Source organism: Strix aluco, chromosome 5 (assembly GCF_031877795.1).
Source record: "Strix aluco isolate bStrAlu1 chromosome 5, bStrAlu1.hap1, whole genome shotgun sequence".
NCBI lineage: Eukaryota > Metazoa > Chordata > Aves > Strigiformes > Strigidae > Strix > Strix aluco.
Genome location: NC_133935.1, coordinates 30,026,714 through 30,165,673, shown reverse-complemented (window position 1 = coordinate 30,165,673; position 138,960 = coordinate 30,026,714). Strand labels below are relative to the sequence as shown.

At 43.0% G+C, this 138,960-nt stretch overlaps 8 protein-coding genes across 17 annotated transcripts; 3 read left to right on the top strand and 5 right to left on the bottom strand.

Moving 5' to 3' along the window:
* Window positions 1-350: 350 nt before the first annotated feature.
* KCTD17 (potassium channel tetramerization domain containing 17) lies at window positions 351-7,993 on the bottom strand. Its single transcript, XM_074826571.1, has 7 exons — window positions 7,699-7,993; window positions 6,966-7,074; window positions 5,455-5,546; window positions 3,831-3,926; window positions 3,337-3,462; window positions 2,453-2,597; window positions 351-1,066 (listed from the first exon to the last, which is right to left on the bottom strand). The coding sequence occupies exons 1-6, from the start codon at window positions 7,903-7,905 to the stop codon at window positions 2,502-2,504; spliced, it is 726 nt and encodes a 241-aa protein (XP_074682672.1). The 5' UTR covers window positions 7,906-7,993; the 3' UTR covers window positions 351-1,066; window positions 2,453-2,501.
* Window positions 7,994-9,266: 1,273 nt separating this feature from the next.
* Window positions 9,267-17,696, bottom strand: LOC141924288 (3-mercaptopyruvate sulfurtransferase-like). Of its 3 annotated transcripts, XM_074826570.1 has the most exons (5): window positions 17,545-17,696; window positions 16,353-17,005; window positions 15,622-15,737; window positions 12,127-12,294; window positions 9,267-11,385 (listed from the first exon to the last, which is right to left on the bottom strand). In XM_074826570.1, exons 2-4 carry the CDS (start codon window positions 16,945-16,947, stop codon window positions 12,265-12,267), a joined length of 741 nt encoding a protein of 246 aa, XP_074682671.1. In that variant the 5' UTR covers window positions 16,948-17,005; window positions 17,545-17,696; the 3' UTR covers window positions 9,267-11,385; window positions 12,127-12,264. The 3 variants fall into 3 exon arrangements, with proteins under 3 accessions (XP_074682671.1, XP_074682668.1, XP_074682669.1); XM_074826567.1 differs by lacking the exons at window positions 9,267-11,385; window positions 12,127-12,294 and having other exon boundaries at window positions 14,738-15,737; window positions 17,545-17,694; XM_074826568.1 differs by lacking the exons at window positions 9,267-11,385; window positions 12,127-12,294; window positions 17,545-17,696 and adding an exon at window positions 17,398-17,439 and having other exon boundaries at window positions 14,738-15,737.
* Window positions 17,697-17,717: 21 nt separating this feature from the next.
* On the top strand, window positions 17,718-26,156 carry TST (thiosulfate sulfurtransferase). Its single transcript, XM_074826566.1, has 2 exons — window positions 17,718-18,364; window positions 25,670-26,156. Exons 1-2 carry the CDS (start codon window positions 17,779-17,781, stop codon window positions 25,966-25,968), a joined length of 885 nt encoding a protein of 294 aa, XP_074682667.1. The 5' UTR covers window positions 17,718-17,778; the 3' UTR covers window positions 25,969-26,156.
* Window positions 25,991-32,279, top strand: CIMIP4 (ciliary microtubule inner protein 4). Its single transcript, XM_074825870.1, is given in 7 exon segments — window positions 25,991-26,020; window positions 26,257-26,383; window positions 29,249-29,892; window positions 30,415-30,445; window positions 30,448-30,558; window positions 31,793-31,903; window positions 32,111-32,279. Coding segments are annotated over 7 exon segments (1,140 nt in total). The 3' UTR covers window positions 32,197-32,279.
* A 5,924-nt stretch (window positions 32,280-38,203) lies between these two features.
* On the bottom strand, window positions 38,204-59,579 carry LOC141924283 (cytokine receptor common subunit beta-like). Of its 2 annotated transcripts, XM_074826557.1 has the most exons (14): window positions 59,408-59,579; window positions 58,699-58,884; window positions 55,935-56,064; window positions 46,605-46,771; window positions 45,901-46,049; window positions 45,252-45,423; window positions 45,023-45,155; window positions 44,760-44,920; window positions 43,715-43,857; window positions 43,437-43,611; window positions 42,482-42,572; window positions 42,120-42,189; window positions 39,942-40,045; window positions 38,204-39,658 (listed from the first exon to the last, which is right to left on the bottom strand). In XM_074826557.1, the coding sequence occupies exons 2-14, from the start codon at window positions 58,784-58,786 to the stop codon at window positions 38,881-38,883; spliced, it is 2,361 nt and encodes a 786-aa protein (XP_074682658.1). In that variant the 5' UTR covers window positions 58,787-58,884; window positions 59,408-59,579; the 3' UTR covers window positions 38,204-38,880. The 2 variants fall into 2 exon arrangements, with proteins under 2 accessions (XP_074682658.1, XP_074682657.1); XM_074826556.1 differs by having other exon boundaries at window positions 44,760-45,155.
* A 3,534-nt stretch (window positions 59,580-63,113) lies between these two features.
* On the bottom strand, window positions 63,114-87,025 carry LOC141924282 (cytokine receptor common subunit beta-like). 6 transcript variants are annotated; one of them, XM_074826554.1, is made up of 14 exons: window positions 86,859-87,025; window positions 85,839-86,137; window positions 82,754-82,877; window positions 80,596-80,780; window positions 80,132-80,280; window positions 79,489-79,660; window positions 79,260-79,392; window positions 78,997-79,157; window positions 77,949-78,094; window positions 77,671-77,845; window positions 76,715-76,805; window positions 76,353-76,422; window positions 72,230-72,333; window positions 63,114-71,946 (listed from the first exon to the last, which is right to left on the bottom strand). In XM_074826554.1, exons 2-14 carry the CDS (start codon window positions 85,906-85,908, stop codon window positions 70,749-70,751), a joined length of 2,778 nt encoding a protein of 925 aa, XP_074682655.1. In that variant the 5' UTR covers window positions 85,909-86,137; window positions 86,859-87,025; the 3' UTR covers window positions 63,114-70,748. The 6 variants fall into 6 exon arrangements, with proteins under 6 accessions (XP_074682655.1, XP_074682656.1, XP_074682650.1 ...); XM_074826555.1 differs by having other exon boundaries at window positions 85,839-85,934; window positions 86,859-86,969; XM_074826549.1 differs by having other exon boundaries at window positions 78,997-79,392.
* Window positions 87,026-89,318: 2,293 nt separating this feature from the next.
* NCF4 (neutrophil cytosolic factor 4) lies at window positions 89,319-99,466 on the bottom strand. The gene is made up of 10 exons (XM_074826558.1): window positions 99,376-99,466; window positions 97,499-97,583; window positions 96,165-96,318; window positions 95,828-95,898; window positions 94,904-95,031; window positions 93,843-93,900; window positions 92,142-92,240; window positions 91,275-91,405; window positions 91,116-91,181; window positions 89,319-90,335 (listed from the first exon to the last, which is right to left on the bottom strand). The coding sequence occupies exons 1-10, from the start codon at window positions 99,405-99,407 to the stop codon at window positions 90,107-90,109; spliced, it is 1,053 nt and encodes a 350-aa protein (XP_074682659.1). The 5' UTR covers window positions 99,408-99,466; the 3' UTR covers window positions 89,319-90,106.
* Window positions 99,467-125,992: 26,526 nt separating this feature from the next.
* Window positions 125,993-134,696, top strand: PVALB (parvalbumin). Of its 2 annotated transcripts, XM_074826561.1 has the most exons (5): window positions 125,993-126,140; window positions 126,447-126,514; window positions 128,436-128,568; window positions 128,978-129,087; window positions 134,473-134,696. In XM_074826561.1, the coding sequence occupies exons 2-5, from the start codon at window positions 126,454-126,456 to the stop codon at window positions 134,499-134,501; spliced, it is 333 nt and encodes a 110-aa protein (XP_074682662.1). In that variant the 5' UTR covers window positions 125,993-126,140; window positions 126,447-126,453; the 3' UTR covers window positions 134,502-134,696. The 2 variants fall into 2 exon arrangements, with proteins under 2 accessions (XP_074682662.1, XP_074682661.1); XM_074826560.1 differs by lacking the exon at window positions 125,993-126,140 and having other exon boundaries at window positions 126,359-126,514.
* The last annotated feature ends 4,264 nt before the right edge of the window (window positions 134,697-138,960 follow it).

The window sequence follows — 138,960 nt, the reverse complement described above, 5'->3', positions numbered from 1 at the left end:
GGGTTTTATCTTTTTTCACTGGCAACTGGCAGAAATTTCCACCCCCCTGGCTTCCTTCTCAGCTGTCCCCCAGGTGCAGTGGGGTCAATACGCTAGCTAGATAGGTGGTCCTTACTCACTGTTATGATTTAGGGGTGCAGATACCAATAAGAAAACCTGCTCTGTAGCCCAGCTGCCTGCAGTGGGGATGCAGCACAGATGCAGTGGAAAGTACCACCAGCCCACAGAAGAGAAGCACAGCACAAGCAGCTTCCGGTGGCTCCAGGTGATGAATCTAAACTACACTTCTCCAGCTCCCACCCCTTTCTACCAGCACCAAATTTCTGCCACTTGAAATGAGAGGCGGCAAGGAGGAACAGACTGTGAATTTTATTCAGGAGTTACAACCTTGTATCTTCAGACACAGCAGTGAAGCAAACACCTCGCTCCCCAAGACAGGGATCTCCTGGTGTGTTCCTGGTACCCTAGCAGCATGCCTGTCTCCTCCTCACCCTGCCGACACAGGACTGCTTTGGGGGACAGGGAGGGAGGCACCAAGGAGAGTGATACCCAGCACAGGGACACCCCGCGAGCAGTGCAGGTGGCCCAGAAAAGTGTAGTGGCTCTGCATTTGCCCTCTGGCCACAAGCCCAGACCAGCTCCTCCAACAGCAAAAGGGCGAGCACTGGTCCTTCCACAGCTGCCACCACCTCGGGGCTCCGGTCGCATCCAGGGTGCTCAGGAAGGGACCGCAGGTTGCAGTTGCACGGATGTCCCCAGCAGGGGCCACTGTGGCATTAGGAAAGCCAGCCTGCTAGGCAGAGATGGGGGACGTGGGCTCCAGCCCCTGCAGCAGCCCAGGGACTCCAAGAAGCATATGCCCTCCTCCAGGGCTGGAGGCTCAGGCCTCAGAGGTGAGTTTGTAAAAAAGAATGGCTGATTGTCAAGAGTGAAGGGGGCTAGGGGGTGTCACTGTGGGGCAAGGGGCTGCTGTACACTGCAGTACAAAAATAAAGATATAAACAAGAAATTAAAAGGCTGGAGTGGAGTGTTGGGATCACATCCTCAGACCTCTGGCTTGTAACAGCTAGAGAAGAAGAGAAAGAGAGAAACAAAATCAACAGCAGGAAAAAAAGTGACTGAGCATGGAAAGGAGAGAAACAGGAAAAGGGAAATTACAGAGGAAATGAGAACAGAAGAAAAGGAAAAGAGATGAGGAGTGAGGGTGGGAGATCAGAGACAAAGGAAGGAAAAGTCCATGTGATTAACATACACTGACTTTTAAGAGAGTAACACTTAGGTCTCACAGCCATGGACAAGGAGGCTCTTGAAGAGGTGGAGAAAATGTCAGACAGCTAACAAGTGCCCTCCAACAGGACAGAGAGTGGCACTGAGCAGCTCTGGTTTAACAAGAGCCCCACAGTTTTCCAGTTTGAGAGAGGAATCCTCCTTCCAAAGCTTTCTGTACCCAGCCCCATGCACGCTGGCCAGACAGGCTCCCTGGGTGGGAGGCAGAGCACAGAGACTCATTCCGCACACAGCGGGAACATCTGGAGCAGGAACTGGCTGCTTCCACTCTGCCTTCACCACCCTCTCTCACTGCGCTCTCTCCCTGACAGAGGTGGTGGAGAAAAGCCCAGGGAACTGAGAGCGGGAGGGGAAAATAACAGGCTGCCTTCTGCAAACTGCTCTCAGGCTGGCCAGCAAAGGAGCTGCGGATGGCAGTCTGGAGAAGTGTTCCGGCATGTGTGTCAGGCAGACACGTGGCAGACTTTCCCCCTTTCCCCGTGCCGCCCCTGCCTGCTTTGCACTCATTTCCATTCCTCTTCATTTCTCCCAGCTGTGCCCTCCTTTCTGCTGCCAGAGCCTCTGGTCTGGAGCCACAGGGCCTGCTTGGCAGGTAAAGGCACACATAGGATGAGAGTCCAAAAAAACACCTTGGGGATGACTGAACCTCCCCTCCCTCCTTCCCCTCCCCAAGCTCTACAAACCAGGGCCATACCCACAAGAGGGAAGTGAGTCACTCATGCAGAGCTCAGGCTGGCAGGAGCTGAGAGTGCAGACAGGTAACGCACCTGCAGAGGAGGAAAAGTGAGGAGCAGAGACAGATAGGGCTCCGGGCAGGGATGACTCTGAGCTCTGGGGGGCAAAGACAGAAGAGGGAAGGATGCTGGAGGCTGGTGAGTGGGGCAGGGTGGGAGGTAGGTGGCAGTGCTGGGACGGACACGGAGGGGAGCAGGAGGGACGGTCCAGAGGAAGAAAGATTTTACTGCAATCCCAAATAGATGGACAGTCTGCAAATAAAAATATAACCCTAAATAAACCAAACAGTTTAAAATACAAAGCAGCAGCCACAGTAACAGCTCTCCCCTGTCAGCTTTAACTTCAGTGAGACTCCTGCTCCTGGGAGAGGACTGCCCCCACACCCCACACCTGCTCTAGTCCTTCCCTGCTGCTAGCTGTGAGCTCTCACCAGAAAGGTGGACGGGTCTATTCTTGAGGGGTTATTTTTATCATTTTCCTCAAGGATTTGCTGCATCTTTCTCCTGTGCTTCTGCTTCTGCCTCTGCCTTCTCCTCCACCTCCTGCTCTTCCTCCTCCAGGTCCTCCTCTGTGCTCTGTGGCCCAGCATGCAGGACAAAGGGAAGAAAGAGTGGAGATACTTGCAAGATGAGCCATGGCAACTCTTTCTGACACACAAGGGAATAAAGCAATGGTCACAACATTGGAATAAAAAGGGACCTTTCCCCATGGCCAAGACAGCTCTGGGTCAGGGAGCAAAGAGACTTGTCTTCCTCTGGAGCATCATGTCAGAGCTATCTAACCCACTTGCAGGTGCTATGATCCCACTGCCCAACAACTGCCACCAGTCTCCTTCCTGTATCCTAGTCACTAGTGCTCCTTCCTGTATCCTAGGACTACTGGATGTAGTGCCACACATTTCTGTCCTTCCCTCAGAAGGGGAGCAGGTGATCTCCTGCCCCTTAGGCTGGGACTCAGTAAAAGGAAAGAGAATGCTGCAAAACCTTCAGAGAAATCACACCCTAGAGGCAAAGTGACACACACAGCATGGTCATAAGGAGGCATGATGGGTATGTTAGAGTAGCATGAGAAGTGTCAGGGCCACTTGCTAAAGACATCTGCCACACGCAGCCGGGCACCACCACTCTCAACACATGCACTCCTCCTTTTGGGCAATGGGTGTAATTCCATGGTGCTGAACACCAGGACAAGCCCCTGTATTCCACCACTGAGGTGCCCCACAGTCCCAGTGAAGAGAGGAAAGAAAGAGGGAGCAAACAAGAGCAAAGGATCTCATAAGCAATGGGAGCAGGGCCATAGCAAAGTTGGTCTCACCTTGGCTTTGTGGGTGGGCTCAGAGCTCAGGCCGCTGTGGGAGTTGTACAGCTCTTTGGAGACCACACACAGGAACTCTGTCTGATCCTCATTTCCATAGTTATAGGATGAGCCAATGTTCACAAGCTAGAAAAGATGAGAGCAAGAATCACAAGCACATGTTACTGCAAACATCCACTCCACCTGGGGAGCAAGGCAGAAAGCCTACCATGCAGCATGGAGTCCAATCCATACCCCCAGTAGAAAGGCCTCATAACTGAGCTGAGGAGACAGCACAGAGAACCAGGAGAGGAGCCAGCCAGGATGCAAAACAACTTAATCTCACACAGTATCCTCTAAACCTCTAGAGAAGGGGCAAGAGAGTGTGACAGCACTATCAATGACTGACCCAGTACTCTCAGAAAGGGAAGGTGCTTTGCCTGGGGACTGTATGGTATCCGTGATCTTTTCCCCAAAAGACAACTCCTTCCCACTCTCCTTTACCTTCTTCATACCTGCTCAAAGCGCCATCCATCTGACATAGTGGAAACCATCTGAGTGAGCTCCTCTTCCTGGCACTGTAGCACACGGTAGACATGCTTAGGAGGCACCTGACAGCAAAATTGCAGAGCATGTTGACAATGGTCAGATGCTAAAGCCTGTTGCCCTCCTGCAGAATTAAGTTGTAGTAGCCCTCCTTGACAGACCTGTCCTCTTCCCCATGTCCCAGGTTAAAGGGGAGTGAAAACCACAATCTAACATTATACTATGCTGTCATGGGGAACAAGAAAAACAGTTATCTCTTCTGGAGAGGAGGGACTGAGCTGTGTGCTTCCTTCATTGTCCCCAGAAGATACTGGGCTCTTTCAATGGGGAGTTTGCATTTATTGTTACAAAGTCATTTATGCAAATGCCACAAATGCTGATTGGGTTCTGTGAGCGCAAAGTGACTCTGTTGTTGGAGGCTTTATAACCTGAGGAGGACATGATGAAAAGTGAGATATCAGCCAACTCTCCCAGAAGACAGATTGATTCCTTATGCCTCATTGTCTGCATTTAACTCTTCCACAGACATCTCTTCATCTGTTCCCTCCAGGTTTCTCTACAGGTACCCCCATGCCCTTCACCGTGATTACACTCCCAGGACTCCCCACACCAGATTCCTCCTCCCCATGACACCTTCGCCCTCCTCACAAACATTCTTCCATAAGCAACAGCAAACAGCTGCCTTCTTCCAACAGCTAGAGAAGCTGATTTGGTTTCAGGGGCTACCTTCAGCATTACTTCTGAGGATGCAAAACAAGCCTGTAACTTGTTTATAGTAACTAAAATGGTAGTAGCCTGTCCTCTTGTCATGGTTTAACCCCAGTTGGCAACTAAGCACCACACAGCTGCTTGTTCACTGCCTGTCCCGTAGAGCCCCACCCCACACCCCCCCCCCAGCCCAGCGGGATAGGGGAGAGAATCAGATGAGTAAAAGTAAGAAAACACATGGGTTGAAAAAAAGACAGTTTAATAAATAAAGCAAAAGCTGTGCACACAAGCAAAGCAAAACAAGGAACTCATTCACTACTTCCCATTGGCAGGCAGGCATTCAGCCATCTCCACCACGCATAACAGTTACTTGGGAAGACAAACACCATAACTCCAGAAGTCCTCCCCTTCCTTCTTCTTCCTTCAGCTTTACATGCTGAGCATGACATCACATGCTATGGAATATCCCTTTGGCGTCAGTTGGGGTCAGCTATCCCAGTTGTGTCCCCTCCCAACTTCTTGTGCCCCCCCAGCCTACTCACTGGTGGGGTGGTGGGAGAGGCACAAGAGGCCATGATGCTTTGTAAGCACTGCTCAGCAGTAACTAAAACATCCCTGAATTACCAACACTGTTTCCAGCACAAATCCAAAACATAGCCCCATACTAGCTACTATGAAGAAACTTAACTCTACCCCAGCCAAAACCAGCACATCCCTGCAAGGTTTTGCTATGTAGACATTAGCACATATACTCTAATTAGTTACTTCTTTCCATTTCTTTGCTGCTTCTCCCAAGTCTGTTCTCCCTGTAGACTCACCTCTCCCTTTCCACATTCTCTCCTTTGCCCACCCCACTCTATCTTTCCTTGCCATTTCTCTCCATACCTGAGTTACTGTGTAGTCCTTCTCCTCCAGTCGATCCTTTATTATTCGGATTAAAGGACCAATGTTATAGAACTCAGCTTCTTCTAGAACCCCTGAGAAAGAAAGACAGAAGGACCACACAGACAGAAAGTTAACAGCCTGTCTTCGTTTTTTGGCTTGCATAAGATCAATTCTGAGCTTCCCAAGGTCCATAGGAAGAAATGACACTGCAGTCTCACTTTTTAACAGGTTTCTGTTGCTTGAAACTCTTACTGCAGAGAATTGAACCCTGGTTCTCTGCATTGCATTTTTAATGCTCACCCCAATTGCCTTATGCTGCCTGCTACTACAGAAATAGGCACTGCCAGTGAAGGCTTATGCCAAGGACTGCTAATACCTTTACCAGATAGCTGGCCAAAGAGAATAAATGTAGGTTCCAGCCTCTCTCAATGACCACTAGATATCCTTCACTACCTGACACACTCAGACCTCTTCTAAGTCCCTCATTCAGCCATGAATTGTCTAATGGGTTAGTTTTATGCCACCCTGAATGTCTGCATCAGGTACAAAAGGCAATGTTAAGCTATGAATGGGACTCCTGTTTATGCTTCAGATTTGATGTTAAAAATGTGGATGAACTCTATCTGACCTCAGGATTACAAGAAATGTCAAGTAAGAAACACCTCAGAATTGTGTTTCTTACAATTCTGTACCATTGCTTAGATATATTTTTGGAATTATAAGATTGTTCTGAAGAAAACTCTCCTTGTAATAGGTAAAAATATGTCAGAGAGAGAGGCAAGAAGACTAATGAACATGCAGAAACTGTGCTTGGCAAGGGATGGACAGCACAGCCTGTCTTTGAAATTGGCTTCCTGTTAGACTCTAGCATCCAAAAAACAACAAGGTGTTGGGGACTGCTGTCTGGTAACACTGTAACATTACTGAGTTATCCTATTGGACTCACTGTCAACCTCGAATGAGGGATTGGCTTGTTTGGCTTGTTCCACTGGAGTTGCTGCAGCCCACAGTCCATCTGAGCACTAGTAGCATACATTGCCTATCACTGATTAATGATGGTCTTTATTACAGTCAGTAGAACAGATGAGCTTGGTTTTGTCTGGTCTTTCACTTCATTTCATTGGGTTTTCATTCCTAACTAGAAACACTCAGTCATTAACAGAAAACTCAGTCGCAGAGCCTGATTAAAAGTGGATCAGAAATATGAAGAAAATGGTTCATTGAAGCTGAGAGATCTTGCTTACTTCTGTCTCAGTGACATCTCTGCTGAACAACAGTCCTGAAGCCACACCACCTGTAGAATGCCTTCCTCACCTACTCCGAATCGCTTTAGTAAAGGAAACATCGGTATGCTTTCCAAGAGCTGCAGGGATAGCCCTCTCAAATCACCCCACATCAACCTCCAGAAGGAGGATGAGACACAACAAGGATAACAAGTCCTACTGTGTCCTGGCTACAGCAGGTGATGTTAAGTGATGTTAAGTGGGAAGTTTCTCAGCTCCAAGACTCACCCTCTTCAGCCATATCTTTATTCAGGACCAGCTTCCCATGACGGAGGAAATTCAGGATGGGTCCAAAGTAAGTGGGGTCCCGGTCTATTAGGTATGCACCAGTCTCATCCTAGCAACAGAGATAGACCACAAGGAGAAAAATCCCATGGGAAGCTTGTAAGCAACCCTCAAATGCTCCAGACTATAAGAAAATACAAACCTAAGCAAAAATGTCCACTATTTCTAAGACTCCTTGGAAACCATGGGCCCCTGAGAGTCCCTAGCCAAGTCAGCCCAGCTTGGATTTTAACTCCTGTATTGGTATGCTCAGCATGCCCACCTCAGCATGGATCAACCCAGCTGAGAAGGCCAAAAAAATAGGCCTGTCTCCTGCTACTGTGTGTACAGGCCTGGTGTGGGAGAGCAGAAAGCCCTCTTATAGGGGACAAGGCTGAGTCAGGCAGATACAGCTGGGAGACAGGCTCTGGGGATGTGGGGTGATAGAGAGGCAGGAGAGCAGGGGTGGAGGGGAGATGGCCTCTCTTTACCCCAGCTTGGGAAGACAGGTGCCAGGCTACAACACAGCAAGGTGGGATCTGGCAAGGGGAAATCCCTCCCGGGAGAGGGGGGAGAAAGAGCAGGCTTTTTTCACTCAGTCACTCCTGCAGCTGTGAGTCTAGCTCCATCCCTGCACCCTTCCAGCCCTCCCCATGCTCGGTGGGGCACGGTGCGGGAGGCAACCCAGCTGCCTTACCCGGTCCGACTGCAGCTCCTCGCCCTGGCACAAGCGACACAGGAAAGACTTCTGCTCCCGACACAGGGTCTGCCTGGTGGTGAGGAAGACGGTGCCCCCCACATTGAGCCTCACCCACTTGGCCTGGGTGCCAGCGGGTGGCGGAATGTCCCAGGTGCAGCGGAGCCCCACGGCGTCCTGCATCTCCTCCCCGCCCTCCATCCTCATACTCACACCCCCCACCCCTCCCAGCGTGCAGCCGCCGGTGCTGTCTGCCGGAGAATGCCGGGATCTGTAGTTAGTATCTGCCTCTCTCTTCCGCAGCAGCCGTGTTTCCTGGGGGCCAGGGTTATCCCTGCGACTGCCAAGGGAGTCCCGGGTGGGCAAAACCGCAGCTCCACAGCACTGATGCTCCCTGGGTTTATCCCTGTTCCCGTTTTCACTAACCAAGGGCCGGCCAGCACTTCGGAGGTGCAGGGTGTTACGCAAATATCATCGGCATTTATTTCCATAGACATCCTCTCTGGCTCATTAAAAGGTTCTGGGAACTGTAGTTTGCAGGGACATGCACAGAAGGGTGCTGGGCACTGTAGTTTTACCAGCCCGCTATCCCTTTAATGAGGATGCTACAATGAAGGGGGCTGCACTGTACTACATGACTCCAGCCCTGCGGCTGGTAGTCTGCATGCTTCCAGTCCTGGGTCTTGCCTGCAAGCTTCCTCGGAGCCAGGAAGAACAACCTGCTCCCTGGCAGTCAGCAGATTTAGTCCGCCAGCGCTGTACTCCACAGCTTTCCCTTCAGGAGATGCATTACCCCAGGCTCACAGCTCAGTGCTGCATCGGTTGCCACGCTGTTCTTGCTGCAAAATGGGCAGACAGTGCTTTCTTGTTAACGTACATAGGGGATGCTTCTTGGGAACTGTATCCTGGATCTGCATGAAGTGCTGGCAGGGGGCAGGAGTAATTTTGCTTCCAATTCAGAAGAGTCGCTGACTCAGCAAACTGCCCCCTGTGCTGCCCTATCGGCACAAACCATGGCAGACAGAGACCCCCTGCGTCCTTCCCCTGTGCTCCTGCCATCCCGGTTTGTGTCTGGGCAACAGAGCGCTCACATATTAACTTAGCTCTGTGTGTTTTTCCTCTGCCCTAGGCACCCATCACCCCGCTGAGGCTGATGTGCCAATCCTGCTGTACCGAATCTAGCCCAGCCTCTGCCACTCACTCCTGCCAGGCTGAGCCTAGAGCTCAGCAACTCAGGCCCCATGGGACTCTGTTCAAATGCACTCCTTGGCACAGGCACAACCTGAACAAGCTCTCCCTCCAGCAGCTCTGCTTTTCCCACTCCCACCTAAGCACTGCTGTGCTTGCCAGCAGCTCGAGCATATTAGGAATGGAAAGGCTGATGTTCCACCTGAATGTAGCCCAAAGCCTTCCTTCATCTAAGCAACTTTCTGGCTCTTCCTTGCCAGGGCAATGCAGCACTGCAGAGAGACTGTGGTGCCTCGCAGACACTTTACTGTTCTTGCACCTAGATATTTGTCTTTTGAGGTGAGGGTTTATTGGGGGAAGAGGGTGGATAAAGAGAAACATTATATTTTACTCTTATATTCCTTTTCTTTTTGTCCTTCCCTCTTCTTTTACTTACAAATCACTCCCTTTTATCATTACAGGACATGAAGGCAGAGTCACCCTTCCCCCAAATCACCCAGGACTTTCTTCACAAAGATAATATAAGTGTGAACTTTGCTCCTTCTGTGGATGAGTGAAAAGGGAAGGAGGGGAAGAGAGGGTAACATGGAAAAGCTTTCAAGACAGCTGACCTCCAGCTAATTTAAGCACAGGAAAAAATCAGCTGCTGCAGGATGTAAATCCAAGTAACTCTGGATCTCCTTGAATTTATACCAGGAGCTGGCCAGCACTAGACTGACCAATAACAGGGAGAGGATGAAAAATTATTTTTGCCTACCTATATGGAGCAGACATTGGCCCAAATTAGTGGCCGGCTCTTGGACCAGCCCCCAGTGAGCAGTGGTGGGCATCAAAGATGCTTGGACTAACACTGACCTGAGCTGAAGCATCAACAGTGTAACACAGCTCTGGGCTATGGGACTGTTGCCCTCTTACTTCTGGCTGAGTCAAACCATGGCAAATCTGAGAGCTCTGCCCTGCACTCTGGCGTGCAAGGGATGCAGGACCCTGTCTGGGCTGGCCACAGCTCCAGCACAGAATTAGGGTGAGGTCTGTGGCTCTCTGATATGAATGCAGTAGATGGGTGGCAGCCTATAGCCCCTTATCTCCCCTGCCTTAGTTTTGCCCTGCCTTAGTTTTCTTCCTTCTTCTAACAAGAATTTACACTGTCTCCCTTTACTCCTCTCACAGCCCCTCAGCCTCTTGCTCCTTCTTAGGTCCATATCTTGTTCTTAATGCCTTCTTCCCCAATCTCTTGCATGCCAATGCTGATCACGGGTCAAGGATGGTCTGTATTCAGATCACACCTTCTTCCATCAACACCAGACTGCATCTGCGGCCAGCACTTCAGGTCTTGCTCACCCCAGGGCCATGGTGTGAAAAGTTGGTTGGTAAATCTAAAGAGGTCTACTGTGAGTAAGGAAAGAGGTCAAGGTACACCACTCCCACTCCCAGAACTGTCTTTTCTGCAACATACAGCACAAAATTTATTGGAAAACCCCCAGGCCAGGGCATTCCCCACACTATGTGAAAACTCAGTCTGGGGTGAGTTACCAACTGAAATGCTATGATGAGTCAGTGGTGTGGGCTAAATACAGGCCCGATTTGCACATCATCACCAGACATAGTTCTGAGATACAACTAGCATGCCCTTGTTAAGGTCCATTAAAATCAAGCAACAGAACAGGGGAGAAATAAATTTAAGTAATCCTATGGCTGTTCCTCCTGCTTTGATGATAACTATATATAAAACATAGATACAGAAACAGAGAGACAGGAGCAAGCAAGAGCTCACACAGGGCAGTGTGATTGCATAATGCCATACAGCCCTGCTGGATACCCAGTTAAATCACAGGGACAATTGCACAGACAGACTGGGGGCAAGAAAAACTGGACAGCCACTGGGTAGATAGTTGATGGGCTGAACAAGAGTTAAGGAAAACAGAGCAAGGAGTAAACTGAGAGTTTCTTGGTTCAGCAGCCAGCAGACCTGCAGTGACAAACCTGCAGAAAGCTACACGCTGCAGCGTTTCATACATACATTGCAGCCTGACGAGTCAGCAGGGTACAAGGCATGCAATGCATCGCTGGCGTTGCAGAGCTGCTCATAGGGAATTGTTGCATTGTGGAGCAGTAGTGGGAGCAGGGATCATTGTGTGTTGGCCCAGACAGTGTCACCACTCTGACAGGCTGGAAACACACATCTGAGACTAAACCTGTGCAATCATTTAGTTAATGAACACACTGTGGCATGAGGCACCAGAGAAGAAATCATCTCCTCTCTCTAGGAAGTAGAGAGGGGAGGCCAAGTAATGCTGTGACATTTTACCATAAAGCCAACAGGGAACTGGGCAAAGAAAACTCCTGGGAGGAGGTCAGTTCACTTGGAGACAACAGAGCCCAGCTTGACTGCCAGCTGAGCCAGCCGTATTGGAGCAGGAAGAGAAAGGTCCCATGGCATGCAAGCAAGCTTATCTTTCTCCAGCTCCTTGTGCTTCAAGCGGTCTGTGAGCAATGTACCTGCATTCAAAATAGCATGCAAAGTGTGTGTGTATATGTGCATCACTCAGCACCTCTGCTGGAATAGTGCTGGGAGGAAGACAGAGAATAGTCACGTAGCACCAGGTTGCAAGCTGGGACCAGGAGAGATGGGAGGAACAAGAAAAGCCCCTGCAGGTAATAGCGACTACCATTGCTCATGCAGTGGCCATTAGTGTGAAGGGACAGCAGTACTGGCAGAAGAAGGGCTGCTTTGGAATTTGGGTAAGTTTGCAGAGGAACAAAAGGTTCACTGCGAAGTGAAGTGTGAAATAGTGCAACCTGACTGCTAGGCAGCAGTAGGGAAGGAAGAGGAAGGCAAGGGATGAAAACGACGTGAAAAACAAGGGACAGTGGGATTAATTTTGGAGAACCATTGACCAGACTGTTTTCACAGAGTCCAAAACTGCTTCAGTAAAGTATTGCAGATGGTAAAATATACCAATAAACCAATAAAGAGTTCCCATGCTGGCCTGGGATTCTCAAATTTATATAGAGAGCTGTAAAAGTTCCAGTCTCATTAGCCACAGGTCAATGTGACCCTCTTCCTACATCAGGGCTGGGTTTTAGGCTACTTTTTGGCCACTATGAGCCCTATCCCACCAAAGATATGCTATTTCTCTTTCCCTGTGGCAAATTTTCCACAGGAGTCATCAACATTACTGATTTGCATTCATACCCACTTCTCCCCTTCCCAGTTTTCAGTTCCCATAGGAAACTCACCCACTGAGTCAGGGACATAAAGATCTGCAGAACATTTATAGTCCTGGTGCAAGTCCCCTCAGCTGTTCCATATGTCCAGTAGCATCTGTTATGGCTCAAAATAGGTTTCTGCAGTCTCCAGGCTTTGAAAACATCGTCTCAGTCTCCACAATGTTCCCAGTGCCTTGCCTGCAGTGTGAGAACAGATCTCAGCTAAAAGGAGGGAGAATATCAGAAGATACTCTTGGACAGATTTTTGATACATGATGTAACAGGGCATACCCCAGAAAGTATCTTGTGGTGGGGAGGAAGTTCTCAATTTCTCCTCTGTAGGGAAATCAAGGCAAAGCCAAGCATCTGGTAAAAGATGTGCCAAAAACTAGGAAACTGAAGAACCACTGAGATTTTGTGGTTCAAAACCCAGGTGGGAGAAGGGCAGTTGAGTACTGCCAATCTTGGCACACATATCAGAGAGGGGGAAGGGCCTTGCTAGATGTCATTGAGCCACACAGTCAAAATGTAGAGCAAGGGGAGAGGGAAACCTTTCACTTAGTTTGTGATCTCCAGGTGGACGGATGGGCTGCACCAGACACCTCCCTGTGACACACAGGACAGAGAAAAGCAGCTCAGTCTCAAGAGGAAGCAGAGAGATTCAGGGTCTGCTGGGGTGAGTGGGAAAAGAAACCGTACCTAAGCTCCATTGCCAAATGCTCTGGAAGGACAAGAGAGAAAGCCAGCCCCCTGCACCCACTGGAAATGATAAACAAAGTCTGAAAGAATATGTCAATTTTCTCTAATAACTAAATTTTCCTGGAGAAACAGAGCAGGCATAGCACTCCTGCTTTGTCTGTTTGTACATAGGGGAGGGGCCTGGCCACACAGTCACAAAATCAGCCTCACCTCCCAGCCCCACCCAGGGTGTTAAACCTTAATGACCCACCACATGAAAGCCTCTTAGCTTGACTGATGGTGGGAGAAGCTAGAAATCCCGAACCAAAAAGATGTCACAAGCCAGATCCTGCTGTAAGATCCCATACTAGACAACACTGTCTGCACAAGTATCTTAAAAGTGTCTTAAAAAGCAACACCAGTGTTGCTCAGATGAGGAGGCCCCTCCACACAGTTTAGCACCGCTTGCTGTTCCCAGCCAGTGCTTATCCTTTAGTTTTCATGTCAACACCGTACTTCAGCTTAAAGTTTGTTTTTAAGTGCTCTCAGTTACAGACTGCTATCAGATGTCCTACATGACATGCTGACTAGTTCTTCCCTTTCCCCTGCAGGAAACAGTTGCTAGAAAATTACCCCACTTGGGATAAAGCAAGGTGTTGCCACCAGCCTTTAAAAACACAGTGATTACCTGGATGGGGAAATTCATAAAGCACGGGAGTAGAAAACCTTTCTCTAGCAGGAAGATGAAAATTAGTTAAACCATCAGTTAGATCCAGAACTGAAAGTCTTAACAATTTGCAAGGCATGCCGTAACCTGCAAAGGAAGCCCTTTTGGGAAGTCTAAGCCCAAAGAACAAAATGGAAGCTGGCAAATATAAAGGTTTATTATTTTATCCAGATCTGTGCCTTGCACTGGATACTGAAGGGTCACTCATTTCAGACCCCCGTGCGCTCCGTATACTCAGCACTTGCTGTAAAGCCAGCCCCAAGTCCCTGAAGAGCTAGGTTGTTAGAATGGATGTAAGTAAGGAAATTGAATGCTTTCAGTCACTGGAAATGGGTGGAAAGAAGGGTTGGCCTGTATGCGTGGGTGGGGAAGGCAGAAGAAGAAATCATCTGAACAGTGAAACCCTAGCTCCACAGGAGGTGAGCAGAAACAGAGCTTGTGTGCATGCAAGCCAAGCCCAAGAAGAAGCCAGGGCTGCAGCTAACAGAGGCCAAAGGAAATGCGAACACTCTCCAATAGGAAATGATCCAGCCCTCATATTCAGTGGCTAGGAGGGGACCCTGCAAATCTGTGACCATAAGCATCCACAGCATTCCCTAGAAAGGATTACGCCATCATCCTCAGATGTTCACAGGTACCTGTTGCTGCAAGCCCAAGACCAGAACTTGTCTCATTAACTTTCTAAGTTATCAGTGGGCCAGAATAAGTGCAGGATTTCTTTTGCCTTTTTTTTTTTTTAAAGAGGAAAAAATCCTAGAGAGAACAAATTCTTGAACATGGTCAGGGATATCTGGGGGATTTCAACTCTCAGATATAAGACAATGGTCTCAGGGAAAAAAAATACTTGCCACTGTGGGCTATTCCTCAGTAGGTCTCAGTTCCCCTAAATTTTTTAAGGTTACATAGTATGTCCCATGGAAAGAACAGAAACACACATGCAGTCCAATTTTCACCACGTGAGTTGACATCCAGTCTTTGAAGAACAGAGCTGTGACTGACCAACATGGAGTTTTAGGCCAAAAAGCAAATGAACAAGGACTGAAAGGAGAAAGATGGTGAAAAGTTCCAAGAGGCAGGCGTGCCATTGTCTTTCCTGGGCCGAAGAGCTTGTTGAGGGCAAGGGACATAGTTCTACTCATGGAGAAAAGGAAACATCTTCTTTGAATCAAGACAGTGTGATCCCATAAAAATAGTTCCTGAAAAGGAATCACCCAAGCAACACTCACATAAGTTCCATTCAGCATAAAGACCTTGAAACACATGTTTATTTACCCTTTTTAAGCCCAGAATCTTCTCTTTTTCCCCAAGGGGGATTTTGGACCACAGGGGTACAAAACTGGTTAAGTACACATTGCAGTTAGAGTCCAAGTGCAAGAAGAAATCCAGACCAAGTCTCTAACCTAAGAGCCAACTGGAAGCCACATTTGCTCCCTTTAACAGCCACGTCTTTCCCCAAAGTTTTGCACTCAAAATGGCCATAAAGTGCATGGATGGCTTCTAGGACAGAGGCAGAGAGCTGAATCATGACACACAATTATATGAGTATGACCATCCTGTGAGTGAACATGGTGGAATGTCCCGAGTCATGAGCTTGTCTTAACTCAATTACTTCCCCATGCTACGACCAGCAGTCTCTCCCTTCCATTGGATACAATAAAAAGGTCACAAAAATCACAGAATAGCTAAGGTTGGAAGTGACCTTGAGAGGACATCTGGTTGACTCCACCTGCTCAAGCAGGGTCAGCTAGAGCTGGCTGCCCAGGTCATCTTTATGCTCCTAAGCAGCAGCAACAGGGTAAGGAGAAAGTGCCAAAGCACCACGTGACCATACTTGTTATCCAACACCTTCAAGACACTTAACCAGGAATGCTAAACCCATCTTTTCCAAATCCTGTTTCAAGGCAAATTATCTGCACAGCTGGAAATGAAGCATCTTATTACACCGTCTTGCCCTTTCCCTCAGAAATAATATTTTCAGGCAGTGCCCGCATGTACCATTCCACCCAGGCCCCATCATACACAGCAACATCTGGTTTGCCACAGAGGTATGCCCCCAGAGCCACGTGGCAGGCAGTGACCCCAGAGCCACATGTGGCTACCACTGGCTTTAAGAGGTCCACCTTCTTCTCCTGGAACAGACTGCAGATCTGCTCAGGGGTCTTCTCTAAGCCAGACTCTGTGAGGAAATCGGTGAAGGGGATGTTCATCGACCCAGGGACATGACCAGGCTCAATTCCTGGAGGAAAAACAATACGGGTAGGAATTAACCTCTACTGTTTGGGACAAATCCATTGCAAAACCTGTTCTCTGTCTCATCATGAGGAGTATTTCTTGTTTAGTATATTTTGTTAAAACAAATAAATTCAATTTTGTTTACTTTGCTTTACTAGATTACTGACTACTCAGGAAGGATGGCTCTAACCTTCAAGTTACCACATGGACACAATCCTGTCAAGTTATGTTTTTTCTCCCTGTCCCCTCGACATCTTCCCTACATCAGAGCAACCCATTCTGATGAGGCACTGACTGAAGCACCTCCACAGGCCCTTCTGAGGAGAACAGTAGCACCAGTACATGAAGAGACCAGTGAGTATCTTTGAGGTGTATAAAAGCTATGTTCTACACCTGAGCCCCTCAAGAGAAAAAAAATACACAGTTTCCCCACTCGTGAATTCTCAAAGAGTGGCACTTGCTGGTCAAAAGGACAGGAGGACAGATGGATACACTGCCTCAGGTACCATCCCATAAAGGACAACCATATTTTCCTTTATTACCTCTACAGGAGTCAAACTGACAGGCACCTTAAATGAAGCCCCTTTTTATTATACCAATGTCTCAGGAGGCACATTACCATCTCGGGGCTCTGGCTCTACTCCCCGGAACCGTCCTGCAGCACGTGCGTCCACTAGTTGGAAGTGGTGGGAATCCAAGTTATCTAAGACATCCTCATATGTTTTCACCAGGGACTTGTCCAAGGAGGCGTGGAACTCTGTGGGAGCTACCTGGCTTTTCCCAGAGCTCAGCGCATTTCCCTCTTGCTGCCAGTTCTTCAGGCCGCCATCCAGAAGGGAGACAGCTTCATGTCCGAAGGCCCGAAACATCCACCACACCCGGGGCGCTGAGAAGAGACCTTGGTCGCTGCCATCATACACCACAACATGGGAATCATTCCCCACACCCAGCTTCCCCACATACTCAGCAAAGTCATCAGCCTTGGGCAGCATGTGGTCATAAGGTGAAGTACGGTCACTGCACTGGTCAATGTCAAAGAAAACTGCACCAGGGATATGGCGCTCCTCAAATTCCCGCTTCGGGTCACGCTTCATCTTTGGCAAATACCAGGATGCATCCATGATTCTCAAGGACAGACCAGCTTGCTGTGACTTGATGGCTTCTGAAAGCCATTTTGCAGATACCAGAGCACGGTAGAGGAGTTGTTGCGACATTGCTCCCAAGTCCTGGCCAAGATTACCTGATTTCTGGGGTCTGCCTGAATCCACCTGACTGCAAGAGGACGAAAGTAACAAATTAGAGACCAGCCTTACAAAAAGCGACTGAACAAAGATGCATTTTGGGACTAAAGACCTGTGTCTGCACTGAGGTGCTGAAGCCTACAGTGAGGGGTTTGAAATGCTCCAGCCCTGAAAATAGTTTCACAGAGCTCAGCCCAAACCCTGCCCCAAGCAGGACAGCCATGGCACAGTCCTGCACCCAGCGCCCCATAGCCCACCTGGCCCCTGCACCTCCAGCGACCACCAGCCAGCGCTGATAGCAGCAAGAGGGGAGCGGGGCAGCCCCAGGGATGAAGCACCGGGGAGAGGCACGGCCCCACGACAAGGGGGACCCTGCCCCACCGCTCCCACCGCCCCGGAGCACATCTCCAGGCGAGGCCTTACCGGGCCCCTAGCACCCCTCACGCAGGCCGAACCCCCACCGCCTTCCGCTGCGACCCTTCCCGCCCCGGACACCCCCAGCCCCGGCGGGGCCGCCGCTGGCGCAGCAGCGGTGGAAGGAGCGGGACCAGCCACTGCGCCTCCCCGTACCTCCGTACTGGGCCTCAGTCGAGCAGCACCCGCCCTCAGTCCCCGCCAGCCATGGCCGCCGCCGGAGGGGGCGGGGGGGGGGGGAAGCCGGGGCCCTCCCAGCAGGCCGGTCCCAGGCGGTGCTGCCCCGCCCGCTCGAGCCGTGCGTCCCGGCCCGCGTCCCGCCGCCGCCGCCATTTTGTGCGTGTGTGTGGCGCCCCTGGCAGCGCCCCCTCCCGGCCTCGGCCCTCCGAGATGGCGCCGCAGGTGCTCGGCAGGGCTCTAGTCACCGCGAAATGGCTCTCGGAGGCCGTGCGGGCCGGGAGGGTGGGGACGAGCCTGCGGGTACTGGATGCTTCCTGGTACCCGCCACAGGAGCGAAATGCCCGGCAGGAGTTCAAGGAGAGGCACATCCCCGGGGCGTCCTTCTTTGACATCGAGGAATGTCGGGACCAGTCCTCCCCTTATGACTTCATGCTGCCCAGCGAGTCCCACTTTGCCGACTACGTGGGGCGTCTGGGGGTCAGCAACGACACCCACGTGGTGGTGTACGATGGGGACGAGCTGGGCACCTTCTATGCCCCCCGCGCCTGGTGGATGTTCCGGGCCTTTGGTCACAAGGAGGTCTCTGTGCTGAACGGTGGCTTCAAGAACTGGGTGAAGGAGGGTCACCCCGTCACAGCGGAGGTCAGTCAGCCCACCCCGGCTGTCTTTAAGGCAAAGCTGAACACAGCCCTGCTGAAGACCTTTGAGGAGATGATGCTGAACGTGGGGTCCCTGCGGTTCCAGGTGGTGGATTCCCGCCCCGAAGGCCGGTTCCGGGGGACTGAGCTGGACCAAGGTAACAGAGGTGGTGGGAACAGCACCTGCCCCCAGCCTGAGAGTGTCGATACTAGTCCCAGTGTAACAACTCCTCCCAGCCAGCAAATAGATTTTACTAATGCACAGGCATGCCTCAGCCTAACTTGTTGCTTTACCGTAAGGGATCCACAGTTGAGCGTTTGGATGCCAGTGCCCTCATAGAATGCTTTTTTTGTAGTTGGTTGTAAAGCTGCAGGAGGGAAGATCAGAAAAGGTCTGCAGTCAGTTGGCTCCAGGATCCCACATCCCACACCCTGCAGAAGTTAATCAGCCAGAATGCAAACACGGGAGGTGAGAGCTCCCAGAGGTTTGTTCAGGGGTTCTATCTAACACTAACAGACATGCACAAACTATCAGTATTCATACAGGCACCTCTCACTGTAATGAATGCACCAGCAAAAGCCCAAGTTTTAGGCAATGCAGTAACCCAAGGGATGTTTTTCTTCGTGCTCTGGTTCCCAGCAAATAGGGAACTTGCTTGAGTGATCTTTGTCCTTTTGCTCTCTGCCTTTAAATCTAACAAGCTTAAGTAAGAAAAGCTCCAAACCCATCCCGAATGTGTATGGACTATCAGCCTCTCACTTCTGGATGCCCCCAAGTAACAGAACGAAACATTTTGTTACTTCAGTCAAACACTGGACACACAAGCAACAGGGGTGGGAGAAGTCCTATGCAATGCGGGCAGCTGGTACAGCAATATCTTGTTTGTGGAATGAAATTCAAGTTGGTTGTTAAAGGAGGCCCTTACTGTGTATTTTAAGCCTTGGTATATCCCAGAATAACCTGTCCTCCAAAAGGGAATCACAGAAATGGTTTTAAAAGAAATACAGAGTTTCAAAATCAAAGCACAGAAAAGCTAAGCAACAGTTGTTGGTTCTGAGTCGATCTCCACACTGCAGGAGAGGGTGTGTGGCAGGCTTCTGCGGTCCCAGGGCAGTGCTGCGTTGCTGCCTTGCAGGTTGATTGTCATTTTGTTCTGGCTATTTTCTTACGTGTGTGCTGCTGCACAGCCATTGAGTGTGACACCATGTCCTGAAATAAATTCCTGTGTCCAAACCTCAGGGGCGCTTGGCTGTAAATGACTCTGTACACATGGTTTGCATAAGTGTCTACAGTGACCCCCTCCATGACAATGTGGAAGGTGAGAGAGGCCCTGGGAGTGACAGAGACTTGCAGGGAGAGAGGGAGAGTTAGGCTTACCGCTCATACTGTTTCTTTACCATCAACGCGAAGGTTGAATTTAACCTCAAGATGTGAATAAAACACTCCTCACTAGAAACAGGTGGATTTTGCATTCTCTTTCCCAAAGTGGGAGTTGTCACCAGGTGACAAATACTGCAGCCCCTGACAGCATCTTGAAAACAGATTTTTCCTTTGAAATGAGTCAGCATGGAACGGTTTATTGGTCCAGTTTTGCTTCCCACAGCAGATCCAACAGGATAAGCACTCCAGCTGCAGCTGCTTGTTCCAGAGAAGCTTGACAGCCTTCTGAATCAGACTAGCCAGTAGCAGTGCTACAGCTAACAGTGGGTAAAAGGCAGTGCTTACACCTAAAAGAGCAATTTGAAATCAATGCTGATTAATTACAGGGGTCATCCAATCAGGGAGGAGAAATGTTGCATGCAATTTAGAGAAGAAGAATGGTCTTGAGGTGATTTCAGTTTAATTATTGTCTCAGCTCTTGACTTCCTAATTAAGTCAATTAATCTCTCCAGTTCCATGAACTCCATCTCTAGACGAGGCTAATTTCAGCTGACTCTTTTGCCTCTTTAGTTTTTCAGTTCATTGTGGTAAGAATTAATTGTCCCTATTTTATTTTTACACAGCAGCTACCTTGGTGGGATTTAGACCTCTGTAGTGTTTAAGATAAGTTGTAATATGTTGCTAATTTTTAGTTGCTGGGAGAGGTTTACCCAGGTTGCCAGGGTGAAGAAAAATGGATGGTGTTTCTATAAGCCAGATCTCATAGGTCTTAAATGCAGGTATTGCTTTGCATAAAAAAGCTTGGATGTTCATGCATGGTGTGCAGCATAAGCCCACCAGATGTGCAGCCCTGACCTATGCACTGGGTGGTTAAAGGTGTCCCTGCACAGTGCTGCGTTTCTGGAGGAACTAGTGACTCAGGCCTACTCACTAGCTGTGATTCAGCACTGGCCCAACGACATTCTGCAAGGGCCTGCTTAATCAGGCGTTGTAGGGTGCAGGTCTGTGGAACCAGCCTGAACTGAGACAATCCCAAGCAATCCAGGGGCAGGTGATAAAAATAATTACATGATGGTTAATAGTGCTGGCCCTGAGTATCCTTGTCTCCCTTGCACATACACAACTCTTAAGGTTTTGCCCATTTTGCCAGCTCTCAGTCCTCTCTGCCCCAAACATAAAGCTTTTGCTCATATTGAATGTTCAGCGGCAGTGGGAGTGAGAATGAAATGTTACTGCTTCTTCCCTCTCTTCTCCAAGTGGAGTCTGCAGCTGGGAGTGGACTGGCTCTACTTTGACCATGAAGTAATACTCAAGGCACAACATGAAGAGTGAGAGACTTTATCAAAGTCTGTTTCAACCCACAGGAACCTGCAATCCAAAGCTGACTGTTCATGTGACGAGGTTGACAAACATCAGCTGCCAGAATTAGCACCATGGCCCTGCTGGTTCTTACAGTTGACTCTTCTGGCTGTATACACACACAGTATTTTGACATTGGTAGCAAAGGCCTGTTGATCTGACTGCGAGGACTCTCAGAGAGCTGGCCAGGACCAAGCTTAAAGTGTTCCTTCCAGTGAATTCATGGTAGGTTAGGTGAGATCACTAATGGTCCCTTCCAAGGCGTACAATTTGAATGGAGGAGAAAGATAAAAAAGAAGGCAACAGAGGAGGCATTTGGAAAGGAACAGCTATCTGCAGCCAGCCAACCCCAAGACCATGGGGAGTTAAATGTGGACAAAGCACATCTTTCATCTTTTTGATGTTAAGAAATTCCATCTGGAGCTTTCATCACAAAGGGGCTAGAGAGAAGGGGCTGTAGTCTTAGCTAGATAAATAGCCAGCAAAAAATATATATTTAATCAGAGAATCTTAACAGATGTGGAAAAGGGGATTAAGCAGTAAAGAAGATAACATATTATAGGTTACAAATTGTGAGGGAGGATTGCCAGAAGCCAAGCTGAGTGAGACTTGGCAAAGGGAATTAAAACAAATAACAAAAACTGCTGGAGCAAAGTGAATAAAAAGAGAACAAGGAGAGAAAGGGTAAATAGGGTTGCTATGCAGTTAGCAGGGGTTCCAGATGAAAGATTATTTGTGTACGGCCTCAGAATTATACTGAGTCTGTGCTACTGTTGTTTTTAATATCTCCTGAGAATAAATCTGCAGAGTAGGGGGAAGGGGTAGCAAGAAGAAGGGGAAAAAAGCGGAAATGAACATTTCTAAAGAGGGTGTATAACCAAAAGATATTCAAGTGCTCAGATCTGTGAGGCAGACAATCTCCATCCCAAATATGTGTCAAAAATCAGTCACGTGACACTGCAACTACATGAGGCCAGAATTTAATAAATTTAATCAGAGCATGGTTCTGTAGGACAGAAACACTGCCAAAGTTTGTATTTAGGATAGGAGATACAGGACAACCTAGGCAACTGTTGATCCATTGTCATAAGGTGGATAAACTGCAAGGCTTTCAAAAAACTCTTCAAGAATAATTATTTTAAATGAAGGCAAAATCAAATAAAATACTTTGGTAAACTTGCACTGCAGCTAAGGGCTCTATTTCCTTGCCAACAGAATTGATTTGCCAGATAAGAGAAATACACATGCCTGGAAGTTACGTCTGATCTTTCCTTCCAGCCATTGGAAGCACCTGAAAGGTAGACTTTTTCCGTTTGGACTTCATTAAGACTTTGGACATAATATTAGAGGGACAATTATTAGTTCAATGTGAGAAGAGGGCAAATAGCACAAGTACTGTTAAATTCCAAAAAAACTGACTGAAAGGAAAATAAGGGCGATAAGAATAGCTTGTGATGAAAGCAGATCTGTGGGGCTGGAAGTTGCCAGCATGGTGCCATCATTATGCTTCTTTGCTTTACCTCATATTTTTCTGAATCATTGAGACACTGAAAATAGAGAGTTGCTACTGAAATGTGCTTCTGACACAGCCTTCGGAAGGTTTAAATGATCACATGGGGAGTGTTCTGTGAGGTACCACCTGCAGTGATAGAAGTGACAGGAAGTATAACGCTACAGAGAGCAAGGTTGGATGCTTAGTAGCCTGAAACACTTAATTGCTTGTGTGTCTCTTACAAGCTGAAGACCCACATTTGAAAGCAATAGAAGAGGATAAGACTTGGATGAATTAGTTGGGTGCAAGAACCTCAGATGTGATTTGGCCTTGACAATAGCAATTATTAACCTCCTGTCTACCAATTGAGATGCTAGGAAATGCCATTTCCTTATCCAGAAGCCTGGTGGTCACCTAGAACTGTTTCTAAAGTGGTCAAGCTAGTGGAAAGTGTATCTAAGAAGCTCTTATTTGGTTTAGGCTAAGGGCATAAGGCTGCTGGGAGTGCTGAGTGCTCACCGTCAATATGTTGGAGCGATAGCAGAACAGGAGAAAAACTTTCAGCCGCAGGGCAATGTTAGCTCAAGGATAAATGGTGTATGGACTGACTGTGACAGACTTAATGTTGGTAAGGAGTATTCCTCTTCACATGAGCAAGGAGGTGCCTCAGCGGGAAGTTTCATGTCAAGAATCCAACCCAGTTCTGAGATGTATGCTTTTATGAGAGGGAGCCTATAAAGTGATCACTGTAGTAGCTGGGAGCCAGTCTCTCTAATCCTAGGGTTCCTTCCCGGAGTTTCTAAGGTGGCTGCATGCTCTGTGTCATATGAGACAGGAGCAGATGTTCAGATCCCAACTGTGTCCAGCCTTGCCTTCCAGTCCTGTAGTTTCTCTGCTCTTGTCCTAAAAGAGGGAGAGCTGATAAAACTTCCTCAACCACTCAAGAGCACTTCTTTGGCAGTCCAAGGCATTGTGGTTGTGCAATGTCAGCTCTTTCTTTCAGCTGAACACCCACATACATGAGTAAATGCAGTTTGTACAGAATTCCATGTCTTTCACTCATAGAGTGCAAACACTGGTCTCTGACTCCAACAGACTGAATCTCTGGCACAAGAAAGTGTCCCTGAAGATCAAAGTCAAAAATGCTCTAAAATGAGACTGTTCTTTTCAGATCTGCCGAGATCCTAACTGAAGGGTTGTTTAAGGTGGTGGGTGTATGTCACGGCAGTCTCCAATAAGAGAGGGGTACAGACCTACCTATTTTAAGATGTGTGAACAGTCTAGGAAAATGATCATGACCATGGGGCCTGGGACACCTAAGACCTGAATCGGTGGCCCAGCAAGCTTCTTTGAGCAAGAGCTGGTCCTTCTAGTTCAGCCCCCAGGACTTCTTGATCTCAGTACACTTCCCAGTGCCCTAGGATGGTGTGAGAGCGTTGTTCTGCAGCTCACAGACGTGTCTGTATTGGGGTGATAACCAGTACTGCGGCAGAGCCTTGCAGAAATCCCTTGCCAAATGGCAGGGTCAGGACCATTCACTCTGTGGGAAAGCGGTAGCCTAACAGAGACATGTAATTCTTCAGTAAGAAGCTCTGCAGTCTGCGAACTACAAACAAGGTTTTCTCACACTCTTTTTTGTATTATATTTCCCCTCTGTCATACAGACACTATGTTAATGAGCATGAGTTTTGCAGTTCTCTGTACTGAAGTGATGAACTGTTGTTTTATGGAACTGGAGAAAATGTGGTGAAAGCATCAGTCCAAAACACTGTCTTTTTTTTTTTTTTTAAAATGTTAGTTCCTCCAGAAGTCAGCAGTTTTTCTCCTGACTTCTCCCTGTAACACTAAACACTTCTGAAGGATGCATGAGTTGTCTAGTAGACAACAGTGCCAGATTTCTAAGTTGCTCAGGGAGGATGAATCAAGAGACAAAGAGGGTCCATCTGGAACAGGAGGAGATCTTGTGAAGCTGACTCAGGGCAGCTTTGGTTGTCTTTAGGCTCTCACTCTTTGTCCAGCAGAGCGAAAATTCCCTCCTCAATACCTCACCAAAACCCTGGTTTCCCCTTATGGGATATCTCATCATGTCATGACATCACTCTGCATGAGTGATGAAACTGCCGCATCATTATGATGTGTAATGTCAATCTCTAGCTAGGTATACTTTAATCATTTGACTCTGACAAAGGTTCATTGCTCCAGTTTCTCCCATCTCCTGAGATCAGTTACCCTGATGACTTAGGCAAGTGGAAAGCTGTCAGTGAAACAGATCACTGTTTATTTGACTTTCCTAGGGCTGTCTCATTACAAGTTCAAACCTAGCAAGGAGCCATTCCTTGAAATGTATTTTCTACGTAATATATAATTTTTGCTGCTCCAATAAGGCTTGATCCAAAGCCTCTCAAAGTCAGTGGAAGAGCTTCCATTGGGTTTAATAGACTTTGATTAAGCCTATAGTGACAGAGTTTGAATGTCAAGGGCATGATGAAAATCTTATCCATCATATTTTTATACCTGCTTCTCTCTGGAGACATTGTTCTTGAGATGCAACTTTCAACTTGCCTGAAGTGCAAGTTATCCCAGTAGGAAGATAGAACCCATGCTGATTTCATCTGTGGAGTGGATAAAAAGTGATACAGAATCTAAATTCTCAATTCTCTGACCCCATTGCCCTGGGAGAGCTGCCTCAGCAGTAATGTGGCTGACTTTAAGGTTGCTTTACTTTTCTGAAATACGATTTTAAGGTGAAACAGATATAAACTATGAACAGATAATTACTTTGACAAATTCCACATACAAGCTGCACTTCCTGCTTCTGAAAGCTGTGTCACTACACACTGCTGACATACCTGGGGAAGGTCAAAAATACACTGCTGCATTTCTCTTTACACAGATCCCCTTAATGCCTTTGTTAGGATCTTTTCTGTGGTGGTTCTTTGGTTCTTGCCACATCTAGGGTTTCTTCACATTCCTACCTCTTATTGCTTTCAGGGGAAAAATAGTTTGCTAAATATTCTGGAAGTTTTGACCAGCAAAATTGAGTAATCTTTGTCCTCTTCTTTCTAGCCCAGTACTGCTTTGCATCTTCATCATCACCTGAAACAAATGAGTATCTTGGATACAATGGGAGTATCTGCAGTGATGTCTCTAATTTAGTCTCTTATAGGTGTCTTTCATCACCTGCATTAATGTCTCCTTGCTCATGTTTCCTTTTCTTGTTCACTCTTGCAGGGCTGGAATCTGGTCACATCCCTGGCGCTGTGAATATACCCTTCCGCTCATTCCTAACAGAAACTGGCCATGAGAAGAGTATTGAGGAGATCCAACAAATATTCTGTGAGAATAAAGTGGATCTCTCAAAGCCACTGACGGCCACGTGCCGTAAAGGTGTCACGGCATGTCACATTGCCTTGGCAGCCTACCTGTGTGGGAAGCGTGATGTGGCTGTTTATGATGGTTCCTGGTCAGAGTGGTTCCACCGTGCCCCACCTCACTACAAGGTCTCTGAGTTGAAGCGCAACAAGGCCTAGAGGGAGAATTGTTCTTTGGGCAATGAGATCTAGCAACTGTCTCCAGCCCAGGGTACGGGGAAGGGAAGAAGGTGGAAATAAAGAAAAAACATGCTGATTTATATTTTAACAATTTTTCTAAGAATGATCAGTAGACTTCTATTGATCTTTCAGTTTCTAACAATGAATAAAATCTACTTCTAAGGTGATGCATCTGTGAATATTTCTAATTCTTCTCTGTTACCTGTGACCTGCTTCTGCTGGGTGGGAAAAGCAGCTTTACAACATGAGACCACAGCTCATAGATAGAGGGAGGGTTGTTCATTAGCAACCATCTCCGCTCTTCAGCCTTCGTCCCACCTCCATACCTGGACTTCAGCAGGACCTGCCTGCTTGTATGAATCACTGTGGCACCACATCAGGGATCATGGACCAGGTGAGAGAATTAGTTATAGAAGAGGCTTTGCCTCTTGTTAAATCATGGATCTTTTATCTTTTTTAAATAAAAAAAAAAGAGATAAGATCCAATTTCATGTTGACACCCATGAGACTTCTCAGGTCTGGAAAGTCACTGAAATCTCATAATTCGGAGGCCTGGCCAGAAGTGGAAGGCATATGAGACCATTTTTGACCACGTCTGGTGGCCGGTGAGAATGGCATACCAATTCCTACACCTGTCTGAGGAGGTTATTTTTCTGCCTGGGAAAGGCAGCTCCCTCTTTCCTCCATGGCTGCATGTCAGGAAAATCAGAGTGTTAGGCTATGCTAAACACACTTCTTTGGTGTTTTTTTTCAGAAAGAAAGATCAAGTTTATTCATTTTTAGCTCTTTGATCAAGATATGTCCTTTCTGGTATGTCATCTGTTGTCCCTCACAGAGTTGGCTTAGAAAAGTCATAGTTTTGTGTCTGTTATCCAGGAGGATGGTCAAATGGCCTTGAAGTCCTTCTTGGCATCAAGATGTAGGAGTCTCAGAGTGGTGCTTTGACTTTGGACCTTCCGGTTCAGAAGTAAAATGAACAATAAGCAATAACAATAACACCATATACAGCAACAAATTAGAAAGCAGGAACAGTTGCAGGCTTCAGCGTCATTTTGTCTAGAAGGAACTGGGGAAATGAAAGTTATCAGTGAAGGGAATTTAGGGAATGAGCACATTGCCTCATTACACAGAAATTCTGCTTCGTTGGAAGAAATGGGAGAGGAGGAATATCTACAACAGACTGGAAAGCTCTTTCCACTGAATGTAGTAATAATAAGAGACAGACATGTTTTTGTTTTAAGTAGGAGGTGGGAGTTAACACAGGAGTTCATTTAGCAACACAGATTCCTGCACTTTGATCATGTGTAAATGTTTGGCTCTTCTTTAAAAAGAATGAAGAGTGATATGGAAAAGCAGCAGATCATGCCTTGTGAGCCAGGACTAGCTTCCTCTCTTCATCTCTTGTGGCCCTGTTCTTTTTGTGGGTGAGGTTATGTCTCTTAATACATTTGCAGAGCACACAACACTGTCTCCAGGAATCTGACTGATACAGTAACTTCAGCTTCAGGATCACAGTATTGTACCAGACATGCTGCTGCAGAGCACTGGCGCTGTGTAAAACACAAGCTTCTGGTTCAAGTCAGCCCTGGGGAGTTCACTTTGAAGCAATAGGCTTCCTGCCCCATTGGCTGGTGTCTTCCAGTAACTAGCCTCAAGAGCCAGAAGTAAGCATATATGTCATGTCATGAGCTAATTTGACAAGTGCAAACATACATCCCATTTGTACTGCTGCTAGTGCCAGCAAGACTCGCAATTAACACATTCACCACTGTGGGCCATGGCTTCAGTTGTAACCTGTCACAGGTTTCTCACGGGCTAAGCCTGTAGGGTCCCACTGGGATGAGGAACACAGACCATCAGCAGGACACAACTGAGGGTTACACAGAATTCCCTCTGCAGGAAAGACGAGATTCCTCCTAGTGCAGAGGCAGTTTGCAAAGGCTGGGTGTTGTATCAATCACACCAGCAGGACTAGCAAAGCAATACAGGGGATAGTCTGGCTTGGGATCAGGGAAGAAACTCTGTCTCCAGCCTGTCTCTCTACCTTTGCACAGCCAGCATTGCACAGGCATTTTATGTTTATCACCTCCTGTCTCCATTTTATCTGGCCTTACACCAAAGGAAGGAACTGTTGTAATTGTACAGCACACGACAGGTCTGACATCTCTAGGTGCTTCAGAATACAAAATGTTATTTTCACTGAGTTTTTTCCATTTTGGCTTGTGTCTGCACCATTGCTTGTGAAAACTCTTGCAGCTCAGTATTCTCCAGAGGCACTGGTTGGCCATGTCCTACGCAGGCTGTCCCATGTGAGCTGTTAATGTGAAATCCTGCAGGACTTTGTGCTTTTTCAATATGAGAGGATCATGAGTTGTAGGACCAACCATGCGTGCAGTCAGGGACAGCTCTATCTTGATCTGGGAAGGCGTATAATAGATCTGGGTGAGATTAATCTATGTCATCTAAAGATGAGCAGGGTCACTGTTCCCTTCCTTCCCATCTCTGAGCCTGACACAGCCTTTGTTTCTCTCCCAAGGGGTTGCTAGAGGTTCCAATTTCCCCTACACCTGACATGGCAGAAGGTGACTGTGCTGACCAACAATACTTCAGGTAAGCAAGATGGCAGAGAAGCTGTCCCTCCTTCAGAGCTTACTTTGCAGTAAAGCTTGTGAGGCCATCTGTCATTCCCTCCCTCCCTTCATGCCATCCAGATTTGCATGTACCTCTGTGGGTGAAAACTAATTGGACAGGGCTCTTGTGCCATGGGCTGATGGGTTAAAATTCCCCCACCCCGAGCGTGTCTTCCTCTACTGGGGGACTTATCTCACTACCTCCCTGCACAGGCACAGTAAGCTACTGATGTGCTGTAAACTCATCAGCAAATACCAATGAGCCACAGAGACATGTTCACAGGAGTGAGAGTGATGATGGGTTGGAGGGGCTTGTACACGTAAGGAAACACAGACCAGACCTATGTGTGCGTGTTTGACCACAAGATTTTTGCTTCCATAGTTCTGTACATGTTCATCTCTCAAGAGTGTTTAAGACTTCTCAGGAACCTTCACCCGGTTCAGGAGGAAGATTGGTATAATGCTGCTAGGTTGTTGGTTTTTTCTCTTTTCTTTCCCTCTTTGAGACCTTTAATGTTTCTTTTGTTGTCTGACAATGACACCATGACATGTCCGGTTGTTTCCAGCTCCATTTACGGTACTACCTGTCATCAAAATACTATCAAATTCATTGTGTTTTTGTCTTTAAGTGGAAGCTGAAGAAGGGAAAAAGCATCATCCAGAAGGCTTATGTCTCAGCAAACAGAGAACATCCCAGAGGAGCTCCAACAGAGCCTCCTGGAAGATCTTGGAGGTCCCAGTGGTTCAGGGGACAGCAAAGAATTCCACATCTATTAAATCCCAGGCATATCCTTCCCCAAAGTGTGTTCAGACTAAAAAACAGAACAAACAGAGTCTCCAGGCCAGAAGACCCCACACACAGAGTCTTCACTCAAGAGGACTTGAAAAGGAAAGAGAAGATACTTCTGCCACCAAAGACTCAATAGTGGGGCATGAGCCAAGAGGGAGGAACAGCAGCTACTCCCTGTCTGCAATATCCAGGCAGAGGGAGGCAGAAGACACCAAATCCATCTCAAATGCCAAAGAACAAGTAACAGGCCAGCACCAGACACTGAGGTCTGGAGGGCCTGGATCTTCCCGGAAGACCATCAAAGCCAGCTACAAAAAAGCCAAGGAGAGTTGCAGCAGATTAAGTGCCAAAGAGTCCTTAGCATCATTAGGGACAGATACAAAAGCAGAATGGAAGCTCCTTCTGGAGAAGAGAAACAGCTTGATCCATGCTAACAGGAAATACAAATTTGCTACTGCAGATGAACTTACTGGCGATGAACAGGTATTGGAGGAAGCTGTTTCATGTATCCTTTGTGGCAAATTGAAGACTGTTTATATGGTGTAACAGGGGGCTGAGTGGGTGGGATATTAGCAGTATATCAGCAGTTTCTAGAAGACATGTAGAGGGATGGATTTGGGCTTCTCATTACAGGGTAGTGAGACATGCCATAGACAGCCTTTCCCATGTCTTTTTTAATTTTGTTTTTCCATCCCCTTTTCATTTATAAGGTTCCTGTAGCCAGGCAGAATCCCAGCTCAGCAAGGCAAAAAAGTGTGGTACCAGGACCCAGTCCAGGGCCCAACATCATCATGCTTTTCTAATTCCCCCTCTTTTTACCAGTCCTAGTCATCCAATGCAATTACAGTGCCTACAGAAGCCTCTGAGGGAGAGAGACTCAAGGACAGACCCAGGTCTCAGGGATTAGTCATAGCTCAAAGACCTATGCAGAGGTGGAAATGACAGGAGTTTGCTGCAGTTAGGGAACGTGGACTGACAGTAGTTCCTTGTTGTTTGTGTTTTCAGGAACAGCGAGCTCTGTGCAAGGTAGCATTAATCATGAGAAAAGACTCAGTGACTGTAATGAAGTGCTAAAAAACTCCTTGAACTCTGCATCTTTTGATGATAACAATGGGGTGGATTTTAACCTGAGATCAAATATCTTCCAAGGTGAGGAGACACACATACTTATGCCTGACCTTCAAAGCTGGCTCTGTCTACACTTTGCCTGGGCTCAGAACAACCACACTGCTTTGGGTAGAGATTTGACTGTAGGTGACCCTCACTTCCCCCTTCTATCCACAGTCACTACTTTTCCAGGCTGTGGTGCTTGAGGAAATGAAAGCTAGAGCCTCCCTTTCTATCTATTCTATCCCTTTCTTTTCTTTCACTCTTTTTTTTCCCAAGGTGTGAAAAGTGAATGTGTACCATGACCCCCTCTCCTCCATGTTCAGAGCTGTCCAAAGGGGCACTATTTGCAATACAATGTCCCTTGTCATGCCCAATCCCAGGTTACCTCCAGTTCTGATACTGACATTATTTCTGTTCAAGACCTTTAGAGTTGTGGAGCTCTGAAATATCTTCCCCAAACCTCTGTTTCTAAGGTTCCCAGGGATCCTTCCACCTAAACAAATCTTGGGAAATAAGCATTCATCCCATTCTTGTTACCATCATATCCAAGACACTCTGAAATAATTGTCTCTGATTCCAGTTTCTCGGGTACCAGCATGAAACAGATTCCTTTTCCTTATACAGGACGTTTCATGACAGGACCTTGCTGGGTATATAAGACTGCATTGTCCTGGGTTTATGCAGTCACACAGAGAGGAAGGACATATTTCCCCAGGGAGCTCAAAATCATTATTATCAAGAAAAGGGTGCAATAAAAAGGGAAGTGAAGAGGAAAGGATAAGATTAAAATAAAGGCCCCTCAAATGTCTAAAAGTCAAGAGGGGATAAAAGGAGAAGTCACAGCTGGGAACTATTTGTTAAGTATGGTGGCAGAAAAGGAGCTCAAGAAGGCCTGGAGTGGTAAGATGGTGCTTTTTGTAGAGCTGTGCTTCTGAATAGGAAGTTACATGAATGAGGGGATTTGACAGGAGATAAGTGGGCACTTGACTGAAAAATGGGCACTGGGATACAAATAAAGATGATACCTTGTAGCACTCTCTGTGTGTGCCTCATACTTGAGGATGAAAGCTTATAAATTGGCAAACACAAGCTCACTCCTGCATAATGATGAAGCTATTATTCAGCACCTAGCCACACACTTCGTCAAAACTATTACAGTCAACACATGCTTTTTCTTGTGCCCTTGAAACTGCTGGTGTTCCTCCCCTGCTCGATTCCAGGACTGCAGTAGGGTGATTTCTGTGTACAGTTCCTTATTTACTGTTCCTTGCAGGTGGCCCACTGGAATGCCGAAGCTTGATGAAAGATTCCTACACCCCTGATATAATTCAGAAGGCAAGCAGGGATCCCAAGAATTGGCATGGAAGGAGGACTGATGAGCTAGGTATGGCTTCTGCCAGGAAAAGTACACTGCTGAATTCCTGAGATGGGTGCTGCTTCTGCCAAGGACAGTGGATGGGTTTGGACAAAGGTGTGGAGGAACTAGAAATTGGCATTTTCATGAGAGGAGCTCTACAGCTAGAAAAATCCTTGAGGGATAATAGCATTAGAAGGGAGGCTGTAACTGAACTATGATTTGCCTTCTTTACAGGGAAATGGCATCAGAAAAATGCCATAAATCTTAACCTGCAGAAAGCATTGGAGGACAAATACAGAAAGAAGAAGGACAAGACTTAGAAGATAAACATTGAGGGTTGGAGTACATTCAGCGAGAGATCTTCTTCCTCAGTCATCTAATAAACATCCATATAAAGCATGAACCCATTGCTTGCTAGTTGTAAACAGCAGATTTGTTGCTGGTGCTCTCTGGCCCCTCTCAATTAGGGTGTCTTTGGGAAGAGCAACGCAAGATAAATCTGAATGTGAATACCAAAAAAATCACTTTGTGGTCACTGGTAAGGTGGGCCTGATTAGTATGTGAGGCACGTACCCTTGCAGAGGGATGTGGTGGTGAGAGGAGGCCATATAGAAATTCATCTGCTCGACATAGAAGGTGGAGTAGATCCTGTGAGTGGTCTAAGAGGGTGTTGGTGAGGGTTGCATGTGCGTGTGTATGTGTGTGCGTGTGCATGTGCATGTGTGTGCAAACTCATGTTTGCTAGAAGATTCATACTTCGACTGCTGCCCCAGCAGTCCAGATAGAAGCACAGAGGATGCGCTGGGAATGAACCAGGGTTGCCCAAGGACGTGAATGCTGCCTACCTCTCCCTACACTGAAGGCTGTAAAACTCCCACACAGAGAAGCTTCAGAGCTGTATGTACGTAGCAGCTGGAAATACCAAGCAAAGAACCAGCTCCCTGTTGATGCGTCTGTAGTGAATTCAGGCTCTCTTGCTAGAAAGGCACCAAATGGTGTCCTCTCAATAACCTGGGCACAACTCCGTATGATTGGCACCAGCTGCCTATGTGGGGTAGGAAAGGAGGGTTCTCTGTTCACCACTCTAGTTTTATTGTATGTGCCACATGGAGGGTTTCAGGGCAAGCTCTTACACTGGCAGGGAGCAACAGTAGTGTGTGAAAACAGAAACTCCCCTGAGAAGAGGAGGCATCAGGGTATTTGCTAAAGCCCGCACTATTTGCAGACCAAGCCAATGCAAAAAAAACCCCCAGCATATTCCACCTTAAGGGAACAGGAAATCTGCAAGAAGTCCCAGGAGTTCTCCAACCTGCAAATCACCCCACAATGTCGATGGACCCTTACTGAAGCTCTCATAAGTCCTACTCGCCCCTCTCAGCCCTAACTCAGAGATAGATGTCTCTCAGGGAGGAGCACATGCATTCACCATACAGTCTACACAGTCTGAAGTGCGGAGAGTGTGTCTGGACAATAACCAAGGACCACCCAAGGGATCGAATGATGCAGGACATGCAGGGTCTTTAGGGATCCCTGATGTGTTTTTCTCACAGCACTTAATGACCCTTATTGCAGGATCCTACCTTCCAGCTCCAAAGGGTAGCAGTTTGGGGCAGCAATCACAAAGTACATGTCTGCAAATAGCGATGCCCTGATCTTTCCTGTCAGGTCCCAAGCTTTCACCATTCAAAAGACTGATGCTTTGCTCCCCGATATGAACTGGTTTGGGACAGAATTAGGACTGTTACTTCACTCTTCATCAGATGAGGATTAGATAACAATATGCTGACTTCATAAAACTAGTGGAGGAGGTTAAAATGTAACTAATGATAATCAGGTGATAATTTTCCACCACCAATAATTAACCATTTGGAATTCAGATGTTTCCGGGCACATGTCCAAGTCTTTCAAATTAAGGAGACTGGCCAAATGGCAGCTTGTAGAAACCTCCCTGTGGCTTTTCCTTGTACATCAGTGCCAAGTGACTCCTGTCTGAGCACACACCGCTTCAGTTTCAGCTGAACAGCTTGTAGGAACACCCTGTTCTCTGTGTTGTATCCAGCACTGATGACCAACATGGCTCCAGGTATGTAATAAATGCTGTCTTCTGAGACCACAACAGGTCCTATTCCAGAAAACATGGAGCTAAACAGAAATCTACTGACATTGTTTGGCATACTGAAAGCAGGCAGTTAAGGGAACAGTTAGCTAACACACATGTGGGCTGAATTAGCACATAGATTTACAGATCTGTTTCTAATAGACATGAGAAATAGGCATTAGGGCAGGCAGACTGCAGAGTCATGGTACAGCTTGGAGTAAACTCCCTTTGCTACCCATGAAAGGCTCATGAAGAGACTAGATCAGAAGGGAAATGGACAATGGTCTTGTTGGTGCACCACTACACTCTGCCACAAACTGTGTTGCTTGCCTCCTGCAGGGGAGTGAAGTCACTTTGTACACTTTACAAATTAAAATATTTTTATAGGCACTGAAATACTACAAAATAGTTGGCATTTAAAGGGGTGACAGCTGTCTGATGCCAAATGAACATACATGTGGCAATCCCCCTTCATCTTCTTTGCTTTGCCAAGTATTCCAGCTCAGCCAGGGGCAAACACTTTCTGATGGGTGACACACTGAAAGCTGCAGAGATAACTGAGATAGCTTTCAGTGAGACAGAGCAGCTACTGGGAGTAATCAATACCTGAAGTCCCTGAGTGCTGAACAGACTCATTTAGCCAGAACCTCAGCAAGGAGCATTACCCTGTGTGGCACTCTGTGTTGACTAGAGTGCTTTGGGTACCCAAACACTGTATTTAAAGCCAGCTTTGGAATCTCTAAGTAGCATGTCAGATGCAGTTAGACAAGAACGGAGCTGAAATAAGTGTTCACTGCAGCTGAAATTTCCCTTCTACCTATTCCTCTGCTCTCAGCAGTTCCTTTCTTCTTGCTTGTTTTGTGTTGGTGCTGACACTTCCCTGCCCACACTCTGAAAAGATTCAGCTTGATAAACCAGCAGAAAATCAATAAAGAAGAAAAAAGCAAAGTTAACAGGTTAAAAAATTAAATTTTCTAAGCAAAGGACCTTGTGGCAGTCAAGGCAATGAGTGATGGGGTATGCAGATGTTGGGGAAGAGTGGAAAGGGAGTGAAGGGCGAAATGGCCTTTCACTGTCTTTTTTATGCCGTGAGAAATTAGTTGGCTACCGCTATATTGTCTCACTGAACTGCACTTTGCAACATCTGTAGCCTGTATTTAAGGGATGTTACAAGGTCTGATCATTGGGTGGCAGCTCTGAGCCAGTGTTTTTATCTGACAGGACGGAACTTGGGGAACTGCTTAGCTAAACCGAAATAGCTGTTAAGAACTGTTTCAGTCATCTATAAACAGTCAATACACTTGAAATATAAATACTTATACTATAGCAATTTGAAACAGAAGAGACCACCAAGCTTCTGCAGCACTCTCATACCTTCTAGTTTTTCTTGCGGCAATGGATATTTCCCAGTTTACGCTTATGCATCCCTGCAGTTGAGGCGCAGAACATTTTGCAGGATATCAGTTTTAATAAAGATTTCCTGTTCTCCAGATAATATTTATTTACTTTTCATTTAACCCTCTGACTTCTGCCTATCTCATGCTATCCTCAATGATTCCAACCTTTGGTATTTCCACTGCAAATTATTTTGAATAGCTCATTAAAGAAATTATAACATCTATAAGAACAGGAGATAGTCACTGCAAGAACTCTTATCAGTCTTCAGCCTGCTATTAAATTCAATCCTTTATGCTGTAAAGCTTTCACTGACATAAAACTTATATTCTGAGCCACATCTATCCTGATGTAAGCCCAGCATTCCTAAAAGAAGGGAGTTTTTACTGCAGATTCTGCCTATAATAGAGTAAAAGAAAAATCCAGCACTGCCTGAAGTGGCTAGAGATCACAACAAAGAGGGAGTAAGTGAACTGACTTAATTGGCTTCAGTGGATTTCACTCTTGGGCACTGGGGTTGAAATACAATTGTGTCTTAAGTTTAAAGGTATTTAAAACATTTACCCATCAAGAGACAATGGTGGTTTGAGGGTTAGGAATTACCTGTGGTGTTCCTCTTGATAGTGGTAGAGCAAAGGAGCCATGGAGCAGGAAAGTAAAAAAAAAAAAACCCAAATGCAAAAAAAAACCCCAAATGTTCCTCGGGGATCTCTTTGGGTTTGGTTTGCCACAGACTCCTCTCTGAGGATCTGAAATGTTGAGGGGGTGGTGTGGGACTGCAGACACAACCAAGGCTTGGTGGGCTGAATCTGCCAAGAGTAGTGACCCAGTATCAGAGGTGGGATCACTGCACTTGGAAACAGTAAGAGAGGTTTAAGAGCAACATCTCCTTACAGATGGACAATGGACTTTCTCAGCTCTGGGCAAAACAGGGAAGTGGACTACATTACCAAGAAGCTTTCAGATTGTGTTGCTGGTTTGAGTAAACAGGCCTACCAGTGCTTATGCTGAGTTGCCATTTTATCTCTTTTAATAAAATTCCTTTTCTTTTAAACCCTTGGATTCATTGCTCTTGAGCAGGAAAACTGATTATCCAAGCTCATTATATGCTCAAGAAAAATAATTTTCTTTTCCTATAACCTGAGAGGCTTGAACTGAAATTGATTACCTATTTTTAGAAAGGAGCCCTAGCTAAATCTGTCTTCTCGCCCTGCCAATCACACCTATCAGGGGAATGCAAAGCAACCCTATCTCAATGCAGATACATGGGAATTGTGGCCTGTTCATTTTACCAAGTACATAAATATATGTAAGAAAGGGGTAAGGTTGCTTGAGATCTTTTACCATGTTGGACTAGAAGCTGGAGAGGAAAGGTAGCATTTGTGGAAATAAAATGGGATTATAATACTGTAATTTTTCAAATTTTTGTCTTGGTTATCTAAGACCCATACATGCAACTCCAGCAGGCTTTTCTGCATCTCAAAGCTGGCTATTTTCCTTTCCACAACAGCCTTCTTCAGTATTCTGAACATCTGAATGACCTCAATATTCTGTGCATTGTCTTCCTTGCCACTGATGGATATACCATCATGTACAAGCTATCTAATTGTTTTAATGGATTTCCAAAACTTATTTACTTGGTGTGGTGGGTTGACCTTGGCTGGCTGCTAGATGCCACCAAGGTGCTCTATTACTCCACCTTCTCAGCTGGACAGGGGAATTAAAAGATTATGAAAGTCTTGTGGATCAAGATCAGGACAGGGAGATTACTCAGCAATTACTGTCATGAACAAAAAAGACTCAACTTGGAGAATTAATTTAATTTATTGCCAATCAAATCAGAATAGGATAATGAGACATAAAAACCAAATCTTGAAACACCTTTCCCCCCCCTCCTCCCTTCTTCCTGGGCTCAACTTCACTCCCATTTTCTCTACCTCCTCCCCCTGAGCAGTGTAGGGGGACAGGAAATGGGGACTGCAGTCAGTTCATCACACAGTGTCTCTGCTGCTCCTTCCTCCTCACGTCTTCCCTTGCTCCAGCATGGGATCCCACCCACAGGAGACAGTTCTTCATGAACTTATCTAATGTTGGCCCTTCCCATGGGCTGCAGTTCTTCACAAACTGCTCCAGCGTGTGTCCTTTCCATGGGACACAGTCCTTCAGGAACAGACTGCTTCAGCGTGGCCTCCTCTCCATGGGGCTACAGGTCCTCCCAGGAGCCTGCTCCAGTGTGAGCTCTCCACAGGGTCACAGCCTCCTTTGGGGCACATCCACCTCCTCTGGCATGGAATAACCTCCTCCCTCTCCTTCTCTCCAGAGCTCCCAGTCAGAGAGGGACCTGGGGTTGTTGATTGACAGCCAGATGAACATGAGCCAGCAGTGTGCCCAGGTGGCCAAGAAGGCCAATGGTATCCTGGCTTGTATCAGAAATAGCATGGCCAGCAGGGACAGGGAAGGGCTCTTAACCCTGTACTCGGCACTGGTGAGGCCGCACCTCGATTACTGTGTTCAGTTTTGGGCCCCTCACTACAAAAAGGACATTGAATTACTCGAGCGTGTCCAGAGAAGGGCAACGAAGCTGGTGAAGGGTCTGGAGCACATGTCGTATGAGGAGCGGCTGAGGGAACTGGGGTTGTTTAGTCTGGAGAAGAGGAGGCTGAGGGGAGACCTCATCGCCCTCTACAACTCCCTGAAAGGAGGTTGCAGAGAGCTGGGGATGAGTCTCTTGAACCAAGTAATAAGCAATAGGACAAGAGGTAATGGCCTCAAGTTGTGCCAGGGAAGGTTTAGACTAGATATTAGGAAGTATTTCTTTACAGAACAGGTTGTTAGGCATTGGAATGGGCTGCCCAGGGAGGTGGTGGAGTCCCCATCCCTGGAGGTGTTTAAGCGTAGGGTTGACTTAGCGCTTAGGGATATGGTGTAATTGGGAACTGTCAGTGTTAGGTCAATGGTTGGACTGGATGATCTTCAAGGTCTTTTCCAACCTAGACGATTCTGTGATTCTGTGATTCTTTACTGACCTTGGTGTCTGCAGAGTTGGTTCTCTCATATTCTCACTCCTCTCTCCCAGCTGCTGTTGTACAGCAGTTTCTACCCTTTCTTAAATATATTATCACAGAGGTGTTACCAACGTCACTGGCCAGCTCAGCTTTCACAAGCGGGAGGTCTGTCTTGGAGCTAGCTGGAACTGACTCTCTCAGATATGGGGGATATCTGTCAGATATGGCATCTTCTTACAGAAGCTACCCCTGTAGCCGTCCCACTACTAAAACCTTGACAGGAAAAGCCAATACACTTGGGGATCTTTCTGACTCATCTGCACCTTCTTACTGGATTTTAGGTTGAGGACAGAAAACACTTGCCCATAGTGGAGGAAAAATATTATGGTGCTGCCAGGATTAAATATGACTACGTAGTTCTCCAACACACGTTCTTTGGGAAAAAAATACACATTTTCAAAAAGTATGTAAGGACATTTTTGTGGGTTCTGAATGTCCATGGAGACCTAAAGGTGCAATTCAGGAGAAGAGGTTGGTGCTTGACCTGAAATGGAGACCATGACAGCAGTTTTCCCAGGAGAAAACTCATGGCAAGAGTGGTCGCTGGGGGGCTGGGACTCCTGTGGGTCACAAGGTAACTCCCCAGCAGTGACAAGTGGTGGATGCGTGGAGTCACTGGCTGATGGCAGAAACAGGCTCTCTATGGTGATGTACTCCAAGGGGCACTGCTGAGGAGATGTGGTACAGCTAAGAGCCTTTGGAGATTTCTGCTCTTCTGTTCTCATGTTTGTGCCTTTCCTGCAGGCTGGTGGGGCTGGTGAGACTTCTTTCTCATCGTCAAGGTGCTGCATCATTTCCTTCTGAGCTGGGAGCAGGAAGGGCTGTGGAGGGCCTGCTCCTGGTTGTTCTTGCCTCTGTGGAGCCTGGGGACAGTCTTCCTTTGGGAGGGTAACATACTGAAGGGAAACTGATTTCTCACGGGCTCCCACTGGGTCCACTTCCAGGGTCTGATGCATATCAGGCTGCGAGGACATCACTGGGCTGTACAAGTATGGACCATTGAAAGCAAAGCAAGGGATTGCTGTCTGGGAAGCAATATTTTCATCAGCACTGTTTCTCCTTGAAACAGGAAAGGAATGACCAGCAGTCTGACTTGAGAAGACAACTGGGGCGTGCTCTGGCTCATTTAAAGCATGATATGAGTTCTGTAGGTCCAGAGTAACAGGGGAAATATTTGTCTTTTTAGCCTGCACCTCAGGGTACTCTGCCAAAGTCTTCGTCTGCCTGAATGTGGGAAAGTTAAACGTTGCTTATGAGAGATACTACTGAGGTAAACATTAAATATAAAACAAGCTTAGCTGAAAACACACATAGCTACATATAGGGTTAGAAAAAATCTTTCCTGGAGAAGCAGGCTAACGCAGATAGCAAACAACTGTATCCCTTCCTCAAAAGCAACTTGTATTGGCTTTTTAGTGACAGAACATTTGGTTATATCCTACCATGACTTAGGGAGCTCTTTGAGACTATCACCCACAGTGTCACTATTATTGTGCTGTTCACTCACCTGTCCACAACTTCAAGGAAACTGGCCTGCTCCATCTTCTCTGAAAGGTTGTATTTGCTGAGGTCCAGCTGGCTGCTTGTTGGCCAGTTTCCTAAATGTACTTTCTGAAAATGAAAAATCAGACATGACAAAAGAGCAGTGTCTCACTGGCAGTAGAACCAAGAACCGTACTTTCCTTGTGGACAAAGAAAACAAATAGGAAAGCCTACAGCATCTAGAAATAGGAATACAACTTCACTAATATGTCTACAAGGTGTGTTCTGTTCTCCAGAAGATGATTACTTCAAACCCGTATTGCCTTACCACTGACGTAAATACAAGTACTCAGTGAGTCAACTAGGAAAGATGCCCTCCTAGACTTGTTATTTGTGAATAGAGAAGGACCTGTGGGAGACGTGATGGTAGGTGGCTGTCTTGGCCACAGTGGTCATGAAATGATTTAGTTTAAAATTTTCAGAATAATGAGAAAAAAGACAGCAGAAGTGCTACCCTGGATCTCAAGAGAGCAAACTTTAAGCTATTCAGGAAGCTCCTTAGCAGTGTCCCCTGGGAATCTGCTTTTGAGGGCTTGGGAGTCCGTAAGTGCTGGTCAGTTTTTAAGAACCACCTTTTAAAAGCACAGGAGCAGGCAATTCCAGTGTGTCATAAGTCAAGCAAGCAGGGCAGATGACCCACTTGGCTGCACAGGAAACTCCTTCTGGAGCTCAAGAGGAAAAACAAATGGCATGATCTCTGGAAGCAAGGTCAGGCTTCACAGGAAGATTATAGAGCTGTGGTTTGTACATGCAGAGAAGACACGAAAAGCCAAAGCTCAATTAGAGTTGAAGCTGGCCAGTGGTGTATCAGACAACAAGAAGGGCTTTTTTAAGTACGTTAATAGCAAGAGGAGGTCTAAAGAAAACATTAGACCAATACTTGTTGATGGTGGCCACCTGACTAATAGGGATGAAGAAAAGGCAGAGGTGCTCAATGCTTTTTTTTCCTCAGTCTTTAATACTACCAATAGACCTTGGACTGCCCAGTCCTCTGAGTCGGAGGGCCATGAATGTGGGAACAGTGACTTTCCATTTGTGGACACTGAAAAGGGACAGCTGTATCAGCCGAATGTTCGTAAGTCCATGGGTCCTGATGGGATTCGTCCCAGAGTACTGAAGGAGCTAGCGGACGTCATGGCAGGACCCCTCTTGATCATCTACCCAAGATCTTGGGAGTCTGGGGAGGTCCTTGCTGCCTGGAAGCTAGCCAGTGTTATTCCAATTTACAAGAAGGGCATGAGGGAAGTCCCAGGAAACTACAGACCTGTTAGTCTCACCTCAGTTCCTGGAAAAATTATCGAGATGATCACACTGGGTGCTATTGAAAGGCATTTAAAGAACAATGCAATCCCCAGGCACACTCAACATGGATTCACAAAGGGAAAGGCTTTTGATACTGTTCATTACAGCATCCTTCTGGACAAGTTGTCCAACTGTGAGATGAGCAGGTATACACAGAGTGCTGTGTGAAGAACTGGCTGAAGGGCAGAGCTCAAAGGGTTGTAATGAATGGGGCTATGTCTGGCTGGTGACCAGTCACCAGTGGTGCACCTCAGGACTCAATTCTAGGGCCACCGTTTCCAGCTGTTGGGTTTTTTTAGAAGGGAGGAAGAAGGGAACGAGGTTCTACTTACACATCTTTTAACAAATGCTATCTAAGTGTATTCCTCGATTTCCAAAAAAGAATGCTTGTCCTGGTAACAGACAGGCATGTGGTGACGTTTATTCCAGAAAACCCAACTCCTTAAAATAAAAGTTTCTTTAGTAGGGTTACCGCCCTATTCTAAAAAGCTCTGAATTACTGTTCATTACTACTTGGAGATAAATGAAAGTACCATCTCATGAAGGTTGCTAATGACACTAGCTTATTTCAGTCAGTTAAAATTTGAAATTACTGAAAATTTTCTAGCTTGATTTTAAATCACAGTAATGCTGACAAGCAAAACACAAAGAAGTCTACTAGTATAAATATAAGAACTCACTTATGTTGCATATGACCAGAACTTCTCCTAAAAATAAGTCATAGACTAAAGAAGATGTCTGTTCATTGTGAACTAGGAGACAAGAAGAGTGCTTAAGATTACTGGAAGTCGTGAAAAAGAAAGAGAAATAATGAACTCTTCAAGATACAGGTCCCTCTTACCCCCAGGTAGCTCTGGATCAGGAGACTCTTGCTGGGGTTCGGAATCTTTTCCTCCCACATTTTCCTCTTCCTGCAATAACAACAACTCAGAGTTTTCAAGATTTGCTTCTCAACATGGCTGCAACCAAAAGAAAATGCACCCCGTACACTGTGCTGCTCAGCACAGGAAGGCACCACCAAGGCTCTGGCATGTCACCACCCAACTCTTACCCTTGCACAGACGTGCACAAGGCTGCCCATCGCACACCACGGCTCATCTCCACATAGACCTCTCTCCCATGGGGGACAAGAAGTGCCTCAGCCTTTATGCCACCCACAAGGCCAACAAGCTGCTAGACCTCCAAGTCACAGCACAAGCCTACCTGAGGAAATACTTATAGCTGCAATAAGCAACTATTAGCAAAGTGATGATGAGAGCTGGGAGCACCACTGGGAGAACCACTGGGGGCAGAACTGAAACACAGAAAAGAGAAATAAGTATCCACCTTCTTTTTTATTTTTTACTTACCTTATTTTGATTCTTTTTTGTTTTTTATTACATCAGCTAAACAATTTGTGCTAATAAATAGATGGTTAGGTATGTTCTAACCATGAACAATAGGAATGTCTTCAAGCATCTTAGGTCTGCCTTACTCTGTACAGTCCTGAAGAGATGGGGTCACGGAGACTTTCCACGAAAGTTTTTTCTGCTAATGGGCATAACTTATCATCAACAACATACCACTTTCTTCCTGGGGACTCTCATCAATATTTGCCTACTGTCTTACAAGCCTCCTCAGGACAAATCATGTAAGATCCTATTACTTTGGGCACAAGCCCATATGATAGCAGACATTCTGCCTCTAAGTCCAGAAGCAGCAAAAACATGTAAAGGTTTTATATCCATTAGAATCTACTGTGTGTTTTACACAACCCTATATTCACTCCACAAATATAAAAGACTGATGGCTTATATTCTGTCTTCTTGCAGTCTCAGGCTCTTCAGTCATTGCTAACAGAATGGACTACTGGAATCTGGAAACAACAATAAACCTTTGGGCAGGATCTTTGATTACTTCTCCATGTGGAAAGTTTATGGTTGGTTGTATTCACCTTGTGAAGGGAAGCAGGAAAGAAGTTTAAAAGGTCATTCCTGCTCACCTCCTCCACTAGCATTGCTGCTGTACTGCAAGGATGCAGACAGGACAGCTACCTTGTGAAGCAACCCCAGCTAGCTCATGGCTGGACCTAGCTTCAACCCCAGCTGAGAAAATATAGTTTTCTATAGAGTCATTTCAGCCATTAACAGTCCACAGAAGTAGCCTGCATGAAAAGTACCATTCTCAGTCTTCCATGTGAACTCCTCACTCCATTCACTCCAAGGCCCCTCATAATCCAGGGGTGTATTCACCCTTGCACGCATTTTTGCCCTGTATTCTGTAGATGATGCCAGCATCTGCTGCGTGAAGATGAAAGGAGGTTCATCGTTGCTGATATTTAATGTCTGGAGAGTCTGGGAAGAAGAAAGAAGCACAAATGCCAGAGGTGAGAGGAACTGTTCTTCCCTTTTGCCCAGCAAAGAGAAACCCAGGACTCCTGCACTTTCTAAGACTTACCTTTTCATATTGGTTGTTTTTCCAGTACTCAACTTGGTATCTCTGTTTTATGTTATATCCCAAAGTGTATTTTGTCCACCTCAGTTCATACTCTTGGCTCTCTGTCACTGTTACCGACACATTTGCAGGTGGCAGCCCCTTAACTGGAACACACGGAATGTCTCAGAGTACTTACCAACATAATGGTCCAGCATTCCCTTTCACCACTGTGAATAGTTTCCAGGCACTGAAAACAATGTTGGTTTATGCAATGCAAGAACTCCCAGCTTTTTAACACTTCTCCATTCTCTGCATCTTCATTTTCTAGCTGAATGCAATTAACCAGTAGACACATTAAATAACAGAAAATGCGTATCCATTAATATCGACAGCGCTCCCTGTGTACAGAAAAGCAGTAAAGCAATCAATATTTGAAACATCTGTACTAGCGCACCACATTTCCACAGATTTTCAGCTCTCTTGGAGCTACTACCTGATATTTTCACCCACTGCAGGAGCTCTCCCAGCTTTAGCCTGTGAAAAGTAGCACCAGTACCTCCAGATACCTGCAGGCAGAGATGATCCACCTGGTGCACCTCACTCAGCAGATGAGTCTGACCTCATCCAGTGCTGCAGGGGCCACTGCACAAACCTGCAAGAGCTGCACTGGCTTCATGAGAAATCACATAACGACACACTCCCCACAAACACCTCTCACCACGGCTCCCTGTCACCTGGGACACTCATGAAGGTCAATCACAGAGAAGTCAGCAGGGTGAGTCGCTCACGGAGAAGCTCTGGGTCACAACCTGAATTCCTGCACAGCAGTTTGCACTGCCACCACCTCCCTCATAGTAACAAGTGCCACTGAGGAACTCCACACCTACAAGCCACCTCTCCCAGACTTCTGACCTGACACAGCGTCCAGTTCCTTCCTTCATCAGTCCCGGTCTCTTCCTCTTCCCACCCGCTTTTCCTCACCACTGCTGTCCTCAGCTCCACTTGCCCAGACAGGTATTTGTCCAAGAAACAACCAGGAGAAGCAAGAAACAACACAGCAACTCACTGTTCTTGTAGGCTTCAATCAGCTTCTCCTCTGTCTTGGCCCGGACAGACACACGGTACTGGCTCTGACTGCTGGAGTTGCTAACAGAGATCTCACAGCTCTGGACCACGTACGGGGCGTGGGGCAAAGCCCTCTCATGCACAGGAGAGCACTCCTCTTCTCTGAGGGGAGAAAAAGAGGTTGAGCTGAGACCAGGGGGAATGGGACAGGGCAGAAACTCCATGGGAGAGGCACAGGCCCATTGCCATGGGCCGAGCACGTACGCTGATGCCAGAGTAGCCCTGAAGAACAAGCCAAAGAGGACAGAGGTGATGATCTCTTTCTTCACTTCCCAGCTGCACATCAGACGATCTGCACCATTGAAGAGGCAGCGAAGGTTCCTGGGCTGAAGGCCACCTTCAGAGAAGATGAGAGCAAGCTAAGTGATAGGAAAGGTCTTTCTTCTCAGCCAGCACTTCCAGCCCTGCAAGGCCCTGCTCCATCCCACACTACCTTCAGGGGTCTCCCATGACGCCTCCGTGCTCCACTCGCTGTACTGCCCAGAGAAGCCACTGGCCCGCCCCGGTCTGGCTCGCACACGGGCAACGTAGCTGCTCCCTGGGACAAGGCTGTCACGGCTGAGATGGCAAAGTGTGGTGTTGGAGAGCAAGAGCGAGGCAGCTTTCTGTGGTTGGGAGAAAGGAAAGAGAGAGAGAGAGGAGGGAGGAAACGGGGGAGTTGGGGATATGCACGCTTAAAAACTACCAAAAAATAAAAGTGCATCCTCCTGGTAGGGGAAGCAGCTTCAAATGTATTTTGCCATTTTCCCACATGAACGCATAGGTTCCTCTTGGAATGTGCTTTAATTCCATTTGGGAGTACTTCAGGGCAAAATCAAATCCAACTCAAAATCAAGTGCGGTGCTTTTTCCAGTGAAGAACAGATCTTTGCATTCAACTCAGGACAAATGGTATTTCACTAGGCAAGCTACTTGCAAACAGAAAGAGAACCCCTTCCAACTGACCTGAAACAACATTTGCTGCACCTTCTTACAGTGCCTGAGAATGGAAAGGCCATTCATTTGCACCGCTTTTACCACAGGCTCTCAAGCACCCAAAACAGTGCAGCCCAAACCAGGACAGCCCGCCTCCTCGGCTCTTACCTCCCAGGACTCCCACTGCCGCTTGTAAGTGACTTCATACTCCAGTGCATTGCCCAGCCCTTGGCTTCCATCAGCTGCTTTCCAGGTCAGCAAGAAGTCTCCTGATCTCACCAAGATGACCGAGAGGTTTTGAGGTGGGAGGGTCTGAACTGGAAGGTGAAGGTACAACCCATGAGATGAGATAGTGAGGACAGGGACATGAAAATGCCTAGCTGACGTTTGATGAATGACAGAATCTGGATATTTAGCTATTTCCCTGAATAGCTACAAATAATCCATGATTCTTTTTCACTACAAAGTGCAAACTCTACAGGACCTGGAAATACATTCATTAACAGAACAGAAAAATAGGGACAGCGCTGCTGTTGTGGAGCTTTATAGCAACTTCATGAAAGAATATGCTGTAATGCACGCAGAGCATTTGTGATACCTTCCCTCAATACCAATCAAGACACTGCTTATCTGGCAAGTCTACCCCCATTTTTTCCACTGTCATTGCAGGTAGACTCATTTTTGTCTATTCCAAATGCGCTGAATTTTAAGGTGGTAGTATGGCCTTATAAGCCATTTAAGTGCACTTTTGCTTACGTTTCAGGTTAAGGGCTGACCTAAGTATCTTTTTAGGATTAGATATTCCATACATTAATCTGAAAAAACTTTTAAATATACAAGAATAGAGACAAGAATTAGTGGTTCATCTTTACCATTCTGAAACAAGTAGACATTTAGATCTGCCTGCAGTGTCAGGTCAAATTTGAAGTTGTAGTTTTCTTGATCATATCCATGGATGTGACAGACCCAGTGCATTGTGAAGTTCTGGCAGTCAGCATGGTTTTCACCTTTGTGGGACCTGCAGGCCATTTCTTTGTTCCTGATTACACAGAAAAAAACATGACTACCTGAATAGGATGCTGTTAGATGGCCCAAAGTGTGGTTTCAGAAACCTTCCCCACATGCTGTTTTATTCTGTTTCTAAATCAATGTTTATCATTGTTTTATGTTGGCATAATCCTGTAGTTCATTAAGTGACATAAATAAATTCGCTAATATCAAGCACATGTGCTCTATTCCCTCTCCCTTTTCTCAAAGGAAGATGCACTCACAATAAATATCTTGGGTTGGCAGGTGTCTGAGTTCTGAGCACAACCTCTTCCACACCCTCATCCCTAGCAAGGGGTTTGGCTACCCATGCTCAAGGCTGTCTAAGCTGGAACCAATCTGACTGAGGGCCTCCCCACCTTCACTTAGAAGCTGCTTTTAATTTCAGGTCCTTGCCTTTGGTCCTTGCCTGAGCTATGATGCAGTCATATCTGTGCCTGGTGATACACATTGCTGATTGTGATCTGTTGTCACAGATGCACTCGACCCCTCCTTAACCAAACTAGCAGTAGTTTGGTCCAGGCTCCAAAGGAGGTAAAGGCCTGAGCCATAGCTGGGCCAAGAACTCCTCTAGGAAACCCACAAAGGAGCAGAGGACAGTGAAGACCCATAATGCAATTAGCACATGAATAGCATGTGGTTTTTCCATGATTCATTTATCAAGGAACAGAGAAAGTTGTGGGTAAAAGGAGTCTCATGCATACCTCTCCCATTGTATGCAACTTGTCTACAAGTTAACCACTTTATTCCATAAATATGACAGCCTAAGTGAACCTTCTCTGACCTCTCCCTGCTAGGCAACGTGGCTGCATGGCAGTGATTGCATTGGCCAAGAAGGCCAATGGCATCCTGACTTGTATCAGAAATAGCGTGGCCAGCAGGGACAGGGAAGTGATCTTGCCCCTGTACTCAGCACTGGTAAGGCCACACCTTGATTACTGTGTTCAGTTTTGGGCCCCTCACTACAAAAAGGACATTGAATTACTCGACCATGTCCAGAGAAGGGCAACGAAGCTGGTGAAGGGTCTGGAGCACATGTCGTACGAGGAGCGGCTGAGGGAACTGGGGTTGTTTAGTCTGGAGAAGAGGAGGCTGAGGGGAGACCTCATCGCCCTCTACAGCTACCTGAAAGGAGGTTGCAGAGAGCTGGGGATGAGTCTCTTTAACCAAGTAATAAGTGACAGGACAAGAGGTAATGGCCTCAGGTTGTGCCAGGGAAGGTTTAGACTGGATATTAGGAAGTATTTCTTTACAGAACGGGTTGTTAGGCATTGGAATGGGCTGCCCAGGGAGGTGGTGGAGTCCCCATCCCTGGAGGTGTTTAAGAGTCGGGCTGACATAGCGCTTAGGGATATGGTGTAGTTGAGAACTGTCAATGTTAGGCTAATGGTTGGACTAGATGATCTTCAAGGTCTTTTCCAACATAGACAATTCTGTGATTCTGTGATTCTGATCTCCCCTTGAGCTGGGACGCCTCTCAAAGTTGGTCCTTAAAGCAACAAGATCTTTTACCAACAACAGATCATTGGATGAGCCTAATTTGAGTTCTCCCTGGACAGCAACCAGACTGCACACTAGGCAACTCTCCCCTTGAGCAGGGACACCTCTCAATGTTAAGAGATATTAGTCATTTAGCTTAAATAAGTTTTAAATATAATAAATCACTTAGAGTTATAATGTTGTGTGATTCAGTATACTTTTTGCTTAACTTTACTTACTTAGCATGAGTAGGTGGATTTGCTGAAGCCTTAGGCTGCAAGCTGTAAACTTTTACCTAGATTTACTGAATGTGTACCTACTTAAGCAAATCAGGGCCTCCAGAGCCTGTGCAAACCAGAAGATAAGGAGGCTTCAAGGCTACAACCGTCAACAACAGCTGCAACTAGACAAGATAACAGCCTGTCTGGAGACAGTGAAGGAATCCAGTAAGGAGTCAGAAGATCTCAGACCAGAATCACTATTAGACCAAAGGGCTCATGGAAGGCGCATGAAGAGAGTGGAAAGAGTGTGTGAGGGGTGGATGAATAGTCTGTAAGGTATAATTGCCCAGGGATTTCTTTGGGGTCCCTCTCCAGAGGCACCCAGCTTGTGCAGATCCTGCTGCTATACCACTCTATTAAATTATTTATTCTTATAAGATTCAATGCCTGAGACTCAGCTTTGAGAAACCTAGGATTTGAACTACAAAGTGAACTAACACCAGACACCCAGATGGAGGGTGCTTCTTTAACATCAAGGTTTGAGATTCCTTACCTGAGACTAAGAGATCCTTCCTTACCCAAGGCAGATAGACCCCTTATTTGCAACAAATCCTCCGTAAGTGACTGATAGCATGCTGAATGAATATGTAATGAAATCCATGTAGCTAATTCCATTAGCCATAAACAGTTGACCAAGTCTGGGACTAAGTCTGGATCCAGCTGCACCTAGACTCCTCTCTGAGAAGGAGTTTGGAAAGCAAGGGGGTCCACTCTAAACTCCGTGACTCAATGGAAGGGTCTCCCTTATCTTTTTACATCTCTGATCTCTGTGTAAATCATTCTAAATCAATTCTAACTCAGTATCCCTGTGTATGTTTCTTCCATATAGTAAATGATTGAGTGAACCTTGCCATCGAACTCTGTTAAGTTGCACTTCTACAAATTCATATGAAAATCACTTGTTAATACCTTTGATGGTGATTCTTTAAGTGATCTAAAACACTCATCCATGTCAAATTGGCGTAGTCAGCAGGATCCTAAATCAGGATTTGTGATATCTGTGGAATTGACTTCCTGAATTGACCTTAAGCCTGGCTACTGGATAGGGACTTCCCTGGGGATCTGGACTGATGGCTGATCCTGGTCACTCTCACTGTTCTACTTTTCTTGTTACTGTGGGATTACACCACTGTCAATGAGGTCAATGTCTTGCTGTCACCCACAGCTCTCCTTCCTTTAGCAATCAAAGGTTGTTGCTTCCATAACAGTAGGGTTGGCAGTTTACATGCGTACATATGTATGTTATGCTATCCTTACACTTGAGAAGTCAAAGAAGGTAAGCCAAAGAAATGCAGCTAGCAGCTGGGATGGAAGTGTTGTGAGGACTATGGGACTGCAGTCCTCCTACCAAAAAAAAAATACATCCATGCAGACTGTGGAGTCCTTTGTGCCACAGGAACATTTCTGTGTGTCCTGGTTTAACCAGGATAGGGTTAAGTTTCCCCAGCAGTGGGGGGGGAGCTCTAGCCGGGTTATTCAGATACCATGCGGACGTCACATCCTGGCAGGTCACATTTTTTCCTGGCACAGGAGCGCGGTACACTCGTGGTTTTGTACATCGTGCTTCCCATTGCTGTATTTGGTAGCTATTTTGCTCTGTTCATTGCTATCACTATTACTGTTATTGTTATTGCTGTTGTTTGTTGTGTTGCTATTGCATTGTTGTATTAAACCTTTCCTTAGTTCAGTCTTGGGGCTTTGTATTTCACTCCCTTTGTGGGGGAGGGGCAGCGGCCGCGTGGTCTCAGACCCCGGCAGGGGCTAAACCACCACAACTTTGGCGCCCAACGTGGGGCTGGAGAAGACTGAAATAAGGACAAAAGGAGAACATGAGAAGGTGGCATGGACAGCCCACTTCCGCCCTAGCTGCACGAGTACAGCAACTGAAAGGGAAGACCACCATGAAAGGGGAGTCTTCCAAGAGAGATGCAGCTCCAGTGCCTAGTCAGAAACCCCCCAGACAGAATAGAATGGCCAACAGTATGCTTGACCCTCTTGAGGGGACCAGGAAGTCATTCTTGCAGGAGTCACTCTTAGATCAAGTGAGTGATGGTGAGCAGGATTAGAGGGGCCCTGCCTCCAGCCAGGTGGAGGAAAGGGATAATCGGATTTACTGGAAGGTGTGGATCTGATGGCCTGACACATCAGAACCACAAGAATATAAGGCCTTGGTAGACACTGGCGCACAGTGCACCTTGATGCCATCATGCCACAGTGGGGTTGAATCCATCTGCATCTCTGGAGTGACAGGGGGGTCCCAACAGCTGACCCTATTAGAGGCTGAAGTGAGCTTAACTGGGAAGGACTGGCATAAGCACCCCATTGTGACTGGCCCAGATGCCCCGTGCATCCTAGGTATAGATTACCTCAGGAGAGGGTACTTTAAAGACCCAAAAGGGTACCGGTGGGCCTTTGGTATAGCTGCCCTGGAGGAGGTTGAGCAATTGTCCACCTTACCCGGCCTCTCAGAGGACCCCTTGGTGGTGGGGTCGCTTAAGGTTGAAGAGCAGCGAGTGCCAATTGCTACCAAGACGGTGCACCGGCGGCAGTACCGCACTAACTGAGATTCCCTGGTCCCCATCCATCAGCTGATCCGTCGACTAGAAAGCCAGAAGGTGATCAGCAAGACTCATTCACCCTTCAACAGCACTATATGGCCAGTGAGAAAACCTAATGGCGAATGGAGACTGACTGTGGACTACCGTGGCCTGAATGAAGTTACGCCAGCGATGAGTGCTGCAGTGCCAGACATGCTAGAGCTCCAGTATGAGCTGGAGTCAAAGGCAGCCAAGTGGTACGCCACGACTGACATCGCTAACGCGTTTTTCTCCATTCCAATAGCACCAGAGTGCAGGCCACAGTTTGCATTCACTTGGAGGGGTATCCAGTACACATGGAATCGATTGCCCCAGGGGTGGAAACACAGCTCCACCATTTGCCATAGACTGGTCCATACTGCACTGGAGAAAGGTGGGGCTCCAGAACACCTGCAGTTCATTGATGATATCATTGTATGGGGGGACACAGCTGAGGAAGTCTTTGAGAAAGGAAAGAAGGTAATTGAAATCCTTCTGAAGGCTGGTTTTGCCATCAAGCGACAGAAAGTTAAGGGGCCTGGAAGGGAGATTCAGTTTCTAGGAATAAAATGGCAAGATGGGCGTCGCCACATCCCAATGGAGGTGATAAACAAGATAACAGCCATGGCCCCACCAACCACCAAAAAGGAGACTCAGTCTTTCCTGGGCGCTGTGGGGTTCTGGAGGATGCACATCCCAAACTACAGCCTGATTGTGAGCCCTCTCTACCACGTAACCCGCAAGAAGAACGATTTTAAATGGGGCCCAGAGCAACAACAAGCCTTTGAACAAATTAAGCAGGAGATTACCCAGGCAGTGGCTCTCGGGCCAGTCCGGACAGGGCAGGAGATTAAGAACGTGCTCTACACCGCAGCCGGGGAGAATGGCCCTTTCTGGAGCCTTTGGCAGAGAGCAGATGGGGAATCCCGAGGCCGACCTCTAGGCTTTTGGAGCCGGGGATACAAAGGCTCTGAAGCTAACTATACACTGACTGAGAAGGAGATACTGGCAGCGTATGAAGGAATTTGAGCTGCCTCAGAAGTGGTTGGCACTGAGACACAGCTCCTCCTGGCACCTCGACTGCCGGTGCTGGGATGGATGTTCAAAGGAAAGGCTCCCTCCACACATCATGCAACAGATGCCACGTGGAGTAAATGGGTTGCGTTGATAACACAACGGGCTCGAATAGGGAACCGCGACCCCCCAGGATTAGTGGAAATGATCATGAACTGGCCAGAGAGCAAGGATGCTGGGATGTCACCAGAACAAGAGGTGAAATGTGCTGAGGAGGCCCCACCATATAACGAGCTGCCAGAGGAAGAAAAACAATATGCCCTGTTCACTGATGGGTCTTGCCGCATTGTGGGAAAACACCGATGATGGAAGGCTGCAGTGTGGCATCCCACACGAGAAACCACTGAAGCTGTTGAGGGACAAGGTGAATCAAGCCAGTTCGCAGAGGTGAAAGCCATCCAATTGGCTTTGGAGATTGCTGAGCGAGAAAAGTGGCCGAGGCTCTATATCTACACTGACTCGTGGGTGATGGCAAGTGCCCTGTGGATGTGGTTGCAGCAATGGAAACAGAACAACTGGCAACGCAAGGGCAGACCCATCTGGGCTGCTGAAGTATGGCAGGACATTGCAGCCCGGGTGGAGAACCTCGTTGTGAAGGTGCGCCATGTGGACGCCATATACCCAAGAGTCAAGCCACTGATGAACATCAGCATAACCAGCAGGCGGACCAAGCTGCTAAGATTGAGGTGGCTCAGGTGGACTTGGACTGGCAGCGTAAAGGTGAACTGTTCATAGCCCGGTGGGCCCATGAGACCTCGGGCCACCAAGGCAGAGATGCAACATATAGGTGGGCTCGAGATCGAGGGATGGACCTCACCACTGACACCATCTCAGAGATCATCCATGGATGTGAGACGTGTGCTGCAATCAAACAAGCCAAACGGGTGAAGCCCCAGCGGAATGAAGATCGATGGATGAAATATAAATATGGAGAGGCCTGGCAGATCGACTACATCACACTGCCACAGACCCGCCGAGGCAAGCGCCACGTGCTCACAATGGTGGAAGCAACCACTGGGTGGCTCGAAACTTATCCAGTGTCCCATGCCACCGCCCGAAATACCATCCTGGGCCTTGAAGAGCGAGTCCTGTGGCGACACGGCACCCCAGAGAGGATTGAGTCGGTCAACGGGACTCACTTCCGAAATAACCTCATAGATGCCTGGGCAGAAGAACACGGCATCGAGTGGGTCTACAACATCCCCTACTACGCACCAGCCTCTGGGAAGATCGAGCGCTACAATGGACTGTTAAAAACTACATTGAGAGCAATGGGGGGTGGAACCTTCAAACACTGGGACACACATCTGACAAAGGCCACTTGGTTAGTGAACACAAGAGGATCTGCCAATCGAGCTGGCCCGGCTCAGTCAAAACTTCCACGTATTGTGGATGGGGATAGAGTCCCTGTGGTGCGCATGAGGGACCTGCTGGGAAAAATGGTCTGGGTTAGTCCTGCGCCGGGCAAAGGCAAACCCATTCACGGGATTGTTTTTGCTCAAGGACCTGGGTGCACCTGGTGGGTGATGCAGAAGGATGGAGAGGTCCGATGCGTACCACAAGGGGACTTGATTGTGGGTGAAAACACACCGTGAGTTATACTGTGCTTTTGTTAATTTTTTCTTTGTCAGTGCTAATTGCTAAGTGGCAGCTGGATGTGACGCACATGGTATAGAATAAAGGGGTGGATTATGTCCTGGTTTAACCAGGATAGGGTTAAGTTTCCCCAGCAGTGGGGGGGGAGCTCTAGCCGGGTTATTCAGATACCATGCGGACGTCACATCCTGGCAGGTCACATTTTTTCCTGGCGCAGGAGCGCGGTACACTCGTGGTTTTGTACATCATGCTTCCCACTGCTGTATTTGGTAGCTATTTTGCTCTGTTCATTGCTATCACTATTACTGTTATTGTTATTGCTGTTGTTTGTTGTGTTGCTATTGCATTGTTGTATTAAACCTTTCCTTATTTCAGTCTTGGGGCTTTGTATTTCACTCCCTTTGTGGGGGAGGGGCAGTGGCCGCGTGGTCTCAGACCCCGGCAGGGGCTAAACCACCACACTGTGGTTTGTAGACTTCAATCCACATCAAACTGCTAACATCTGGAATGTGATTCAATACTCTAGGGACTGTAAGGGGCACCTTCTCCATTGACTTCAACAGCTGTCAGGCCAACTCATGAATGAATCCTACAGCTCTCTCTCAAAAATAAATTATAGAATAGAATCATAGAATCATAGAATGATTTGGGTTAGAAAGGACCCCTAGTTTCAAGCCCCCTGCCATGGGCAAGGACACCTTCCACTAGATCAGGTTTCTCAAAGGCCCATCCAACCCAGCCTTGAACATTTCCAGAGAGGGGGCATCCACAACCTCTTTGGTCAGCCTGTTCCAGTGTCTCACCACTTTCACTGTAAAGAATTTCTTCTTTACATCTAATCTAAATCTACCCTCTTTCAGTTTAAAGTCATTATCCCCTGTCCTATCACTACATGCCCTTGTAAAAAGTCTCTCTCCAGCTGTCTTGCAGATCCCCTTTAGGTACTGGAAGGCCGCTATAAGTTCTCCCCAGAGCCTTCTCTTCTCCAGGCTGAACAACCCCAACTTTCTCAGCCTGTCTTTACAGGAGAGGTGCTCCAGCCCTCTGATGATATTTGTGGCCCTCCTCTGGACGCACTCAAACACGTCCATGTCCTTCTTATGTTGGGGGGCCCAGAGCTCCCCACACACAGTACTCCAGGTGATGTCTCATGAGAGCAGAGTAGAGGGGGAGGATCATCTCCCTTGACCTGCTGATCATGCTTCTCTTGCTGCAGCCCAGTACGCAATTGGCTTTCTGGGCTGCAAGTGCTCATTTCCAGGTCATGTTGAGCTTCTCGTCAACCAACACCCCTAAGGCCTTTTCTGCAGGGCTGCTCTCAATCAATTAATCAATTCAGTGTTAATAAATACATAGAAATTCATGTGACAAAAGAAGAATTCTAACTATACAACAAGATCAAAGAACCCGCGAGAGCAGACAAATAATAATAGTAATAAGAGAGTCCCATTAAACCAAGATAACTTCTTCTGATCCTTATTTCAAGTTTTCTTCCCACCCTTCAATCTCTCTGCTGTTTATCCCTCCGTCTTGTGCTTCTATTATCATTTTGCTCCTTCCGCTGTCTCTTCCTTCTTCTCTGTCCCTTCCTCTCCCTTGTACTCTCCAGCTGACTGTTCTGTTTTCTTGAAAGGAAGAAGTAGAAAAAGATAGTGCAAGATGTAGTGTAGTATCTCTGAGAGGAAACCCAATGAGTCAAACACATACAACTTCTCTTTTTCTCACAGTTTGTTTTGCAGAAATTATTTCAACACAGCTATGATCTTACTGGCTTAAGGAAGAAGCAGCCTTCTTTCCCATGCTGATTAGTTATTATCACCACTGCATCTGGTGTAACACATACTTCTCCACTAGGGTGCAATAATTATCTTGTCCTGCCATATTCTGTGTGTGTGTTCTCACAGCAAAAGCAGAGGAGAGTGATTGAAAAGATAATAAAACCAATTTGATTAGCATGCTCTGCTTCTTGCTCTTCCTCATCCTGTACAGAACCAACTTTCTCCCTAGTTTGGACATAACACTGATGTCTGCAAGCTGGATACTATGCTGGCTGCAAGCCCAGTCCACTGTCCTTTTTCCCAGCTCCATCTCTCAGTTTCAGCAGCCAAGCCCCTTCAGACTCTTCACAGAACACCAGGCAGGCACTTACTTTTCACAGCAGTTGTTAAAGTTCAGAGTCACATTCATGAATTGATGAGCCTCTGAACACTCCATCCATGTGCAAGTTGTAAGAGATATGTAGTCATTATAACACTGTAGGGTCTTCATTGGGATGCTCTCTGAAAAGAGGAAACAATCAGAAGGCAGATGGGGCTAGAAGTAGTGGGAAATGGTAAAATGAACACAAGCTCTGCTACTGTGCTGGAGAAGGCAGAGACAGAGAAGTCAGGAGCTGGGTGATGAGATCTGCTGGGAATATCCCTAGTGTTGTTCAGCTCATACTGCATGGAATTCACAATAAAATTTGGTCCTTCATGGGAAAGTCTGAAAACAAGGAGTCTCCAACAGTAGCTCCTGCTCTTAGAGTAGGCTGGACTGTCATTATGTTGCCATTTATCAGACTTTTATCATGAGTCTTAGGACTCAGAAAGCCCCAACTTTCTGATTCCACTTGTTTGTAGTTCAAAATGGTCATGCAAGGAAAGTAAGATTCTGGTCTACAACCTGTGAAGAAAAGCTGGAATTGTTTTGTAATAGGTAAAATTAATTTTCAAGAAATATTATAATTCAAAAGATAAGTCCAAAGGGTTAAGCTTGATGTTTTTAAGCCTCATAGGACTTCATGTCTTTGAAGCAAAAGGCCTCACAACACTGGCTAAAACCTCAGACACATCTTCCCCTTTCTGCTCCCCAGACTGGAATCACAACCATTCTAATACAGTGAACTATGATCTAAGAGTTCAGATTGTACCTCTGTTCCTGTTCCTGAACTGCAGAGGTCTGATGCTCCATGAAACTCCAACACAGATGGAAAGCTGCTCAAGCAAATGTGCATATAACACAGAAAGCTTAAAAGAGCAGCTCTCCTGAAGCCTGTGGCCTCCTATGAATAATCTTTTGATATTCCCAGCAGGAGGAAATGAAAGTACCAAGACCAACTGGGCAATGCTGAATGGGCATTTATTTAGCTGAGCACTCACATCAGCATCAGTGTCCTAGGATCAGCATCATTCTGAGTCCTGGTAAATTCCTGCATAGTTTTGCAATAAACAAGGGTCCAAGCCAAATGGGAGGACCCCCAGGACCTAGGCAGTGTAGTGTTGACTTTTGTACCCCTTAACAACAGAAAGAATCTGGGGGACATTCAGAAAAACAACTTCTAAAAACATATAGATTTTTAAAAAGCCAAACAAATGCTCTCACCAATTCACTGATCTTCTAGCAGTCAAGAGATGTCTCGAGTAGGAAGGCAGTAAGTGCAAGATATGAGTGAGTGATTTGTTGTTTAAGGCAAAAAAACAGATGCCTCATTAAGAAAGACATTGAGTTTTGCCTTTGTGAGTTGTGGTCATGCTGGTGAATACATTCACCTGCCCACCAAATAAGCCCACTTGCCCTAGCAAGAGTTATGTCTCTAGGAAGACATATGCAAAAGTGAGAGACACCCACTCTGGTTAGCTACAATGACATTTAAGTCACAGAAAGGAGAAAGCTTCCTGGCAAGGAAGACGTATTTAAAAAACCTAGCAGCTGAAAAATTTATGACTCTCTATCAGTAAACAAACATACCTCATAGGTGGATTTACAGAGAACCTGCTTTTCCTTTTCATTTGTGAAAAAGCTCTATTCAAGGCAGAGCTGTGTCTGTGTTGAGGAAAGGTCACTGTTAACCTAGGAAAATGAATGTGTCCTTCCCTGAGAATTCAGACTCTGAGAACAGGCACTGGAGTTGTCTCTGCTATGATGGGAATTACTGACCCAGGGTCAGCTCGGTTGAGACGCCTGTTTTTCAGAAACAACAGCCAAGAGATGGTGAGGAATGATTTTGCCATTCCTAGCAGCCCTAGGGCTGATGCCTAATCTTGCAAGAAACACCTGTGCCCAAGCCAAGTCATTTTCAGGTCCAAAAAGTAAAATATGCTGCAAAGACAAGGTTTTTGCAGTCACTGTAGGGTTATTGCTTGAGAGACCACAAAGTCCATGGCATTTAATACTGTGAGTCACATGTTAGGCAAGGGAGCATAATCCTCCCAAGTAGCAGAGATATGTGTCTATCTCTGGAAAGATAGGTGTGCAACAGGTACATTTTTCAATACCTTTTACTTCAATACCTTTTATTCAATACTTCAGAGGCTCCAACACTTATGAGTAATGACTAAGTTCTCCACTCGCACAGGTGTTGTGCCTCTGCTCTCTCAGCTGTGTTATCACCCAGCTCTCAACTCCCTGTCTCTTAGGAAGCAGCCAGCCCTCTCTCTAACTCTAAAGAAAAGAAGAGTATCGCTTGGAGGCAGGACAAATCAACAGACATAATGAAGAGACACCTATTGTTGAGGAAAAAAAGGCAGGCTGATAAAAAGTTTTCTTTTGGTACAAACCAAAATGATATCTAACAATGGGACAGGCAAAGTCATAGCTCATACTGGTAATAGTCAGGCCTACTCAGATGTGAAACTTCATGACTAGTCAATTTAAATAAATATACTAACAGGCTTTGAACATTGTCTAGCACATGAAGTTTGGGGCCTTGCTTAAATACCATTCACAACTGTCCCATTGGCATACATCTGGAGTGTTTGGTACAGCCCTGGTTAACTACCTATGTGTACATTCACAGAGCCTCCTTCTCTTTCTGTCACCGAGATAAAAGTAGAAAATAAAGGGAGGATGGAGAAAAAAATTGAGCTAAAAGAAAAGAAGAAATAATAGAAAAGAAAGGAGGAAAAAATAGAGACAAAGAGTCTGAAACTCACCTCCAATAGTTCTAACCCCCAAAACCAAGCATGGAGCCAGAAGAAGACTGATGAGCTCTCTCATCTTCAGACCTTTGCATACAAGCATAATCTTATGTCAGGCAACAACTCCCTGCATCACTGGCTGTTCTTCCTCAAATGCATGCTCAACAGCCACTCCTCCTCCTTCTTTGTCACTGGTTGTAGCTGAAAGAAAACTCATGTGGTTAGCTGAGAGAGTCTTGGGCCTTCTGTTGGCCCCAAATCACCTCTTCCATCAACACTGACATGATCTCTCAGAGTAGCTTCATATGAAGTTAATTTATTAATGGGATAACTTTCTGCCTCTTCACCAGAGGACAAGGACAAAGCTTGCTGTTTGGAACTAAGGATAGGATTTTCCACCTCCTTCCTTCACCTTGAGAGTAAGAAATAACCCCTAAGGTATGGAAGGAATTAATTATCCATGTTGATTCACCCATCTGATCCATACAAAGTACACCTTGCTGTTCCATTGAATCATGAACCTGTCCAAAAAGAAACACTTCCTTGCCTCTCTTACCACTCCTACTCACAAAAATGTACTTCTGGTGAACTGAGAGATCCAGTCCTCCTATTTCTTCACTTTAAGACGTGATTCACAGGATTTTAAAATCCTTGTTTGTTTGAGGAGAGAGGGCTCCTTGCCAATTCCTTTCCCGCAGTACACAACACGATACAACACGCTTACCTGACCTGAATGCTGAGTGGTCTTCAAGGCAGGTGCTTCACAGCAAGTGGTTATTTGACTTTCTCATTTATCACTCACATGGAGTTGGTGTAAATGCAGCTGCCAGTGGGACACCCACAGCCCTGCCCCTTCAAATAAGCCTGTGCTCTACTTCCCTTTCAGTTGTGTTGTTGTAGTCTTCAACACCAGAGATTTGTTCTCTCTGACCCTCCTCTTTATAGCGTAAGTCCAGCAACTAGGTTCCTGATCAGATGTCATATAATTAAGAGGAAGAGGGAAGGAAATACTTTTCACTGTTATGTTTTGCTTAAACGATTTCCAAGAAACGCAACTAATTTTTCCACAAATAAGATGTAATGATCTCTTAACAGAGGCTGAACTTTGCTGTTTGTTCTCTTTTCTGTTGATCTGCACTCAAAACCTGTCCTTTAAATCATCGTTCTCCTTGTGTGCAATGTTTTCTGAAAGGGAAGTTCATTGCCATAAACAAATAAAACATTAGTCTACATTGTGAATGTTGTCTTAAAGACACATTGCTGTTGCTAAGCCTGACATATATAAAACTGTCACCATCCAAATAGTAGCACTCGAAGTGTGGATTCTGCTTAAAACAAACCCACACTGTTAAGGGATTAAAATTCAAGCCACACTCTGATTACATATTTTAATTTAAGTGATAATATCACTCTGCATCAGTAGAAGTGAGGAAAACACACTCAGATGGAGACAGTGTAATTTAACATATATTTAGATCTTCTTTTTAATCTTAGGAAAAAAAGGAAGGTGAGTGGTGGCATCTAAAGAAGTGAGAGGCAGTGAAGTTTCTTACTGCTTTCTCTAACCTAGCCTGCAGTCTCTGTGAAGATACTACTAGACTTTTGGGCAGCATCTTTATCAATTGAAAGTGCCAGAGTTCAGGCAACTTTGGATTTCATCCTCCGCAGCATACACAATTTCTTAGGAAACACTGGCAGCTGGAAGTGCATTAGAAAAATTTTTTAAAAGCTAAAAGAAAAGCAGAATAAGCCAAAGAGATGATGAAGAAGGAAAATCTACTTGGCAATAATTTTCAGGACATGCTGTAAAAGTAAACATTGCACACAGTGTATGGACATGACCTTGAGAATGGAGACTTTTTTTCTTTGCAGGCCCCAAGGGGCACACATGCACTCTCCTCTTCATGTGTCTTTCACAGATAAAAAAGAGGTGTAAGCTTATCCCCTCAGTTTCTTCTTAACAGGCAGAAGAATTATCCCACTTAGATGCAGAGACCTCAGTGGAGAAAAATGAGGATTGGTAGTGAATACCCATGCACTATGTCTCTTGAAACTTGAGTCATTCATATAAGTAATTTTTTTTTCTTTTCATGCTTGTTAAACACACTCACACTGTGTGTGATTCCAAGCAATACTCTGTTACTCCTCTAAATTTACTCCAGTCAGGTTTTGGCATCCCTGGACACAAAGGATCTACAATTTACAAGGTGTGCTTCTGCAACAGAGCAATGCTTGATGAATGTGAGATTAAGGTTCCCTTGGACGGAACTGAGGCGTGTCTCTTCAGCAAAGCTGCTACAGTAACTTAAACCTGCATGGAGTGTGACCATATCAGTGATAGCAAATTCACCATGCTAGTCTCATAGCAGAGTCTGACACCATCAGTTAACCTTGTGAGTTTGCAGAGAAATCACTGTGCCACGACAAAGCTATGCTACAAGGGCCTGAAGAGCCTGAAGAAAGTTGAAAGATAACTTCCTCTATATAACCAGGCTGTGAAGTCATGCCTTTCTTTTTAAAGGCCACACAAAGGGAGTTAATTGACATGTTAATTCCCTATCTAAAGTGAAATCCAGTAACAACCTTTAGCAGCAACTTAGGGTAGAGGTTCAAGAAAAGCCTTCTGATACAAAGACCAGGTAGGAGGGGTGAGTATAAATCCCTGGATTTCTCCTGCTATGTTTGCTGAACCATAGTGAAAGCAATTTACATGGGTATATATAAAAAGCAGTGAGCAGATTGCCATAAATTCAGTGGTAATCTCTTCAGGACTACTGGGATGGGCTCTTTGACCAAAAAGACTTTCATTAATCCTGTCAGAAAACACAGAATCATGAACTGACAGGACAGCAAAAGGCCATTTGTTAGCCAGTTAAAATCTTTTATCCCAAAGTGAGATGTAACTTGACTGAATGGATGGACAAGTCAAGTTTTTCAGCTCCAAAACAGAACATGAGGATGAAGCCAAATCATCCTTTAGACACTGTGTGGGTCTTGTCATATCTGCAGAGGCCATCCATAGCCTCTCTTGCACTCAGTGGAAGTTCTGTCTGGCACGTGATGTCACAGATTGATATCACAGTATCCATGGGTGGGCTGAGTGGACCTCATCTGCTGGATCTGGTCTTCACTGCAGGAAGAAGTCACCTTCCAAAAAGTGATCGTGGGCAACATGAACACTAGCCAGCATTGTGCCATGAGTTACTCAACAAGTACCATGTTAGCAAAGGATAATAGGTGTCTTAAGTAGGATGGGCTGCCTTCAGGAGCAGAAAAAAGGAAAATATCTCCTTCATTTCTAATAAAATTAAGGTCATGACCATGTAAATAAAAACATGAAAAAACATTTTACTAGAAAAGACACATGCAATTGAAAAGATGGCACATACCATTACTAAGACATTCTCTTAGTAAGTGCTAAGAAAGACCCAATGGTTGTGGCCCATATGCACACCACCAACAAAGAAACAGCGGGTGAGAGGTCTTGAAACCAAAGTTTAAACCTGGAGGCTGAAAATGCAGTCCCGCATGGTAGCATTCTTCAATGGTTTTATACACTCTGTCAGATAACAGAGACTCAATGCATGATTGATAAAATTGTGTAGGGAAAAGGGGATTATATTTATTAGTATCTGGTAAATTTTTGAAGCAGATTGAGTTTATATAAGATGGGTTCCACCTAATCAAAACAGAATCAGTGCTGCTGACATTTAAGATAAAAACGCTATGAGGCAATTTTAAATTGAAAACCAAGGAAATCATGCCAGATGTGGAAAGTAAATTGTTAAGATTGATGTATCTGTGTGGTCTGAAATCACAGAAAGCCTGTGACCTAGAAAAACTGGTAGAATAGAAGGTAAGAAAAAACAAAGAAAAACAATAACCCAGATAAGCAGAGCATATAAAACTATACAAATACTTCACTTCTAAAATACAGTCTAAATGGCAGAACCATTGGCAAATGCCTTTTTAAAAAAAAAAAAATGTAATAGGCATTATGGAAGTTTAATGAAGAGAAGATATTCAGTGGAACACTAATACATAAATACACATTTTGTACAGGAAGAGTAGTTTACATTTACACATTAATGCTAAAGAAAGTATAGTGTCAAACAGAGTATGTGTCAACAGTTGTGCTGTACTACAGAATTTCAATGGCTGCAGAATCTTATCCCACACTAAAAGGAATGGTATACTGTTAATGCTATGCTATCAATCACCTGACAAAAAGGAGGGGAGTGAAATGCTAGAGACGACCAGTGACCCTGAAGGGCAGACATACAGTAACAATGGGACAGTCCAATGTCGTGGTTTGAGCACCATGCAGCTGCTGGCTCACTCCTTACCCCTCAGGGATGGGGGAGGAGAAAATAAAACAAGAGGCTCAGGGACTGAGACAAGGACAAGGAAGGATGACTCAACCATTATGGTCACAGGCAAAACATCAATTTAATTTGAACATCATCACCACCAACAGTAATTTTCCAATCAAACAGAGTAAGACAGTGAGAAATACAACCACATCTTAAAAACACCTTCCTCTCACCTCTCCCTTCTTTGCGGGCTCAGCTTTGCTCCCGACTTCTCTACCTCATCCCCAGGGTGGCACAGGGGAGCAGGGGATGAGGGTTACAGTCAGTTCATCACCCGTTTTTTCTGCTGCTCCTTCCTCCTCAGGGGGAGGACTCCTCACACTCTTCCCCTGCTCCAACATGGGGTCCCTCTCATGGGAGACAGTCCTCCACAAACTTCACATTGTTTCTCCAACATGAATCCTCACAGTCTGAAGCTCTTCATGAACTGCTCCAGTGTGAGTCCACAACACAGGCTACAGCTCTTCATGAACTGCTTCAGCGTGGATTTCTCCTGTAGGTCGTAGTCCTCCCAGTGATAAATTGCTCCAGCCCAGTCTTCCCTCAGATTCACGGCCTTCTTCAGGCACTGCCACCTGCTCTGGCATGAGGTCCTCCCTGGGCTGCAGGTGGGCATCTACTCCACCGTGGACCTCCAAGGGCTGCAGGGGGACAGCCTGCCCTCTCACTGTCGGCTGCAGAGGAGTCTCTGCTCCGGTGCACTTTCCTCCCACCTCCTTTCTTTTTTCAACTGACCTTGGTGTTTAGATAGGTGTCTCCCGCACAACTCTCCCTCGCAACTCCTCCCCCTCTCAAGTTCCCATTCTTAAATATCTTATCACAGAGGTGCAGCTGCCATTGCTACTTGGCTCAGCCTTGGTGCAGAGTTGGGTCCAACTTGGAGCCAGGGGAGCTTCGAGAAGCTTCTCACAGGGGCCACTGCTGTAGACCCCTCCCCAGCTACCAAAACCCCACCACACACACAGACCCAGCACATCCAATCATACTAGACTAGGTAAACATCACAGTGAACTGCGATGAGGCTATGTCTGCACTGGTAGTCTAAACCAGGACAAGGCAAATGATTGAACTCTGGAATGAGGCCATAGACTGCTCAATTTTTAGTGAATGCTTTGACATGGGTTTTGTCTATGTCGATGAGCAAGCCAGGGACAGTTTCCAATATGCACTGTGAAAGAAGCCACCTTCTACTGTTGGAGAAACAGCTTGGATACATGAATCTTCCATGACTGCTCCATGTCAATTGCTCTTACAGACAGAAATGGACCTTGGTCTACTTTGTTTGCTAGTATGGATCTAGTCACAGATTCTACTTTTTTTAGTCACTGTAAATGATTGCTTCTTGGAGCTATTTGTGAAAACACGCACAAGAAAAGAAACAAACTGATTTAGTCCTGAATAATATACAAGACCTTGTACAAGTTGAAACAACAAAAGACACAAGATTACTACAATAATGTTTTAAGGGCATACATAAAAATAACAAGATTGGCAAAAATAAGCCCAAGAAGCTGTTAAAAGGGTCAAATGTTTGTTGTGCCAAAAAAGCTGTTTAAAGAATCATTTAAAAACTCAAAAGTGAATTTAGGCCTACACTCTAAAAGTAGGATTATTGTAGCCTTAATATTCTGAAAAAGTAAATGAGGCAAGACACAGAGCAAAAAATGATAACTTATCTTTTCCAACTAAATCTTTCAGTTTAATAAAACATAATTACTTTCTTTACAAGCATAACCTACATTCTTACTCAATTGCTTTCTTGTAATAAAATCTGTAAAGAAACTTAAGAACAAGAAGTAGTAGTAAATAATCAAAGGCTTTAACAGGCCTCAGTATCAGAGAAAAAGAAGTACCAAATGTAAGTTTTTGAGGCGTACTCAGAGAAGAATCCAGGGAAATACTGTCCAATCAGACTGGCTTTTGTACAGGATAGGTGATACAAACTATAATGAAAAGTAGAAATAGTAGAGGGAAATGTTCTGGGAAAGAGTTAACATAGCTTTTGTAGAGAGTAGTCATGCCTCATAAAACTAGTAGAGTTCTTGGAATAATTCCAGAAACAAACAGATACAGGGTTATGCAATTAGTGTATCATACCTAGATGTCTAAAAAGCTCGATGAAGTCTCTCAAAAATGCAGTTCCAAGAAACTAAGAGGTAAAAGGAATGTTCTCATGTAGATTAAAGTCAGTTAAGGACAGAAAACAAACGAGATAAATTAATGGTTAGTTTTCGTATTGGAGGAAAGATTTAAGTGAGTTCTCCCAGGAATTTATAATCTTCAACGTAATTATAAATGATCTGGAAAGCTGAGTGATAAGAGATCACTTACTTGAGAGATCTGGGTGACTGAGAAAGATACAATTTTATCTGCGTTATTCCAATCTAACAATGATGGAGAAAACCTAAGTTATTAGGTATAAATGGGGTATAAAATCAGAATCATATGACTGTAGAGTCATAGAATGGTTTGTGTTGGAAGGGTCCAAATCCCCCTGCCATGGGCAGGGACACCTCTCACCCAACCTGACTCTGAACACTTCTAGTGATGGAGTATCTAAAACTTCTCCGGGCAACAAGTTTGTGTGTTTCGCCAGCCTCATTGTAAAAAATTTCTTCCTTATATCCGGTCCAAATCTATCCTCTTTCAGCTTAAAAACATTGTCCCTTGTCCTGTTACTCCAGGCCTTGTTAAAAAGTTTCTCTGTCTTATAAGGCCCTTTATATATTGAAAGGCCGTTATAAGTTCTCCCCAGAGCCTTCTCTTCTCCAGACTGAACAACCCCAACTCTCTCAGCCTTTATTCATAGGATAGGCATCAGCCCTCTGATTATTTTCATGGCCCTCCTCTAGACCTGCTCTCACAGGTCCATGTCCTTCTTATGCTGGAGACCTCAGAGCTGAACACAGTACTCCAGGTGGTGTCCCATGAGAGCAGAATAGAGGGGCAGAACACCTCCCTCGACCTGCTGGCCACACTTCTCTTGATGCAGTCCAGGATACAGCTGGATTTCTGCGCTGCAGTCTCACATTGCTGGCTCATATCTAATTTTTTATTGACCATTATCTCCAAGTCCTTCTCTGCAGGGCTGCTCTCAATCAATTAATCAATTGAGTATTAATAAATAGATAGAAATTCATGTGACAAAAAAAGAATTCTAACTATACAACAAGACCAAAGAACCTGTGAGAGCAGACAAATAATAGTAATGGGAGAATCCAATTATCACAAACTGGCAAATTAACATGTTTCAAATTAACATATTCAGTTCTTGTCATTCCATCTCCGAAGGAATACTCTAGAATACTCTGGAAACAGAAAAAGTACAGAAGTGTTATCAGAAATATGGGATCTATAGCAAGAGAGACTAATTACTATGGAATTCTTCAGCTTGGAAAAAGAAACAACTGAAAGATGATTTAATAGAAGTTTGTAGCATCTCAAACAGGAGATGGTGAATAAGGAATGATGGTTTATCAGTTCTGCTAAAACAAGAGCAAAGGAGAAACTTATCATGCAACTGACACAAAATGAGTCCAGGAAAATGTGGGCATTTTTTGTTTGAATGTTTTTATTTATAAACAAATTGATTAATGCTTTGTTATCAGACATTATTAAGCCAAAAATTAAGTGGTTTTAGAAAGGGATGAGTTGAATCTCTAAAGGCCAGAGCCATTAAGTCCATAATTCTACAACAGCTTAGATGTAACCTCCAACTCAGGAAGGTTCTGAGTCAGATACCAGGCAAATATATTGGTTAAAGATTTAATTATTTACTGTATACTTTTCCATGTCTACTACATCCTGGCTTTAAGCATCCACTGCAAATATTAGCAGAGACAGAATACTGGGCAAGACGGAATTACTGTTTAGACCCAATGTGTTAGTCTTATGTTCCTATATTACAGTCTCGTCTGCAAATAGAAGGGAACAAAAGGGTGTCTTTAGATGCTGAAACATCATCATGAATCCATCATGAATCTGCAGTGAATGAAATAAACATTAAAATGTGTGTCAACATCCTATGTTCCTCTGCAGCAGAAGGACAAACAGAAGTACACTGCAATGTTATAGCAGATGCAAAAGTACTCATCTAAAAAGTTTGCAATGTATGTGCACACTGCAAACAAGGAGCTGGAAAAATTTTAAAAAGAGAATAGGAAAAACCATCCAATTGCTTCACATAGCTTTACATCTACTTTTCTAGACAAACAAACTATCCTTCAACAACGAGGACCATATGTTCCTCTACCAGCAAACTGGAAAGGACACAATGAATCTACAAAGCTTTTGACCTAAAGCTGGCTTATGCTGAGCAAGTTTGCAGAGGAGTCTGGGTCCACCCACCTAATGCCATGGTGAAACATCCATCGTGTAATATGAGGAGTTGTTAGGATCAAGGTTGGAGCATACAGAATCCTGGCAGCCACTTGGAAGGACTTAAAAAGGGCCTAAGCAAGCATGAAGTCATTGTGCTACTTATTCCCCACATACAGAACATGACATGCAGGGTGTCTTTTCATGGAAATTTCAGCTCTGTAGTGAGAGCAGAGGGAGCATGTAGGGAGTGAGAAGAGGCAGAGATCGTTCAAGGGAGTTGTATGGGAGTAAGACTGTGTGTACAAATGTGTTTGCCTGAATGGACCAGAAACTACACAGGGACTGGCAGGGTGTGTTGGGTTTTCCATTACCCTGCAGAGGTACAAGATTCTCAGAAATTCTCCAGGTATTGTTCCTTGAGGCCTTGGAGGGCTTTCCACTGCAGGCTTCCTTTTCTATCAAACCATTCAGCCTCATTTTCCTTCCTTACATAAAAGACAACTTCCAGGCTAGCAGAAGCAGAACCACAGACTAGTTCAGCATGGATCTTAATTAGAGCTATTGAGGTCACAATATACTTACTACCCTAATCTCATGAAAATTCAGGTAATATATTTCTGGTTGAGGAAGATTATGATAAGAGAATAATAAAGCGATTACTTCAGAGCAACAAAGATAAAAATGCCTGCTGTTAAAACACAGGAAGAATCTTTGATGTTTGAGCATACAGTAAGGAAAGAGTTGCAATGATTTCATAACTATATATTCAATGTAAATAGAGAGTTGTAAAATGTGATTTACAGATTTAATTGAGATGCCTACCTCTCCTTTTTTGACTATATAGGAAACACTGGTGAATCATCACTCAGATGTACAGGCTGAGGGGCTGGAACTACTTAGTGGGAAGCCCTACAGAGAGAAGCATGTCCTAATTGGCTCCTGAATCACCCAAATGATGATTCATCTCCTGCATATCAGTACCTAGCACTGGGGAAGGGAGCAGCAACTTCCTTTTGCACAGTAACTTTGTGGCTAAAACTAATGATCAGGAAGTTGAAGACCTGGGACTCACAAGTCTTGAATCACCAGGCTGCAGGACTGTAAAATGCTTTTTACCACCCCCACTGCAGCTGGACCTCATGCAGGAGAGAATGGAAGATTCATAGGATCAGCAACAGATGAAGTTTATGGCAGCTTTGATTCTGTAACCCAGTAAGAAGCGGATTCCTCTGGCACAGCAGAGCCACAGGTTTTGACCCCCGCTTCCAATGTTCATTACATATTTTATATAATGGTACTGAACAATGAGTCCCTAGAACAGAAACTCATTCTGCCCTAAAACAATCATTATAGTTGCAAAAGAAAACCACTGTTCAGCTCCCCTAGCCTGACAATGGCATGTTACTCTGCAAGTTCCAGGCTCCTGAAGTGATCTTCAGATCATAATATCTGCTCTGTGGGGTCATATCAAATGTTCTTGTATCTATAAATCCAAAAGTGGCCTCTGCAAATGCCCAGTGAAGTGCAGAAGGACAGGAGGAACAGATAGCTCTTAGACTACTGATCACAATGCAAATGGGCTTCATCCAAAAGCCACTGAGCTGAATAAAAGTTCTCCCATTCACTATTCTTCTTGGTTATTAAAACCACAGCAATTCAAGGTCCAGCAAGATGATGCATATCTAAGATGTGAATCCAGATACCAAATTTGCATATGAATTTGAACATCTCCTTTTAGTACATGTCTAGATAGACTCAATCATACAGACTGGAAGAAATCATTTGTGCTACTCCTAAAAGGCCAAAGAAGAGACTTAACAAAAAAATCCATTGATTAAGAAAGGACTAAATTGAAAATCCCTTAAAGTGTTCATCAATATTCTCTATCAGAGACTGCAGCTGCCTGCCTTTTGCTGTCAAGAACACCAGACTGAATTTGCACACCTTTCAGATTTAAAGTGGTATTTATAAGGATTTAAATTCTGAAAAGAACCAATACATTTCACTGCGATTTCTGAATCGGCCATGTCCCCTTAACCCAGCAGGAGGAATCAGCTGACACAAACACAAACCACCTTCTCATTATCTCTGTCAAATAATATAGCAAAGTCAGGAGAAAACATCCTACATCACAGCTGACATAGCTGAATTTACAGAATTTTTTGAGGCCTGATCAGATGAGCTAATAGTAATGTTATTGCAATCACAATGTTTTTAACATATGGAAGGAAAGATTTACAGGAAGAAATAGTATTTTATTAGTACAAATTCTATATTTGAAAAAAGAAACATGCTTTTTTGGAATGCAAGCCCACCTTCAGGTCTGAAACCAAAGCTTTTTACTGATCACAGAGTGGCAACTGTGAACAAATGCTCTTACTTTGCACCACTTTCTTTACAGCAGAACTGGGCAAAAAAATGGGTTCTCTTTCTCAACACAGCTTATTACTCAGAAAAAAACCTAAGAATAAATTTCATGGTTAAGATTAATTGTATCATGCATAAACAGCTAATGAACTTAAAAGAAAATCATATAGTACTTTAACAATTAGAAATAGAAAAAACCCAGCAGATACAAGCTTGTGCACCTTCACCACATCTCTTGTCTGTCACTTTCTGTTACCTGCCTGGCTCCCTTCCTCTCACTGCAACTTACAAGTCCTTGGGTTTTCTTTCAGTAATGTATCTCCTTCCTCATGCTTCCCTACAGCCTACTTCATGTATCCCAGTAATGTTTCCTTCTTCCCTTAGAATATGTTGTGATACACTGTATCTTGACATTAAGAAAGGTTTCCTGGACTTCAACAATTTTTTCTCATTTTTTCTTTACCCTTCTATTACTCTCTGGGTTTTTTCAACTTAGACAATGCCTGTTTCATGCCAGTAGTGAAAAGGTAGAGATATGAGAGCTCTTTGTGTCTCTTAGATCTATTTTACACACACAGAAAAGTTAAAAAAACCTGCTCTTAAGAATGTAATTTTTCTTTCCAAGGTTTCTAAGCGTGTCTTCTTCTGATGATAGCATTTCATGCTGTTCTGTCTGCATTTCCTGCCATGAGTTTTGCCTCAGGCAATCTGGTATTATTGCAAGATGACTGTGATCTGTCACAGGATCATGAGGAGGCTAAACTGTTCGTTGTGGATAAGCCAAAAAGTTTGAAAAACACCAAAGGGCAATACTTGGATTGTCTTTCATGACAAACACATGAAGGCCATTGAGAAGGGTATTGAGCTACTTCAAGTCTTTCAACATGTTGGGCTGAAAGCTGAAAGAGGGAACTGGGGTTTATTTGTTTGAGCATTCATTTTCATCAGATAGTTGCAAGCTCTTTCAATTACCTGTAGCTTTGGTATTCATTAATATTTGCCCATTTAACGGATTTCTGTGATCCTCAAAGATTGCTGCCAGGAAAAGTAATCATTTGATTTCAGGTTTTTGAAAAGCTGAATAGCCTGCATTTTTGATTCATCCTTCTCCTTGCCAGTGATGGTTTTATCATCAGATACAGGCTTCCCAGATGTTGTCTTGCCTTCAGAAGGTTTCTTGACTTGCTGGTCTTCCTCACTAATATCCAACTTTACACTGGATTTTAGGCTGTGGAAGCAATAGTCACCAACCTGGCAAAGGAAAACTGGCTCACTGCTGTCAGGGTTTAACACCACCAAGTTACCCTCTGACAAAGGTTGCTTTCTATGAAGATCATTTCCCTTCTGTAAGACAGGCAAAGAAATCTTTGTGGGTTCTGAATGTCCATGGAGACCTAAAGGCACAGTAAGATAGTCTCCAAATTTATCCAGGTGCAATTCAGGAGAAGAGGTTGGCGCTTGACCTGAAATGGAGACCATGACAGCAGTTTTCCCAGAAGAAAACTCATGGCAAGAGTGGTCGCTGGGGGGCTGGGACTCCTGTGGGTCACAAGGTAACTCCCCAGCAGTGACAAGTGGTGGATGCGTGGAGTCACTGGCTGATGGCAGAAACAGGCTCTCTGTGGTGATGTACTCCAAGGGGCACTGCTGAGGAGATGTGGTACAGCTAAGAGCCTTTGGAGATTTCTGCTCTTCTGTTCTCATGTTTGTGCCTTTCCTGCAGGCTGGTGGGGCCGGTGAGACTTCTTTCTCATCGTCAAGGTGCTGCATTATTTCCTTCTGAGCTGGGAGCAGGAAGGGCTGTGGAGGGCCTGCTCCTGGTTGTTCTTGCCTCTGTGGAGCCTGGGGACAGTCTTCCTTTGGGAGGGTAACATACTGAAGGGAAACTGATTTCTCACGGGCTCCCACTGGGTCCACTTCCAGGGTCTGATGCATATCAGGCTGCGAGGACATCACTGGGCTGTACAAGTATGGACCATTGAAAGCAAAGCAAGGGATTGCTGTCTGGGAAGCAATATTTTCATCAGCACTGTTTCTCCTTGAAACAGGAAAGGAATGACCAGCAGTCTGACTTGAGAAGACAACTGGGGCGTGCTCTGGCTCATTTAAAGCATGATATGAGTTCTGTAGGTCCAGAGTAACAGGGGAAATATTTGTCTTTTTAGCCTGCACCTCAGGGTACTCTGCCAAAGTCTTCGTCTGCCTGAATGTGGGAAAGTTAAACGTTGCTTATGAGAGATACTACTGAGGTAAACATTAAATATAAAACAAGCTTAGCTGAAAACACACATAGCTACATATAGGGTTAGAAAAAATCTTTCCTGGAGAAGCAGGCTAACGCAGATAGCAAACAACTGTATCCCTTCCTCAAAAGCAACTTGTATTGGCTTTTTAGTGACAGAACATTTGGTTATATCCTACCATGACTTAGGGAGCTCTTTGAGACTATCACCCACAGTGTCACTATTATTGTGCTGTTCACTCACCTGTCCACAACTTCAAGGAAACTGGCCTGCTCCATCTTCTCTGAAAGGTTGTATTTGCTGAGGTCCAGCTGGCTGCTTGTTGGCCAGTTTCCTAAATGTACTTTCTGAAAATGAAAAATCAGACATGACAAAAGAGCAGTGTCTCACTGGCAGTAGAACCAAGAACCGTACTTTCCTTGTGGACAAAGAAAACAAATAGGAAAGCCTACAGCATCTAGAAATAGGAATACAACTTCACTAATATGTCTACAAGGTGTGTTCTGTTCTCCAGAAGATGATTACTTCAAACCCGTATTGCCTTACCACTGACGTAAATACAAGTACTCAGTGAGTCAACTAGGAAAGATGCCCTCCTAGACTTGTTATTTGTGAATAGAGAAGGACCTGTGGGAGACGTGATGGTAGGTGGCTGTCTTGGCCACAGTGGTCATGAAATGATTTAGTTTAAAATTTTCAGAATAATGAGAAAAAAGACAGCAGAAGTGCTACCCTGGATCTCAAGAGAGCAAACTTTAAGCTATTCAGGAAGCTCCTTAGCAGTGTCCCCTGGGAATCTGCTTTTGAGGGCTTGGGAGTCCGTAAGTGCTGGTCAGTTTTTAAGAACCACCTTTTAAAAGCACAGGAGCAGGCAATTCCAGTGTGTCATAAGCCAAGCAAGCAGGGCAGATGACCCACTTGGCTGCACAGGAAACTCCTTCTGGAGCTCAAGAGGAAAAACAAATGGCATGATCTCTGGAAGCAAGGTCAGGCTTCACAGGAAGATTATAGAGCTGTGGTTTGTACATGCAGAGAAGACACGAAAAGCCAAAGCTCAATTAGAGTTGAAGCTGGCCAGTGGTGTATCAGACAACAAGAAGGGCTTTTTTAAGTACGTTAATAGCAAGAGGAGGTCTAAAGAAAACATTAGACCAATACTTGTTGATGGTGGCCACCTGACTAATAGGGATGAAGAAAAGGCAGAGGTGCTCAATGCTTTTTTTTCCTCAGTCTTTAATACTACCAATAGACCTTGGACTGCCCAGTCCTCTGAGTCGGAGGGCCATGAATGTGGGAACAGTGACTTTCTATTTGTGGACGCTGTATCAGCCGAATGTTTGTAAGTCCATGGGTCCTGATGGTATTCGTCCCAGAGTACTGAAGGAGCTAGCGGACGTCATGGCAGGACCCCTCTTGATCATCTACCCAAGATCTTGGGAGTCTGGGGAGGTCCTTGCTGCCTGGAAGCTAGCCAGTGTTATTCCAATTTACAAGAAGGGCATGAGGGAAGTCCCAGGAAACTACAGACCTGTTAGTCTCACCTCAGTTCCTGGAAAAATTATCGAGATGATCACACTGGGTGCTATTGAAAGGCATTTAAAGAACAATGCAATCCCCAGGCACACTCAACATGGATTCACAAAGGGAAAGTCCTGTTTAATTAATTGGATATCCTTCTATAGTAAGGTGATCCACCTAGTGGATGAAGGGAAGGCTGTGGATGTAGGGGTTTTTTTATTTTAGTAAGGCTTTTGATACTGTTCATTACAGCATCCTTCTGGACAAGTTGTCTAACTGTGAGATGAGCAGGTATACACAGAGTGCTGTGTGAAGAACTGGCTGAAGAGCAGAGCTCAAAGGGTTGTAATGAATGGGGCTATGTCTGGCTGGTGACCAGTCACCAGTGGTGCACCTCAGGGCTCAATTCTAGGGCCAGTTCAATATTTTTATCAATGATCTGGATGCAGGAGTCAAAGGCACCATTAGCAAGGTTGCACATGATACCAAGCTGGGAAGTGCCATTGACTCTCGAGGGACAAAAGGCTGTGTAGAGGGATCTAGATAGATTGGAGCATTAGGAAATCATCAATGGAATAAAATTTAACAAGTCCAAATGCCAGATTCTGCACCTGGAACAGAGTAACACTGGGCACAAGTATAAATTGGGAGAGGAGTGCTGGAGAGCAGCCATGCAGAAAGGGATCTGGGGGTGCTGGTCAACAGCAGGGTCAGTGTGACTCAGCAGTGTGTGCCCTGGCAGCCAAAATCACAAACTGCACCCTGGGGTGCATCAAACACAGCATAAGCAGCCAGTCAAAAGAAGTGATTATCCCACTGTATTTAACAATGGTGTGGCCTCACCATGAGTATTGTGTGCAGTTCTGGGCCCCACAATTAAGAAGGATTTTAAGGTACTTGAATGCATCCAGAGGAGGGCAACAAAGCTGGTGAAAGGGCTGAAAAAAATGTCCTGTGAGAAGCAGCTAAGGACTTTGGGTTTATCTAGTCCGGAGAAAAAGAGTCTGTGGGACAACCTCATTGCTCTCTACAGCTTTCCGAGGAGGGGAAGTGGAGGGGGAGGTGCTGATCTCTTGTCCCTGGTATCCAGCGATAGGACACGTGAGAATGGTTCCAAGCTGCACCAGGGGAGGTTTAGACTGAACATTAGGACACATTTCTTTACTGAAAGAGTGGTCAAACCCTGGAACAGGCTTCCTAGAGAGGTGGTCAATGCTCCATGCCTGTCAGTGTTTAAAAGGCATTTGGACAATGCCCTTAATAATATACTTTGACATTTGGTCATCCCTAAAGTGGTTAGGCAGTTGGACTAGGTGATCATTGTAGGTCCCTTCCAACTGAACTATTCTATTCTATTCTATTCTATTCTATTCTATTCTATTCTATTCTATTCTATTCTATTCTATTCTATTCTATTCTATTCTATTCTATTCTATTCTACTCTACTCTACTCTACTCTACTCTACTCTACTCTACTCTACCTTTATACAGCATAGGAGACAGGAGCTGCTCCCTTAAAGAGCTCGTAGAAATGCTGCAGGTTCCTACCACAATAAACCTCAAAGCTACTGCTTTGTGCAGTGTCTACTCTTTTCCAGCACCATATGAGGACACTCTGCACAATATTTCACCTATAGTAGTGTAATGACTGTCATTCTGTATCAGCTGAGCAGAGAAACAGAATTACTGGAATGTTTTCAAAACGTTCAATGCAGGGAGAGAATCTTTCAAAATCATGAAACTAAGGCAGTGAGTACTTGTGGATAGAGAAACAGGTAAGGGATAGGAAACAAAGTTATTAAGGTGCTTCTTAGAGTGGGAAAAAGTTTCAAGTTTTTACTGTAGACATCAGGCAAAAGAAACTAACTTGAGACTTTAGTATAAGCATAACGAGTTTGTCTTCTGGCACAAGAGAATCCATGCCTTGTCTTTGCCATCTATTTGAAAATTATGTATAAAACCAGGTCATTACCATGGAAGTCCATTTTACAGCAACGTAACAAATGTGCAAAGGTTAACAAACATGTTAACTATTTCACTCACTAATGTAGATACTGTAAGTGTTCATTTGCCTCACACAAAGGCCATGTTGTAAATTACACTCATTGAATTGCCATGTATCTATACTTACTGTAGCCCATCCCTTATGAACATAGAACAGAATCAACTCTTATAAAAAAGTATGTGTGTCTGTCTGTCTGTCTGTCTGTGGGCACATTATTGAATTAGCTGTTCTTCCAAGTCTGCAAGACCACCAAAATCTAGAGATGCCTGTACCACCCTTTCCAGCTGTTGGGTTTTTTTAGAAGGGAGGAAGAAGGGAAGGAGGTTCTACTTACACATCTTTTAACAAATGCTATCTAAGTGTATTCCTTGATTTCCTAAAAAGAATGCTTGTCCTGGTAACAGACAGGCATGTGGTGACGTTTATTCCAGAAAACCCAACTCCTTAAAATAAAAGTTTCTTTAGTAGGGTTACCGCCCTATTCTAAAAAGCTCTGAATTACTGTTCATTACTATTTGGAGATAAATGAAAGTACCAGCTCATGAAGGTTGCTAATGACACTAGCTTATTTCAGTCAGTTAAAATTTGAAATTACTGAAAATTTTCTAGCTTGATTTTAAATCACAGTAATGCTGACAAGCAAAACACAAAGAAGTCTACTAGTATAAATATAAGAACTCACTTATGTTGCATATGACCAGAACTTCTCCTAAAAATAAGTCATAGACTAAAGAAGATGTCTGTTCATTGTGAACTAGGAGACAAGAAGAGTGCTTAAGATTACTGGAAGTCGTGAAAAAGAAAGAGAAATAATGAACTCTTCAAGATACAGGTCCCTCTTACCCCCAGGTAGCTCTGGATCAGGAGACTCTTGCTGGGGTTCGGAATCTTTTCCTCCCACATTTTCCTCTTCCTGCAATAACAACAACTCAGAGTTTTCAAGATTTGCTTCTCAACATGGCTGCAACCAAAAGAAAATGCACCCCGTACACTGTGCTGCTCAGCACAGGAAGGCACCACCAAGGCTCTGGCATGTCACCACCCAACTCTTACCCTTGCACAGACGTGCACAAGGCTGCCCATCGCACACCACGGCTCATCTCCACATAGACCTCTCTCCCATGGGGGACAAGAAGTGCCTCAGCCTTTATGCCACCCACAAGGTCAACAAGCTGCTAGACCTCCAAGTCACAGCACAAGCCTACCTGAGGAAATACTTATAGCTGCAATAAGCAACTATTAGCAAAGTGATGATGAGAGCTGGGAGCACCACTGGGAGAACCACTGGGGGCAGAACTGAAACACAGAAAAGAGAAATAAGTATCCACCTTCTTTTTTATTTTTTACTTACCTTATTTTGATTCTTTTTTGTTCTTTACTTACATCAGCTAAACAATTTGTGCTAATAAATAGATGGTTAGGTATGTTCTAACCATGAACAATAGGAATGTCTTCAAGCATCTTAGGTCTGCCTTACTCTGTACAGTCCTGAAGAGATGGGGTCACGGAGACTTTCTACGAAAGTTTTTTCTGCTAATGGGCATAACTTATCATCAACAACATACCACTTTCTTCCTGGGGACTCTCATCAATATTTGCCTACTGTCTTACAAGCCTCCTCAGGACAAATCATGTAAGATCCTATTACTTTGGGCACAAGCCCATATGATAGCAGACATTCTGCCTCTAAGTCCAGAAACAGCAAAAACATGTAAAGGTTTTATATCCATTAGAATCTACTGTGTGTTTTACACAACCCTATATTCACTCCACAAATATAAAAGACTGATGGCTTATATTCTGTCTTCTTGCAGTCTCAGGCTCTTCAGTCATTGCTAACAGAATGGACTACTGGAATCTGGAAACAACAATAAACCTTTGGGCAGGATCTTTGATTACTTCTCCATGTGGAAAGTTTATGGTTGGTTGTATTCACCTTGTGAAGGGAAGCAGGAAAGAAGTTTAAAAGGTCATTCCTGCTCACCTCCTCCATTAGCATTGCTGCTGTACTGCAAGGATGCAGACAGGACAGCTACCTTGTGAAGCAACCCCAGCTAGCTCATGGCTGGACCTAGCTTCAACCCCAGCTGAGAAAATATAGTTTTCTATAGAGTCATTTCAGCCATTAACAGTCCACAGAAGTAGCCTGCATGAAAAGTACCATTCTCAGTCTTCCATGTGAACTCCTCACTCCATTCACTCCAAGGCCCCTCATAATCCAGGGGTGTATTCACCCTTGCACGCATTTTTGCCCTGTATTCTGTAGATGATGCCAGCATCTGCTGCGTGAAGATGAAAGGAGGTTCATCGTTGCTGATATTTAATGTCTGGAGAGTCTGGGAAGAAGAAAGAAGCACAAAAGCCAGAGGTGAGAGGAACTGTTCTTCCCTTTTGCCCAGCAAAGAGAAACCCAGGACTCCTGCACTTTCTAAGACTTACCTTTTCATATTGGTTGTTTTTCCAGTACTCAACTTGGTATCTCTGTTTTATGAAGTTATATCCCAAAGTGTGTTTTGTCCACCTCAGTTCATACTCTTGGCTCTCTGTCACTGTTACCGACACATTTGCAGGTGGCAGCACCTTAACTGGAACACACGGAATGTCTCAGAGTACTTACCCACATAATGGTCCAGCACTCCCTTTCACCACTGTGAATAGTTTCCAGGCACTGAAAACAATGTTGGTTTATGCAATGCAAGAACTCCCAGCTTTTTAACACTTCTCCATTCTCTGCATCTTCATTTTCTAGCTGAATGCAATTAACCAGTAGACACATTAAATAACAGAAAATGCGTATCCATTAATATCGACAGCGCTCCCTGTGTACAGAAAAGCAGTAAAGCAATCAATATTTGAAACATCTGTACTAGCGCACCACATTTCCACAGATTTTCAGCTCTCTTGGAGCTACTACCTGATATTTTCACCCACTGCAGGAGCTCTCCCAGCTTTAGCCTGTGAAAAGTAGCACCAGTACCTCCAGATACCTGCAGGCAGAGATGATCCACCTGGTGCACCTCACTCAGCAGATGAGTCTGACCTCATCCAGTGCTGCAGGGGCCACTGCACAAACCTGCAAGAGCTGCACTGGCTTCATGAGAAATCACATAACGACACACTCCCCACAAACACCTCTCACCACGGCTCCCTGTCACCTGGGACACTCATGAAGGTCAATCACAGAGAAGTCAGCAGGGTGAGTCGCTCACGGAGAAGCTCTGGGTCACAACCTGAATTCCTGCACAGCAGTTTGCACTGCCACCACCTCCCTCATAGTAACAAGTGCCACTGAGGAACTCCACACCTACAAGCCACCTCTCCCAGACTTCTGACCTGACACAGCGTCCAGTTCCTTCCTTCATCAGTCCCGGTCTCTTCCTCTTCCCACCCGCTTTTCCTCACCACTGCTGTCCTCAGCTCCACTTGCCCAGACAGGTATTTGTCCAAGAAACAACCAGGAGAAGCAAGAAACAACACAGCAACTCACTGTTCTTGTAGGCTTCAATCAGCTTCTCCTCTGTCTTGGCCCGGACAGACACACGGTACTGGCTCTGACTGCTGGAGTTGCTAACAGAGATCTCACAGCTCTGGACCACGTACGGGGCGTGGGGCAAAGCCCTCTCATGCACAGGAGAGCACTCCTCTTCTCTGAGGGGAGAAAAAGAGGTTGAGCTGAGACCAGGGGGAATGGGACAGGGCAGAAACTCCATGGGAGAGGCACAGGCCCATTGCCATGGGCCGAGCACGTACGCTGATGCCAGAGTAGCCCTGAAGAACAAGCCAAAGAGGACAGAGGTGATGATCTCTTTCTTCACTTCCCAGCTGCACATCAGACGATCTGCACCATTGAAGAGGCAGCGAAGGTTCCTGGGCTGAAGGCCACCTTCAGAGAAGATGAGAGCAAGCTAAGTGATAGGAAAGGTCTTTCTTCTCAGCCAGCACTTCCAGCCCTGCAAGGCCCTGCTCCATCCCACACTACCTTCAGGGGTCTCCCATGACGCCTCCGTGCTCCACTCGCTGTACTGCCCAGAGAAGCCACTGGCCCGGCCCGGTCTGGCTCGCACACGGGCAACGTAGCTGCTCCCTGGGACAAGGCTGTCACGGCTGAGATGGCAAAGTGTGGTGTTGGAGAGCAAGAGCGAGGCAGCTTTCTGTGGTTGGGAGAAAGGAGAGAGAGAGGAGGGAGGAAACGGGGGAGTTGGGGATATGCACGCTTAAAAACTACCAAAAAATAAAAGTGCATCCTCCTGGTAGGAGAAGCAGCTTCAAATGTATTTTGCCATTTTCCCACATGAACGCATAGGTTCCTCTTGGAATGTGCTTTAATTCCATTTGGGAGTACTTCAGGGCAAAATCAAATCCAACTCAAAATCAAGTGCGGTGCTTTTTCCAGTGAAGAACAGATCTTTGCATTCAACTCAGGACAAATGGTATTTCACTAGGCAAGCTACTTGCAAACAGAAAGAGAACCCCTTCCAACTGACCTGAAACAACATTTGCTGCACCTTCTTACAGTGCCTGAGAATGGAAAGGCCATTCATTTGCACCGCTTTTACCACAGGCTCTCAAGCACCCAAAACAGTGCAGCCCAAACCAGGACAGCCCGCCTCCTCGGCTCTTACCTCCCAGGACTCCCACTGCCGCTTGTAAGTGACTTCATACTCCAGTGCATTGCCCAGCCCTTGGCTTCCATCAGCTGCTTTCCAGGTCAGCAAGAAGTCTCCTGATCTCACCAAGATGACCGAGAGGTTTTGAGGTGGGAGGGTCTGAACTGGAAGGTGAAGGTACAACCCATGAGATGAGATGAGATTGTGAGGACAGGGACATAAAGAGGGAAAGAAAATGTCTAGGTAAACTTTCTCATTTCCGTCTTATCCCTGCCACACCAAGTAGCTCCTGCTTGAGTCCACCTTCCAGGTCCAGCTGCCCCCAGAAACTTGCCCACTCCCTTCCCTGCCCCATCTTCTCAATGTGTTTGGCAGTTTTCACCATGGAAGTGGAATTCACTTGCTGATTGACTAGCAAATACATTCTCAAAGATCCCTAATATTCATTGGAAAATGAGAATTTGGTAATTAATCCTTACCATTTTGGAAAAGACTGACATTTAGTTCTGCTTGAAGTATCTTGTTGGGTTTGAAGCTGTAAAAGTCATCTACCCCTATTCCAAAATTGTTTGTAGTGTTGCGACAAACCCAGTGCACATAGGAGTCTGGGGCCTCTCGTAAGTCATTTTCTGGCTGGCGTTTGCAAAGCATCTCCTTGTTCTCCCTGTGTACAGAGGAAGTGATCTATAAACATCTGATTTGGAGACCTATAGTTAATGCAAAACTATATGTCTGAAACCAATTCCGTCCCATTCTGTTGTTATAATTTACTTGGGCACTTACTCTCTCACTGTACATATTAGTCCCATTTTGCATCAGTTAATATGACAAACATTTTTAACACCAGGATTTTTGTCAAATGCCTTCCCATTTCAAAGTTGTGTAGCAGAATGTTATATTTTGGTACCAGTCTATTTTTGTTAGCTTTAAGCCTAAATCTATGTAATCTCATTTTTTTTAATGTGAGAAATAGTATGATGAAAACTAATGTAATGGAAATGCACATTTTACTTAGAGTGAAAGGCAGTAAACTTTCTGATGATCCTTAGCTTCTTAAAGACATTAATTCTGCAGTCCCAGAAAGACACTTTAAAAAAGAATTCTCCAACCAAAATGTACTTCTGTATCGTTAGTAGTTCTGTTCTGCCAAGGGACCTTACGTATTCATTAAAGATTTTATCTAGAATGTTAATCATCCTTTTCTCCTGGCTAAGGAGCATGAAAATTAGAAACAATATTTTAAACTAGAAGGGAGAGGATAAGCTTTGTGTGCTTGCAGTAGTCTGAGCTGCTGGAGAAATGTGTTGCTTCTTTTTGTACCTTCTGGAATTTTGTTTTGCTTATGGCTTCATGCCCAGTATATTATATTGTTCCAGTTCAGATGAGAAATATTAAGTTGTGAATATCTAAGGCCAAATACTGTTTTCCAGGATAGGATGGAGTCTTCTAGTCAACTATATGTCAGCAAGCATTATTCAGTACTATTGCTATTTTTAAAAGTTGAGTATTAGGAAGGAAGGAAACCAGGGATATTCCTGAAGTATGGGTAGGGCTGACCATACATGTGTGTACCCTTAAACAAGAGTCAGCTCAAGGGTTATGAAGTCTTGAAGATATTTCTATCTACTCACTAGTGTTCCCTTGCAGTCTGAGATTTAGTGAATTATTCGTCCTGTTTAATCATTGGCCATTTTGATTTCAGCTGTGTGACTGTCCACACCTAATACCTGCTTGTCTCATTAGTTCACTTTAGCCATGTTTCCTGTGTGATCCACACATTCCATCACATAACAATCTTTCACAGAATCCTCCAAAGGGCCAAATAATTATATATCATCTTTTCCCAGAAGTATTAGCTTCAAGGTCCTGTTCCAAAGACTGATTTCAGCTGCTTTTCGGTCTATTAATTCTCTCTTCTTTACAATAAAATCAAGAATTCTTTCTCTTTCCTTTCCTTACTGTATCCCCAGGCTCAAATTCATTTTCTTCTCAGCTTTTCATCTTTGTCTTCTTCTCTCCTTTGACTATTCCTCTCTATCTATCCTTTCTTATCCTCACAATTGATCCAGTCTGGTAATCAGTTCCCTTTTCATAAGGAAACAGATGTAACAGAGAGATACTGTCATAAACAGACCAGTATCTCTGGGAGGAAAAGTGATAGCACAGATGAACTTACCAGTCTTCTCTATCTCACAAACACACAGTCTATACATGTTTCTCAGAAGTGACCAAAACCATACTCTCAGTGATGGTCCTAAATGGGCAAAATAACAGGGGGAATGTCTCCTCCCTTTTAAGTTTATACACAACACTCAGGCTCACACTTGTTCTGACACCATCTTCTCCACACCATTACCAGCAACCTATATGCCTCATCTTATTTCATATCTATGATCCCACTGAAAAATTATGGGAAAAATAATTGTAAAGGTGATAAAAATAACTCCACTAGCACACCCTATTTGTTCCTCCCTTCCTAGAAGAGGCCTCAGAAGCAGACATAACTTTTACTTTAACCCAATGACAGAAAGAGGTGGCCATGCTTTCTGAAAACCTGACTTCTGGTCCCTGGGATTCCAAGTGGTGGCCAATTTCCCTTTGGACTTTCATCCAGCACAGCACATTTCAGGTACTTACTTATCACGCCTGTGGTAAAGAATCATACCAATAAGGGCATGAGCCTCTGAATGCTCCATCCATGTGCAGGTCATCTGTGAGTTGTAGTCATTGTAGCAGCTCAAGCTCTTCATAGGGATACTCTCTGAGAAAGGAATTCAGGCAAAAAGATGCAATGATTACAAATGTAAATAGAAAGAGACAGCAGGAGGCGCAGCAATTCTGCCAGCAGAATGGGGAAGGCACTGATAACACTACTCTCCTCATGGCACCAGAAAACAACTCTTGGTGAAAATATGTAGAGTTGTGGCCATTCTGCATATCTCCACAATACACAAGTGTCCAAACCAAGCTACAAGTAATAACAATGAAGTAAGACCTTTGTGCCTGCAAGGCACATAATTCTAGCTAAGGTATCACTTTTCAAATACTGATTGTCTCTGGGTATCAGTAGTTATCATAGTAAGCAAGCATATGGTGATCATTTCATCTTTGTGTGTTGCTGTATGGGACTTCTTTGCCACTAACCTCACAGTAAAGGTTATGACACTAGAAAGGTATATTTAAAAGTGAAATGCTCTGGGATGAATCTTGTTAAGACTCAGAAGAATGCCCAATCTAATTTGTTGGAACTAGATTTATGACCCAGAAATGGCCAGACCTCTCGTCAGCAATAACTTTTTTTTTTTAATCTCACAACTGTGAAGTGGGAAAATACAGGCCTTCTGTGGTACTTGCACTACAAAGCAAGTTGTTTTCTTCTCCTTCTTTATTTTCTCTGAAGGTAGTATCTGTGCTGCACTATTGGGATATGACCTTCAGATGACAGAGATATCTGCATGCAAACCTAAGTGTGTCCTCTCAAATAATTTTTCTGGATGAGAACTACTATCAGCTTGGTTGAGGGGCTTTTTACTGGCAAAAGACATCAGAAAAGTATGATGGTGTCTTAGCTAGCAGGCATAAGAGGGACCTTACCTTGATCTTTTACTGAAAACCAGTGGAAAGTAAGTTCTACAGCATTCCTTGCATAACCAGAAAATGGAGCATCTTACACAGAAAGGGATGGTCTGGATGTAAGGCTAAGGCTTGGAATGACAAGAGACCAGTTGACCTACACTGTAATACTTCCTCCCTCAGAGATCTCAAAGGGAGATGTCCTGCAATTGTCACTGGGCCAGGCAACATCATTCCCCCAGCTGCTGCAGACATCAGGCATTGGCATCTGTCTTTTAAAAGGTAGATGTCCATCAGGCACACTGTCCTGGTTTAGCTAGGATAGGGTTAAGTTTCCCCAGCAGTGGGGGGAAGCTCTAGCCGGGTTATTCAATACCATGCTGATGTCACCTCTTGGCACCCAAGCGCGGGAGCGCGGGAGAATCGGTGAGCGCGGGTGTTATTGCGATCTCTCTGCTCTCACTGCTGTATCGGTACATACCTTGCCCTGTTCATTGTTATTACTGTTATTCTTATTGTTATTGTTGTTGTTTGTTGTGTTGCTGTTGCACTGTTGTATTAAACCTCTCCTTATCTCAGCCCCGGGGCTTTGTATTTCACTCCCTTTGTGGGGGAGGGGCAGCGGCCGTGTGGTCTCAGACCCGAGCAGGGACTAAACCACCACACACACCTTCTGACAACACTTTTATTCTGATATGTTTAGGATGGGTACAGGCTTAATCTTGATGCATTGTGCGATCCAAGGAGATACTTCCCATTCACAGCTCTGCTAAATCAAAGGGAAAGGAAAAAAGGAAAAAAAGAAAAAAGGAAAAAGGAAAAAGGGAAAAGGGAAAAGGAAAAGGAAAAGGAAAAGGAAAAGGAAAAGGAAAAGGAAAAGGAAAAGGAAAAGGAAAAGGAAAAGGAAAAGGAAAAGGAAAAGGAGAAAATGAGAAAGCGAGAGAGAGAAAGAGAGAGAGAGAAAGAGAGAGAGAGAGAAAGAGAGAAAGTGAAAAAGAGAAAGAAAGAGAGAGAGAAAGAGAGAGAAAGAGAGAAAGAGAGAAAGAGAGAGAGAGAGAAAGAGAGAAAGAGAGAAAGAGAGAAAGAGAGAAAGAGAGAAAGAGAGAAAGAGAGAAAGAGAGAAAGAGAGAAAGAGAGAAAGAGAGAAAGAGAGAAAGAGAGAAAGAGAAAGAGACAGAGACAGAGAAAGAAAGAGAAAGAGAAAGAGAGAAAGAGAGAGAAAGAGAAAGAGAGAAAGAGAGAAAGAGAGAGAGAAAGAGAGAAAGAGAGAGAGAGTGAGAAAGAGAGAGAAAGAGAGAGAAAGAGAGAAAGAGAGAGAGAAAGAGAGAAAGAGAGAAAGAGACAAAGAGACAAAGAAAGAGAAAGAGAAAGAGAGAGAGAAAGAGAGAGAGAAAGAGAGAAAGAGAGAAAGAGAGAAAGAGAGAAAGAGAGAAAGAGAGAGAAAGAGAGAAAGAGAAGTGAGAAAGAGAGAGAAAGAGAGAGAAAGAGAGAGAGAGAAGAGAGAAAGAGAGAGAAAGAGAGAAAGAGAGTGAGAAAGAGAGAAAGAGAGAGAAAGAGAGAGAAAGAGAGAGAAAGAGAGAAAGAGAGAGAGAAAGAGAGAGAGAAAGAGAGAGAAAGAGAAAGAGAGAAAGAGAGAAAATCTCTCTGCATGGGAAGAGGAAAGACATTAAACTCAGAAACACAAGCAATGGATATGGCAGATGGTGTCTTTTTCTGTCAGCAATTCCACAAGAAAATCAAGTCATCTGGATGATGTTCTTGGTAGCCCACACACACATCTGCGTCTTGTGTCTGTCCACTTGTACTTTACTCCTGTACACTACCATATGGATCACACAGCCCTTTGTTTTCCTATGTTTTCACTAACTATCAGGGTCTATTCTTTCTCCTATTCACTCATTAACCAGTCAGCTTGTTCATCTCATCCATTTGTCTAGTGTTTCATCTGTCCATACCACCAACATTCAACTGATTTGTCTGCACATGCATCTGCTACACACTGGTTTTGATCGAGATGTCTGTTCTCCTACAGCATAAATGGTGGCACAAGGAAGCAGAAATGAAGAAGACATTAGCTGAAAGAAGGAGACACATAAAAAAAGAAAGGCAATAATGGAAGGATAAAAGAGAGTATAAATTTGAAACTCACCTCGAATGACTTGGACACTGAAGACCAAATACAGATTCAGCAGAAGGATGAAAATCTCTTTCATGCTCATACTGTCCTCCGTGCACAAGCTTGATCCTAATTCAGAAGATAATTGTTTTCATTGTACACTGGCTACTCTCTTGCTCTGCTTGTTATGGAGCTTCTTCTTTTCATTTCACATAAAGAGAAGTAAAACTGAATTAGGGAACTTCTTTAGGCTTCGTTTTGGAGTGACATTCAGAAAGAACTTCTCCAAGTGTTTACTGTAGAACAAAATCCATGTCTTCTTATTGTGTGAGCTTGCAATACGAGCAAAGAATGAAGAAGTAAATGCACATTTCCAAGGAAGTGCAGGGGTTCTTTCAGCTGAGTAGCAACAGGAAAAAATCCTACTCTGTGAAAAGAACTCAACCTTCAAATTCAGTCATCCTTCTGCTCTTCATGCTCAAAGTCTTCGTAATGAACCGCAATGGTGTTCTGTTTTTTACCTTTCCTTAAAAATATGATCCCCAACTACATAGCTCCTGGGAGCTATAGGGGTTGAATTTTCATATTTATTCACTTTCAGATTTCTCTTCAATATGCTACTTTTCCAGCTGCTCCCCAAACAAGTTGCAAATTGTAGAAATAATACAAAATAAATAATTTATCTTTTTTTTTTTTTTGTAATTGTTGAGATTAAGAGTAGATTGAGTAGTTCAAAGACCAGACACCATATTGTTCAATACTGGAATTCAAGTCCTTTTGGACATCTCATTGTTCAAAAGTATAATAAACTCACCTACTCAAGTATGTTACAGAGCTGAGACTCTTTTCTACTTTAGGGGAGCATGGAAAATCTCCTTTTCAATTCCTATTGACTTTCAGATTCCTGAATGTCACTTCCTTACACTAGAAACAGCTAGCTGAGCCCTTGAATAATTGTTACGGCTAATGAATGCCTAAATGACTCACAAACCCTCGTATGAGAGCAGACTCTCTGCCAATTTGCTTTCCCTAGAGAGGAAGCAGTTCCCTTACCTGGATCCAGAGATGTCTGTGAGGCAGATGATTCAACCTGATGGGTGACTGTCCCTGTCCAGCCTCCCCCCACAGCATCAGAATCCTCTGATGCAGAAACCAGCAGACCCACACTTCCCTAGAACTGGAGACAGAAGGAATAAACTGACCACAGGACTTTCTTGGCAAGTAAGTCTTCAAAATATCTGCTATATCTCCTATGCACCTCAAATGCCACTTTCAAAGAAGCAGACCACACCCTTTCAAGGAAAGTCTGTGTAATTGCCTGTAAAATAGGAAGTATGTACTTCCTATTTTAGCCCCCAAAGCACTTAGATGGGACTGCTTAGGAGGGGAGGGGAAGGAAGTTTGTCATTGTCAGTCAGTGTTTCAACAATTACCAGATCATGGGACTAATGTATTTTCAGAAAAAAGATGATTGCAGCTGAAGTGAGAAAGACTGAGAAAGAATTCCCTGGTTTTTACTCCAGTGCTGTTTCTTGCTTTACTCTAGGTTAGACAGTCTTCAAGGCAGGGCTTATTCTGTACTTTATGCTTATTTGTACGGCGGGGGGGAGAGAACTACCTTTATCTCTGTAACCTTTACATTTGAGTAATATTTTTAAAAGTAAGTTTTACCAATTTCAACAACAATTAATAATAAATTATAAGCATTACGGTTCATAGAGGAAACAAAAGAAAACTGGTGAGAAGAGTTGACCTGAAGTTATCCTAAATCCAAAGTAGCCATGCTGTTTTAAATCCAGCTTTTAAACTCAGACTAGCAGCCTTCAATAATAAGATCTATAGGAAAGTTAGATAGCCATAATGGAAAAACACACTCAGATTTGTGCTCTCAGGGGTAACCTATGGGGAACTAAGATGAGTGCCCAGATAGACACAGAATGTAACTGCCAGAATCTGTCTGTCCTGCACTGCTACTACACCTTCTCTAAATCCCTGTGGTACTGACCAAAACCATAGCTAGCACAGTTAGGGTCTCACAAGAACTACATCAATATACAAGTCAAAAAATGTATACTGTGAATAAGGGAAACATGCAGAGCAAGAAGGAGAACATGAGAGTATCTGAGGAGATTGTGTGTCATTGAGACTGTCAGGAGGGGTGCATATAAAACCTGCAGATAAGGAGGGGAATATGCATCTTTGCTGGATGGGCAGAATTTGCTTTACAGCATAAAGGCAGAAAGGAATTTTCCTGCTCTGATTTTCAGAGGCCAGTATGTTTACGTATGTTCTTCCCCCACCCTTAGAAAAGAGGTTTCTAGTTTCCCAGCAGACATTTTCTCTCCCTTGTCTTCCTCACTCAAACAGTTCCTCCATCTTCAAACAGACTTGCTGAGTTGTGGGTTACAACACAGAATCTAGCAGTCAGTGAAAATCTTCAGATGTTATTTGGTGTGTTGAACTCCAGGAACAGGTAACAAGGAATTCCGCACACCAGAAGCTTTGCAGGCCACGCATGCCAATTGGGTTTCAAACTTACAATGCATTCTCTTATGCATCACAAAGTGTAAGATTACTAACATTGTCATTGTATATTGCTTCACGTCCTTCCTAAACCACATTGCTACAATGCCTTTGAAGTGTGAAGTTACATTATTTTACCAAAATGTTACAAAATGTCAGTTAAAACCTTCCATCACTGTCTCTTCTGAATATATGTTATCTACCTCTGAAATTTAATATGCATAGGTTCTTCAGGTGGAACCTTTGTACCTGGAAAGTAGATATGACCTGTAGCACATCTTAAAACACATCTTAAAGATCTTAAGCACTTCTTAAAGGAAAAAAAACGGGTTTTAAAGGATAGGTCACCTTAAATATTTTTGTTGTTGTTGAAGATATTGTTACCTGATGGCATTAGAGGTAAGATCTAAGAAAAAGAGAAAACATTTTGCCAGTTTTGGGAGGGGCAGGTTAGTTATTCATGCATCATTAGTTAACTGTTTCTTAGTACCTTCAGATACTGGTTAATCTTTTCTTTTGTCTGTACAAATTTTAGCAGCTTGTCAAGGACAAAGATTTTTTAAAATGAGGAATTGTAGCTTAATGCCACAGAAACTAACAGTTGAATCCAAAGCATTGTGTTTGAAAACTCTTTTGACTTCTATTTTTTACCAATTATACTTATACTTGGTGGTATCTTTTTAACACTATGGCTGCATGATATTTTTAAAATACAGTATTTAAGGTATTGAACAATTTATGTAAAACACATATAACTTGTATGTACAAGCAGCTGTAAATTTGTTCAAGAAGAAATTATTTTAATTGCATGACCATTAAAAAAATTATTGCAAAATTTTTTATCAGTAATGAACTCCTCCTTATGGAAAGCTGAATAAGTAACATTCAAACACTGCTTCAAAATTATCTTACTTTCAAGCCAAAAAAAAAAAAAAAAGAGTTGAATTATTCACCACCCCCCCAAAATCTTTTGAATAGAAACTGATAAAATAAACTCATATGCAACTTTATTTGATGAAGAATCTGATACAGTAATTTCTTGTTAGTTCTACTTTTTGATGAGGTGTCAGAAAGCAGAAGATAGAGAAGAAATTGCTATTTGAATAGGCATCACAAATTTTTCCAGAATGCAGAAATAAGTATTCTGTACAATTACAGAAACATCTATGAGGAACACCACCGGTGTACTAGGTTTGATTCACTGAATTCAAAATATTGGCCAGTGGAAAGAAGAAAGCAAAGGTGAGCTACAATTTCTTCACTGAAATATGAGAAGTTTTCTTGATGCTTCCAGAACAAACTCTGAATGTCCAGTCAGACTTCCACATGACAGAAATAATAACGCGTTCATAAGAACTGGCACACAAACCTTCATATCAGGAAGTGAAGATAAAATTATGGCCATCTAGGAAAAAAGCTTATGAAAACATTCTGGACAAATAATTAGCTCTGTGAGAAAGAACAGAGATTTGACCAGGTCTTGGGGCTCAGGACACTACACATCTATTGCAGGCTAATGCTGACTTGCTTTGTGAATAAGGCCAGTGATTTGATTTCTCTATTCCTCACTTTCTCTGCTCTAACTGGGTGTTTCTATTACAGAGGAGTGCTAAAAACCTAAAGAAGATAACTAAGTACAGATTTTTACATCGAAAGGTAATATATTATTGAAAATTACTCTTTTCAAGCTTACTTCAAAGGTCTATTAAAGGAAACTGTGCAGAAAGGGATTACAGAAGGACTGTATAGTTACCTACCAGAACACCTCTATATAGCACTTATGTTGCTCTTACTGTTTGAGTAGCCCCTATTCCTGGACTAGTGTTGTAGACACCCAAGTCATCTTTGTGAGTGATGTGCAACTTCCAAGGGAAGAAATGTTTCTCAGAGGGCCTTCTTCTGCTCTGAGACACCATGAGTTCAACATCCCGATCGGAGAGCAGCCGGATTAGATCACCATCATGGTCACGGTAATTCAAAACAATGTCACTTTGGTCAAACTCCTGCCTGGTAGAAAAGAAATGGATTGATCCCCAGAAATCAAGGAATGCCTGTGAGGTGCTTCATGATGAACAGTATACTGGAAATCTAATTCATTCTGCTAAAAGCCACACAAAGCCTTGGGTGTCTTGGCATTCTTGGTACAGCTAGTACTAGAAATCATACAGCCATATTCATGCTGTGTTGTGTTTAAGCTAAGAAATCTGACAGAATGAAGAGCCATTTCTAGTAACACCATATGCAGGGCACAATTAATCTATGAGTTTGGTAAAATTCCCATGCATAAGAGTTGACTGTAGTAACTACCCACTTTTGCCTACTTATGGTTGCTTTTTCTGAGGGGAAGGCAGGTTGAGGAATAGAAGAATATTAGCACAGGTATTCCATTACTAATATTTGATATTCTAATGTTTTGATGTTCAACACTAGATTTATCCAGTTTAACAGGTGTTAGAAGGCGGTCTCCTGCATCCTGAGGATGTATATTGGACAAAAGGTCCTTGCATGAGGATATGGCTCTGGTCTTAGGACAAGAAATGGAAACTTCTACCCAGCATAACTGAGTTAGAAGCATGTGGCATTCCATATTTATTGACAATCCCAAGGCAGACTAGTGTCTGCACAGATGGCCCTGGGCCAAGTCAAAGTACAACTTCTTCAGGACACTTGAAAAGTGTTTCACACCCAAAACATGGTGATGACCATGTACAATATGGAAAATGCAGGACTGGAAGGAACTTGATAAATGTTTAAATGATATTAAACAACTAACTGCTTGCATTGTACCTCATCAATTCCATGAGGTCTTTGAATGATGGAATGCTGCTCAGATCCTCTTCCACTGAGATATCCCTGTAACAAGAACAAACCTAACCATTACACATCATGAAAAAAGAATTGTCAGCATTTCTTCAGCAGTAAACTGGAACACTTTTTTCATATTACTTGATAGTGCTCACAGTCTCGTCATGGTAATAACAGCGAACTTTATTAACTGTGTCTTCCTGCTGTGGTAAATCTTTTATGATCTTCACAAAAGCACATGGGAAAATCCCAGTGGCATCATCAGCTGTTCCCTGGAATGATAGGAGGTGTTAGAATGAAGAAAACCATGCCATTTTGGCCACATACAATAAGTTCTGGAATTCAATTAATTTCCATGGAAACATAGGAATTTTTCTACTATAATTAAGAAAAAAAAGGCTATGGAAGTGACTTGATGGCATCCCTACAAAAAGAATATACAATTCCGTAGTCAATTAAAAGGCAAGGGAGTGAAACAGTGTGTAAAAAATGAAAGTCAGATGGTTACCAAGAAAGGCTGTGGTGTTTGAGCAAGCAGAGATATCATATCAGCAAACACACAGTATGTTCTCCTCATCCTTTTTCAGAACACTGCTGCATTGCCCAAGTTCTCTCTAATCAGGCTGACGTGTGTTGTGGTATGAAGCATGAAGTATACAGCAACTCACCCTGAGGCAAGAAACCAATTAATCGCTGAAATGGAGTTTCCATCTCCTTTCTGTGGCCTTTTTGTGTTCTAATCACTTCCAAAGAATTTAAAAACATTCCAGCAGAAGCAAATGCAAATGAAAATTGAAGTCTAGAGGGCACAAAATTTGTAAGCTAAAAATCATCAAGGAAAGAAAAAATTTCAAATTTGGAGTCAAGGATTTATTCTTGACAGTAAGACCTGATTATGATGCAGTTTATCCTTGAAAGGAGGAGACTCATCCCAAGGACTAGGAGAGCCCTTTCTACTCATATATTTCAAGGTATGCTAATAATTGAGTACTGCTACTGCAGTCTTACCTCCAACCAGTCTTTGTTTACTCTGCTGAGTAGATAGATCAAGTCTCCCTTCTTGAAGCTGAGTTCCAGTTTATTGGTTCCAGAAAAATCAAACAGTGCCTATGGAAAGTATAACACTGAAATTATTAACTCACAGAACTACAAAAATGAATCTTTCTTTCTGTTCTGTTCTTGGGGTGAGAGCATAAAGCAGCATGATAATATGCACTTCATCATCACAGATGTATTTCTGAGGTAAGAGCATATATATGACTGTAGTCTGAAGTTCTCACAATTTCTTCTCCTACTTGGCACACACAAAAATGCTTTGAAGAAGTAGTGAAAGCACTAGGATAAACACAGCTCAGAGAGCTACATGCTAGGATTCTTAAAGTGTCAGGACACTGAGCACCAGAGAAATAAATATAAAGAAGTTGAAAACACTTAAAATCAAGTAAGTCAACAGAGCTGAAGACAATTGACAACTTGAAAACTTGAAATCCTGAGAAATTAAGAAATATGTATTATTTCTGATTGCAGTTTTACAGCTTTCAGATTTGCTGAAAAATATCACAAAGAGCCTTAAAAAATTGCGGAAGTGTTGTGTTCTAATTTAATGGTAACTAACTGTTGTTTTTACATCTACCTATCAGGCCTGTATGCTGAACTGAGAGATTTGGGGATGTCTGGGAAATTATCATGTAGTTAAAATGGAACTTAGATGCCCCCTTCAGGGCAAAAAAAAAGGAGGTAAGCACATGCCACCACCCTAACAAGCTGTTCTTGAATAATTAAAGAGGCCAAGTTATCAGAAATGCACATTTCCCCAATTGTCCTTAGAGAACATGGTAGCCATTTAAATACTCTTAGAGGAGCAAAAATGAAAAGGTGTTCTTTATTCTGTGTTGAGATGGGTTTTTTTGGTCTTCTTAATGCCAAGGGTTGTCCTAATAAAAAAAAAGACAATGGCTACAGTTGTGGTGCTAGTTCATATGTCTACTTAATATATGTCTACTTAACATATGTCTCTGTCAAAAGCCATTTCATCTATTGAAAAGTTTTGGTAGATATATTCAATATTAATAAATTCAGAGATAAAACCCAGGAGATATGACTGATCCAAGACCTGCCATACTCAGTGTAAAAACCAAAACCAACAAACCTCAAAGCACTTGCATGGGTTTTTTTAATCTTACACGGCAGATCACATGTTCCAGGAAGCAAGACCATGCTCAGACAAGTACCGGTTACAAAGCAGTTCCATGTGTTTAATACCAAGACAATATACAGCAAAAGATTAGGGTATAGGCACTTTTCAGTAGAACACTTATGTTACAGAAAATACTACGATGCCTCACCTGCAAAGCTCTTAAACATATGCTGAAGTCAATGAGACTGAAGCTTGCGCTTGTTTTAAATTTAATTTATGGATATCACTATGTAAATGTGGACCATTTGGCAGTAAGTTGTCTCTCAGTTTTGAACCTTGGGTGATTCTGACTTCACAGTGGACCTTCTTATTACTCAGGTAAAGAGGAACAGAACACTTCTTTCCATCCTTTGTTTCATTCCCTGTTATTAAAATCAATTACTTCCCTGTGTTAATTTCACTTTCCCTTCTTTCCCCAAGCTCTAATTGGAAAAGGCAACTTGATCAATGAGACGCCAAAGTGAAAGAGAGTTTAATCTCCTATCCTATGACAGATTGTGCAGAGTACTCACCTCAGCCCGTGGTGTTGCCATGCGGTCAAAAATAGGCACTTGAGGTGAAATGCTTTTACTGCAAAGAAAGGAGACAACAGGGAAGTAAATATGTCTTTCCAGTCATCAAAAATACTACATGATCAGTAGTACAGTGTCCACATTTTCATTATTTAAGAGGCAGGCAAGCCATAGATCACTGGAGAAACTGCATGAGAATCTGTGTGCAGCACTTAAGTAAATAAATATGGATGCAACAACATCGCCCTAGGTCTCTCAGTTTCAGTGCAGAGCAGCAGCAATCGGATAATATCTGCTGCTGAGAACAGATGGAATTTTCAATACAGTCAGTATCCTCAACCTCTCTTCCACAGCACCGCTCAGCCTCCCCACTCTGCCTTCTGGGCATCCCTGTTTCTAGCATTCATGACATTCAGTTCAAACTCTGCCGTCATACACACATCCAGGAACACATACACGCATGCAGTTTTTGCACTGTTTGAGGAAAGTGAAAAGGAAGTGGGTTCATCTTTGTTATGTTGAAAGGAGAATTAATTTCTCTGAAGGGTAATGAAGTATGACATCTACTTAGCAGTTCTCCAAAGGGATGTTAATGCTGCTATGTAGGACAAGCCCCTGTTTAGATAAAGGACAGTAACAAATTAAATATTCAGTTTCATTTAGTGTCTGAACCAGACCTCACTGAATTCAGTGCCAAAACTCACACTGACTTCAGCGGTGTAAGCCTATGTCCTTAAGATTGGCCTGTATATTCTGCACATTATAATAGATACTGCTATTAAAGAATTATCAACAGATAGAGCTGAGCAGCATTTTTTTAAAAGCAAGCTATACTCTCACTTTGGATTTTTCCTTTAATGCAAGTACCACATCCACTTCAGAAAATTGAGATTGCTGAAAACAAGGAATACCCTGTGTTCATTCTACCACAAAGATCCTCATATTAGGACTTCATGGATTCACTTGGGAAACACAGTGGTGGTCCTAATCTCTCTCTCCCCACAAAACTGGACAGCTTCTCTTACATCAAGCAATGCTGAAAAAACATGCCAATCACTTACACTCGGCGTGTCCGTGGGCGAAGTCGTCTCAGTCTGTGAGGCACCTGTTCACTATCAAAGGTTGAGTGGTAGAAGAACAGTCGTACCTCTTCATCCATCAACACCCAAATGGGTAGGCAGAGTAGGTTCTGTGCCAAGAGCAAGTAGGAAGCAGAGTGTAACAGTGGGAGAGACCAATTCTGTATTTATTTACATGTAACAAATATGCCTCTCTGACCTACAGGATCATGAAGGATATTCATTACTGCCAGAAATCTTCCTCCTCTCCCTTCTCACTCAGCAGGACACAGCTGAACAGCTGACAGTTTCTCCTGTTTACTCCTCCAGTTGGCTAATGTATTGCTTCACTCTTTTTGTGCCTGATTTACTGCAGAAGGAGTAAATTGTGCTTTGTGTTTCCCTTCAGAACATGAATGACTGTGGAAAGAAGGCAATCTTAAGTACTGAAGTCTTGGCTAGTGCTTCACACTTTTACTGATTTAAAGTCAGGTTTTCAGTTAACCTGCACGCAAAAAATTTCTCTCCTTGATGCTACTGGCTGCATCTTCACTGTAGAGCAGGTACAGCCAGCAGCCCACCCCACTCTCCTAGTCCCTTAGGTGCACAAGCCAACTCCATATTCACGCAACATGTGGAGATTCACCATTTTCTCATACGTCTTAGGGGTTTTTTTGTAAGGATATCTATCTATATATGAAGGCAGGAAGTAAGCCTTTGTGAACTGCATACTCCAACAGATCTTAGAGCCTGAACAATCTGGCGAATAGGACTGCTGGTTGTCCCACAGTGTGGACACTGTCTTCAGTCAAAACAAAGAGAGAAGTAGATACCTAGGACTACAACAGTACTGTCTCTCTTAGCTGATTTCAAGAGGTAAGTATCTGCAGTGCTCAGTGCAATCTCAACCTTAGTTTTAAGTTTTACCTTCATGTAGGCATTTAGGATAGGAATCCTGTTCTCAGCAATTTCCTTTTTGGCCCCAACATAAACTTTTCCTGGAAAATATAAAACCTGTGACAGTTATTGAAGACAAAAAATGGAGGCTGTCAGAGAAATGAAGCAATCAGAAGAAAGTAGGATTTCCAAGAAAATACATATTTTCTAAAGGATTTTAGGTTTCTAAATGGACCTTATCACAGGTGAAGTGACTGCCAATGGAACTAGTTCCTCATCACAACCACTTCCCTACAATGCACTCTTTAGGACAGGCTGGGGCTGAAAAAGCTGCTAATCATGCATATATTTGGTACTGACAACTTACCTGGCAATATGGGAAGGGTGCAGGTAAAAGGGCTATTCTTGCTCTCTGCCCCATATCTCTCCTCTAGTTTGGTGTGCAGGGCATAGAACTGACGATAGCGTCGGAAAATCAGGTATCTGCCACCACCTTTAACCTTTACTTCAATGACAAACATCTGAAACAGAGAAGAGGGATTCAGGCTGATGTTCATACTTATCAACACTTACCAAATGAAAGTGAGGCATTCAATAGGAACATGAGATCAGTGCTCCAGTAGTGGGAATATTGTCTTAGGGGCAGAGTGGAAAGCAAGCCTTCAGTTATGCATCTGCAGACTCAAGTACTAGGAAATAACAAAATAGCACCAAACAGTGTGGTATATGTGTGGATCCAGCTTTCCCATGGATCATGATCCTGTGGCTGCTCTCTACTACATAGTCTTAAAAGGAAACCTGAAATGACTAGATGCTACTCTATGCTTACACACCTTCCCTCAGTGACAAACAAAACATTAAGGAAGTAAATACAAATATTTTACTATAGGATGCTTTGGACATCTAAATCTATAGACAGACATCTAAATTAATTGATTTTCAGAGTCTAAGGCCTTCATACTTCTTTTTGACTTTAAAAATTACACAATTTCAGAAAATATGGCCTGACCTCCTTGAACCACTACTTATTTCTTATCTCTTGCCAAAACTGCTTTGCTCTAAGGGAGGTCATGATTTCCATGCACTGAACTATGAGTCACGTTGCAGCCAGATCCTTCAGAAAACATAAAGACAGAGCAATCAAACATCAGTATATTCTACAGTAAAACCTGCATACTGCAGTGGGAAGGTTTTATGAGCAGTATCTCCAGCAAAAGCAGAAGTCAGACTGAGCCGGTCTTATCCAAAATCCCTCCTCAGAAGATCTCATAGTGCTCTTCCCTCCTATTCCCTTCCTGTGTGCTCTTTCATGACTTATTAATATGCTACCTTCTGTGGAGATGGAAGCATCCTAACTTGCCAGTACCATAGAATAATGACCCTGTCCTTCTACCATCTTTGAATTCCTTTCCCACTATCTTCACCAAAGGTACAGCACTCTAACAGGAAATAAATCAGAAATTAGGTAAGAATTTAGAAAACAAGCAATGTTAGAGGATATCTTTGTCCCATTTCACCCAAGCAATAAATTTTTAGGCTAAATCTGTGATGGACTATTCCAGAAAAAAGAAGCACTGAGTTCTCCACACAGAACTATTCATGCCAAAAAGCAATTACACCATATTAACTGCATTTTGCTTCCCACAACCAAACCAGTCACAGATGAGGGTGTATAGAGACAGGATAAATGTCCCTTCTTACATAATAACTAGTAAAGCCTTTCTTCTCTTCAATATCTGCAATGTTAGCTGAAACAGGTACATCATCTGGAAGCTGGTCAAAATCACTGTGAAGCAAGAACAAAAGATTTAGATTACTCATACTGGCATTAGCCTTCGGAGGTCTCTGTGCCATACAGAACAAAGATAGTTAGGCAACATCATATCATCTAGTGTTAAAACCAAGAAGCTAGAAACTCATGGTGTCATTCTCTTCCTCTGGAGGTCTGATCTTGAGATGTCAAGTTTCTATAAGTTCAGCACAAGTCAGTGACCGTTGTGAAGATTCATCAAGCCTGAAAAACATCCCTATCATTCCTAGGCTCGCTAGAGTAGCAGGACTACAAAAGAAACACTTGAGCTGGTAAGCTTTTCCTGAGAAATATGATCAACTGTGGATGCATTCTTAATCCTCCCTACAGCATCTAGTAAATTTGCAATAATAATTCTGCAGCAGTATCTCTTATTCTAAGGAGATCATTATATACCATGATTTATGGTGTTATTATTACTGTGTTACTGTAGGGAATAGGAAACAGTTCTGAGAAAAGAGCTTGTTGTGCTAGGTGCTGTAGAAACTGACAGCATGAAGCTAATTCTTAAAAAGCTTACGCTCTATGTGTGAGATGCATACAATGTACCTTATACATATAAGAAAAGAGACAACAGAAGGATAAGTACAAACAGAAAAAAAGCAAAGAAACAAAGACATAGTATTGGTCTGTATCATAACTACTGGTGCCTGTACCAGCTGTCAAAATATTGTCAAGTTTTCTTGTAGACAACACAGTAAAGCAGACTCTTAGGCTTTGAAAAAAGAACAAGTAATCTAGCAAATATTTACAGGGAAACCTCCCAGTCACAGCAGATAACCTGAAGCAAGCACAAAGATACTAGTTTGAAAATGTCAAAAATGTGTGAAAGAACACATGATAGTGGGCAAGGTTAAAATAAGCTTTGCAGATCCTAGAAAGTATTGGATTTGAAGCAAGAGAGAAGGAAAGATCCCTGCAGGAACACCTACAGAGCAGCCATATGACCACACTCTTATGTTTCTTGTCTATATTGTCCACACAATAAAACAGCATGGATTGGCAGGTGCTTCTTCCTCTGGGACCTTCTCCTTGGTACAACATCTTTGACACACAGAAGAAAATTTCATCTTTGCTTCAATCTTACAACTCAATGTTTTTAGAGTGGTATTTATATTAACACTTACATAAAAAGGACCAAGAATGAGGAAAAAGGAAAAAAGGATAACAAAAGAGGTAGAGAGAAAGAGAAACTTTAAAAAGGATCATGTAAGAAATGCCAAGCTGACGTAATGTTAAATATTCTGATAATACAAAAAACATGGCAGTTGGCTCAGTTTATTCTGCTAGGAGAACATCCCAAGCAGGGGCTTCCACAATGTGTAGCCCATCTGGAAGGCTGAAGTAATGATGCAAAGCCTTGCAATAGCTTGCTGTACGAGGAGAATGACATGAATCAGCACCACCCACAACACCATAAATACTACCACTTACTGTGAAGAGGGATGTGGTTATGGAGATCAAGAGATATAATTAGTCATATCAGAAACACTCATACCATAAACCCTGGTAAAAGGGAAACTGCAGCTATGAAGAGGACAATGATCCACTATTGTCATAGGTGGTGAATATTCCCCACGAAAAGAAGAAAGTCCACTCCAACTTAAGAAATGGTCTGCTCCACACCAAGCAGCCTAATAGTTTGGAAGCTACAATAACAAGAAGCCTTTTAGAATCATCAAAGAAGCTTGCATCCAAATTAAATTAACAGATTGTAACAGTCACATGGAGGCTGTTGGGGAGGTGGTAGGAGGGAGAGAAACATTACCTCTTTTCTCGCAGCTGTCGGGGAAGAGACATGGTTTTCTGCTTCTTAAAACCAGATGGCTAAGTTCTATTCCTCCACTTCTTGGGCAGTTCCTGGCTGGGTAGGATGAACACAGTCAAAGCAATTCTCCCTGCGTGAATCAAGAGCCCTCTACAAGGCCTTTTTTGTAATGTCTCAGTGTCAGAGGATTTCTTCTGTACATCCCCACCCCCATGAGATTGAGGAAGTACTAGAGAAAAAACAGTCATAAAGAAAAACCGTTTCGTGATGTCTGTCATGTATCGAAACTGCCACAGTTGAGAAACAAAAAGCCCAACAAAAAAGCAGAAACTATGAGCCCCATCTTCTATTGTCCACCTCTTCACCAAAAGATCTGCCTCTGTGGAAAGCCAGTATGAGTGGGCTCAACAAATTCCGTTTACCCCAGCTAGAATTTCCCCACATACACCTCTACACTAATGTTTGTAAACTAGGAGGAATATTTCCAATCCCTTCTTGAAGCTCTGTGATTCCTGAGAATCGTCCTTTCCATGGACCAAGAGCCAGGAGGTGGAGCTAAAGAATAAATTTTCAAGTGGGAGCAGAAAGTATGGTCAGGAAATTCAACCTTGCCAAACATATGGGTACTAGGGTATCAGGCACGGGAGATTACGAAATGAGCTTTGAAGGATGGATCAATGCAAGTAAGACATGAGTCCTTGAAAGAGCAGAGATCTTTTCAGCTTCATGTGCTCAGAACAATCCACATTTGCCATCTACAAAGACAGGTTAGTGGCTCAGCCAAAGAGAATCCTGACTGCCCTGCCTTGCACACAAAGGGTAGTGATATAGCATTTGTACAACATCAGCTGACAATCTTTCAAGAAGAAAGTAAAAGGAAGACGGTGATGAGGAAACCATTTTTTCCTAACACTGTGGATAAGTTGCAGCATAGCTTATCTGCCTTTGTCAAAAGCTGTCATGTGTAGTATCTTTGTCTCCCCATTTCAGTCTTTGACTCTCTTCCATTTTCATGTTCAATATATATTTGGTTCCTTCTTCCTCTATCAAGCACAAAAATTCTCATTTGAATGGAGCAAAAGTCAACCAGCATCCTTCAAAATAAAACTCTATTTACAACTGTAATCATCAGCCTTGAGAGTAAACTGCATTTCACTGCATTTTAATGAAGTAAGTTCTTCACCCATCTTTTTCCTGTGGATAACTGAAGGCACCATTCTAGAATTTGAGAGGTGATACAGTGTCTCTTGATCAGAAAGGACCAGGAGAAGCTACAAAATTCTGAACTGTACTTTCTGAGTGATCTGCTACTCTGTGCTGTTCACACAGCCTGACCAGAGTAGTTTTAAGTGGTGATGTTAGATATGAGTATTTTCCCAGACGTTCACACTCTGCTGTGTATTCCCTTTTCTTGATCAGGCCTGCTAAATGTGCTGTCCTCACGTAACCTGAAGTCAGGCTCATTATTCTCTTCCCTTTGCCTTGAGTGAGAAAATAATCAAGTTTTCCAACTGCAATCCTCTTGCTTTCTCCTGAAATTCAGAAGGAAATAGGAACAGATCACCTTGACCAGAACTTTTAATAACAAGATCACAATATATGAACTCATAAAAATTCAGAGGAGCCCTCCCGACACATGCAAAAAGATTGTGGAAAGCACAAGAACTGTGCAAACTTTAATAAAAGTGAAATAGAAAGGCTGGAGGGGTACTTTTAAGGTAACTGTTTATATTTGATGCATATCATAGTTTTGAAAAGATAATCATAAAAAGGATACTCTAATCTTTTCAAATCTCTTGGAAGAAAATCTAGATACAATGCAGGTACATCTTTTAAGAGACAGAGGATGTGACAGAATGCAAAAATATTTGCTCATTGTTTACCTGGAGACGTGGCTTTTCAAGAACAAGTCGACAGACAACCTCACAGACAAATTGTCTATGCAACTGCTTTGCTGTAAGCCAAGTAAAACAAATTGAGAGCAGCAAATCAATTCCACTACCCTCTACTAGAGATTATAGCCAGTAATAATACTAATCTGAGAGAATAATGCCAGTAATAATACTAATCTGAGAGATTATAGCCAGTAATAACACTAATCTGGGAGAATAATACTAATCCGAGAGAATAAACCTGCTAAGAAAGTTCCTGATTCTGAAACATTTTCTTATTCTGAACCAAACCAAAACCAAAATCTTATTTTCTGATGAAAAGGCAGATTCTAACCTCAGAAGACTGGATAGCTGATTGGTTAGAGGGTCACCAAGGCTGTGAGAGACTAAGATTCAAAACACTGCTTTGCCATGTTCTTCTGTGCCAAATCAGTGCCTCAACTACCAGGTGTTTTCTCTCAATTTCTGCTGTTGTGCTACTATAGTAAAAATAGCAGTTTCCACTGCTGAGGAAAAGGGCTGGGTCTAGTCAAAGCCACATTCTCTCTCTGCTCAAGTAATTATTTTATTATTGATGAATTAAATAAATGTCCATTACAAAATTTATACCATAATCACAGTACCCATGTCAAGAGATATGCCTGCACTAGGAAAGTATCCAATTTCATCAACTGACATGGTCAGCTCTCAGTTTTGAGAGAACCCACCCATACACCACCGGCAACATGGTCATTATGGCACTATGCATCAACCCTTATCCATGTGCAAGAGAAAGCAGGCATCACGTTCAGGAAATACTAATTAATTAATTAATTTAATGAGACCACTAAGAAAATCCTCAGGTGACTGCATCATGACCATATGCTTGAAACTATTACATACCTTTCTGCAATTCAGCACCTACTATATTATTTTGGCCATGTATGCCTGTGAACTGTGAAACTGTGGCCTTCTGCCCAATGCAGATATTGTCAGAAAATCCTTGGACAAGGATACACAGCACCTTGGAAATCTGACAGTATTAGTTATAACCAAACAGCCAGAGCAAGCATGGAATTCTAATGGAAAATGACAGTGTAGTCCCAAATCACTATGGATACACAAACCACTAATAAAAGGTAAATCAAAGGAACATAGCAAAAATACTCATCTGAATCAATTCTGTTGACAGCACTACATACCATGTCTAACAGGGCAGCAGCTACTGTATCATTTTGGCTGTGCATGTCTGTATGCTCTAGAATAATGGCTCCTCTCTGGTGCACCTGATGTTAGAAAAGTGCTGCATAGTTATGTTCAGTCACCAGCCATAGAATAAATTTGTTAAGTGACAGAATAAAGCAAACAAGAATAATATTCTTAAAAGATACCTGGTCTCATCACAGATTAATCTGTAAAGGAAATAACATTTTAACAGTCACTGCAGGGAAGATGAACATCAAATAGAAACACATACAGCAGAGTTGGCTTGCAAGATACTTTCATTCAACCTATTGTTTTCAAAGGACATGTGGAATGTTCGTTTCTGTAGCTTACACATCATTAGCAGTTGAGTGTCTTGTCTTCTGTGGTTGCTTAAGACTGAGCTGCAGCTGGTAACACTGATTCGGGAAAAGTGATGTGGGGCTATATTCCATTTTCCGTTCATACTACATACTTGTACAGATTTTGGTTTTATGGTTACCATCAGCTTTACGGAATGTTTTAATAGACTTTTACAATATTTATGTTCAAATACAGTTGTGTTTAAACTCCTTATCATTATTATAACTGCACATGAATAATGAATTACAGCTCTGTAAAATTTTTGGACAAAAGTAACATATGATAAGCTACTCATGTCTGCCCTGTAATCTTCAGTGCTCTTTTGCAGGTAGTACTACAAAATCCTTAGAAGGCAGTTGGTCCAATGGTAAGTAATGAGACCCTTTTTCTTCAATATATGCTTTCAGGACAGAAGAAAACAAACTCATAAAAAAAAAAAAAAAAGTTGTCCTATCTTTCTGAACTTCTCAAAAAAAAAACCCAAAGAGGAGATACGTTGAGCTGACTGGTTTTATGTTCTTCATTAGATAACGGCTCAATCTGTATTGGCTGAGTGCATGGATACTCTCCCTGTCACACATTGTGCTGGGAGAAGAAAAGGCACAGGAGTATAGATAAATAGGACTTTGGAAATTTGCTTTGATTTAAATCTGGACACAGTTTCCATGACTGCTTGTTTAGGGTGAAATGTAACTAGTAAGCACAGGCAGAAAAGGACTATGATCATGCCCTGCTGATATAAACAGAACTAAACAATCCCTTGTGAACTACAGAAATTTGAAGATCAGCATCTACCACTGTTCCTGGCAGTGAATTTTATGGTGTCATTTCTAGAATAAATTACTACTCAACATGAAAGGGCTTTACAGAAACAAATATTAAAGAATCAGCAGCCTTTTTTTAAATTACATTTTTCTTGGAACATCAAACTAAAACCCATAACTGAATCTTGGCTTTTGCACCTCAACTGCTTGAGCAAAACAAGGAATAAGTATTGCAGGAAAAGTTACCCCCAAAAGTGAGGTTTTTCTTTAGTCATCATCAGCTATTTTGGAAATATGGGTTCAACAGTATCATTCTGGGTTTTGTTAGTTCATGATGCCATAGCCAGATCTTGCTAGCTTTTCTTATGCAGAGCAATATCACAAGCAGTGTTAGTATCTTCCTCTCTGGAAAACAATTCTTCCTTTACAATAAACCTGCTTCCTTTAAAAATCTTTTAAAAAGAAACAGGATTTCTCTCTGATACAGTAGGATTACCTAAGACTGGAAGAGTTAAAGGAAGTCTTGCCAGAACAGTAGTAACTTCTTGATGAGCAATGGGGCTTTTTGTTCTTGTAGAGCTCAGCTGGATATGCATGCCCAAGACTAGGCTAACTGAGAAAAATGGAAGCTCAGAAACAGTAACAGAACATTTCTTCATCCAGACAGCATGTCACTTCCAGAATAAAAGAGACAAAGAGGGAAGAAATAGGACAGAGCTTGCCACTGCTACTGTGTGTGACAGATGTGGGCTGGAGGTGGACCTGTATGTTCCAGTCAGTTACCAGTGTCAAAATCTGTTAACTGGCCATTGCAGACAAAGAAGTAGGATAGCTCCATCCAAGAACTCCTGCGAGAGCTATTCCTACAACCATCCCTCCAGAAGCTTAAAAACTAGTTTTAAGTGCATAGCTGTAGTGTCCCTTTGTGGCAGGAGAGTCTCTGTGTTTTAGTCTCCTAATCATCTGAGAGTTAAAAATCTGTCAGTTATTGCTACTCAAGACAAAGAAAATCCTGCTTTGTCTGTTTCACAAATTCAAAAGACCTGTCAATATTACTCAAAATAAATTTCACTGAACTTTCTCAAATCTCAAAATAGGGTTGGAATTTGCTGCATTCAAACCTTCCTACACTCTTTCTAATAGTTTAACTTCCCCATCCATTTGATGAAATCCTGCTACCAAATTCCTTTTACTTAATTTAGAAACTTTAGATAAGTGCCTTTAGTTAAGTGGAAGTTCTATGAAGAGACAGTGAATAGAGACAGGCACCACTGGCCAGTAAATCAGACCTCAAGTGGGCCAACTCCCCCTCTGAAGGTTTTATCTCTCTCCTTGGAATATACAAGAATTATAAAGTAACTATATTCCCAATTTTGTCACCTCAGGTTCCTAAAGTTAAGGAAATAAATCTGTGACTTACTGTGGACCTAGTTATTAGTGGTATAAAGGTACATTCCCATGCGCGACTTGGCTATATTTGGATATGCACTTTTACACTGTTATAATCGTCTTTACCCAAGGGGAGTTGTACTACTTAAGCTACACTGATATAGTCAAAAAAGCACAATTTTCTGGTACAGACATATCCAGTCTGCTCATTATAGAGAGTTTATGGCTCATTTTCTAATGGTTAATAAATTGGGACAATATTCCCTAGCTGGGGGGCAATATTTCCTACTGGGGGGTAAGGGGGATAGAGATTAATATAGGCAGGCAAGTGGCAAATATAGAGACAATAAGACTCAAGATCCTGTAATTGTCAAAGTTTTGTTTTGTCAGTCAGAACTTACAGAACTGTCAGTCAGAACTGTCTACAGCCTGTCTCACCTGCTGCCTCAACTACTGGCCTTTTATTACTTCAGCCTTTATTCCTTGAAAGATAGACTTGTGAAATGAGCCCACCAATTACCTTGCCAATAAGCAATCTGATCCCAAGCCAGCTGCCAGTCTGTCCATTTCAAGTATGGAAGGCTGGAGTTTGCATCTCCTCAGTAGGCAGAAGGCTGCCTTTTTGTGTGAAGCTGGGTTTAAATAAGAGACCCTTCAAATAACTTCATTCAGTCCAGCCACTGGCTTGCTATGTGATTCCTTATGCCTCAGCTTTACCAAACGTAAAATGGGACTTCACTTTCCTCATGGGGGAAGAGTGAAAAGGAAGAATGCTCAATAGAGGTATAATTCTTTGGGAAAGTCAGGTGAAAAGTGAGAAACTACACCCATTATCCTTAGCAACTCACCTGCACTCAAAATCACCTACAGTGTAAACTGAAAACAATATAAAAATGTAGCTCTTTTAAAAAGTAATGCTCTGATGCCAGCCCTTAAAACTGATTTGCAAACCTTTAGGAAAGAATGTGGTTGTTAAACTATCATGTATGTTGAAGAACTGTAGCCAATGGGCCTGCCCTACTACAGAAAAAACACCAAGGAAATTAAATTAACAGCTTTCTGCCCCAGAGCACTATCTAATCTGGGAATACACCATTCTGCTAGCAGATTGTTTCAATAATCTGAGCCAAACAAAGGTAATGGGGGACTCTGAAGCTGTGATTTCAAGAAATGAGTATATGATGATGGTATCAGCTTAGGAAACATACTCTTGCTTTTTGCTGCTCCACAGGTTGGCACATCTGAGGCTGTACTGCAAAATACGTCAGATAAAAAAATGTTTTTACAGCTGGATTAGTTAAGCCATGGATCAATTTCCCAGATGAGTTCACAGCACAGACATCAATATGGGGATTGAATGGGGAGGAATACATTAAACCAACATTGCTGCCTGGTAACTTTGTCTTACAAAAGCACTCTGACAACACAGTGCACATGTACGTCCCCAAACAATTCAAGCAAGTGTACATTTATGTCTTTTGACAGTCCATCTTCACATACAGATGCTAATGCAGCGTCTCTCACGCATATGCTTGAAGGCAAACTAACACTGGTGTGGCAACAAATTTACTGTTTTTATGATGTAAGGAAGGAGCCAAAGCACACTTTCAAACCATGACCTTTTCTGTAATAGTTTTTCTGAATGAGATAGCTGCTACTAAGATAGTATCTAAAGAATCCAGTCCTTGGATAGCTGCTTCTCTCTGTCTTAGTGCCTTTGCCCTGTTTGCCAGCACTTTATTTAGTTTTCCAGATTTCACTACAACTTGCATAAACTGTTGCACTGTCTGAATGTAGTGCCATTACAGTGGGTTTCTCACTAGGAATCAAGACCACAGGAAAGTAGAAAGGCGGGCAGAAAACAATATGTCAATAGCACTTCTTCGTGAGTGAAAAGCAATTTCCTTGTGAAAAGACAAAAAGTGAAAAGTCTTCAGAATAACAGAAAAAGAACAAGTGAAAGAGGAAAAAAAAGGAAGAAAAATCAAACATCCTTGTTACTAAGACATGTAATAAAATTTATTTACTACCCAAATAATCTTTGCTCCAAGCCAGCTAGTTATGAACTCAGATATGTCTGCTGCAAAACAGTAAAAGGTAGAGGGGGATTGATGTCCCGTTCCAGTTCTTTCTGTACCACCTCTCACCTCCGAGTTCTGCTGAATGTGACATTTTTCCCTGGCACCTAATACACAGAATTCTGCTGCTAATTTTATGCACAGAGTTCTCATGCTGTGTAATTTGAGGCCAGAGACTCCTCCAACAGCCTGCCAGACAGAGTACACACCCTTCAACACTGCTTCTGCTGCAGATAAATGGGGGAAGGGGGAAGGAAATGAGCCAAACAAGAAACAAGCTTCCAAACTTGCCCAAGATGTTTGGCTGATTTTGTCTCTCAGATCTACCAGGGATCTATCTCCAGTTCTCCCTGTCCTGTTTGTCAACAGCCCAGTCCAGTGGATTTGCCAGCAATTACAAAAACTCAGACAACTTAAGGCACTCACTTTTCCCCTTTTTTTCCCATACTAGATTACCCATACTGGCTGCTCTAATACTAAAGCAGGCTGTTGTCCACAAGGCTCTTTTAATACTACCCTGAGACAGAATAAGTGATTTCTGCAAAATTATAATCAAGCATTTAAAAGAGAAACTTGTGTCTCTTTTTTCCCCACCTTGATTAATATCTCTGCACCTCACAGAGCTAATCTGCACTGTAATATATTCCACTAAAGTGAGAATGGACAAGTAACCTTCAAAACCTGGCCTGATCGTACTCAAAATGGGATTGAACTGAATGTATCCTCATTAACTGACTAGAAAAGTCTTTGTACAGACATCCCCCTTTGCTTCCAGCTAACTGGACCAATTTTTGCTGAGGCCTTTTAGTGGAATCATCACTTTCCACAGTAGAGAAGGTCTTTAATTAGACCCATTTTTGATATTACTTACTTCTGTCCTGGTGCTGATAATGCCAGAAGAACACCCCATACCACAGTCTTCTCCCAACTCCAACTTTTCTTTCTCTTGACTGTATTAATCAATAGTCAGTGAGGGAACTACAGGTTAAAAAGAAAAAAAGAACTTTGATAGCAGAATTATATCAATAACTTCTTCTACTGCAAATACTTTATGCCAGAACAAAATAAACTGCACTGCCTAAAGACTTCTGTGGATGGTATAGCAGCCTCCTCACTAATGCTTCTTCTCTTATCATTATGTTGACCAACAGTATTAAGTACAGAACTGATCTTAAAAAAATGGATCTCAGGCCTTGCTGTACAGCAAGTGCTATCATAGCCCACAGGCCCATCTGAGACTAAATAAAATCTTTCTTGAGAACTTGAGAAGAGCTGGGACTTACCCCTGTTCAGCTACAACAGAACGTCATGAGCTTTGACATGCAAAGAACTTTCTTTGCAGTTCCTCTCATCATGAAATAATGTGCCTATGTAGAGAGAACAAGGGAGGAAAGATTGGGAAGAGGAATGTAGTCCTTTATTCCATATCTGGGGTGTGGGATAAACAAAAGATTGGGCATAAATGTCAGATAAATTCATATACTGATCTGGTACAGCCATCAACATGCCCAGCTGGAGAAAAAGAAGAGAATGAGAGGAAAAACAGGGACAATGAACAGTTGACAAAAAGAGGAACATAAAAGGAAAAAATAGGGATGTGTGGCAACAATCAATGTAAAGAAGGACTGGAAAGAATTCCTCCTCTAAAGACATGCATTGCTTTGTCAGACTTGACCTACATATGTCTGGCTATCTAATTTATGAGAGACATGAAGCTGACCAGCCAGCAGGTTGGTCATAAATTATATCTCTTAGATAAGCCAAGATGATTTACATTAGGAGAGAGGAAGGGAAAACTGACAAATAAGAATCTTGCCCTCTGGGGCACTGCCTGGGATATACTCTGTTGGCACCCAAAAATCTGCAGGTGTCCTGAGGTGGCAATATTGCTTGCCAAGGCCTCTCCATTATAAAAGCTAACAGAAAGCCTTTTTTCCACTGCCTGACAGCATGGCTGCCTAGCACAACTACACTTTCAGATCCACAATACTTGCAATTTTGCTGACCAAGCTTTGCTTTTTCCTCTTCTTTCATATATCTTCATTGTTTATCTCCTTTATTTCTATATATATGTGCACTTTTTTTGTGTGTGTGTGCATTAACAAAACAGCAGTCAGTAGGTCAAGGGAAATTATTTTTCTTCTCTACTAAATGCTTATAAGGCTCTATCTGGAATACTATCACTAGTTTTGGAGCCCCCAGAACAAGAGAAATATTTACAACCTGAATATAATGATATACAATGAAAGGCTGAAGTAAATGGGTTTGTTTGGCTTAGAGAAGAGAAGACTGTGAGGGAGATCTAATTGCTAATCTAACTAAACAAAGTGGGATTAAAGAGGAGACATAGCTAGACTCTTCTCCTAGGTGGGCAATTAAAGGACAGGAGACAGAAATCACAAGTTGCAACAAGAGAAAAATCTCATTGGACATAAGAAAAAATAATTCAAAATGAACTGGAACAAGCGCCCAGAAAGACTATGGGATCTCCATCCGGGGTGATTTGCAAACTTTGACTAGACAAGCTTGATCTATCTTTTATATTATCCCAGCTTGAAGCAAGGCATTGCATAGATGACATCTGCTGGTCCCTTCTAACCTTATTTAGTCTATGTTCAGATACCAGATGCTATCTTCAGCTAATCAAAGTCTCTATTGGAGTTACTGGCCATCTTATCCAAGACAATCCGCTTGACCTAAATGAAAATCTGACACATATTTGGCAACTGTGAACATTTCAGACAGTCTACAGTACAGTGCTATAAAATTAAATTTCCTGTATAAAAACAGGACTGGGAGGAAACACAAGTTCTCCTAAAACCAAGACTTCTATAAACATTACCTTTAATAACTTCATAGTAAAACATATTGATGGATATTCTTGGATCAGATTGCCAGAAGCAATCGACTGACCTCTGCCTTGTTTGTACTACCTACCTCATGCATGTGCAAATTCTTTTCTCTTTGAACATCAACTTTTCCCTCCTCACCATTTTCCCCTTGAGGCACTCATGCCTCTTCAACCTACTTTCCTCTCATCACCTTTTTTTGTCTTTTTCTGATCCCAATCTCAGTCTTTATTCTTATAGCCCTAAATCTCTGATCTCAAGCTGGAAAAGAATTCTTCAAGGCACCTCCCCTAAAGAGGAGCTGATTATTTGGCTTTGGGCCTGCTCCTGCTTTGTCTCTCTTGTCAACAGGTCTATCAAGTGTATCAAGAAGCCCATAAACTGACCTGGTAATTCCAGGGAAAGCCCAGTCTGCTTAATGATTCTTGTAAATTAAGTTTGATGCCTATAGATAAGCCTTCCTCAAATGTTGCCTGACATATCAAGTATTTAGTGCTTGAAATGGGGGAGGAGGGGAATATGACTACCATGAAAATTCATAGAGTCTAAACTTATGAACTACACAAGCACTAGAGCTACAATAATTTTATTAGCAATGAATATAGTTCTTCAGGTTTTCTTTTGCCTTAGTAGCTTGGCTCCCATTACCCTCAGTGTCCTTATTCTTGTTAGTGCTGTGGCCTTTAGACACCAAGAATCTTACTGTAAGAAATAAAATGGTTATAGAAACTTAGCATGCCAGGCTATGTGTCTGACACCTTGAAAAACAGGATGAAGAAAAATTTACATGACTTGAAATTGGTGTCTTAAGACCGTTAACTAATGAGCAATCAGAAAGACTGCAGGGTTTTACAAACATACCTGGTTCAGAGAACAAGAATCACAGAAGATAACACTTTCACCACATAACTACATAAATCCAATTGGTATTTCAGATATATAATTTGAAAATTCAGTGTAATTTTGCTCTCAGTTACAGAAAAGTTGCTGGTCATGAATGTTAGAATGCCAGACATAATGCTTACCAGTCCACCTACGTCATGATGTAACCATACAAAGAGTTTATGAACATCAGAATTTTTTATACTAGAAGAATTGTTAGTTTCTCTCACTCTTGAATCCATATTTTGATTCATCAGAGCAGATCTGTATTCCTACTCTGAATACTTTCTTTCCAATAGTGCTTTATTCCATATGTTGCGGAAAAAAAATGAATACAAAACACACTTGTTTGCTTTGGCAATATAGTTCACATTCTTACTCCTACTGATGATTGTCTTATGCTTTCAAAGTCTATCAGATTTATTTAGGCTAATAGCAGATACTCTACTTTTCCATATAATCCTTCTTCATATCTCAATAAACTCTTTACTGAAATAATAGCCATACAGCTGCTAAATCCACAAGATAATTAAACACTGTGTGAAAGGACATTTCTTTTTAAGCAGACTTAATTTTTATCAAATGATTACTCCATCTTAATTTGAATAATAATTATTCAAATACTTTTTTCTTTTTGACCTCTTCTCATCTAAGTCCTTTCTTGGGCCCTCAGACAAAAGAAAAACTAAAAATCTAACTGTGAGATAGCAAAAGAAAGCATGAAGAAGACAAGGGGGAAAAAAGGCATTAAATAGTTACTGGATTCTCATTTAGCCTCCAAATCTGGCTTCAGAGGGACTATTCATAGTTTAAAAGTTAAGCACAAAGCAGAAGGCTGTGCAAGATCACAGTGCCTTTGGCACAAGGATTGTTTCTGGCTATGAAACATAAAAGTACAATACTTATGAAAAGCCCTAGTTACAGTTGGATCTACAAAATTTAATGCAGTATAAAAACAAGTTAGAAAGAAGTATCTAGAAAAGAAACTTCTGGTAATTTCTAGTAAGTCTATTCTCCAAATAAATATCTGACTGAGTTTTCTTGTATTGATTTGGCTTGCACCTCCATTTTTGACTGCACATATGAGTTACTGGTCAACATGTCTACTTTTCTACCCACAGACAGTGTTAAGAAGATGCAGTAGCCATGCTTAAGAATTCACACTTGAATTAATGCTGCCACAGAAGTGCAAAGGCTTTCTCTAAACATGACAGTCTATAAAAAATATGTAATGAGGAAAAGGACTTAACAATAGCTACTTTTTATGGGCTAGCAAACTATCTAGAACTACAGGAGAAGGGTGTTTGCTATATGCTATTAATTCCAGTCAGGATATCCTTTCCTTCATTTTGTAAAGGGAACAATTCTCTTAAATACTTGCACATTTGTTTTTCTTTCTCCAAGTGTCTATACCTACAAAAATCCCTTCTCACCCAAAAACAACCTATTTATTTCTCTAAACTGTGACTGTATGGTGTGCTACCATTCTAAGGGAGACTTTAGCAGATGTTTTTGTTTTGCTGTCTCATCTTCAGACTCCTTTTAAGGAGCTATTAGTCTTTAAGGTTCCCTAATCCCCCAACTAAATTTATCAGCAGTTGATTGCAGCCAAGAGTTAAGCTAAATTAAACTTTGAAGTCCCTGTACAGTTGTATCAGATGCACGTCTGGTAGGGGAGGTGGAGCAGAAAGCTCCAAACCGTTCCACTTACCAAGAGGTAGGAGAACCATGCTTTTCTATAAAGTTTTCTCAAAGCTTCCACACAATCTTCAAGATCACCACAATTTCCCTGATTTTATAAGAGCAAGAACTCAACGATTGAAACAACTTGTCATTTAACTCCATATCAGGTGTGTGCATGCATACATGTGCATAAATTTGCACACAGGTACATATTTTTCTCTACAAGTGTGTATATTATATATGGAGAAGGTATGTGTGCACACACACTTAGGTTAAGGCTTCATGCATGCTTGAGACACCTGTTCCAACCAGCACACATACGATGAAGAGGCATCTACATCTCTCTCTCTCTCTCATATATATGTATCCATATCTCTCTCACACATATATGTGTGTATGCATATGTATGTACCTATCTGTTCCCCAGGCTTTGTCCTCACACAGTCGATCATACCGTTATTTGCTTCTCTCACACTCACAAGCAATTACCAGAACAGATATTCCTCCTGTTCTCACTCCTGCTCTCAGTGAGTGGTAAAATACACAATGTCTCAAATAATTTGCATGTCAACATCTGTAGTTGGTTAGTTTTGATGACAATGTATGATAATCCCTTATTACCCCGGAACTGTGACATTCTATGGTACTTCTCTGTCAGAAGAGGGTCAATTATGTGTCCTTACAGACACACCAAAAAAACCCCCAAAACAACCATACAAAAAAAACATAAAAAGGGACAGTCCAGTATGTACTTGTTCTTAAAAAGAAGACAATAGAAAAAATATGGATGCTTAAGAGGAAGTGGCATAAGATTTGAATTTTTCACCCGTGGGCCAGTAATTGCAATTTAAACCATCAGCAGTTTTCGGAAGTCACTGATATCTAACAAACAATCAGCATCCACATCGATTGATGGTGTCAATCAAATTCCCAACAGATTGGCCTTCTCTCTACAAAGTAATTATTCAGTGGTACTAATTGATCCCTATCTCTTTGCAATTTCTGTAAAAAGTTCTAGAAGAGGGGCCTGGTGAAATCTCCATTAAAAACACCAGAAAGAGTCCCAGTGACAACTGTGGAAGATGGTTCCGGTCCTAAAAAGATAACTGAGTTGAGACTACAGCTCTCTGCATTTAAAAGCGATTCTTGCAAACCAGGTCACAGTAAACTGGAGAAAAAAAAACCAAACTTCCTCTCCAAAGACTTCACAACATTTACTCTGAGGACACATCAAAGATTTGTTTCCAAAATAATTTGTCTATCATTTTCACCAGGGTTTTTTTCAAGAGAGAAACTGTGTGTGACAAGTGTGATTTCTGTTGTCTGTATCCCCATGGCTACTAAAAACAGAAAGGGAACTGGGCACATCACAACACACGAAATATCAGGTTAATAAATTCCAACACAACAGCTCAGAGAAACAGATGCTTGCTTTCTCCCACCTTCATCCTCCCATAACACACTAAAAGAAAAGGGAAAAAGAAGTCAACAGAAAACTAGCCAAAGCCATATAAGGGAATAAAATATGTTCTCCAGAAATGTAAACCTCTCTAAAAATAGGATGAAGAGCTAAGCAAGTCACTTGGTTTTACTCATAGCAGTAATAAAGGGTCCTTGTAAGGGATTCACACAAGTTCTGTGCTATTACAGTAGTATCTGTCTCCTCATTGCTGGAGAGAAAAGGTGAAGAGGATTTAGAGCGTGTGTAACCCGAGAGAGAAATCATCTGTCATTCCCTCACAGGGCATTAGCAAACTTTCCCTCTCCTAGAAGAAAGAAGAGCCTCTCTCCTTCCCCTGCCTCTTGTGATTGCAGTTTTAAGCATTATTATAATATACATGCTTATGAATAATATTGATAATTAGAAAAAAATCTAGCTCTATTAAGAAAGAGTAAGGGAAGCCCAATTGAAAAAAGACAACATTCCATGCAATACACAGGGTAAACCTGGTAGGAAGGAAGACGTCAAGTAACAAACAGATGTTCTCTGTGAAAGGGATCATCCCTTTGCTCCACCCAAGTGAAACTGCTATCACAAGCTATGGTTCTTACAATCAAGATCTAGAGCAACAAAAAAGAAAAGGATAGTGCATTCTGGAAGATATTATCCCAGGAAACGATGCAGCATGCAATTTCTTGTGTGGTCTCACGCAAACAGTTGATTTGTTGGTGTTTCAGTTGTCTGTCCTTTAACAGGAGGAAGTGTTGGAAAAATAAATTGCAAAACGGTCAGATGATAGGAATGGAAGACATGGAGGTACTCTACCTCAGAGAGCAATGAACTTTTTAGTATGCCCTGATACTGGTTTTTTCTTTCCCACATTAGAGGGTAGAAATGTCAACAGACGTGCAGAAAAATAACAGACGATACATTTCAAAGAGGCAAAATGCTGCAAATAAGCACATCACTTGTATCTTGAGAGTCTCTGCTTCATCCAAAAACAAGATATTAATGATCAATTTACTGAAATATCTCATTCTTCTTCAAGACAGCAGCTTCTGTGTCCCACTGAGATCAAAACTCAAAGGGCCTGGAGCTACTGCCACTTACAAATAACTGTCAAAATACCATAACATGAGCTAAAAGTGCTGTTGAGTATTGTTCAGATCTGTACTACATGCTACGTTGATCCTCCACTTCTAGATACAACATTTCTTTTGCCTACACAAGGAATATTCACAAAGTTTTGAAAGGAGGAGTGCAAAAAGGCCCTGCAATAAGGTGATTTATTTAAGACATCACCACTGTGAACTTTTTTAGGAAGGAGAAACTATACAAACATCCAAAACCAAAAAGTATGCCCATAATGAGCATCAGTTCAGATGTGCAGAATATACAAAAATGCAATGTAAGTTTCTATAAAATGGGTTAGTCCAATAAAACTATTTTTTTGCAAATAATGTTTTTAAATCATAAGAATAAACTTTTTCACATTGCCTAGGAAAAAAAAAAGAAATCCCCATACATAAGATTATGAATAGGGTGATAAGATGATTATCAGAAGGAATGTCAAAAAGGGAAATGTAAGAAGCTGTTGTACACTGGTAATGGCAGGGAAAAATATACTTCCCTTACCATAGAATCACAGAATGGTTTGGATTGGAAGGGACCTTAAAGATCATCTAGTTCCACCACCTTGCCATGGACAGGGACACCTTCCACTAGACCAGGTTTCTCAAAGCCCCGTCCAGCCTGGCCTTGAACGCTTCCAGGAAGGGGGCATCCACAGCTCCTCTGGGCAAACTGTTCCAGTGTCTCACCACCTTCACAGTGCAGAATTTCTTCCTTATATCTAATCTAAATCTACCCTCTTTCAGTTTAAAACCATCATCCCTCTTCCCATCCCTGCATTCCCTGATCAAGAGTCCCTCCTCATCTTTCCTGTAGGCCCCCTTTAAGTACTGGAAGGCCACTATAAGGTCTCCCTGGAGCCTTCTCTTCTCTAGACTGAACAACCCCAACTCTCTCAGCCTGTCCTCATAAGGGAGGTGCTCCAGACCCCTGATCATCTTTGTGGCCTCCTCTGAACTTGCTTGAGCAGGTCCGTGTCCTTCTTATGTTGGGGGCACCAGATCTGAACACAATACTCCAGGGGGGGTCTCATGAGAGCAGAGTAGAGGGGGAGAATCACCTCCCTCAACCTGCTGGCCACACTTCTCTTGATACAGCCCAGGATATGGTTGGCTCTCTGGGCTGCAAGCACACATTGCTGGCTCATAGTCAGTTTTCAATCCTCTACTACTCTCAGGTCCTTCTCTGCAGGGCTGCTCTCAATCCACTCTTTGCCCAGCCTGTATTTGTGCTTGGGGTTGCCCCAACCAATGTGCAAGGCCTTGCACTTGACCTTGTTGAACTTCATGAGGTTTGCACAGGCCCACCTCTCAAGCCTGCCAAGGTCCCTCTGGATGGCACATCCCCTCCCTACAGCACGTCAACCACACCACACAGCTTGGTGTTGTTGACAAACTTGCTGAGGGTGCCTCAATCCCACTGTCCATGTTGCCAACAAAGATGTTAAACAGCACCGGTCCCAACACCAACCCCTGAGGAACGCCACTCATCACCGCTCTCCACATTAGCAACATGCCAGTGAGTCTTTCTTTAATAAAATTCTCTCCAGAAGACAGAGGATAAGGATGTTACAAAAGATAAACTCAAATGTTCAATCAGACATTTACCTGAGGGAATCCCAGATGCAGCAGAAGTGAATGAATGTCCATCCATTCTCTTAAGTTTAGCATAGGTAACAGAAGTAGAGATTTCCTACCTGCAGTCCTCCCTTTGGGTGACCTAAAGAGATAAAGAAGACAAAATACAGGAGAATTCAGTGTTTGGGTCTGATTCAGGCCATGAACTACATGGAGATATTCTTTTAGTGCCAGTAAGCTTGTTTTGTGTGTATGTGTTTATTAACAATGGGACTGGAGATGTTCATTTCATTGAGGTGACTGAAACAGTACTAGAGAATAATGGTTTTTATTTACTGATATTCTCCTTGGCTGGATTCAAATCATGACCTAAACTTGAGAAGATATCTCATTTACCAATCATGTAAATGGAAGAATTGTTTTCTAACAAAATATTGACAAAAAATAAACAGCTGACACAACCCTGCTCCTTTTCTGCTGCTAGCTATAGACTTTCTTAGCCAGTAATTTCCATTTGGAAGGTTGGCAGGAAAAGCCCCAACATGCTATTTGAGCGTCAGTGCTATAAAATTCTTCTCATTCGCTGTTTACCCAGAAAGGTATGACTCCTTTACAAACCTCTGACTTTTAATCCATCTCGTCGTGCACTAACAGCTCTAAAACAAATTGTAAGAGCATAAGAAAAAAACCAACAGATTCATTGAAGAATAAGTATCAAAATTTGGGTTACCACAGGATTCCAACTGCTAAAACTGAAGTCAGATTTCCCCCAAAACTGTTTACCTTGATCTCAATGCTTTGACGGCTTTCCTACCAGCAGACCAATATAAATGGGAATAAGTAATGAAGCCATCTTTCTGCTGTGCTAGTTTTTCTGGAATATAACCCCTGCGGTAATAATTACATGGGCTTACCCATCCCAGTGTGAACAACACCAGAGTGTCAATTATGACAAATGTCTGATACCCACAAGTGCCTGTTGTAAAGAAAAACCACTGTTTCCATTCTTTTAACCTTCAGGTCAGGGTTTCCCACTGGGACTAACAGCTTTTTTTCTTGCTGTAAGTATCCATTAGAGAGTTGCTAGGAGGTGTTAGGATATACACACCTACTCTTTTAGCACTAGATTTTTTCTTGTTTGGTAATCTGAGCGTAACTCTCACCAGGGGTTCACACAGAAACACCTATCACTGTTTTCCATTTGTATTATCTCCTTTGGCTGATACTGTTCAAGACATTTCACTTTCTTTTCCACACCATTTGCAATGGTGAGCTGGAGAGTCCCCAAAGCCCACTGGTAACATGGACTATTAGTTACCTCCTTCTAGCCTCTGGGGTATCTCTTGTAGCCATTTGCTATTTCCAGATTTTGAGCCAATTATCAGAGGAGTCGTATGTAGAAATGGAACCACTAAGCTTTGATCCTAGGAATACAGACTTCTCTCAGGCAAACCAAAGAATTGTCTGTTGCATGGACTATGAAGAAGTAATGGAACCTAAAAAGCCTGAATCAGTCTGATATATACCATCTGGCAGAAGGAAATTATAATTAGTATATACAAAACATTTTCAGTCACAGGGTAGTAGTGTAAATTATATATATATATCTATACCTGAACAGATATGCTCATATGCAGCCTAAAGAGGGCATATATGAACTCAAGAGCAGCCTATAAGCAAAGAGTCACAGTAAACATGGACTGAAGTTTCCTGTTTTATATTAGCAAAAAAAGGGGTTTTTTTCTATGGGTACTGTGAGTCATTCTTTTAATTTTTCATATACATTCTGTCCACCTGATCTTTCCACTTTTCACACATGTGTGGTATTATAAACTACACTGAGGAAAATAAGTTAAGAACCACTATACTGGATCAAAATAAGTTTCCTCTAGTCCTCTAACCCAGTATCCTGTCCCCAACAGTGGACATAGACAAAAGCCTCTGGAGGGATGTAAGCACAAGGCAATCACATTATGACACTTTATCCTAATCCTATTCCAAATTCCAACCACTTTAGCTCAGGAACTTCACAAACTGGATGTGGCCTGTATGAGTTTGGTAAGCTTCAATGGATCTCTCTTCCATGAATTTGCCCATTGTCCTCTCCAACATAGAAAGCTCTCAAAATCACAACATCCTTGGCAGACTAAATTCAGTAAGTGCTACATTCTTTACTATGTAAATGTATCTTTTGAAAAAGCTACAAGTTGTACTCACCAACATGAAGGTTTAGTGGTACTTTTGCCAAGAGAAGTTTGTCCCAAAATTCTGGGCAACTTCTAATGTAGGTATTAACATTTCATCTTCCTAATAATTCCTAATTGTGTTATATTAAATAAAACTCATATTTATTCCTACTTCTCCAAAAGACTTTTGGTACAGGGTTCCTGGAATCGTGAATCACAGTATTGTATGGTTTATGGTTATATGGAGCACCTAAGGCATCTCATTTCAGCTAAGAAGGATAGCAATATGATATTTCTTCTTTTTTTTTTTTTTTTAGAAGATGGAAGAGGACAATATACCTAGGACCTTGTGAGAAGAGAAAAGTTTGACAGCAGGAGCAGGAGGAAGAAATATACACTTATGACATAACTTACAGGGAAAACACCAAAGAAAATACTGCCATTGTAAGGATTCATATTCTGCCTCTAAACATAGGTGAGACCAGCACTGAGCTTTGCCTTAGAGGAAAATGAAGGAGTTCCTATATAATGAATGTTGGGTATAAAATCCTTCAAAATGTTTTTAAGCAAAATATGCTGCAAGCATACAAAATACTTTTAAAAATATTTCAAATTATTGTGTGAATACTTTCCAAATCTAAATGCAATGTGAATGGGTACTAGATTGTATATACATCTTGGACTGCAGCAAATTCAACCTGACTTGTCATTCTTGTCTTATATAACAGGTTGAAGACTTTAATGGATACTTTAGAATACTCTACAAGCTTAGACAGCAAAGTAACTCCATGTTATGCTGTGCACTACAACACCGAGAAGATGCCAAAAAAAACCAGAAGAATACCAAAAACAAGTAAGAAAAAATAATTACAGGCCTAGAGAGGCTGATCCATGAGAAAAGGTGTAAAATAAATAATTCTGTATAGCTTGGCTAAACCCAAGGACTGAAGGATATTATAACTGTTGTAAGATCAAAAGAAAGGCATAAGCACTGAGAAGACAGTGGAAAAGAAGGCTGATCCAGAGACTTACATGAGATATTGCTGAGATAAAAATATATAAAAGCAATTTTAACCGGCAACCAAGAAATATTTCTTATCAACCCTCTGAATTTTAGAATATGCTTTCAAATAAAGGAAATCATATGGTTTCTTTAACAAATAAGTAAGAAAATAAATGCAGGGCGAGTGAAAGATGACTGACTGGAATCCCTGAAGACTGAAGCTGCTTGTCACAACACATGTACTAGACATGGCAGACAGCAGGAGGGCAAGCTTCCTTTTTGAAGTGCTATGCTAGCACTATGATGATAACATCAAAAATTTTGGGTACATTGGCTGATATGGACCTGGAGCACCTTATTATTCAAATTAATTATTTATGTGTGGTGGGGAAAAGAAATTATAATGGATGAGTGTCCCAATTAACTCTGAAGTGTGTATGTATCCTAAAAGGGAAGCCCAGCCCTAAACTTTTCCTGAATGCCTGATTGAGATGACAGTACATATGTAACCACATTACTGAAACTGATGAGTGCAGTAACACGAACTTCCTCCCTAAATTCTATCATTTCACACAGGTAAACTCTCACAAACCTGTTGCCACAATGCTCCATGTCTTTCAGCTTCAGGCAGATTTGTATGAATAACCCAGAAGTGTCAGATTTTTATTGTATTCTTACCACAAAAAAATCCCAACAACAAAACCCCTTTTAATTAATTAAAACTTGACATGTAACAAAGACCTCACTATATGTCTGTTGAGGTCATAAATCTGCTTCTCTCTTTGTAAATAAGCCTTAGTAAGAACTAACTAAAAGGATAAGAAAGGATTTCCACTAATCAGGATTGCTTTCATGTGGCTGAATTACATAGAGGAATCGCAGTGACTAGTCCTGCACTTGGTCTCCTTTCACCAGTGGACAAATGCATTCATTCCCGTGGAGCAGACAGAAATGGAAGTCACACACCAGTAGCCAAAAAGACAGTCCTACAATCCTTATCCTCTCTAAGCTGCCAAAAGAAGGCAAAAGAGAAAAGTTGTTCTGCCAGGTACCAAATGGAAATAGAGCATGCGGCTAACAACCACAAGATACTGGTATCTCTAAACCAGAATCTAATCTTGGTACTGCATCAAACGTATATCATACATGAAAGTGTAATGCAAACCCCACATCACTGAATTTAGCAAACAGTGTACTATGAATCATACTGTTCCAAAGGCAACACACTAGTTGGTTGAAACATTTGGACCCACAAGAGCTATCTCACATTGTAATTAATTACAAAGTCTCACCTGCTCTGAGCTAGGGCACAGACACAGTGTTTGTCAGAAATAAAGAAGGCTACCTGAAAAGTAGTATTACTTCCTCTACGACTGTAGTACACTGAAAATTCAAAAACCACCATAGGAAGCATAATACAAATAAGTGAGAGAGAGAACACTAAACTGATTGAATTAACCTTTGTCATGTTTGATTCAATAAAGCTTCCTCTTTAGAAATTACCTAAAGCTGCTGGAGAATTTTCAAGTTATCACAGAACTCCACATCAAAATGATACTGGCAGTAGAGAACTATTTAAAAATATTCCTATCCCATACATTCCTTCTAGGAACAATTAATCAAGCTAGAAAAATCAGATCTCACTTTTGCAGTGCCTGCCTTTCCCAAAAGATAATTTCAGTTGTATCACAACAGCCCTGGTTGCTTTCTAACCTAAGGACTGTTGGGTTTGAGTCCTGAAACAGAAAAGATTATTTTTTACTCACAGATATCCTCCAGATAAATGTGATTCATAGTCCTTTATAAAATGTTTCCCCTTGCCAGAAAAACATTAAATATCAGGAAAATTGTCCCCAGCTGGATTACAGAATGCTAAATAGCTCTCAATGGCATTTTTATTGTTGTTATTATAGCTTGACAGAGTGAAAATAGAGGTATCTTCAAAGGTGTCTTTTCCTGGAATGAGCAGTTCAGCATAAAGAGAATTTATATGCTGAAAAGGTTACAGTCAATGTATTATGACTGTATATATATTATTTCTTCATTTACAATGCCCTGCCTTTCCTAAGAAAGCTCAGGTTGTAAATTTTTTAGACTTCTAACAGCACTTGCCCAAGGGGGCCCAGAGTGGAGATTTTGGATGCCCCTTTAAGTATGAGCAACCAGAATTACACGGTTGAATTTGCTGTGGCCTGCAGGAAAAATTATTTCTGCCTTCCTTCAAGGCCAAGAGGTAAAGCTGAATGTTGCAGCTTTAGACGCAGGAGGCAGTTTAGGGCAGTTCTCTCGTTTCGAGTAGCATCTGCTAGGGCTAAAGACAGAACAGGACAAACTCCTGAGAGTGTCTTCGCTTTCCCTCTCTCTGATGAAGAGATTGCATCTTCCTATTCCCTTCCTTCTGAGCAGAGTCCCGTCTCTCGAACGGAACCTCCTGATGCATCGTGATCTCCCCGACGCCACCTTCATCTGATGGAAGTTGAAGCGCCTATTTGCCCCCAAATAGCTCATTCATACCGCCTGTCTCTCTCGAATAAAGTTTCAAGTGGACCGTCAGTTTGCCGAGGTAATAGGTTTTCACAGCCAGGGGAAGGTGAGCGCCAAGGATTATTAATAGTGTTACTTGATTAGTTAAGGGAAAGATAAATGTGACACCGCCACCAAAATCCCTGAATATCTGATACCAGCGAGAAGTGGCTATCACCTGCCAAAAATAGAGTAAGAGAGATTATATAAGTGGGGTTCCTACCCCGAGTTCCACCTTTTTTTGACCACCTCCATATCTAACACCCTTTTCAAGCGCGCTTAGGGGAGATCCAAAAGGTAAGTAGCAAGAAAATGTTCAGACTTCCACAGCAAACGTGGATTCGCCCGCTCTCGGCAGGAACCCAAAACCTGCGCCCGAAGGAAAGCAGATAAGGATATATTCCATCACTCCAACCCTAACCCCCTTCCCACAAACAAAAGCCCAGAGACAAAGAGGTGCAAATCTCCCAAACGCTGAGGAATGGCTTCCCGCAGAGAAGACTCCGAGCGAGAAGAAAAGGCCATTAAAAGGATAAAATGGGTGAACACATTGAGGGGGAATGAGGAAAAAAGGAGGGGATAAAGTGAGAAAATGGAAATAACAAGACACGGCAAGGGGAGGGGAGAAAGTGAACGAGAAGGCGAGCAAGGATTCGGTGAACAGAATTTACTGAAATGCTCAGTCGTGAACCAAAAGCAAAAAACCCCTCCAAAACACGTCGCAGAAATTACTTCTCTCCTTATGCACAGACGATCGTAAACGGTGGGATGAAGTTGCTCTCTTTGGTGTGGTCATTAGGGAGATAAAAGGAAATGGGTCACCCTCTTTGCAAAGGACCCCGGGCTTCCTGCTTCAATTTTTGGCGTGGGGGTTTCTTGTTGTTCGTGAAATTCTCCCTGAATTGTTTGCTTTTGATGAGGGCGGGTTGATTTTTACTTAATTTACTCGATCGTTTGCTTAGTAAGGATATCATCATTCTGGCGCTGGTGGAAGGGGGAGTTGATCTATACGAAAGCTTCTGTGCAGACAACTTGGAAATCCACGGTGTAGATTTTGCAAATATTTCGGGCAGGAAAATTGGCAAAATCTCAGAAATAAAGAAAAACGCGTCATTCATCTCGCGGGGATGATGAGAAAAAGGCGAAGGGTCGAGTGTGAAACCGCCAATTCGTGAAACGCCTTTTATATTAGAATAACAGTTTTGACTAAAGCTCGGTGGTTAAAAGCTTCTAGAAGTTTGCTAGCTGTCCTTAAAACGGATGCACTGCTGAGGTTAGAGACGGGCCTCGGCCACCCCTCCATGCTAGATCCCCGGTGTGCCGCTGCTTTCACTTTTACACCCGTTGACGGCACCGCCTCTCGACTTCTGAGCAAGGGACGGGGAGCTGGGGGAAATGTTATTTACGCTGTACAAATGGCTCCACCTGATCTGAAGCCTCCTTTTTCTGGCACCTCTCACTTTTCGCCTTCACAGCATGATGAGGCCGTAGCGGCCTGACAGATCCGATGCCGAGGGAAAGCGGAGCGGCTCGCGCATCGTTCGGGATGCGGAGGGAGCTGCCGGGCTGCCATCCCCGGCACACGGGCCCGGAACGAGCTTCCGGCCGGTTGCCTTGGCGTGACGCTAGCTAACCTGAGTGGCGTCTGCCCGCACAGCAGGCAGCGCTGCGCCTCGCCCCTGCCAGCTCCCGGCTTGAGTTCCCTCCGAGGGCAGCCTTCCAAGTGTGCTCTGACCGAAACTCCAGTCCCCGCCACGACAGCATCCTCACTGGCGGGCGGGCGGGAGGGAGCGTCCCCGGTTGTAGGGACCTAAAAGGAGGCTAAAAGGTGGCTCCAAGAACGAGGATTCCTCATCAACGGGTTTGCAAAAGGCTCGAACGAAAGCAAGCTGTGGAGCCCGAGGCCCAGCTCCTTTGCAGAGCGCAGTGATGCTGAGCTTGGCAAAGCGAGGAAGCGGGCGGCGGTGTCGGATCAGGCCGGAGGCGTCTGCACTGGAGACAAGAAGGTTGTCCTCCTTCCTCTGCCAGTTCAGGGAACGTAACGGGCCGCAAATTACATAAGATCATGCACATTGATTTCTCGTGTAAATAGCTGTATATCGACGGTCTCCATCTAACCTAAGCATAAAACAGAGTAACGATTGGGTTTCAGCGTGTGCTACGCAAGGCTCTTTCGCCTCCGTTCTTCAAGCTGAACTCCGCTAAACCAGGAGACCCGAATAACCCGAGTACTGTCTTTACTGCACCCTTTCACCTCCCGGCTCCGAAACAAAGGGGGCGGCTGAGCGAGAACTACCCACGCGGGACGGTGCGCGGAGCCCTTCGTGGGGCTGCAGTTTATCTCTGGTCAGCATCCTAGCGCACAGCTCCTCTTTCCCTGTAGATCAGGGAAAGATGTGTTCAACCTAGTGAGTGATACAAGGAAATTATCACCTACTTTGCAACTTATTTGCTTATAGCAACTTATAACGATTTCTGAATATTGCTTAATAATCCTGCTTGCCCTGACTGTTCTGTGGAAGCTTACCAAGGACTACTGTGTTCATGAAAACAGAGCAGTTTTCCGCTTTTCAGCAGTTTTCTGGGGGACTCGGCTCCCCCACCCGTCTCCTTGTTTGTCCTTGGGAAAAACTAAGCCTCTCTTGTATCTCAGGAAATACACGGAAATGGGAGACAAAGTTCCAACGAGAGAAGAGCGACAGTCCCTTCCACAACGAAGAGTCGCTGTTTAAAAAAGAAAAAGGGGGGGAAAAAGGGGGAGACCCCAGTGTCACCTCCTCCTCCGTCCTTGTGCGCTCAGTGGCACGCTAACGACTCACCCGCTACAGCTGAACCTGGGCAGCGGATGGAAGGGTGGGGGCTCGGACGTTTAAAAGCGCCGAGGCATCCCCGACAGAGCGACCCGAGTTTTTGCAGCCGCCCCCGTCGCCTCCTGTGTGATAGGACCCCTTTCAGGACGAGGGTGCGACTGCGTCAGCAGGACCGGACTGGACCCGCTGATGGCAGCGCGGGGATCTCGCCAGCACCCCCCGGCCCTTCCCCCGTCTGTCCTGGAGCGGAGATGCCGCCCCCCTGCAGAGATCTGCCCTGCCACCGGCCCTAACCTCGCCTACCTCAGCCTAATGGCTCCTGCGCCCAAACTCTGAGAACGAGTTGGACTACTTGCCATATTTCATGTGAAAAAATGGGCACAGTTTCTTGGAGGGGAAAAAAAAAACCAAAAACAACAAAAACCACAAAAAAACCCACCACCACCAAACCTGGACACTACATTACAATTCCTAACTGTTTTTTGACGGTGCCGGGAAGTGCCCGGTCCCGCCCGCAGAGCTCAGCACCGCACCGGAGCTCCGCACGAGCATGTCGTCACCTCGCATCTCCTTTCACCAGATCACATCACGGAAGATCCTGCAGCATATTGTGCATTACAAACGGGATCTGTAGGATTCGCAGGAATGTGATAATTAATTCAGTGAGGATGATGCTTAATATGGACTGGCCCGAAAGAAACGAGGTCTAAAAGGAATATGTGTGTGAAGGGGTGGGGGAAGGGAGAAGGGGGAGATATTTAAAGTGTTTGAACCATAAGGCAAATGCTCAAAAGCTACATTACGTTTGCTTCCCGACCTCAAGAGCAGCTTGAAGCTTGGCATATGCTGCAGTTCCTTACTCATCACCGAATCTAGCTGGTAAAGCTCGTCCTGACTGACGAAAGGGAAAGGCTCTGCTCTGCACCACTAGCAATTCCACCGCACCCGAGAACTTGACCTTGGCACAACTCTTTCTCCAGCCGGTATCACGACAGACTCTGGCACTGCTCCAGTAAGGCTTAGGCGCCAGCCTCCCCGGGAGCGACCCCCACTCGCGTCCTCCCCCACCCCAGTCCCCGCAAAGGCATCCCCGTACCCTCTCTTTAGCCGAGCCCTCGCGTCTGTGGACTACTTGGTGCTCTGCAAACTGGGGAGCGACAGCCCGTGGCACTTATCTACACAGAGCTATAGAGCTGGCGCGGGTCCAGCCTTTCCCGGTGTGCCATCCCCACACAGCACTGCAGCTTTGGTCATATGAGCAGAAATGATGAGAAAAGCACTTTTTAATCTTTTCGCACTTGCTTCCCTGTTCAAACAGTTGCAGGATGGCTATGACTGATGTGCTCAGCGCTGAGGATATCAAGAAGGCTGTGGGAGCCTTTTCAGGTGAGTGTTTTCCTCCCCCCCTTCTTTTTCACCCCTTTCGTCTCTTCAATTTAGGATAGCAGTGCATTTATTTAAGCTTGGGGAAGATTAGAGGATCCGGCTAGACAAACTATCAAATAAGGATGTATTTTCAGAAGTGCAGTGAAAGCCTGACAGGTTTATCAAGTACAGGGCTGCATCCTCAGCAATGTTGCCCTGCACATAAGGAGAGGAAATGTTTATTTTAAAGGAAGGCAAGCAGTAACTGCAGACAGACTTTGTTTCTACCGAGAGGATACTTCCAAAGGAACAAAACCCTCGGCGAACCAGGGTGGATTATATCTTGATGTGGGATAGGGAAGTCAGCCGTGGATGTCGGCAGCTTCCCACTCACCCCCGAAATTTAGTTTCAGGTATTACAGAACTGCTGTTTCTTGTTACAAGCAGATCAGAAGCCGCTCTTTTCTTACTTCCTATGCGGAATCCCCGGGTGGGCTTTACTTTTTGGGATGGAGCAGAAGGCAACAGTAGAGCAAGTGGGTGCACTGCTCGACTACAGAAGCTTTCTGCAGGACGGATGCCTGCAGCGGTCCGTACTTCCCTCGCAGACTCCTCTAGGTTTCAGACATTCCCTACCCCTCTAATTCATCGCCACCCCTAAATTGACAGCAAACCCTCCTCGTACTTGCAGAGATTCAGGTAGTTAAGGTTGCTCTCAAAGAAACGCCAGAAATGGTGCTCCGGGATGCACGTTATCTCCCCCCTCTCCCGACACTAGCTGGCTGATCGCACCCCCCAGGAGCGCCGGCTCTTTCCGTCCCGGTCTGAGCAATGACCTTCCCAAACGGACAGAAGCGCAGAACCCGCTGAGCCCGACCGAACTCAGCAGCCGGAGAGTCGAAGGGACCAACAAACTGCTGCGCTTGAGCCAGCAGCTGTTTTTCTCATTAGCTTCCCCTGTTCTAGGGCCATCTCCAAGTCCCGGAGCAGATGCAATTAGCAACAACTAATGACAGATCTGTCAAGCAGATCCCGAAAGACTGAGCCTCCTTAATTTTATGTCATAAGAAAAGCTGCGGCGGCAATAAGGATGCACGGGGAAGGCAGGGAAAAAAAAGTGCACAGCACGTTTTGGAGGTCACTATCGATTTCTAATACGCACCCCAGTCGTTAGGCTACATGTGTGGGACAAAAGGGGGTGCGGTTAAAGGACAGGAGAGGTGGAGCAGGCAAACTCATTTATCTCGGCTCTGATTTCAAGGGCTCTGTTTGGTTTTTTTTCTCCTCCCCGGCGATCGTGCCTCACAAGGTCTTGCAGGCAGCATACAGTACAGCGCTGCCTTGCAGTGTCTGAGCTCAAACCACGATTGCACATACCTTTAGCGGTCGAAATGCAACACTGATTTCTAGAAAGTCTTCAGGGAAAAAACAAACAGAACTGAAATAGCCGTGTGCTCCTAAACACTTCTCGTCACTAGGCTCCATGGTTGAGCAAGAGCGTTTGGTCTTTTCCAGGGCTGGGAATGTCAAAAAGTGACAGCCATCTAATAGTTGGAGTCCGCTCTCAGATTACTGTTTTGGCGTAAACTTGGGGGGGGGGGGGAGGCTTTAAGGCACTGAAACAAGACCAAGCAGGTTAGACTTCAGCTCCCAACTCTGTCACAGACTTCTTGTGTGACCTTGGGTAAATGTCCATCTCTCTGGAGCTCAGATCTTCATCTGCAAAGCAGAGACACTGCCCCTCTCCCCCTTTCTTTATTTCCATTAGTGTCTGCAAAGCATGGATGATTGCAGTTGCGTACGCCCAGCTCCTACCACAGCTAGGCTCGACTGTGCCTCCCAGGGCAGGACATGCAGCAGTATGGAAGAAAACTATGGGTATGTGCTGGTATATGTTTCCATGATTTTTCTAAGTAGTTCTCTGGCTTTTCATCTCCTATAGCGGCTGAATCTTTTAACTACAAGAAGTTTTTCGAGATGGTAGGATTGAAAAAGAAGAGCCCAGAAGATGTGAAGAAGGTTTTCCATATTCTTGATAAAGATCGAAGTGGCTTCATCGAAGAGGACGAATTAAAGTAAGTAAAGATACATCCTTTCTCAAATAGCCTCATCTTAAGAGTCTAGTTTCCTGTTGTCTTTTTTTTACAAGACTCTAGATAATAGCATACAATTCAATCTCTTGACTAGTACTTGTGTGCAATAATCAGTTGTTTGCTGATTATGTGATCTAAAGTCTGTTGGAGGTAGCTAGTTGTAACTTTTATTGCAGGATCCCTGAAAGACATGAATGATCAATACCTTACAGATAGTTCTTCAGCCAAATGCAGTTTCAGAGTAAACCACCACTCCTGAATGTTAAAGAGGTCAACAACAGAAGATACAACCCTGGATTCCAACTTGCATATCAAATCAGTGCTATAAATAAATACAAAGTGAAACTGTTCTGGAAAAAAACCTTTCATTTTTTCCATGCATCCTTTTCAGGTTTGTACTGAAGGGCTTTGCCCCAGATGGAAGAGACCTATCAGACAAAGAAACGAAGGCTCTTCTGGCTGCTGGAGATAAGGACGGTGATGGTAAAATTGGCGCTGATGGTATGTGATCAGAGGAGTAAACTTTCACAGTAACAATCGAATATTACTCTTACATACAAGAACTGAGGAAATCTAGGAATCACTGGGGCCTGTGACCTTCTGAAGGGCACAATTGGGATTTAATGAAATGCCAAGTCCTGCTACATTTGCCATACCTTGCTTGCAGGCTTTAAGGGGAAACAGAAGCCGAGTTCTGACACTAGAGGGGGCAAGAGTTTACAGAAACCGAGATGTAGTTCAGGCACACTACAGCATAGGACTAAGTACCGATCCAACTTCTGCTTCAACTATTTTAATTTTTCTGTTGGTTTCAGTGGGGTGATGATCAGGACACTGAGAGTTTAAAGACCCAAGCTTGAATATAAAACTTAGAAAAGAGAAAGAAAAAAATATGAGTACCAGCATTTCTGCTTGATGATTAGTAAATAGGAATGTAATGCATGACTTAGCAAAGCAATGCTCTTAAAACTCAAAGTCCAGTCTGCTACTGATTTTCCACACAATAACTGTCTGTCCAACATTTACTAGTATTTATGTGGGTCTTCATATCTAAGAAAGCTTGTCACTCCCTTTTACTAAATATGAGAACTACAAGAAAAGTACAACTTTTTCTCTCAAAGCATAGCTTAAAAAATTACTGCTGTTTTCTATTCCCCCTTGGGATGAATCAAACTAGCCTGCATACAAAATTTATCCTTCTTCCCCTTTCTGTATCCCTGAGACACACTGGAAGAGACATGAAGAAATGCATTTCTGAATTAAATCTTTCCTCATTGCAGGAGATAGTAGCGGAAGTTTGTGGTCAGAGTACTAAATCACCTAGACAGCAGGCAATTGTTAAATTTTCACCATATTGATAAGCCATATGATAGGTTGAAATATAAAAAAATACCTTAAAAACCTCGTATCTCTCTGTGTTACCTATCTTTGGGATCTGTAAAAAATATTTTTTTCCAAAATAAAAGCTATTAAAAAAGGGATGAAAAGCAAAATACAGTTAACTAACATAGTCTTCTAATTCAGAAGCTGAAAAAATGACACACAAAATTAGCCACTGATATATTAGTTAGGCAATATATTAGCTAAACTGCCTGTTCATAGCACACTGGCATATCAGTGACTATGACCCTGTTTCTAGACTAAAGCTTCTTCATTTCTGTGATCATGATTATATTATGGTTGCAGAGGAGCAATTGTGAAGCATCTAGCGGAAGTTCCCCCTAAACTTTAGCAGAGCTACTGAACCCAATGAGTGTGTCATTATCTGAAATGTCATATGCTTTATTATATGGGTCCTCCTTATTCCCATTAAAATTAGTGGCAGTGGCACTAAAATCAGTGGGCAAGATTTTCAGAAGAAAACTTGATTCAGGTAAGTAAGCTTACAGCTGATCCACCAACCTCACATCAGAAACATTTTCCAGTTATTCCCGGAAGGCTGCAAAACAAAAGCAGTATTAATTGGGTTAGAAGAATTATATTGCAGAATGATTTTGGCTTATACAAGAGAATACAGCATTAACTTCTTTATTTAAGATTGACCATAACTTTTTTTTTTAAAGTTGAAACAATGCCTGAAAGCCAGTACATTGTAATAAAGCAATATGAAACACCTCTTCTCCTTATCTCTTTCTTCTGCAACTTTTACCCTTCCTTAACTTTGAATGGGAATTACTCTGAATTTATACTCGATAACGAGAAGAGAATGAAGGGCTTTTTTCTTTTGCTTCTTCTGGCCATATTCCTACTGTACAACATTATTGGTTTCTTTTCCATTTCTTAAATTTGACTCCAACAGCAAATTGTTACACCAGAAAGGCTTGAAACACATGCAAAGTTAATAGCTGGGACTGTGACCAAAGTATGAGGATGACAGATCATTTCCAGCTTTTCCTTTGGTTCCTAAATCTAATTCCAGATTATAACTGCCTCTGTAAATAAAATGTAAAGTCTTGAATGTACATCACATTCATATTCAGTATTGCAATACTATATTTCTGTTGCAAACCATTTGTTTGTTTCCCTGTAACTGAATTGTCAGGCATTACCTTTACCTCTTGGTTCAAACATCAGCTTTGTACATTAGTAAATGATCACAAACATGCAGCCTTTCACAGGGGTTAATGTTAATTCACTAGATGGCCCTTGAACACCGTCCCTCAGGAGCCCACAGCAGTTGTAAGAACTTGATCTTCATGGATTTTTAACACCACAGAGCCATCTTTATCATCACAAACGTTAATCTCAACTGAAGTGGCCTTCTTCCAGTTAGGGTCTCACATTACAAACTTTCTCTTAGGTCTTCTACTTTAAACTTTTATCATTCCTACAAGACCACTCAGCTCAAAAATAATTTCACCAGTTTATCTTTTTTCCTATCAATATTTGTAATTTGTGGCTGATCTGCCAGTTTCAAACAGTTGAAAACTTGCAACATGTTCATGCAAGACATGATCACCTTCTGTGTGATGTCAAGCCCCCTCCATCTTTCACTGCTGTGAACAGAAGATGATGAATCTGAAAAAAATTGCAGGTCAAGGACAGGTTACCTAATAAAACTACAAACATTAGCTTCCAGATTGGATTGGGAAGTGATGCTGAAGCAGCTCTGTCAGCTTCAGGACAATGTTCATAAAAAAGAGAAGAAAAGAAAATTAAGATTTCTGATTACAATGGCTTTTTAAATCTATTTTGTGTATTAGCACTGAACATGCACATCGTGCCTTTCCATTTCTTGATATTAATAAACTTGAGAGAATATTCTAATTCTCTAGTCCATAGAGAATTTTCAAAGGTCCTGCACTGTAGACAGAACAAATTCAAATTTTTATTGTAAGTCAAATTTTATAGTAAGTCAAAATCTTTTCCTTTATACAGCTCAACTTCTGCAAATATTTTAAAATGCTTCAATTACTTTTTTAAATGTTGTAAAAATAAGACATCTAGCATTCAAAATACAACTGATAAGTCATGACCTTGCCACAGATAAAAGTCATGACAAAAAAGAAAAATATTCTGGAAGTCCTTCTTTTCTTATCCTTCTTTGTGCTCTTGTATCTTCTAAAATAAATTAGTGTAAGTCATTACTTATGAAGTTTCCTAAACAGATTTGCTATTGTACAGATAATGTAAAAAGCATTTTTTGAATGAGAAATCATTAGCCTACAACATGTTCTCTGTAACTATATCTGTCATTTCAGTAAAATACTGCAGTGTATGCATTAGGCTGGTGTATACTACCAAACTATACTGAACACAGTGAAACATTCCTCTCCTTTTAAGTCGGAGCTTTGACAAAAGACAGCTAGTAAATTATTTTACATGGCAAAATAGTCTAAATCCTTGTAATTTAAAACTATTATTTGTGCAAAGAAAGATATAACGATTTTGTTTGGAAGGAGAATTACAACAGGAGAAGAGGATGTAGTCAGTCACAGGGATTCTCTCACTTACAGGCCAGACAGCGGCAATAAACATTTACAAGTGGCAGGAGCTAACACACAGTGCCTTATCTCAGAAGTTTTGCATATACGAATACACTCTACCTCCACAAATACCACCTGTGGTTGGGCTACCTTCATGTCAAAATAAATAGTGAACTAGTTTACAAGATTATTCAACTAGAACATCCTTGAAATATTTAAAGTATATTGAGAATCCTGGAAAAAGTAGAAAGTGTATAGCAGTTATTCATGAAGGAGTATTTTATGGTTTGCTGGCTATCAGAAAGTACCCGTGAAATATATTGCCATTAAGTGATAAAATCACTATCAGAATGTATTATGGAAAATATTTGGCTGCAAGTCTGAATAACCTTTTTCAAATATATCCTGTTGATACATATTATTATAAAAAGGATTTAATTTAGCTGTAGCAAATATGACAACTCATTCTAATAGAATATGCATAGTTAGTTTTCCCTTTTGGAAAGGTTTCATCCACTGCAGTTCATGTTTCTTTCTGCAGGATTTATTCACACAGTGATTTAATAATCATAGCCTTTTTCCTTTTCTGCCCAGAATAGTTTGGGTTTCTATCACAAGCACTTTATGTTATCTCTTAAATTCAGTTTGCAACACTTTCAATCTATGTACCCACTGTGTACAGGATTTATTTTTGTTAAATAATCTGCATCACTAATCCTAATTTGGATTTACATCTTTCAAAATTACGGATAAATCTGGATTTCATTTAAACCCTCTGACACTTTTATTTCTCAGTGTGGTTTGACAGCATTTGGCAACGTGGTTTTTGGACACGTCATCAAAAGTGCTATCTGTTTGCACACACCAGTCAGTAAAGATCTCACTTGTTTAGAGTTTAGCATTTTTCAACTGAACATTAAAATGTTAAAATTTTCATCTTCTATCTTTTTTAGTTGCAAGGCATTACCCTTCATTATGGCAAACTTCAATAATTTTCTCTTGGGCCTTCCCTATTTGTCATCTTCCTCTCAGCTGATTAAGTTAAACCTGTAAATCACTCTCTCTGTACACCCTCTAATCCCTTTATCATCTTTGTTGCCCTTCTTGGGATTCCCTTCAGTCTGCATTTCCAGTGCTCTGAGGCACACACAACTGTGAAGGTATTCTCATGTGTAACTGTTCCAAGGTTAGATGGAGTTAGGAATTATAACCTCCTTGGGTAATACAGTATTCAGAGTGCAGTATGCCACGCACCAGGATACAAATGTGCCTTTTCCACACTTTATCATCCTGCTGAAAGCCATTATATATACACCAAAGCATAAAATAACCCCAAACTGCAGATAGATACATTTATGTAAATATTATGGATGTAAAACTAATAAAAACACAGGGAAAAGTCCTGGTCCTCTGCAGTCACAGGAATTTTTCTCATTATCACCAGTGTGGTCAAGATTGCTACATAGGTTGGTGTCAGCCTTCTGTTTTTGTAATCTGTTATTTTCAGTCAATTTGCCCTTACAAAATTGAGTTTGAATGTAATATATTTATAATAGAGGGATGCGAATACTCTGAAAGACTCATTAATGATTCTCTTTGCCAAACTCTGATATAAAGGAAATTTATCTCACTGCAAAATTAAATTTCTAGTTCTTGCCTTCATCCCATTGAGACTTACAAAGGAATAACAGGGAACTAACCAAGTTCTTCAGATGAATAGCGGTGGACAGTCTTGACAGTCTGGCATGTATAGCATTTCTTCCTTACCCTCAGAAAACCCTTTCATTTCACTGTAAGATTTCCTAAGTCATACTTTCCCTTTTAATTAACTTGGATTTCATTGTTCTTCTGTTATTGTGATGTTTCTGCTACACCAGTGACTCTGTAATCATTGTAATATGCTTCCTCCTTCTTTACATTTTCTTTTTTTAACATTTAAAAAAATTTTTCCCTTCTCCAGAATTTGCAACTATGGTGGCTGAATCATAAAGGCTTTGACCAATGCAAACCCTTCACCCATCCTTCACTGCCCAATTCCAACCACCTCCTGCTGACTGCTTTGGCTCCCGTTATATTTATTTATGTTATTTTATACTCCAGCTCTGTTCTCTGCAATCCTGCAACTCTGTAATTGTGCTGAAAGACACTGTTAAAATAATAAAGGTCACATCAATCTGGGCTTTATTCTCTCTCACTAGAACTTGTTTCTTATTTCCTGTAGGCTTGGCACACACTGAGAGAAAATTTTACTCTTTTTTGCTGACATCCCTGCTGCTTTATCCCTAGCTAGGGTAAGGTGGGAAGAAATTTTAAAAATTATTTGGGATAAAACATGCATATAATGAGTCATCCAGTCCAAGTTCCAAACTGTGGCAAAACTGACTGCATTAATTTTAAGCCATCCTTGCTAAATGGATGCATACTCATAGCCTGGAAAATCTCTAGTGATGGCAATTACCCAACTTCATTTGGCAGTTTGTTCTTTTGATTTAATCAGTGTTATAGCTAAAAAACAATTCCTAATATTTAACCTACATCTCCCCTGCTGCATTTTGGTGATCAGAAAATTGATCCTTGTCTGTATCATTTGTTAAATTTGCCTGGTGCAGGGGGATTTTGGGGTAAAAGTTTCGACAGGAATATCAGTTGGTGTCAATCATGCGTCTGGATAACTTCATAAACTATTAAAAAGTGGTCACTTGTGAAACACAGAATATATTTCCTAGCAATTGTTACACAACTATCTAGGACAGGAAGAATGGAATACTCACAAGAAACAACAGCATGAACTTCAGGAAAAGGGACACCAAGATTCAGGTGTGATGCTGCTGTTGACACTCCCACTGTTAAAATAGTATATTAAAAAATCCCATCAAAAATAATTTCTTCCAAAACTTTACCAGAGAAGTGAATATCTTGTTTTGAGTTACATATAGGAAACTGAGACTCAAGCTAAAGAAATGACTAACCAACAGTAAGCCTATGACAGAGCCAAGAGCTAAACATTTGTCTCCCAAATCCTGTTCAGTAACTTTGGCACCAAGCTCATGCTTTTTACCTCATGCGGCGGGAGGGGGTGTGTGGGGGTGTGGCCGCGGGGGAGAATCCTTTTAGGCAATGTCTTCCCCACATCTTGACAGAAACCTGATTTCTACTGCAATAAAAAAGAAGGATATTTGCCATTTCTGGATTCCAAACTACTCCCTGCAGCAATAATACCTTATTCCACCCAGACTCATCCCTAATTTAGTATAAACAAAAAGACAAGGTTGAAACCCTCTCACCACCGCATTGTACAGAATACCATTTCTGCCACAGTGATTACCCAATGCTACTCGGGAAGCCAATAAACACTCGATAAAGCCATTCTAGATTTTCACTCTGTAGTAACTTACAAGGAAGACTTTTTGCTGAAGCTCCTGTGCGTTCATAAGAAATCCTTTGGTTTTGCACAATGTCTAGACGGATCTGAAGAATGTAATGATTTTTAACTATTCTAAATAAAGAGAATGAAAACGGATTGCAATGCAGCGAGTTTATTTACTTATTTTTCTCGGCAGCTGCTGACCTCAAGTGGCCATAAGGCGTAATTACAAGAGTATGCAGGGCTACAAGAAAAACATTAGGAAGCCAGCTACTGAAGTATCATGAATGAAGATCCGTGCAATTAGAGAATCGACAAAAACATCGTTATATAAACAAAGCCCTTTATAGTCTCTTTCTATTCTCTGAACCTTCAAGGGTTTATGTTTTAATGCTTCACTGGATGGCATGAAAGCTGAAATTTTACCCATGGCTTTAACAAAAAAAATAGCACAATAGAACAAATAGCAAATAAACACAGCCATTAATGAATCTAAAAATTATTTATAGTACATTATGTGAAATAAAGTAAGTTACAGAAACATTCATGGGAATATTTTATTGGCATAAAAGTCTGAAGACCCCAGTGGTTCCTATATCAGTCTTTCTTCACATTATTCCTTTAATCACTCCCGAACAAGCAACACTGAGTGCCTAATTTAGCCTGAAATTTTTCAGCTATATAGTAATGGATAAGACAAAAAGAAATATCCTTTACTTTCAAACTGAAAAAGTTACACTGAGTAGAGAGACCTCCAAAATACCATCTTTACTTTTCATGGTTGCAGTACCTGATATTCTAAACATGCATTTGGTCAGTTTATTCAAATATGCAATTGGTATACTCAGAATTCTCATACAAACTGTTTTAAAACACTTTTTTTCCTAACTGTATTGTAAATTCAAAGTTCAGTATTTCATGCCTCTATTACTGAAGAAAAAAAAAATTCAAACATCTGTGTAATATAAATAAATCTCTGCCCAAACATAAAATGAGTGTTTTATCAATCATCATCAAACTATTACTTTTTTTCACTGCTGGCTCTTCAATGTTTATCTTAGATTCTTACTTTTCCCACCCAAATTCCTTCCAAACCTTCCCCAAATCTTGAACTGTTCCATTTCCAATTAACAAAAATTCTCAGAATTTTCCTGTTAGGTGGAAGTTATCTAGTCATGGTTCAAAATGCATCCAAATGCAAAATTTTAAGTTACAATAAAATATAAAATAAAACATTATACATAGATTATATTAGATTATTCATTTTCATATTGCTTTCATTTTAATGTCTTTAAGACTGTCACAGAAACTACTGTAAAGACTGAAGAAAGCAGAATTTGCTACAAAATTTAATCAGACTTTCAGCAGAGTGTGGCTTGACAAATACAAAAAAAGCCACATTACCCCACAATGTACTATTTCATGAAGAACATGGTTTTCACAGGCATAAGCAAAGGAGAAAAATTAAGTTTCTCCAAGAAACATTTACCTTAAATTTCTTAATTGGCATCTTACATCTTCTTCTTTGTCCTGAACAGTAAGTGTTCTGTAATTTTCTTCCCTATTGTAATACAGTAGAAGTTATGAAAAAAACCCCAACTCTAGCCATCACATTGAAGACAAAATTTTAAATAATGAGCACACATCCTTTCCTTAGATTCATAGCCAATGGTTTGTAACGAGACACAACTGGATGATTTAAGATATGTAAATTATGTTTACACATACAAAAAAAGACACTATTTGTTCACATTGGTATTGTATATTGCTAGGGAATACAGCTTGCTCTCAGCTACAGTTCAAAAGGAAGAAGAGACAAATCCTGAAGTCATAGATAAACCATCATTTCCTGACAAATTACATTAACATTTGACAAAAAGGCTTTGTACCAACAGACCATCACCAACTCTTAATAAATTTATTCAATCACCTTTTACCATTACCAAACCCCTAACCAACAAATTCATAATTGTTTATGCTTTAAGAGTCCTGCCAAGCTCTTAATGGATTTTCATGGATCAGCAATTTTCCATGTCTTATTTTGGGAATCAATGGACTGGAGGCCATAACACCTGTTCACTTTGCAGAAGCTGAGCTAGGATTTATATTTACAGTGTATCCACCAGTCCTGACCTCAACACTGCCTCATGTCCTATGATTACTTCCACACTTCACGTTCACTTCATTAAAGCAAAGCTTGCTTGTTTGCTTCTTTTGTCTTTTCTGACTTTGCATCTTTTGGGGGGGGAAGTAAGGACAATTTTTCCTAGTTTCTAAATACTTTCGAAGACTGTAAATGCAGTTTACATTCTCCTTTCCAGCAACACACACAGAGTTTTATCAAAGCCTCTGTGTTATAGTATCTAAACATTACCAATATTCTGTCCAAAACAGAGTTAATATTCTTATGGGATTAAAAACTGCAGCATTGCATAATACTTGCAACAAGTTCTGCCTCAACAAAATAACGTCAAGGATTATGAATTTGTACAAGGTTCACTGAAGACACAAATTAGACCACAACATTTTTATTAATGAGCATAAAGCACAAAAGAACTTCATTTGACTAAAATCCCAAATTGAGATTTAAGTGGTCAGCCGATAGAGAACACATTATTTTATTTATAAATCAATTGCAAGGGAAAGAGAAATTGCATTGCATGCATTAACACAGCAAAACTGAGCTGCGGTTAAAGCGCGTGCTGACGTTCTTTTTCTACCACCACCCAGGCTTTAGCACATGCCAGTGATTAAAATACCTCCTCTAGGTCCTGGATGCTGTCATAGCTAACATGTGCTTGAACCTGAGCTGCTGCACCTTCATTCTGAGAGGGTCTTTTAGCAGATTATCTTTTCCAAAGAGACACACCCTTTAGAAATGCCAACACTCTCCAGAGCTCCAACATTTAACAGTGTTTCTCCTAAACAAGAGAGAGTGAAGCCAAATGTGTCTGGAAGGGGTTAGCTGTGTGCATGAGAGATCAACCATCAAAACTTTCCCAGGTGGTAGGATCTCCTAATGTAGGATAATTACTTCACAAGGGAGGAAGTACATTTCTGGTTACCGCTCATCTGGTTAATAAA

Excerpts from the sequence above, each read along its gene's own strand:
- LOC141924282 (XM_074826549.1), bottom strand. The coding sequence starts at position 85,908 with ATGAGCATGAAAGAGATTTTCATCCTTCTGCTGAATCTGTATTTGGTC. Across the intron at positions 79,661-80,131 it reads GGCAGTGGGAGTCCTGGGAG|AAAGCTGCCTCGCTCTTGCT; the intron begins GTAAGAGCCGAG and ends TCCCAACCACAG. Across the intron at positions 77,846-77,948 it reads AAAACAACCAATATGAAAAG|ACTCTCCAGACATTAAATAT; the intron begins GTAAGTCTTAGA and ends TCTTCTTCCCAG.
- PVALB (XM_074826561.1), top strand. The coding sequence starts at position 126,454 with ATGGCTATGACTGATGTGCTCAGCGCTGAGGATATCAAGAAGGCTGTG. Across the intron at positions 126,515-128,435 it reads GGCTGTGGGAGCCTTTTCAG|CGGCTGAATCTTTTAACTAC; the intron begins GTGAGTGTTTTC and ends CATCTCCTATAG. Across the intron at positions 129,088-134,472 it reads TGGTAAAATTGGCGCTGATG|AATTTGCAACTATGGTGGCT; the intron begins GTATGTGATCAG and ends TCCCTTCTCCAG.
- TST (XM_074826566.1), top strand. The coding sequence starts at position 17,779 with ATGGCGCCGCAGGTGCTCGGCAGGGCTCTAGTCACCGCGAAATGGCTC. Across the intron at positions 18,365-25,669 it reads GGGGACTGAGCTGGACCAAG|GGCTGGAATCTGGTCACATC; the intron begins GTAACAGAGGTG and ends TCACTCTTGCAG.
- LOC141924283 (XM_074826556.1), bottom strand. The coding sequence starts at position 58,786 with ATGCTTGTATGCAAAGGTCTGAAGATGAGAGAGCTCATCAGTCTTCTT. Across the intron at positions 43,612-43,714 it reads AAAACAACCAATATGAAAAG|ACTCTCCAGACATTAAATAT; the intron begins GTAAGTCTTAGA and ends TCTTCTTCCCAG. Across the intron at positions 39,659-39,941 it reads TTCCTTGAAGTTGTGGACAG|GCAGACGAAGACTTTGGCAG; the intron begins GTGAGTGAACAG and ends TCCCACATTCAG.
- KCTD17 (XM_074826571.1), bottom strand. The coding sequence starts at position 7,905 with ATGAGGATGGAGGGCGGGGAGGAGATGCAGGACGCCGTGGGGCTCCGC. Across the intron at positions 5,547-6,965 it reads TAAAGATATGGCTGAAGAGG|GGGTTCTAGAAGAAGCTGAG; the intron begins GTGAGTCTTGGA and ends TTTCTTTCTCAG. Across the intron at positions 3,927-5,454 it reads AGGACTACACAGTAACTCAG|GTGCCTCCTAAGCATGTCTA; the intron begins GTATGGAGAGAA and ends TTTTGCTGTCAG.
- LOC141924288 (XM_074826567.1), bottom strand. The coding sequence starts at position 16,947 with ATGTCGCAACAACTCCTCTACCGTGCTCTGGTATCTGCAAAATGGCTT. Across the intron at positions 15,738-16,352 it reads AGAGCCAGAGCCCCGAGATG|GAATTGAGCCTGGTCATGTC; the intron begins GTAATGTGCCTC and ends TTTTTCCTCCAG.
- NCF4 (XM_074826558.1), bottom strand. The coding sequence starts at position 99,407 with ATGTCTCTTCCCCGACAGCTGCGAGAAAAGAG. Across the intron at positions 92,241-93,842 it reads TGGCAACACCACGGGCTGAG|GCACTGTTTGATTTTTCTGG; the intron begins GTGAGTACTCTG and ends TACTTTCCATAG. Across the intron at positions 90,336-91,115 it reads GACCTCATGGAATTGATGAG|GCAGGAGTTTGACCAAAGTG; the intron begins GTACAATGCAAG and ends CTTTTCTACCAG.